Below are 144,179 nucleotides of genomic sequence, written 5' to 3'. Positions count from 1 at the left end.
TTGTGATTAAGTGAGACTTTAAAAAAAATGCTTCATGTGCAAACGACCCTCGCTGCAGGAGAAAAATAATTTATGGTTATTATAACGACTCACCAAGGGTAGTCGTCAACCTGGTTCGATCGATGATGTAGAGATCTTGAGTGGTAGTAATTATTTTCATGTAGAAATATCTTTAATAATTATATATAATATTCTCACCTTTTCTATCAGAATTATAAAGTTGATGAACGGTTTTAAATGGTTTATTCGTTGATACACTTTTAATGTACTTTTCCTTTACACTGTCGTGCACACATACATGACGATTAGGTATCCATAAACAATTACATAGCAACGAACTATATAATAATCTCTATATCTTACAGATATTAAAAACCTTCTTCTTTTGTTATTATTAAATTGACATTCTATAAGGTATAGTGCTTATGTATGAGCACTTTCTACCCAAGGTACAGGTAATTATTAACCTATCCAATATTTCGTTATATAAAATGTCGCCCGACGATGGGACTGAATATAAAAGTGATAAACGAGCTTGGCTTTTATCTTCAAGAATCACTGGTCCGTTTACAATAGTGATCTTACATTATATATGCCCTTTACATTTTGATCGCCCCTCGTATATCTTCATTACATTTCATATATATATATATATATATATATATTTATAACAAATTTTCCATTTCATTAATATTTATCTTTTATTACATTAATTATATTCATTTCATTATCATTTATTACATTATTATATTTTATTATTAAACGTCGTCGCTTATTATATAATTTTTGAAGGGTACGAAGTCAAAATCGTAAGAATCAATTACGTTTTAATACATGTGTCACCGTGATTCAGGGCGCATTATATATTAATTATTTTAGATGATATTTCAAAATAAACATTGGATCTATAAGACATCAGAATAATGAAGAATCTCATTCAAGACAGTCGTTGAATAATTAACTTAATAGAATGAATCTTATACTTAACATAATCTTTGGCAGTTAAGTTTTCAACACAAGTCAAACTAATATAAATAATCTTTGCTTTTAATCAATTATGAATCGAATTATGATTCTTCACATTAACAAGAAAAAAATAAAAATCATTTGAAAATTAACTTTCCAGTCTATCTAAAACTATATTTAAGCACTTCAAGTATTCATAAGAGTCGTTTTCATTATCAACATTAACTCATAAAATTAAAAATAAAAGTTCACAAGAATCTATAACTGATATGGGTTTAACCTAATTTCATTAACGGTAATCAGCTTACATTCATACTTGCATATGATTCTAATAAAGTACATTGTACTGCACAATCATGATTAGGTTCCACAATATGTTGTACATGTATTTCATCGTGATTCTGATTTTGATACGAAGTGCCATCTCTTGAACAGCGATTATGTCTATCCACATAATTTGTCGTATTCCTGGAATTTCGCCATATCTTTCGATTGTTTTTATGTCTACTTCGATTGGGTGATCTGACATAATTATTGTTGTGATTGGTTAGGTTAGGTTGATTTCCTACATAGCTTTGCCTATTTTGCTCGTTTGGATTACTAGAATTTACTCGGCTTCGGTTGTATTCCGTATCATTCATACTACGGATATCTAGATTCCTAACAGGTACAAAATGATCTGAATTATTCTTATTTTTACTGATTCCTGTTTGTTGATTCAAAGCATGGTATTGAGTTTCATAGCATTGGACGAGCATTAACAAATGATTGAAACTCATACATTGTGTAGAAAACAAGATCGGTTGTAACTTAAATGGGAGCAAATTTCGAATGGATGCTATTATTCTAGATTCCGACTGCAATGGATTAACAACTTTTAATTCGTTGTAGGTATTTACAACAAACTCGACAACAGATTTGTGTAAACGAGGATTGAAATGTTGATTTCTAATCGTGGCATCTCTATTTGCAAGCAAAAAATCATTTTCATAATTCGCGATCAGTGCTGCCTTGAATTCCTCATATGTATTGATGTGATCACGTATTGCCTTAAACCGTAAGGAACATGGTGGGAGTAATAAATGAGAGATTAGCTTCATATATTGTGATCTATCTATACACATTATATTACATTCGTCTTGAAATTTTTCCAGGAAAGAAGTAGCATTCTCATTACATTTACCACTGAATTTACTCATGGCCCGTATTTCACTCATCTTAACGCTTAACTTTACCTTCCTTTTATCATTTCGTGTACTTCTTGGGTGACAATTCCTATCCATAACGTGATGTGTTGTTGCACCGTCTCTTATCCGCCCATCAATACTCTTCGGATGAATTTCTTCCAAAATAATGTCTTCATCAGATGTGGGTGGAGGCGAGGTCATCTCTTGTGAATGGGGAAACTCTAAACGATCACTAACCGTATTATTGTGGTGTGCGTTGTCTTTGACCTGTAGCTTCCTCATTTCCTCCTGTAGAGTAGCTATCAGTTGCGTATTTGCACGTATGTTGTTTGAATTATTGGTGACCTGAACCTTTTGCTGACGAACAGAAGATTCCATTACTTCTAAATCCTTTTTTACACCACTGATTTCTTGGATAATGTGGTCGTGATTATCCTGACAATCCTCAGATATTCTTTTTAACTTTTCCTCGAACTGCGAGGTGATGTCATCCATCGCCTGGATAATTGATTGTTTCGTTTCATCTGACTTCTGTTCCATTCGTTTACTTTAACTCGGTAGACATCTGAATCAATTGTCGCTGTAAGGCTAGCAAGATTCGGTCTTCTGATGTCATTCCTGGTGCTACACTATGTTCACCGTTGTCACTATTATTGGATTCGTTCTCCATTGCTTCACCGTTCATTTTTCTTATAATTATCCTACCACTCCTAAGTCTTGTGAAATTTGTGTTCATTAACCTTATTACAAAAGTAAATTCACCCTTACTTTGCTTCGGGATATGAATTTACAAGAAGGTCCCGGGTGAGGTAAACCAAAATTTTTATAACGACTCACCAAGGGTAGTCGTCAACCTGGTTCGATCGATGATGTAGAGATCTTGAGTGGTAGTAATTATTTTCATGTAGAAATATCTTTAATAATTATATATAATATTATTCTCACCTTTTCTATCAGAATTATAAAGTTGATGAACGGTTTTAAATGGTTTATTCGTTGATACACTTTTAATGTACTTTTCCTTTACACTGTCGTGCACACATACATGACGATTAGGTATCCATAAACAATTACATAGCAACGAACTATATAATAATCTCTATATCTTACAGATATTAAAAACCTTCTTCTTTTGTTATTATTAAATTGACATTCTATAAGGTATAGTGCTTATGTATGAGCACTTTCTACCCAAGGTACAGGTAATTATTAACCTATCCAATATTTCGTTATATTATTCTATCGGCAAACGCATTTCTGTTCAGAAACAACATACTTTTACCTGAATCTGCGAACGAAGAGTTTACTTCTTCCTGTCCTTTTTGGAATTTGCAACTGAAAACATCCTTTTGCTGAGAGTCATTGGCTTTCGGTCAATATGCGAGAGATTGAAAAGACAACATCCCTCAACAGTTGGTCGCAACTGCTTCGCTCTAATAATCACACAGGTGTATGGGTTTGTTTGGTGTATATTTTACATGGGGAGAGAGGAGGGGGGAATTTTGACTACGTTTTATGTCACGTGATAACGGAGTAAGAAAAGTTTCCTTTTCTGAATTGTATTTACTCTTGTTGTGTTGTGAGTTGAACATGGCTGTAATTGAAAATTGATCGATGCTGGTTTCTGAAGATGCACCGAAGTTGACTTGAAGAATGAGAATTGTAGTGTAGCAGCAACTTAACTATTTGTTAAATAACTTGGAAAGGTAAGTAATATTTTTAATATATCTTTAAACTAAAGATAAGTTTGATTCAAATCTTTATCAAGGATTAAGTACTTACTACATATTATGTACTTATATTAAAATAATTTAATAATTGTTGCCAATCTTTGGTGCCAGAATCAAATGTTCATGCAAATCATCAGACGTAAGCCTAATCATCCAAAGTTACTATTTTGTAAAAGAATAGGGTCTACCTTGCAATCTGCTGGTATGTAAACAAAAAATGCAGCGGACTAAACGGAGGTAGTAGTTGCACTTATAGGAAAAACAGAATTTTTAATTAAAAATTGAACCTTATTGGATAAGGCTACCAGACGTCCCGATTTAGCCGGGACAGTCCTTTCTTTTCAACTCTTGTCCCGACTTTTTTGAGACTGCAGTCGGGACGCAAGAATGTCCCGATTTTTAAACATTCACTGAGACACGTTAAGTGCCCTTCGTATTGAAAAATTGTAAATAATTAGAAAATAATCCTTCAAAGGCTTTCTTTTTAAAAACTTCTTCTTTTATAGCTTACCAGAACAAAGAAATCGTACAACAATAACACAACCGCTTTTCAAAGTCAAACATATTGTTTGCATTTAAACAATCACGAAACTGTGCCGTTGTGAAGTCTCCTTTGTTGATAAGCTGCTGTGTTGTTGATTGTTGTCGGATCAAATGTCAAAATCAAACAATGGGAATGAGAAAAATATCAATAGAATAACTACGAACTACCATTGAAATTTATTGCTTAGTTTAGTTTTATTGGGAGCTTTGTGCTGTGAACGCGCTACTTATTGTTCCCTGTGTTTCTTCATCTCCAGCACTGTGATGGGCTTGTTGACAATATTATCTGTATCTTATAAGTGCCGAATTATTTGACGTGTCAGTGATGGCACTAAAACGTAAGTGTGTTTTTAACGATATACTTCAGAAAGAATATCCATTTCTGATTCTGACGTACGCTGTAACACATGTTCCTCTACATTTAATATTAGTCACGGAGGACGGTCAGACATTAAACATCATGTGAATAGTATGAAACCCAAAAGTGCTGTGAGTTCTAAAGCGTCCAGCTCCTCCATAACAGCGTTTTTTAGAAGTGAAAGTTTTGGTGAAAATGAGCTCAAATTAGCTGCCACAGAAGGGACGTTCGCGTATCACACTGTACAACATAACCATAGTTTCAAATCTATGGACTGCACTTCCAAAGTAATCCAGTGTATGTTTGAGCCAAAATTTAGTTGTGCTCGCACTAAAACCGAGGCAATTGTGTTGAACGTGTTAACACCATATGCTACATCCGAACTTGAATCAGACATACGAAAGTCAAACTTCATCTCGGTCATGACCGATGCATCAAACCACAAAAACATTAAAATCTTCCCGGTTCTACTAAGATATTTTGACAGTGAAAAAGGTATACAGGTAAAACTATTAGAAGTGAAATCATTACCTGGGGAAACAGCTGAAATTGTGATTACATATTTAATGGAGTGTTTGAAAAATGTCCACGCCGGTGAGAAAACTGTTGCTCTGTGTGCTGATAACACCAATTGTAATTTTGGAGGTGTCTATAGGAAAGGAGTTAACAACGTGTACAAGAAACTGCAAGAGAACTTGGGCCATAATATACTCGGGGTGGAGTATTCTTCCTGCTGTGGAGCGACTACTGAAAATGTTTGAGCCATTGAAGTCGTATTTTCAGTCTCAAGATAAATGTCCATTTATCTTGAAGTTATTTTTCGAAAACTCTTTGTCCGAGGCATGGATATTTTTTGTTCACAACCAGGCATCTACTTTTCAGGCTGCAATTGAAAGAGTGGAAGGGCAGTGTGTCACTGTTTTTGAAGTTATTGAAGCAATACAAAATTTGAAAGTAAACCTCCTTTATAAATCTGAAGATTGTTTTCTCTCCTCGTCAGTAAGAATACTTGATAAGTTAGAGAAGGAGGGACTTCATTCCGAAGTTCATAAATTTCGCCAATACGTCCATGTATTTTATCAAAATGCAGTAGATTATTTGAACAAGTGGACTGAACATTTACAAAATTTGGAAAATTTCAGGTGGGTAACCCTCAGATCTGTTCTTACGTGGGAAGAAATAGAAAAGACTGTGAACTTCCTTCAAACTCTTCTGCATTCACACAAGATTGATGAATGTGCACTGTATGATGAATTGTGTACATAAAAAAAAATTGTCACACTTGAGAAGTTAGACGAGTGGAAGTCAGGGAACACATCATCAGATGGGCGCTGGGTGGAAATTTTCTCTCACTTTAAAAGTAACGAAATACCCTATTCAAATTTCATGAAGCTCGTCGAGTTTCTCCTGTGTTTGCCAGGAAGCAACGCGCCGACAGAACGAGTGTTCTCCATCATGAATAACATTTGGACAAGTGAGAGGTCTAATCTCTCAGTCGAAACTTTAAGATCTGTCTTAATCACAAGAATAAACTTCGATTACACTTGTGTGGACTTTTATAATATGTTATGTACGAAGAAAGACCTGTTAAAGACAATCCATGGCGCGCAGAAATATCTGTAAACTGATTGTGTATTCTGGTTTTGTGTGTACCCATCTTGATGGTGCGAACTTCTCAGAAAGGATTATTGAATTGACTTCATCATTATGTAAGTAAATCCTCCATTATTAATTGCTATTTCAAATTACTTCCTAGTTTTATTTTAAATTAGTTACTTCAAACACAGAGAAAAAAAGCCGAACGTAATTTGCAGTTCTATTAAAAATTTCAATGATTCTCTCTTTGTTTCTTTTATTAAATTCTTTAGAAATTCGCCAAAAATTCCTCACTGTTTTTTTTTCTCTGTTTTCCGGAGACGATTATGCTTATTCACTCTCTTCAGTAGTGATCTTATAGTTGAAAATTAAAAATGTTTTTCATGTTGCTTTGAACCTTCTTTCCGAACGGACGTAGTGGCTCAAGCCTTGACGTAATAGTATTCGAGGGGTAGCAGGTTCGATCTCAGCTGCTGGCCATCCAGGATTTTCCAGGGTTTATCCAGTTTACTTGTTTACTAATGCATTGAGAGAAGGTAAATAAAAATATATATACAAAATTTCGGTGCTGGGCTCACCAATGTGATTTTTAAAAATGTCCCGATTTCGTGCTGTGAAAATATGGTAGCCTTATTATTGGATGATAATATGTATAATGCTTTATAAATTTGAAATTTGACCTTTGACCTTTGACTGGGTGCGTTGAGGAGTTTAGCGTTTCTCTTCAGCAGGGAGGCTATATGGACACGGGACCTATAGCTTAAAGTAACATCCAAATCACTATCGGTTTGAATCCGAGGACTCCCAGTACGGTTTGAACCCGAAACCAGACGCGCCGAAGGCGAGCGCTGTACCCATGAGGCTACGGGGTATCCCTCAAAAGTAACAATTTGTTAATGTAGTTTCATTTTGAAGAAGAGATATCTTCAATAGAAATAAGTAAATAGCTGTTTAAATCATTACTTCTTAACTTAGACTTTTTTTAGTACCTACGAAAGCAACTGATCTCGAATTCCTATTTGTACAATGTAAATAAGACTTTCATGCATACTTTGATATGAATTGTACTATACAAAGAAAATTTAATGAACTGCTACTTCTCTTATCAATTTCGTTTCGAGAAAGAAGGTAACTGCGCTAGAACAGGGAAATTTTTTGGAGTTATTTCTTATTTGAATGCTCGAGTACCAAAACATAACATAGATTATTTTTACTTAAACATCACTTTAGTAGCAATCGTCCTAAATGATTGTTGATAGTACACAATGATTGATGTTGTATGTTCCAAAGAGTCTAGAGCAGTGGTTCTCAAACGAGTCCGCGGGCCCCGGGGGTCCACGTGACCTGGCTACGGGGTCCGCGACGTCTAAAAATTGAAATGTGTTGTGATAAAATGGAACTAATAGCTGTTATGTAAAAACTATTTTTTCAGTTACTAAAAAGAAAGCAATTAGAAATTATACCTACGTTTGTAAATTTGAATATTTTCTTTACTAAATGTCTGCCCTGAAGCCGGTCAACCGTTATATAGAACTACTTCAGGTGAGAGGAATTCCTTCTTTGTTAGGGCATTTTTTCAAAAGGAGTTGTACATTAACTGCACGACGCCACGAAATTTCCTGGATTTCATCTTCCAGTGGCGGTAAGCTCCCACCACTACCACCAATTTCAGATTTCTTTTAAATTATCTTGGAAAAGAGATCGCAACAGAGAAACAAGAACGTTGCTTTGATTCAATCAATTTGTGAAAAATGAATATATATATATATATATATATATATATATATATATATATATATATATATATATATATATATATATATATATATATCAGGGGCGGATCCAGGACGGACTTCTGGGGGGGGCGGTCGGCGGTAATACTGCTACTTTTAAGAGCTCCAAACTTGTTATGGATGGGTTTATTTATATATAAAATAAGAAAGTTTCCTCTTGTGGGGGGGGCGATCGCCCCGATCGCCCCCCTCTGGATCCGCCCCTGATATATATATATATATATATATATATATATATATATATATATATATATATATATATATATATATATATATGTATGTATGTATGTATGTGTGTGTGTGTGTGTGTGTGTGTGTGTATAATCAAAATGACATGTACACACAACATTGGTTTATAACCGCTTCCTTTCCAGCAAAGATAAGCACCAGGGGCTGCTAAATATGCGATTGGAACTGGCATTGGTCGCTGGAAGTGTGACGTCACGCGGAAGAGAGGAAATCGCGTCTTCTGCTTTTAGCGTATACTTTTTGTATACTCCGAGCATATTCTACCTTCATTTGATTGTTGAAACTACATAGAGACAAAAATATTACTAATTTTAACACTACAAATACGCAGGGTAAATTGCTATATTATAATAAATTTATATTAATGTTATTATCCACTCATTGTTGTTATTTTATGAATATTGATAGGAAATGTTAGTGATAATTCTAATTACAGCCCTCAGAAGTCACAGAACCCGGAACGCATTGATTGTTTTTCCTTGCACTGTTTCTTCATTGTTTGGGCTTTATTTTTTTACGTTGAGATTGCTCAAATAAATGTTCTTGTTTTTACGTGTCTCTACTATATTTTGAGTTTAGTTCGCGGAAAATGTGCCCGAACAAAATTCGTAAGCACGAGTGCCAGGAGGCTAATAACTGCAAGTCTCATTAAAGGATCTGAGCCAGAACCTGACTAAGCACGAGTGCCAGGAGGCTAATAACTGCAAGTCTCATTAAAGGATCTGAGCCAGAACCTGACTAAGCACGAGTCTGAATGAAGGATGTGAGCCCAAGCAAAAATGGGTGCAAGCCCTACTAACGCCAGTCAGTTCGAATCCACTGAGTGTTGAAGTTTGAGCCCAAGTAAGCGCTTGCCCGAAAGAGATCAAGAGCACGAGCTCCAAGGAACCTAGTTAGTGCAAGCCTCATTGAAAGATGAGCCCGGGGCCAAATAAGCACGAGCTTCAACGAGAATAATGAGCACGAGCACACTAAAGGTAATGAACCCGAGTTCACATTAGTGAAAATCGCGCTGGTATCAGTGAGCTCGAGTTATATTGATGGCACTGAGATCGAGCCCAGCTGACGGAAGTGAGCCAACACAAGTTAGCACGAGTCCAATCCAGATTAATGTGGCAGAATCCAAGCAAGTGCGTGACCGAAGGAGATTAGAGAGCGCGAGTTACAAGGAGCCTAGTGAGTTCGAACATCATTAAAGAATATGAGTCCTAGACCAAGAAAACTCAAACCTCAACGAGAATAAATAGCGCGAATCCCACTGAAAATACAGAACCTGAGCCCACATTAATACACACTGGTGTCAGTGAGTTTGAGCCCCATTGATGAGTGAGCTCGAGCCAAGTTGACGGAAGATAGTACGCGCGAGTGAGCAAGAGTCTAATTAAGATTAGTGACCCCGAACCTAACTAATCGCCTGCTCGCTCGAAGTAGATCAGGGTTCGCGATCTCCAAGGAGCCTAGTGAGAGTGAGCCTTACTGAAAGATGCGAGACCGAGACCGAGTAAACGCGAGCCTCATTCAAGAACATGAGCCCGAGTTTGAGTAAGAGCGAGCCTTAACGAGAATAGTGAACGCTTTCCCCACTGAAAGTAATAAACTCATTGCAAGCCCCACTGACTTTATTGAGCACGAGGTCATTAATGGTAGTGACCCTTACTCTAGTTCAGATTAGTAAGCCCGAGCTTTATTGAGTGTAGTGAGCCCAAACTCAATAAACATGTACCCCAATGAAATGAAAACGAAAATGAAATGAATTGTAAGTTTTACGTCTCACGGTTATGCCGGTTAGGCTAAAGGAGACGGTGATTATGAGAAATGAATGAAATGTGGAATGAAGAAAGTGGGAATAACCGGAAGAACCCCGAGAAGCCCACGAGCACGGTGTTTGTCCATCACAAAGTCCACACGGCGCGAGCTGGGATCGAACCAGGGACCCCAAGCACCGCAGGAGAACGCTCTACCACTGAGCCACCGCGCCTTCACCCCCAATGAAATTAGTAAGCACGAGCTCCCAGCAGTCTAGTGAGTGTGATCAGGGCCGGATTTAGGGGGTGCACGTGCACCCCTTCGTTGTAAATATACACTATCTAAAATTGAAGCTAGCAGTGAAAATAGCAACACTTTCCGAAACTTTCTGCCAATTATTTTTCCGTTTGGGGCTTAAGAGAAAGCAGAGCTTTGCAAAAGCAATACATTAAGTCGAATTTCTAAAGGTTGAAGGAAAAGTATTCACCAAGTAAAACAAAATAACATTTGTCAAGTAGGACAGAAAACATGCGACCTTCTTTAAAATAACCGCTCCCCCCCCATTCTATGTGTCAGCGTTGTCAAAGGGTAAAGAATATTGTCACATGTCACGTTGAAGAGTTTCAGTGTGATTGGTTAGTTTGGTAATTATTGGTGCACCCCCGCTCAGAAAATCCTGGATCCCACCCTGAGTCTGATCCTTATTGGAGGATGAGTCCTAGCCCGAATGACCACGAGCTTCAACGGAAATAAAAACGCGAACCCCATTGAAGGTAACGAACACGAATCCATAAGCTGCACATGTAACCATTTTAAACGTTAAAGTGAGTAGTACCTGACAAAGTCTTACACAAGAAAGGATACCGCCTTAATGGATGTTACTAGTTGTACCGTTAGGTCATTAGGATGTTGTCAGAGGTGGCGTATATGTCATTAGGGGTTGATGACATGGATTTGGAAAGTTCCTATGTTTCTTTTTTTTAGTTGTGATGCCATGTATGTATTGTTGTAAAGGTCGTGTCCTCTTTTTCGAGGATGTATACTGGATTTTTTAAAAATAACAATGGAAATTTGAATTAAATCTGTTGATATGATTAAATTAATAATCCGTAGTAGTGATTAAATTAATAATAATAATAATATTGAATGTATTGACATTGATATATATATATATATATATATATATATATATATATATATATATATATATAATTTGGAAAAATGAAATAAATGAGTCCCACCATTATGCCTGTTAGGCTAAAGGAGATGTTGATTATTTTATTTGTCGAACAATATGTGAGAGAATAAAAGATATTCTCCTAATAAATTAGTCGTAACAACTTATTTGATCGCTTTGTAAGCAAGCTGAGAACACATGCAGTGTGAACCTACAAATAAATAAATTTCGAAAATATTTTAAAATAAAAAGCTGAGAACACTTACAGTGTGTAAAAGTTTGTGATACGTACTGGGATCGAACCCGGGACCCTTAGCACCAGATGTGAACGCTGTATTGTACTGAGAATAAACCCGGGACCCTTAGCACCAGAGGTGAACGCTGTATTGTACTGAGAATAAACCCGGGACCCTTAGCACCAGAGGTGAACGCTGTATTGTACTGAGAATAAACCCGGGACCCTTAGCACCAGAGGTGAACGCTGTATTGTACTGAGAATAAACCCGGGACCCTTAGCACCAGGGGTGAACGCTGTATGAGAGAATTATTGCAATCCTTACATGTAAATTGGCGAGAAAAAAAGACATATTGGGAGATAGGAAGTGTGTGTGTGTGTGTATGATTTGAATAGTTTATTTATTTATTTATTTTGTTAATATTCATCGTGTTATTGATTTGTTTATTGCTTATAGCTAACACCGTGTTTACAGCCATGTTTTAACTTTGAAATACGGAGCGACTGAATTGTTCTACCGTCTCTCACAGAAGACGAGCTTAGAATGAACAGTTTTATTTTTGTAAATGGCATCACTTCCGGGTATACGTGTTTTCCCTTTGCTTACGTTAGAACTTTGACTGGTAACATACATAGAGTGTCAATGCACTTTTTAATTTTAATTTCCGCTTGTCAATATGTACTGAAATATCCTTAGACGATTTCCCCTAGCCCGTGAGAAGTCTGACTGGCGACATACTGAAATATTTTTCCATTAACTATGATTGTCACTGCGATACTTATCTGCAGTGATGAAGAAGACAGATAGAAATTTAATGTTTCTTCCCCTTTACAAGATGTTTTGGACAAACACGTAAATGTATTTTTGTGGCAATATCTGCTTTTGGCAATGTGAAAGTTTTACATGTAAGATTTTGTTAATTAGTTGAGAACCGCACATCGCTACAGGGGACCAATGTTGATACCATGTCCTGAATGAGATTTCTCCAGCGGTTGATGAACTTGTAAATAAGATATTTTTAGATTTCTTGGTGGAACACTGAATAAACGATGTTAGCGGACATGATGACATATTTATAATTAATGAAAACGGTTTTGAAAACCTAATGAAAAGATGATGATTGGGGGAGGGACACATTGAAATACTTATAAATACTATTGAAATAAAGTTTATTATTATTGTTCTTTACATACTGCCATAGTGCGTATTGAAAAACTTTATTTTTTGTGTTTTATTGAAGTTTTGCGTTGCTGATTCTAACAAAACGAACTCTGATTTTTTAAGGTGTGAATTTTTTTAAATGCTAAATTGACTTGTATTATTCACTTAATTATAATGGAAGTTTTTGAATAATTATTGATAAACTACACGAGTTGCTTTTGAGAAATTGAACTTGGGACTAATTACATTGTGGGAAATAAACCTACGACCATTTTGTAAGCACGATAAGAGGGATAAGCTTTGCGATATACTGAAAACGCTTGAAATGTAATTGCGATTTTCTATTACTAAAGTTATTATTATTATTATTATTATTATTATTATTATGAATATACGGATATTTTCCCTTAAGAACCGCCATTATGATTTATCAAGGGCTAAAGACGGACCATTTACTTGTAGAGTTTTATTTGCTTAATTATACTGTGCTTAATTACAATATGTTTGATTCATTTGTTACGATTTTTTAACTGTTACACCGATTGTATACTAAAACATGATCACTTTAAAATCAGTTATACCTGATATACATGTAAGCTGTACAGATGTGACGAACTGCACTAGGATGTAATTTAGAATTCTGCCGATAGATGTCATAAGAGTACGCTTTGGTAACATAGCTGATAATCTTTTAGGAACGCAAATGTTTGAACTAAGACTAGTATTTGCAGAAAGAAAGAAAAAAAAGCTTCAGGTTGGGGATGGGGAAGGAGCGCTTTCCCGCACATTATAATTTAAAGTTTCGTGTTTTAATAGTAAATATTACTGAATGTTAGTTATTGCGGGGGTGGTAGCCACATAGCGCATACAATAGCTTTAATGTTAAGAAAGAAAGAGAAAGGATGAAAATTTTACGGACCCCCCTAAATACATTGGTTATTGAACAATGTCTTTTGAAAACTTGTGTATTCTCGAAGCAAAATGAAATGATGTACTCCTATTTGTAGCATGTCCCTCAATGAAGGGGCTTTTGCCTACCAGATAGACATCCATAGATTTTAGCAGTATTATAGCAAAAGGAAATTATGTACTCCTATTTGTAGCATGTCCCTCAATGAAGGGGCTTTTGCCTGCCAGATAGACATCCATAGATTTTAGCAGTATTATAGCAAAAGGAAATTACGTACAACTATTGTAGCACGTACCTATAACTGGCGGGGACCCTTAGTTACGGGCTCACATAGATTTTAACAGTATTATATATTAAAGCAAAAAGAGAATTATGTACGAGTATTTGTAGTATAATCCTATAACTGGCGGGGGCCCCTTAGTTACGGGCGACCCTAGATTTAAACAGTATTGTATTACAAGGAAGCGAATTGAAATTATGTATTCCTATTCGTATTATATTCCTATAACTGGCGGGGACCCTTAGTTACGGGCTCACATAGATTTTAACAGTATTATATATTATAGCAAAAAGAGAATTATGTATGACTATTTGTAGTATAATCCTATAACTGGCGAGGGCCCCTTAGTTACGGGCGACCTTAGATTTAAACAGTATTGTATTACAAGGAAGCGAATTGAAATTATGTATTCCTATTCTTATTATATCCCTATAACTGGCGGGGGCCCCTTAGTTACGGGCGACCCTAGATTTAAACAGTATTGTATTACAAGGAAGCAAAATGAAATTATGTACTCCTATTCGTACTATATCCCTCAATGAGGTGCTTTTGCCTGTCAGATAGATTGCCTAGATTTTAACAGTATTATAGCAAAAAGAGAATTATGTAACTCTATTGTAGCACGTACCTATAACTGGCGGGGGTCCTTCCCCCTTAGTTACGGGCTTACCTAGATTTTAGCAGTATTATATTATAGCAAAAAGGAAATTATGTACGGCTATTTCTACCATATACGTTGGCATGCGTTAAAGTTTCCAAGTGAGGGCATGTTTCCCATTAGTTAGTACCTACAATTGCGGGTTTTTTGAATAGATAATAACATGATGATAATTATGTTCAATTGAAGGGGCCTATGTGTTGGTGGATCCCCCTTAGGGATTTGCAATATAATGAACGTTTGGTGGTTTACTGATAGAAGAATCAACTATGCCCTCACAAACTATGCTTTATTAACAGAACACAATTGCGAGAAGGGTTCTTGGTACTTATTTAATGCTATCAGTAGTATTTAACGGATAAAAAAAGAAATATATATTATAATTTACCTTTAAAATATAAAAATATATTCGGGACTAATAACGAAATACGTCAACAGGACACACGGGGGTAAACTATACTAAGGTTAATTTAAAATTCTGTCGCTAGGTGTCACTGTTAGTGGTGGGGGGAGAACACTTGATAGAACATGATATAACATGTATTTGATGTGTACGCTTATCATTTTTTCTTACGTCGGCGTGCGTTAAAGATCACAGAGAAAGCTTTCCTGATTATTAAACCTATTTAATAGTATTAAATAAAGTATACTGGATTATCACTATATTTATTGAGGCCTGTTTTATTACAGACATTGAAGCTTGCTAATTGTTGTGGTGCTAGCAATTACATTAAAAGTACCGACCAACGCAGTCGAGATTTCTTCTTCTTTTTTTGTGAATTGTGAACGGAGAACTAAGCCTTGAAAGGTATGTATTTCTTATGGTTATTATGATTTTTTTTAAAAAAGAAAGAAATTATATACTTTTTAATTGTACTTGACTTGTATTTAACCAATATTAATGAACAAAGAGAGACTTTGTCTCTCTCTCTCTCCCTCTCTCTCTCTCTGTGTGTGTGTGTGGATATTTTTAATAGAATAGTTTACAATTCAATACAAGTGAATATATTTACTGATTTTTCATAAAGTAACTTGATTGATTTCTATTTACATATCAATAATTAACTAAAGATGATTAATTTTTTCTTTTATATGATATTATCATGTGAGCGTTGCTTAAAAGAAGTATTTACTTGATCTTTTTTTTTTATTAAAGTGGAGTTGATTACTCAAAATAGTTTTTCTTTGTTTTATTTTTAGATGGATTTCTTCTGCCCGGCTGAAGAATTAAATATAATTGATGGAATCTACCTGCAAGAGGTCTTGCGCGGTCTCAACGAGTACCCTAGGGTTTTTAGTACGTGAAAAGCCATTATGGAATTAAACAGACTTGGCCATAGGGGATCGGTGAGATGCGAAGCCATATTGCGGACCCTTCCTGTCTTTGAAGGTAATGATATACTACTTCTCCAGCACTGTGTAAGCAGTGCTGACGTACTGGATTTGTTTGTGTACGTTTTTTTCCGTACTAAAGAATCGTATGAATTGGCTCTAGATAAAGTTATGTATTTATTAGCTTGTGGGGAAGGTCAGGTAGATAGGATAAATGATGCAGAGTTATCTGAGTTTTTTAATTTTGGCTCGCGATTTGTTTTGGAACCATGCTTAATCCCATCTGAAAATAATAATGCCATAGTCATGACCCCTCAAGAAACTCATAACTTGACCCTAATAATTTATATTTGTTAACAAATGAAGATTTAGCTTTTCTAAATGATAAAGCAGATGGGATTGGCAATCTACATTCCGTTGAAATACCAATTGAAAAATAAATGAGGAGATTGGTTGAAAATGAGGACAATGCTGTGGTTATACCCACGCAACAGGTCCAGGGAGAAAATCCTGTATACAATCCAGCTCAATATTGTGTACAGGATAATCATGACTATGGGAACTTGATTTTTTCTCCTCAGCCTGGACCGTCATCAGCTAGTGTCCCACCAATGGTTGGACTTGGCAACATAAATAAGAATAGTACAAGTAGTACTACTGGTAGTCATAATAGTGGTAGTACAAGTGGTAGTAGTAGTGATAATAATAATGGCGGGGATAATCAAAGAAATAGTAATTTCGAAGTTGTAAGACAAAGCAGACAAAGGTTTCGTAAGTTTCATCTTACGGGCTATGAAATTGTCGTCAGACCTGTGGGTGATGAAAGGAATATTAATAACCCAGAGGCCTATATCGAAAGTTTAATCGATTTTGCGTTGGAACATGTGATCTCCAATGCACGCCCCATGGACTACATTGGTTTATACGTTGAAAGTAGTAATAGTACTAATAACAAACCAGTGTATGTGCCGTTTAGAAGAAAGGACAATTTCACTGCTAGAACAGTCCTCACTTGAATCGAACGAGTACTAAATTCGAATGAAGTGTTCCTTTTAGGGGAAGAAGTATTGTTTCGATTCCATATAGCTGAGAATTTGCACAGACAAGGAATACCTAATGCAATGAGTGCTGTCCAAAAATACTGCAAATACCAAGATTATTTGGAAAAGCGATTAATTCGCATTGAAAATAAGAATATGTACTGCCTCCCCATGGCCATAATATATGGGATAACAAAGCATACCGCAAGTAGTCAAGTTTTATGTAATTTAAAAACAAGAGACTATGATAGTTGGATTCTTAAAGCAGAAGTTCTCTGCGAAATGGCAGGAGTTAACGTTCAAAGTAAGCAAGGTTGTGACTTCTCTGATTTGGACCTCTTTCAAGCATATTTGAAAGGGGAGTATCAAATCGTAGTTTATGAGGAGATTGAAAAGAATAATCGGGAATATATAGTACGTTACCCGGGAGAACATGCAGAAAATAAGATTTTTATCCTATATCAAAGAGGTAACACTATTGGTCATTTCGAACCCATTCGTAATATTACAAGTTTTCTTAGCAAACGGAAGTATTGTTATTATTGTTTGGAAGGTTATGATGAAAGGTCACGTGCACACAAGTGTAAAACTCGTTGTACTTTTTGCGAACATACTTACGAACGGGACTATACTGCAAACAGAATTAAATGTAATGCATGCAATAGAGAGTTTGCTGAGGGTATATGTTTTAACAACCATCTGACACGTAATAAAGCGGCTAAATCCGTATGTGATAATGTAAAGCTCTGCATCGATTGTGGTATCATCTTTGATAAGAGGGGGCGAAAATCTGAACACATGTGTGGTGAACATTTTTGTTCAACGTGCCGCGCGTATGTTGATTCAAATCATACATGTTTTGTTCAGAAACAGCAACCTGTTCATACGAAAAGGTTTATGTACATCACCTATGATGTAGAGACGATGTTGAAGGCACCGAATGAGCGCGGTGAAAGGGAACATGAAGTTGTACTGGTGTGTTGTCATCATGTATGTCACACCTGTATAAGGAAAGGTATTGATGAGCCTTGTAAAACGTGCGGTGACAATATTGGAAATCGTTCGTTTTCTTTTAAGACAATGACGGATTTTATTAACCACGTGTTAGTAGAACGTCCTGTCTTTCAGAAGATCCTGGTGATCGCTCATAATGCATCCAGATACGATGGCCTCTTCTGTCTTAAAACTCTAATAGAAGACCAGCATATTGTACCTAGTGTTCTTATTCAGGGTCAAATGATTTTTAATATTAACATAGGTAACCGTATCTTTTTTCGCGACTTTTTCCTTTATATTGGTGTGAAATTATCTAAAGTATCGAAAACGTTAGGCCTTAGTGAAAATTTAAAGAAGGGAGATTTCCCATATTTGTTTAATACTGAAGAGAATCAAAATTATGTCGGTCCCTACCCTCCGCTTAAGTACTATGACCCTGAGGGTCTAAGCACAGAAGAAAAAAAACAACTGGAAGCCTGGCACCAAGAACGTGCGGAACGTGGCGAGGAGTTTAACCTGCAGAAGGATATGCTGGCTTATTGTAAAAATGATGTTAGAATTATAACAGAAGCGGTCATTAAGTTTAACGATATTATTGAAGAGAAAACGGAGGGTTTGCAATGTTTCATAACATCATCAACCATTGCAAGTCTTGCAATGCGAACATATTGTACCTTGCACTTACCGGAAAATACTATTCCTATCATTCTCGCGTTGAGATTTCATCATAAGACCAAGTATAGTACAAAAGCTATGCAATGGCTTATGTATATGGAAGACCAATTAGGGATAGAAATCCAGCATGCTAGGAGAGGTGGGGAAAAGTATATTGGTAGGTACAAGGTCGATGGATGGCACGAAGGACTCAACGCTGCCTTCGACTATTACGGGTGCTATTTCCACGCCTGTCGCCTTTGTTTTCCCTTTAACCGTGACGCGGTTTTGCACGATGCACAAGACTCGTACAATACGATGGAGAAACGATATGAGCAAACCATGCGTCGCCGTAGGTACCTGAAAAGTATAGGTGTAAACCTATATGAAATATGGGAATGTTCTTGGGATAATAAGGTAAAGACGGACAAGGAAGTGCAAGTTTGTTCAAGAACGTTGTACTAATCTGCCTGATTTTCTTATTCCTAAGAACTGTTACAACGGTGGTCGCACGGAGGTCTTTCGTTCTTACGTCAATTGTGCGAGTGATGAGCGTATTTCTTATGCCGATGTAACTAGCCTTTACCCATGGGTAATGGCGCGTAAACCTATGCCGGTTAAATCACCTAAGATTCACACGGGACCGGACTTTCCAGATGTGGAAAGTATTCACGGTGTAGTCAAATGCACAATTGTCCCTGCAAAGGACCTCTATTTTCCGATCTTACCATACGTTGCGGGAGATCGATTACTTTTCGGCCTTTGCCGCACATGTATGGAAGAAGAAAACACTAACGAATGTACCCATAGTGATGCTGAGTGTGCTCTCACAGGAACATTTTGCACACCAGAGTTACACCTTGCTCTTAAAAAAGGTTACAAAATAATCGATATACATGAGATATGGGAATTTGAACTCTTAGATCCTGAAGAGGGGAATTCAGGTGGGCTGTTTGGGACCTATGTGAATTCCTTCCTTCAGATGAAGCAGGAAGCCTCTGGTTTTCCTGCTTACTGTACCACTAAAGAAGACAAACACAAATATATCGATGAATATTATGCCCATGAAGGCATACGATTAAATTATGATAATATTAGGACGAACCCGGGATTGAGGCAATGTGCGAAACTATACCTCAATTCATTGTATGGAAAGTGGGGGCAACGCACAGACATGTCACAGAGTATAATCGTTAGTGATGAGGTCACATTTCTTAGGTATTTAACTACGGCAAGGTATGAGATTCAGTGTGGTACCAATTGATGATGACCATCTCATTCTCACATGCAGAGACATTGAAAACGAAAACGTTCCGTTAGCGTTTTCCAATGTGATACTAGCCGCATTTATTACTTCGTGGGCTAGACTTAGACTTTACGAACTACTGACGACTGTAGGACCTGACAGAGTAATCTACTGTGACACTGACAGTATCATGTACCTACAGAAAAAAGATGAGGAACCCTTGTTACCGCTCGGAAACTATTTGGGTGATCTTACAAATGAAATTCCTGAAGGTTGGGAGTTTACAACCTTTATTGGTCTTGGCTGTAAAAACTACGCCATGCGGCTAACAAACGCCCAAGGGGATGTTCGCGATATATTCAAAATTAGGGGGATAACACTAAATGATAGAACGTCTCAAAAAATTAACTTTGAGAGTTTCTATAAATTAGTGTCTGGACAATTAGAGTCCACAGTAATAGAAAACCCAAATAGCATCGTTCGTAGACCGGGGTTCCGTATCTTTAGCTGTAGAGAGACAAAGACACACCGTGAGGTCAACAAAAAACGAAAACGTATTGACGAACCTAACATAACTGACGATGAACCAATACAAAAACGTGCAAGTGTACCTTACGGTTATAGACCTACGAATGAATGAATGTGAATTATATGAATGTCTCTTTTTAAACCGGCTCGTATCTATAGCATACTCGTTCTTAAAATCGCTTGTAAAAATATTTATTTTTTAATTTATTTTAATTTATTCCTAATTTATTTTAATTTATTCATAATTTATTTTTTCATTTCAAGCTTTAATTTTATATCCCAGTGATTTTTTTAATGGTTCGTATGCCAGAGCAGCTACGCTGTGATCATTTTATTTGTTCGTTTGCTGTGCAAACAATATATAATCTAGTCATTTCAAGATTTAATTTTATATCCCAATGATTTTTTTTATTTATTTCGTTTGCTGTGCAAACAATATATATAAAGTAGTCATTTCAAGCTTTAATTTTATCTTTTATTCCCTCACATGTATAACATGTTCGAAAAATATGTGAATGTATGAGTGTGAGTGTGAGTGTGTATATAAAGCAGAGTCTCTATTGTATGCATTCATTTGATTACAAGATGTTAAAGTTTCAACATCCCTCTACTATTTTAATTGCTGGTCCTTCAAGGGCTGGTAAAACTTGTTTTGTAAATCGTTTACTTAATGAATGTGATCACATGTTTAGTATAAAATTTAATGATATTGTTTGGTGTTATGGTGCAGTAATACCAAAATTAGATGCAAATGCAAAAATACGTTTTGTAGAGGGAATACCTGACATGAATAATTTTGAAATTAAAGAAAATTCAATATTAATACTTGATGATTTAATGTCGGAAACTAATGGCGATGTTGCTAATTTATTTACAAAGTATGCACATCATAAAAAGTTAACTGTACTATTTATTATTCAAAATTTATTTCCAAAAGGAAAACATGCACGTGATATTAGTTTAAATGCACATTATATTATAGTATTTAAAAATCCACGTGATAAATTACAAATACAATATTTAGCAAGGCAAATTATGCCTCGGTATAGTAAAGAAGTCGTGAGTGTGTTCGAAGAAGTAACACGGGAGCCTCACACTTATTTATTATTTGACTTGACACAAAAAACAAACGATGCATTGCGAATACGTACAAATATTTTTTCGAATGAAATCATGCATGTGTACGCTAACGTAAAAGACATGCATACAGAAATTTTTGTTTAGTCTGCATCAAGATGTTGAAGGTGAAACAACACTACAGCACGCTCCGTGCTCTGTGCAAATGCAAAAATGCAAAACGAAAACAAATTTTACAAAACGCTTCAGGGGATTTAATAAGAACAATATCTCAAGTAGCTAAAAACACAATAAAAGGAAACATTCCTTTAAATTCTCGTCAGAAGCAACGTTTACGTAGACATAAAAAGATCTTACGTGCTCTATCTCAACAACGTACTGCATTGAATAAAAAGAAGTTGTTACTACAAAAAGGTGGTGCGCTTCTACCGTTAATCTTGGGACCACTTCTTGCAGCAGTAGGAAGTAGTATTTTCAGTCGTTAAATATGTCAGAATTACGTAAAATGATTTTAGTTCCTGAAAATGCTGTACATGAAATTCAATCAAATCTTAAATCCATAGATTCACATCAGTCACGTTTAGATGAAGAAATGAATAATATCTTAAAAGGCCGTGATCTTAGTGTACAACAAAAGTGGAAATTATATCAACAAGCTTCGCATCGTTATTTACAGCATACATCTTCTTCTTCACATAAACCTATTACTTTACCTATCATTCAAGAAAAAGAAGAAGAAAAATTATCATCAAGTTCCAAACAAGATAGCAATACTTCTATTTTACCATTTGTATCAGACATTTTACAATCAGTACCAAAAACACTTCGTAGGAAAACAGATCTATTATTAAAACAGTTGACAAATTCTGATAAAATTCAGTGGGATAAGTCTGGCATTGTACGTATTGAAGGAAAATCAATACCAGGTTCAAATATTATAGATTTAGTAAATGATGTTGTTCGTACAAGAAAATATTGAAGAAATCCTTTAGGTATTCATGAATTTAAAAATTTATTAGATCTTAATGTTCCTAAAGAATTTATTGGTACACCTATTAGCACACCAGCATCAAAAGTGAATAGTAGTAGTATTAGTAGACAACGTATTCGTAAAGTAAGAAAATCTACTAGTCCTGCAGTAGTTGCTAATTTATTTAAACACTGGAAAGAATATAGTATGTAAAATGACAAAATTATCAAAAATATATTATGATTATTCAAATCCTGATTCTTTATCAAGTATACAAACATTACAACGCAAAACAAAGTTATCTAAAAAGAAAATTAAAAATTGGTTAGCTTCTCAAGATGCTTATACATTACATGCACCAGCTCGTAAAGTTTTTGAACGTAAAAAGTATTATGTTAGTGCACCAAATGAAACATTACAAATGGATTTAACAGATATGCAAAATATTGCAAAGTATAATAATAATTATAAATATATATTATTTTGTATTGATATTTTTTCACGTTATGCATATTGTGTTCCGTTAAAAACAAAGAAAGGTCCTGAAATGGTAAAAGCAATAACAAAATTTTTTAAAAATTTCAAGTTACCCGTGTTTAACGTGCAAACAGATTTAGGCGGTGAATTTTATAATCGTCATGTAAAACAATTGTTTAAAGAATATGAAATTAATCATTATAGTTTTCATTCTGAAATTAAATGCGCGTTAGCAGAACGTTTTATACGTACATTAAAAGAAAGATTATATCGTTATTTTACTACAAAGAATACTTATCGTTATATTAATGTATTAGATCAAATTGTAAAAAAATTATAATCATTCATACCATTCAAGTATTAAAATGGCACCTGCACAAGTAAATGATTCCAATGTGAATCAAGTGTGGGAAACATTATACGGAAATAAAAATAATAAAAAGAATATAACATGTAAATTTAATCCGGGTGATTATGTACGTGTTAGTAAGTATAAACATGTATTAGAAAAAGGATATTTACCTAAATGGTCACAAGAAATATTTATTGTTGACAAATGTATTAAGTCAGATCCTGTCACTTACAAATTAAAAGATTGGAACGGTGAAGAAATTAAAGGAATATTTTATGCACAAGAATTACAAAAAGTAATTATAAATTCAAAGAAAACATATCTCATTGAAAAAGTATTAAAACGTAAAAAAGGGTGGATGTATGTAAAATGGTTAGGATATCCATCAACTATGAATTCGTGAATTAGATCAGATTCTATTCAGTTTGCAAAATGAATTCCAACTTTACACACGACTTTTACGTTACTCTTCCTTCAAATGCAAGTAGCAATCTTTTTGATAATAATACATCATCATCATTTCGAGTTAAATTGGCACAACCTATTGATTTAAGTGATGAGGAATGGCGTGTTGCATTAACACAAATTAATATTCCGTGGAGTTTTTACAATGTTGGTGAAAATGAAGAAATTATAATTACTAGTGTTATCGATGATAAAGTTGAACGCTACCATGTTCCAATAACACCTGGATATTATTCATCAATTGAATCGATTCTACAATTAATTCCTGAAAATGTTCGTATGTTACACTATTTACAAAATAAAAATCAAGTTGTTATTAAACATTCTTTAAAATTAGAAGATCAATGTATGATTGGTGTTACACCAGGATTACAACAGATTTTTGGATTTATTAATGAAAATACGCTTGATGTTAAAAATGTTATATACACAAAAGTTAAAAATGTTGATTTAATATTAGCACGTGGAAAATTTCCATGTGATTTAGATTATAATATTCCCAATTAATGTTTGTATTGATATTGTAAAACAACAACAAAATATAGGTCCATTAGTTCGAAAACTTAGTGTATATAATGTACAACACGGTCATATAAAATCTTTTGTGTTTCACACACCACATTATGTTAAAGTTGAAAAGAAATATTTTGATACAATAGAAGTAAACTTAAAAGATGAACACGGGTTAAAATTACCATTTCGTTTTGGAACTTCAAACCTAACACTTCACTTTAAACGAAAATGATTTCTGAAAGTATTGATGATAGTTTTTACATTACATTAGTTTCAAATGCTAGTGCAGATGTATATCCTACAAAAAGTCCAACACATTTTATTAATCAATTAAAAAATAATATTCGTTTATCAGAATCCGATTGGTATGTAGGATTAAGTGAAGTACATATTCCATTAACATGTTATAATGTTACCGCGGGTGAAAATGTTATATGGTACAAATTTAAAAATGCAGAACCTATGAAAAGTAAAATTCTTGTTGGATATTATCCATCCATTCATCATTTACTAGAAGAATTAAACGCAATATCGAGTTTTATAAGATTTAGTTTTTCAAATGTTGTACATGTTGAATGTGATGAACATGTAGAATCAGTTACATTGTCGCCTACATTAGCTTTACAATTAGTTTTTTTCTGAAAAATCAGATCTTGTAAAAGAATCTCACGGATTCAAACAACCATACATAGATATCGGATATCCACATCAAATTTTTATTTATACAGATATTATACAATATCAATTTTTAGGTGATACAAAAGCACCATTATTACGTATAGCAACAATCTCTGATATTAAATATGGAAAAGTTCAAACAATTACATTTGAAGATATTCATTATATGCCACTTGCAAAATTTTGTTTTAATACAATTGAAATACTATTAAAAGATCATGCAGGGCGAAATTTGCATTTCGTTCTGGGACACTGACCGTAACACTACATTTTAAACGCTCTCCGGCATCTTCTAAATAATAATAATAATAATAATAATAATAATAATAATAATAAATGAGAGCAAGACGTGTTACTTATCATCGTGGGCGCGAAATACCATATTTTTCAGGACCTGTATATCAAAGGGGACATGGTACAGGTAGTTTCTTTAAAGAATTATTTCGTTTTGCTTTACCATTTCTTAAACAAGGTGCAAAAACTGTAGGACGTCAAGCATTACAAACCGGCATGCAAGTTGCGGGTGATGTATTAGACCATTTAAAGAATCGGTTCGTGCACGTGTAAAAGAAGCTGGTAATAGTTTAAAGTTAAAAGCAATTAATAAAGTTGGGCAGTTGCTAACTGGTAACGGCAAGAGATGGTCACGCAAGAGGAAAGCTCCTGCAATTGTAAAGTTTGAACCACCAACAAAACGTAAACATATACAGGACATCTTTTCATAATGGCGTTCCTAAATTCAAATAGTTTTGAATGTTGTACCAATGAATTTGATTTCTTTTCTATGCCAATGACACAAACAGCTATTGAAGCAACTACAAATGCTGAATATCGTCCTATTTCCACATTAACCTCAGAAGGACCTATTGAATTTGTTATTCCGAGAGAAACAGGTGAATTTATTTATCCTGCATATCTATATCTTTATGTACGTTGTAAAATTACTAAAGCTGATGGTACAACTTTAGCTAATGATGATGTTGTCGCACCCGTAAATAATTTCTTACATTCTTTATTTAGTCAAATTGATATTTCGTTAAATGATAAATTAATTAGTTCTTCATCAGGATCTTATCCTTATCGTGCATACATTGAAACATTATTAAATTATTCTCATGATGCTTCTCAAACACATTTAGCATGTGTCATGTGGCATAAAGATACTGCAAAAAATTTAATAAATTAGATAATACAAATGCTGGTTTTCAAAAACGTGCTAATATGGTGAAAAATAGTAAATCTTTTGATATGTATGGACGTCTTCATACTGATATTGTAAGTTAAGATCCTATGCTTCCTAACAAAGTAAGTTTGCGTGTAAAACAACATCGTAGTAAAGATAATTTTTGCTTAATGTCTGCTGAAAATACAAGTTATAAAGTTGGACTTGAGGAAATTATTCTTCATGTACGACGTATTGATGTAGCTGCAGATTTAGCTATGCAATTAAATACACGAATGGGTTCGGAAACAGCCAAGTTACCTCTGACGAGATTGGAAACAAGATCTTATACTATACCTGCACAAGTAAAGTCTTACAGCATTGATAATCTTTTCCTGGGTAACGTTCCTAAAGGCCTGATTATTGGTTTCATCTCCAACACAGCCTTCAATGGGAAATCACATCTTAATCCCTTTGAATTTCGAAACTAACGTTAACAAACTGCAATTACAAGTCGGTTCAAAATCATTTCCTCCCAACCCTCTCACACCTGATTTTAATAATAATTTATACCTACTAAGTTACTATACTTTGATTTCAGGTACTGGTATATATTATCAAAATTATTCGCATACTGTTACTCTTGATGAGTATCCAAACGGATATGCTCTGTATGCATTTATTCTATCTCCAACAGGAACTTTAGATGATAACACGTGGGATGTAGTACGCGATTCCCCTGTAAATTTAAAAGTATCATTTGCAGAAATTTTAACTGAACCTGTTACATGCATTGTGTACGCACAATTCGATTCTTTAGCACAAGTAAACAAAGACAGAAATATTTATACTGATAACACCTTCTAATTTATTTAGTTGAGTACAATGCGGGTTGTTGTTCACTTCTCGGCGTATCATGATAACGAAGATGACTTTATTATAAAAGAGCTAGCCATTGTAAATCCTGACGTTCCCTTTTTTCAAAATTGGGTTTTTAAACCACCATTTCCTTTAAATAAGTTATCTGAGCCAATCGTAAGTACAAACAAATATCTAGGTGAGAATGTGTATGGCATTACCTGGCACGAAGGGGATGTAGAATATTCACATCTTAAGGAAATACTTCAAACATATTGTTCAAATACTACAACCATATACACATACGGAATAAATAGAAAGTGTTTTCTTCAAGAAATTCTTCAAAGAGAAGTTACAAATTTGGAAGAAATAAACTGTCCAAAGTATACTGCATTAAGTTTTCACGTTCATCGGTGTGCACATAATAAGCACCGTTTCGGACAATATAGATGTACTGTTCATGAAGCATTACTGTATAGTGAATATGTGAAAGTGTATGATTATGTCTTACATATGAATAACAGTGATAATTACATACCTACTACAATTAAAAATAATAATAATAATCTTCATGTATAGTGACGAATTATTAAAAGTGTTACTAAGTGATAAAGTGACTGGTGCAAGTGTTACTGGAATTTACCCTATTGACAAACTTCATGTAGCGGTAAAACCTCCTGCAGCACTTGTGATTAATCTTGATACATCTGATTCTGCTGGTCCCCACTGGGTTGCAGTGTACATCAATAAGAAAAAACATGGGTACTACTTTGATAGTCTTGCTATGGACATTCCCAAGGAAATAAAAAACTTTTTGTCGAAAAATACTAAAATGTACTTTACAAATATTCAACAATATCAACATGATAATTCTGTGTTGTGGCTATTTTGTCTTATATTTTCTGCATCATATTATTCGCACTCAATCATTTGAAGTGTTTAAAATTGTTTAACAAGAAAAAATTGAAAAAGAATGATGATATTGTTTATAAACATGTAAACAAATTTTTAAAAAGAAAACAAATAATTTTATTTTTTTTATTTATTTTTTTAAATTTACATTTTTAATTTACAATAATTTTTTTAAACTTACACCCATGCACTTTATTTACAATTCCTCATTACAATCTTGATAATGCATTAGTTAATGCTGTTGATCTTTCATATTTCCACCAATAATTCAACTGTTGTGCATTACGATATGCACAGCCTGATTTCTTTACAATACTTGTGTGAAAAGAACAATATTCATTAAATGTATTTCCACATAATTCATTTAATGAAGGACAATGTTTTGTTTCTAAATCAATGACATTATCTAATGCAAATATTCTTTTAATCCAAAGAGATTTCTCTAAACCTTTACAATAAAAGGTTGAATTCTTTGCGCATAATTGATATACAAGGTTTCGTATGCATGATACAGTATATCCGGTTTTGCTATTCCATTTCAATCCATGCAAATTTAATGTTAACTATTCAGTTTCTTTTTGACATCCTAGTGATAATAAATTATATTCTACTGGTGATTTTACCAAGCAATGGAAATTTACTGTATCATCGCATGCTGTTAAACAAAACTCACGAATAATAAATTCGTTATTAGACATTTTAAAACCTTGAATATCAATAATATACTGATTTACACATGGTGAAATTTCATTTTTATGAAAAATAAAAAACGGAATTATCTGTCCAACAAATTCTGTATTTTGTAAAAGATCACAAGTTTTATGCTTAAAGCATAGAAATGAGATTTCACTATGTTCTTCTTCAAACACTTCAAAGAGTTCACTAAGAGTTTTATCAAGAGATAAATACTTCACTGCAAATGATCCAGTATTATGAAAATGTCTACATTCATGAGGAAGATGTAACTTGCATTCCACGCATTCCATTGGATTATTGTTGTGTAAGTATACTTTAATAGTTTTTAATACACAGTTTACATTAATGTTTTCACCAGTACATAACACATGAAACACTAGCACTATTCAAATACATTTTTTTTCAATTCGAAATATTCGCTTTCCGTTTGTCTTTTCTTATGAAGATCTCTAGTAATTCCGGTAAATAGTCTGTATCACTTAATAATTCCACATAAGCATCATAAAATTTTTCTCTTGTTAATAGTCCGATAATATGCGTGTTTCCGTACAAATAAAACACATCATCTTCAACACTAGGACTTGCTATAATACTCCAAGCGCGGATTTCCAATAATTCTGGACGCGTAGTCATACAATCATGATCAAAATCATAATTAGATCCTGTCGTACATCCCTCACATATTAGTGTTTCATTAAAATTCCATTTTTCAATAGCCTTCTTTATACATTCGCGATCCACTTTTTCACTATTACAACAACAATCTAAAGCCCAAAATCGTGATGTACTTGATAATACAACTGGAGATGATGGTGGTGTTGTTGAAACTGTTAGCGCTGGTGAATCTATTGCATCAAAATCAAATTGTTCATCTGACGATGATTCGTATATTTCTGTTTCAGCATCAGATATTGCTTCAATATTGCTATTGCAAAGATCCTTCTTCTCATACGACTGCATGATGTATCTTTATATATTTTGTCTCATAACGTGTATTTAAAGTATTTTCATAACCGCAAGGTAATCACGTGTTCAGCATTCCCAACATTAAAGTTATTTCTATTAGTTTGCTCCAATTTGTGATGTTTATCTCCCACGTGTGCAATCTTTCTTTTGTTCACCTACCGCGGCACCAAAGTTATTTCTATTAGTCTGGCGGTATTCTGTGATGTTTACCAAACGTGTCAACGGTTTTCCTTTGTATTTGAATTCAAGTTTTAGCAACGCCCTGCAAGCACACATCATCACTCCTACCCAACCGGTTTTCCAAAAGCGCGCGAAAAGTCCAGTCATATCTTAAGTTCACCAGCAAAAGACGTACGGAAACCACGCTCTGTGTATGTACCAGCATAGTGTATCGTACCGTACACTAGCTTTTACCACGGTCACCGAGTATGCTCACACAGTGTTCGAGTAATAATTACGAGAAAATAAAAAAATACGATCCGTCAAATTAAGAAGTCCCGCATGAATAAATATTTCCCTCCCATCATACAGCGTTCACCTCTGGTGCTAAGGGTCCCGGGTTCGATCCCAGTACGTATCACATAAACTTTTACACACTGTAAGTGTTCTCAGTTTCTTATTTTAAAATATTTTCGAAATTTATTTATTTGTAGGTTCACACTGCAAGTGTTCTCAGCTTGCTTAGCAAGCGATCAAATAAGTTGTTACGACTAATTTATTAGGAGAATATCTTTTATTCTCTCACATATTGTTCGACAAATAAAATAATCAACATCTCCTTTAGCCTAACAGGCATAATGGTGGGACTCATTTATTTCATTTTTCCAAATTATATATATATATATCAATGTCAATACATTCAATATTATTATTATTATTAATTTAATCACTACTACAAATTATTAATTTAATCACTACTACGGATTATTAATTTAATCATATCAACAGATTTAATTCAAATTTCCATTATTATTTTTAAAAAATCCAGTATACATCCTCGAAAAAGAGGACACGACCTTTACAACAATACATACATGGCATCACAACTAAAAAAAGAAACATAGGATCTTTCCAAATCCATGTCATCAACCCCTAATGACATATACGCCACCTCTGACAACATCCTAATGACCTAACGGTACAACTAGTAACATCCATTAAGGCGGTATCCTTTCTTGTGTAAGACTTTGTCAGGTACTACTAAAGTGAATATTTAAATAAGAATAAACGCAATGAACACTACATGTTGGCATACGGAAAACCTAGTTTTGAGCGAGTATTACTGACGGAAAAGAGAGCAAGCAGCCAATCAGGTTTGTCTCGATTTTTTTTGGGGGGGGGGGGATTCACCGAGTTGTGGGGACAAAATGGGCAAATCCTCTTTTCTAACATTTTTGCTCGTCCTACAGGATCTGCATCCATGACTAGTTATTTAAATTTATTTCAAGGTCTTCAACTTCATATGTTTGAAAAATAAATTATTTTTCTCTTAACCTTTTACTTCTGTTCGTTCTTAACAATTCCATACCAATTCAATATATGCAGAGAAGAAATTGCATGAGGGTGGAACTTTTTTTTCTTACAGGTAGCTTATGAAGTTCATGTTACAAGTGTCTCAATCTTTCGGTAAGAAATGAATAGAATAAATATTAGCCTTGTTTATATCGATTATCTGCCCGTTTACACTGAGAAACTCACTGTCGTTGTACCAACAACATTTTAGGAAAGGGGTACTATGTTAAACATGGAGTCTTCCTTTCTCAATTCGGACATTGAGCAACAACAAAGTTATTTTTATTCATTTTTGTCTCAGTAATTACCCATTCTTTATAAATTTCACGCATCGACAACGCTTACTGTATTCCCTCCCTACAATGTGTTTGTTTCGTGCTCTCTTCCACGTGACGTCACGTCGCGCAAGAATTCTGGGTATTTTTTTCTCTCGATAGCAGAAAATGTGTTACCTGTAATACTCTATATACATTGGATAAGAACAACTCTCAAACAATAATATAAAACTGTGGTCTTATTGCTGAATTAAGTTTTTTTCCTCCTTTAATTTTCCATGAGTGATCAATTTTAAAAAAACTTGGGACTTGTTGTATTGTTAAGCAACAAAGAGAAACTACACTCGATGTTCTTTTTCTTCAATAGCAAGATCATAAAAGCAAGATTTAACTGCCCCTCACATTTTCAAGTTTTTATTTTCAAGGATTTAAGCAGTGTTGAATTCAGACATTTTCACCCGGGGGGAATGTCAACTCCTCGGGGGAGGGCTGTTTTTCTGTATTTTTGCAAGAAAGGAGCATATTTAACAATTCCATTTACATGCATATCTTACCTAATATTGAGACTAATTGCTGATAAATATTCAATGTGAGATTATAATTTTTTTTAAAAAAATCGTTTAATTTTATCTAAAACATTAAATAAAGACTTGCAAAAATATTTTAGACTAAACTTTAATTGCTATTTACAGTAGCTATTTTTGTTATTATTTCCTATATTCAGTAGTTACTGTTTGTTACTAATGTAGAAGTTTTTAAAAAGATTTAAATTAACTCAAATATTTTTTGTCCTAAACAAACATACATAGGAATATCTTAACAAAAAGTTATCATTCTTTCTCGCACTTCTGATTCTAAATCAAGCATATTAGCCTTGGTTTCTGCACTGCAATAGTTTAGTTTATGAAATCTTCAGTAGGATAGGTCGACAGACGCTAAAGGTGAGAAAATTTTAAAAAGTAAACCCTGCTTTTCCTTGATTTTGAGGACTCTTTATTACTTTTTTTCCTTTCATTTTATATATATGCACATGCCCACATGTGCACATGTGTTTCATTCCTCTTTTTATTCTTTCCTTCTTTTCTTTTCTTTTTCCCTCCCGATTTTGCGCCCCTTAGTTCGGCGCCCGTGCCGTCGCCCTGCTTGCCCCTCCCCATGGCACGGCACTGAGTAGGATCTTAATCACCTTCAATAGCAATCTTTCACTTATATACTAATATTATATTGATAAATTCTATATAAATCTCTAACCCAGGAGGGATAACTCTTCCTTCCTGATCCCTCTAAATGACGCCCTCTGAATCGCACCCTTTAACTGACTTACTTTTAATCAAAGAAAGATGTGTTTACTTTAACAATCGTAAAACACATTTACATCTGTTACTTCCGATGCGAGAAATTGAATTTAGGCGCTCTATTCCAAATAATGCAAGAACTACATTTTCAAGAACTGAAGTCTGCTGACATCAGAGATCATATGGAATGATCGAAAGATCTTCCCTATCTTTCCTTTCCCATCTCAATCTGTGCTAGTGCTACCTACTAATATATAATATAGGGCGAGAGTATAGCACCTACTAAAATACAAACCTTTTTTCAAGTTAACGATTTCATGTTCTGCCAAAGTCGGTCATAGCGTTAAGAAATACAAGTTTTATTGACTATTTGGTATTCTATCTTAAATGTTACATGTTTAATATTTATATAGAATGGGTCTGCGCACGGCTATGGTCTGCGTCATTTATATGTATATTAAGAGATCGGATTTCGTTTGCACGTGCACGGAAAGAAAAGCAAATAATTGAGTGAAGTAATTTCTACATTTTGTGACTGAAATTTTTTGAGTTTCTCCGGGGGAGAATGAATTTTTTTCGGGGAGAAATTCCCCCCGGGCTACCCCCTGAATTCATCCCTGGATTTAAGTATGTCACCACACACACCTCCACCTGTAATAAAATACTTATTGCATTATTTTCTTGATCTTTTTCTTGTCAGTGGTAATTCTAATCAGTATATTTTTTAATACCATGTGAAATTTTAGATAACATTGCCAGGTGGTCCGAAGATCACTTTCCGAATGAACAGGGGGTCCGCGTTATCGGAAAATTTGAGAACCACTGGTCTAGAAGACTAAGCTGGTTGCTGTTTGGCGGTATATTAACAGATGGAACAAAATTTGACAAAATAAAAGTAATATTTTTGTTGCCTTAGGTAACATGTTTCAGCTAACATGATTTGATTAAAAATTTCAACAATACGTGTATTTCGTAGGTTCCACAACGTCTTTTGTGAATACGATAACTCAGTAATTATTAAAGGTTTATATCCAAATTTGGTTTTAAAATGACGGCTCTTTGAATATATGTTTAAAAATCATATTTTCATGTATAAATATATCGAGCTTTCTCAGCATGCAAAAAAAAAAAAAAAAAAAAGAAAGAAAAAAAGAAAAAGAAAAAACAAAGAAAAGAAAGAAAGGAACTAACTTTAAAATTGGTCTGATAGTAGAATGTGACCGAAAATTCCTAAGAATCAAAGAAATCTACCTGTCTCCGAAAATACACTGTGTATTTTAAAACTATGCTTAGTAATGTTTTGTTTTGTTTCTTTCAGATTCATTCCAAGGAGCTGGTGACTATGACTTCTAAACAAGCTTCGATAAAAAAAAAAAAAATCTTTTCTGCAACCGGTATAAAGCGTGGTGTAATTTCAGCAAGTTCTTTAAATGAAAAATCTGTTCCAGACAACTCTTCTGAAAGTGGCGCATCTAGCAAAGAGAAAGACACCTTATCTATAGTAACAGATAGCAGCGAGAAATTAGATGATACCTCGAAAGCATCCTCGGTACCTTCAGACCTCGGTATCGACAAACCTGCACAGACTTACTTGACGTCTTATCCAGAAACTAGAACAGGAGGGCAGAAGCGAAGATTTCAATATTCCTGGTTCAAATCAAGGGAGTGGTTAGAATACTCCGTTATTGAGAATTCAGCCTTTTGTTTTCCGTTCAGGAAATTTCCAACATGTAATTCGGATCCAACATTTGTAACTTCAGGATACAGTGATTGGAAGCACGCAACAGAAAAAGGCAAAGGGTTTGTAGACCAATTGTACTACAGGAAGTATTTCTGACTAATGCAAAGAATAAGACACGCTTCAATCCACTTTTGTCAGGGCATCTCGAAAAAGCTGGCGTCAAAGTACTTCAAGCTTCAGATGACGCAAATACTATGGTAGTGCTAAATTCTGTGGAAGTGTTAGAAAAAGGATTGAATTCCGTCAGTGTAGAAGAAGACATGGACCTCCTTGTTTTTATGGTTTCTCTTTCTGGTGACTAAACCAACCGAATGTCGATACTTGGGAAGAAAAACGCAGACAACAGGATCTTCTACAATGGCAAACTAAAGGCTGACCTTGGGAATCTCCTTCCCGTACTTCTCTTCTTTCACACTGCAACAGATTGCGACATAACTTCCGTGCCTGTCAGGATAGGAAAAGTCAGATCTTTCCAAAAGCTTAAAGAGAACGAAATTTTTAGGGAAAAGGCGTTAATATTTGAAAACCAACGCCGCTCATGAAGAAATCGTTGCGGCAGGAGAGATTTTTCTGCTTGCTTTGTATGGATGTGACATTAATGAAACTTTGGAACAAGCAAACCATCAACTGTACATGCGCAAAGTGGCAAAGCTACAGTGAAATCAGCATTTGATTTGGCGATTCTTCGACCTACCTCCTCTGCAGTCTAACAGCATTTCAATCGAGTTTATCAGCATGTAAGACTAGTGATGAGCGCAAGAGTCTTGCATGCAAGACCAAGAGCAGGAATCCCGATGCAAGTGGTAGAGTGGTAGCTCAGTGGTAGAGTGTTCACCTCTGGTGCTTGGGGTCCCGCGTTCGATCCCAGCCCCCGCCAAGTGAACTTTGCGGTGGACAAACACTGTATGCTTGGGTTTCCTCGGGGTTCTCCCGTTTCCTCCCACTTTCTTCATTCCACCATTTCATTCATTACTCATCATCACCGTCTCCTTTAGCCTAACCGGCATAACTGTGGGACATAAAACTCAAAGATTTCATTTTTCATTTTCAGCTAGTCTCTTCGTCTTGACGTAGCAATTTTCTGTTTTAATACCTTCCTTCAACTAGTCTCCTTCGCTCTCCTTCCCTTTCGTTCCACAATACCCTTTAGCACATCCCTCATAATACAGTTCCTCCTCAGTCAATATCCCAACCAGTTCCTCTTCCTTCCCCTTACTGTTAATATTTCTAACACCTCATTTGTTTTCCGTTCAATACTGCTAATTCTCTCCCTTTTTTTCCCTCCATGCCCATGTTTCGAAAGCCTGCAATTTTTTCCATTGCTTTTGCGTAATGTCAATGTTTCTGCCCCATAGAGTACATATTGGAATCAGTAAAACAAAATCTCAATATTTAATTGGAAATTTGTTTAATACAAGGATTAGCTAATCGTGATTGAAAAGAAAAACCTGATGCCTTTAGAGTGTAAAAATAATTTTGCAATTCATGGTATTTCAATAATCTGTGCCGTCTTGATTTTCTTTCTTGCGTCTGATGGGTAGCCTCCCCAGTTTGGGAACCAGTGGAGTGTTGGATCTGTTAAAAATTATAAACAGATTACGAAACGTTGTGATTTATTTTATAAGCAGTGAAGCGTGTGCACATTAAAAAAATTAAGGTCATCACCTATGTTGTATACTATCATCATACTTACACGAAGGTAAAACGATATTACATTTAGAAACATATATTGAATTTCCGTTAGTATTGGCGCATTGTAGAGTTTATTATCCAGAGTTTATTATCCCTTATATCCAGAGTAAAATTTACCTATGAAAAGCATAAGATTTCTTAAATGCAAGACTTGTAATACTCTGCAAGTAAGACCAAGACTGGGTGTGCAAGAGCAAGACCAAGTCCAAGGGTTCCAGTGCAAGATCAAGACCAAGACTGGATGTGCAAGACCAAGACCATCCCGGTCTTGGTCTTGGTCTTGCATTCGCTCATCGCTAGGTAAGACTCAAATTCAAGTTAGTTTACTTTTCTTCTCTCTCTTTCTGAAAACAAACAAGACTTTTCACTCATTTTCTTCGTTTGGAACAGCGTGTTTCCAGTTCAAATCAACCAAAATTGTTTTATCCCATTTTTGTGCCTTGTATACAGAATTTGTGGTCGAGGCGAGGTGAGCCGTCGTGACTGCAAGGTCCGGTGGGTAGTTCTCACAGTAAGAATCACTCATATTCACACAATATTCTGCATTTAGTTCCTGTATAGTTTTTCGTTTTTGTATCATACGTAAATATTTATAGTTGCTTTTTTGTTTGTTTATTCATCTGCTAAGTTTAAGAGTGGAAGGGTGTGCATTTACCTCCAAGAGAATTGGGTTTTATGCTGAAGAACGGCTGTTTCAAACCCGTCTCAAGCGAGTTAGATGCAGCAACGGACAATGTCTTACATATTTTCTCATACAATTGTAAATCTGGATATGAAGGAGATTGCAAGTGCCTGAGAAGTAGTCTACGATGTGCTAGTAGGTGTGGATACTGCGCCGGAGCACATTCTGAGGACAATGAAACAGTAGACACTGAAGTGTAACCTGAAAAATATTTTCAACGATGGTATAGAAGAACAATAATTGTGATTACAACTTTTACTTTTGTCTTTTACCTCACTATCATAATACATAATTCAATTAAAGTGGTCAAGAAGCATTAAATTATAGTTTTTATTTGAAGTTAACTCTTCAGTTATGTAATCTGGCCTAAAAATATTAACTTGGCCCGACAAATAACTTAATCGGATTGCTTACTTTCAAAGCTACACCTCAAAATGTTAATATCCAAGATGGCGTCAGTTTTTCAAAATGGAGGCTTTTCACCAAAATGGATGCTATGAAACTTTAAGTATGTTAACTAGAAAATTCCCCAGGACATTTCCACCATTTTTTTAGCGTGTTATCCGAAATGTCCGGAACAAAGCTTAACTTATACTATAAACCCTTTGATGCGGTAGCCATATTAGAAATGGTCGCCATATTGGATGACGCAAAAGTTGGAGCGGCGAGGACTTTTGGAGGATGTTGGTTTGAGTCTTGTCCACAAAGTTACGAATATTCACTAATTTTGTACAGGTTTCCTAAACTTTCACCCTACAGATTAGTCTTTAATCCCTACAACGTCACAATAAATTTAATAAGATTACGACTTGCTGCACATAAAATTAAATATCTCCGTTAGTGTTAGAGATACAGCCTCGTAACTAGGCTTGTTGGAAAGCTCTTGAAATGACCCATAACGATTACTTGAGGATATTTTTTCGCATTTGTATCCCTGTCTAAGTTATTTTCAGTTAAATCTCAAAAAACAGATCAAGAATACAAATTTTCACTTTGAGGTCCTGTTTGAAAGCAGCGCTAATGTAAGGTAAGTAGCCGTTATAAATAACAATGTCCAATGTGTTTGCTTCAAAATGAAGCAAAAACGAAGTTCCTATCTTGGAATACAGAGTAGATATAACGTTTTAAAGTTAAGGAATGAAATCGGTCGGCGGCCATATTGATGAATTCATATCTCGGTTTCTCCAAGCCACATTTTTTGGGACTTTGAGTGAGTTGATTAGGATAACATTCTGAACATATCCACCAATTTTCAGTTTGTTTATCAAAATGTCCGGGTTAAAACCTAATTTTCCTGGACTAAATGTTATGTCTGTTATTAGTTTGTGATATACAACAGCGTGTTTTATATAGGAAGAGAACACTTAAATCTGTTGTTAACTAATTTCAAAGCTTGGTTCTGGGTTTGTTAAGCCATCAGTTAGTGTTTGCATACATGCAGAGTTAGGTAAAGAAATGCGTAAAATCTAAAGTAAGTAACAGGATTAAGCAAACAAAAAGTAATATAATAGAAACTGTAGTGATAAATGTAAGATAGAAGTGGGACTTGGATAATAAATGGAGGCCAAGTCACCGTCACGCGTTAATCTTTTAACTTTAAATTGGATTGGATTAAATTTTGATTTTTAGCGTCCCTTTCCGCAGCGAGGCTATATGAGACATGGACCTACTGATTAAAGTTGAATCCGAACCACATGAGCTCCCGCCATGAATCGAACACGGTCTCCCACGCTAAAGGCGCGTACACTAACCGCTTAACCACGAGGGAGCTATTTAACTTTAGAAGTTGCAATGTTGTGTAATATCAGGAAGCAGAAGGCAACAACTAAATATATACATATATGCGTAAGCTACTACCTTACTATTTATAGACTAAAGGTCAAAGTATACTGTACAATAAATTCAGTCTTACCGATGTAAACAACTTATTGATTATACCTAGGTAATTTATTCCATATTACGTCACATCGCTCTCAAACGTGTAACGATATATATGAAACGAGCTTATAGTGGCAGATTTATCTAACTTCAGTTTATATTTGGAACCCAGTTTTCAAATTTTATGAAGTTCCTGTGCAAACGACAGTAATATATTCTTAGTGTCTGCGAAAAGAGAAACCAACATAAGAACAAATAAGTAAAAAACTACGTTATGTGACATTAGTGTAACTTCTTCGGAGAGCCGAGAGCTATAAACATTGTGCTTATAGTGAAATTTCCTAAAGGCCATAAATAAATTCTATCAATAACGATAAGTTCGTAGATGATTCCTCTGCTCAATGGTAGAACTCAATTCTGGTGCTGTGAGTCGTCGGTTTGATCCCTGCTCATGTCATGTGGATTTTGTGGTGAACAAACTGTGTGGGTGGGTTTTCTCTAGGTTCTCCCGTTTCCTCCCACTCTCTTCATTCCACCAATTCATCATTTCATCTTTTCGGCCTAAGCCAAAGTTGCCAAAAGTATTTACATATCAAATTCAAATTTAATGATTCCTGTCAGGTGTAAATTGTTCAGCAATCTTAAAATTTTATGTGTGGTAGGTCGGCGCACAGTGGTCGGAAATTTGAAAAAAGCGGACAAAAATAGTTTATTCCAATACTATGGAAGTTAATGGACGTCTCTCTATCGTTCTATACGTAATTGTCCTTTCTAAATCGATTGCAACTACTGTGAAAGTGATTCGAAGAACCCCTGCTGCAATAGTGCAGTTATATATAAAGGGTGGTCCAAAAGTGTGGAAACCCCTCGCATAAATGTCAAATACTGCAAAATAGAACCAAAGGAACAATGTAGGGGAGTAATAAAAGTAAGGAGAAATTGGGGAGGACACAGAACAATGAAAACCGCCATCTTGAAATCCGCCATCGTGAATCATACATATAGTTTATAAATTGAGAACGTAATGTAGTGGGACCGCAAATTCGCCATTTCTTTTTGCGAATAAATATTCTTTTTTTTTTATTTTTAAAAACCTGCAACAGAATTCGTATTCATTTACTTCTTTAAAAATACAAATTCGTGTTGAGTGTTCTTTTTTTCCCTAGCTGGAAACCAGACATTCTGTCTGCCTTCACAAGTTCCCCCTGTCTGACCTGTAGGTCAACAGCAGTTAAGATAAACATTCTCCCCTTCTGGTTCGATACGGAAGCTTAGTTTTTTTTCTATATTTATGTAGTCTTTTAACAAGTTAGATTATTATTATTATTATTATTATTATTATTAGTGGTAGAATACTGTTAAGGAAATCCATATAGATTGTGTATCTTTTTAAATGTCATTTTTGCTTCTAAAAGGAAGATTCTTTTTCGTTCTTCGAGGCATTAAATATATATGTATGTCTTTGGTCTAAAACAAGTAAGATAAACTGTCGAAGGGTCTTGAGTTCATTATGTATAAAACCTTTCAAGTTTATTACTTGAAATCTTTTATGTTTTAATATATGTTTATAGTATAAGATACTATTTGTACAATTCTCTGTAATATCTCGATGTAACCTCATTCTTCCAGAGAAAGGGGCTCACACACATAAATTCAAGGACTACACATCACATGCACACGCATGCGCACACACACAATCTTATCTTTTGCCTGGCTCCGCCCAAGGCACCTTGTTCTAGCCAATCTAGATGTTAATGGCATGGCTCGTTCCAATAGCTAGCGTCTCCGCCCCTCAGAGTGGAACTCTTCCGAGCTCCTTGTGCACCCGTACCGTGTGCAAAGCCAATAATCTTTCTTTTCAGGATACGGGTCCCCTTCGGGCTCCGCCCTAGGTACTTTTTAGATCTCCACGCATGCTCAACCTCTGACCTTACGGTCCTAGTGCAACGTTTGCTCACGTTACTATTTTGCACACAGACCGTAAATTGGTGCCGCTTGCACCTCCGACCGAGGCCCTTAAAAACGCGTGTTTTGGCCTCTCTCGTCGGACAACGTCCCTCTCCTGAACCCCTCAGAGACGTGCAGGCTACGAGGAGTACGCAATTCGTTAGGCACGTTTCAGTTCAGGAACTTATCACGAAGAAGTCTCTAGTTGTCCATCCTTCTGCCTTCCAACCTCTCTGCCTCTACGGAGGCCTGCCTACTCAATCTCTTGGTTACCTACCTCACTACCTTGGTTTACCCAGTACTTGGCAATCTGTTTCCGAAAGCTCGATGGCTCAGCCAGGGTTCTCCCATAATTGCTGGTCGGCTTAGGAAACTGACGGTCAAAGTACTACCCTACCTAATCCTCACGGTAACTTGGCAATCTGTTTCTGAAAGCAAGACGGTTCAGCCAGGGTTCTCCCATAATTGCTGGTCTGCTTAGGAAACTGACGGCTAAAGTTACCTCCTTCCGAACTTGGCAATCTACTTCCACAAGCTTCGCTTCAGCCCGGACTCGCTCCAGAAACTGCTGGCAAGCTTAGGAAGTTGACGGCTAAAGTTCTGTCGCACCCCTATTTGATGTGTGTTTTGACAGACTCTAAGTTCATTGCTTAGCTGGCCTAAAACGCACCGGTAATCAAATAGTGACTCCCTGTTTGATGTCTGTTCGCAGACCGGTAGATCAAACGGTAAACCCTTACACCTTCCTTGTTTGATGTCTGTTCGCAGACCGGTAGATCAAACGGTAACCTCAATTCCTTTTGGTAACCAAATTTGTTCAAACGGTAAACCTTTACACCTACCCTATTTGATGTCTGTTCGCAGACCGGTAGATCAAATAGTATACCTCTTACCTACCTACCCACTAGGACTGATTCGTGCCCTCCCAGTCTAGTGCAGTTTTGTTTTATTTTTGTGAAAAGTGCTACAGTCAATTTTGTTTGTTTATCAGTGACATTTAGTGAGTTATATTTACTACCTATTGGAACGTCGCCACGTAAGTTAAAACTCTTTTATATAAATAGACACAGTACTTACACTATCGCCCCGGCTCTGGTTCTTGTAATTTGTTTAGAGCCAATAAACTGCAGGCTTACTGCAAGGAACATATTTCTCGAGTTTTGTTTCAAGAGATATCCCAAAGGATTGTTGGTTATCAAACCTTAATCAGGATAACGATTCCATTGTTTCCATTAGAAGATAAGTCTTGGCCACGGCCAACGCTACCGTGTAATACTAAGATTCTTCAGACTGTTTTGTTAGCTGAGTTCCTGTTTCCAGTATAACTTTACCGCTCGAGTTATAGTTGGTGTTTTGCAGAAACTTTGGTTGACTAAATAGAAGTATTTTGGTAAATTACAAAACTCTCTTGTGTGGGTGCCGGTCTACGCAAACGCATACAGCCGGCCCGCCACATAATTTGGTGTCAGCTTTGTGGGATATCTTGAACAACCTAGGATATCTTGAACATCTCTAGGATATCTTGAACAACTTAGGATATCTTGAACAACCTAGGATATCGTGAACTTTTTGCACAGCCTTAGGATATCAGGAATAATCGTGACATCGTAAACTTTGATACCAGTTTAAGTTATTTAAGTGAACTGTGTTTTGTGCATGTGCATTTTGCATGTGTGATATTTATTGTGTGCTGAAAGTTTTTCCATCTGTTTAACTTTCATTCCATCCTCCTTGGCGGAAGCGAAAAAGGGAAAAGGACGCTTTTGTTGTTTGACTGGCCATCAATCAGCAAAACATCCTGCTCACTGTATCGTGACGCCAAACGCACATTAGTGATTTCAGTTCATTAGTGTTTAAATAAGTGCAGTGCATTTTAGTGTTGAAATTAGGCATTTTAAAGCCCGAATAGGTGAATAAATCCCTCGTGATCAAACATACAGGTGATAAACCCATCGTAAATTTAGATTTAGTTAGGTTAAGTGAGAAATTCCTCTCAGAAACCATTATTGCTCAAACCTTCGAGTTTTCGCAAATCTAAGAGGTTCATTCATTTATTTAATTTGTTGTTTCTACGTTGAAACGTAATTTGAATTTTTAATCATGGCAGAAGCTGACGGAAGTAACGTACAGCCAGAATATGTTAAAGTTTCTCAGGCAATTCAGGTTATTGCAGAACCATTTACAGGAGATCGTTCTAAGTTGAGGCAATTTATTGATAGTTGTGAAATTGCTCAAGGGTTAGTTAACCCCCGTGATAAGCCTGTATTATTGAAGTTTATTAAGTCGAAAATTTTAGGAGAACCTAGAAATCGTATTTTAGTTAGATTGAACGTAGATACTTGGGAAGCAGTTAAGACAATTTTAGAAGAGAATTATGCTACACATAGATCTATTGATTATTATGCTTGTTTATTGTTTTCTGCCAGGCAAGGCAAAAATGAGGATATTAGCTCATGGGCTAGCAAGTTAGATACAATTCGAGCTGATCTGAAAGCTGCTGCTTCGAAAATATGTCGTGAAACTGAAAGAGCTGGTGCTCATTCACTTATTGATCATTTGACAAAAGCATCTTTTGTCCAGGGAATTAGCGATCCCCGCATTCAAACAGTAATTCGTGGTAAAAGTACAGAAGATGATAGTTTCGCTCAATTAGTAGATTTCGCTCTAGTTGAAGAGTCGCACATATTGTCTCAGAGACGACAGCCATTAGATTCTAAGAATGAAGATAGGGCAAATTCTTTAAATCATAACCATAAATCAGAGAAGAAAGGAAATAGGAAATTTCCCCAGAAAAAGCATTCTGAAAGTAAATCTAGAGATTCTCATAACTCTTCTCATTCCCGTAAGGATAGGAGAAATTTTAGGAAAAAGGTTCATTGTTTAGAAGATTGTGATCATTCAGTAGACTCGCATGAAGAACCGCATGATAAACATTGTAGTGAAAATAGTGACAAATTAGAGGATTCAAATTCTTGTTGTGTTTTACGTTGTACACACTCCTATCATTGTCGTGCAAAGCGTAACCATACTTGTGCGAAGAAGCGAGATCCTTCTCCGCGCCGTTCTCAGTGTCATCGCCCAGCGTGTGCTCATTCTCCGCGTCGCACTCAGCGTCGCCGATCGCATAGTCATTCTCCGCGTCGCACTCAGCAACGCCCAGCGCGTAGTCCTTCGCCGCGTCGCCCAGTGTATGTGTGTCCTCAGCGCCGTACACCGCGCAAACCTTCTCCGCGACCAAAACCGAATAATGTCTCACCGCGTCGTCATCCCGTAGTTGACACGCATGCTTGTGAATTGAAAGAGAAATGCCGTGCTGACCACAGCACCAAGCCAAAATCTTGTAGCAAGAATAAGTCTTTATGTTGTTTATCGAAACACAACTCCTCAAAAGTTAAATTAGAGAAACGTGTTGATAGTAATAGAAATCAGAATGATAATGTTAAGAAGATTTTCCTTTGTTCCACTGAACAAACGAGTGATAATTGTACGAAGGTGTCCCCACCTCAGAAACCTGATCGAAATTCTGTTAAGTCTGATACAATTGGACGTTACGCACAATTATGCGAATGTTCCACTAAGAGTATAATCGATGAAAAGGGTAAAATTAAAGTACGAATGATGGATTTAAATAAGAATTACGAAATGTTATTAGATTCAGGCTCAGATCTATCGCTTATTAAGTATAGCCATTTACGTGAGTCAATGTTGAGAAAGATACATAGATGTGACTCCACTCCAGTGCATGGATTCAATAATTTTCATGCCCATACTTTAGGTACATTAGATCTTAGATTAGAAATAGGCAAGAATAGAGTGACTCATACTTTTCATGTAATGCGTAGTGATTTATTACCTCCTAATGTAGCTGGTATAATAGGCAGAGATTTTCTTCTTGAACATCATTGTGTAATTTCGTATGACGGACAAGCTGAATTGAAAATTGATGTAGGAACTAAAGTAAAGATCCCAGCACGTACCGAAAAGCTAATTGAAGTTAAGACTGAAAATAATGGGATAGGATTTTTGTCCAAACGTACTTTGGCAGACGGTGTATTCCTGCCAGACGCTATAGTTAAAGCATCCGATAACAAATGTGTTACTAGCATTTTGAATTTGACTGAAAATGAGGTAGATGTACAAATTCCTCCAATTTCTTTAGATTTTGAACCACTTCTTGATATGACAAAATCTCATAGTGTTTATGCATTGAGTAAATCTGACAATGCAAGTCAAACTAAAGGGTTAAAATCGCGTTTAGAATTACTTAGGCAGAACTTGCGATTAGACCATTTGAATTCAGAAGAGAAAGCGTTAATACTGTCGCATTGTGAAGAATATCATGATTTATTTTATTTAGAGGGAGACAAACTCTCCTATACTGATGTGCTTGAACATAGCATCCCCATTCATCCCGACAAACGAGGTACAGTCGTGACTCAGAAACCGTACCGTATTCCCGAGGTACATAAGGCAGAAGTACAAAATCAAATCGATAAGATGTTAGATGAAGGTATAATTTCCCCAAGCAAGAGTCCTTGGAATTTTCCGATATTAATAGTGCCGAAAAAGATGGATGCATCAGGGAAACCTAAGATTCGTATATGTTTAGATTTTCGTAGGCTTAATCAGATTACTATTGGAGATAGCTTTCCTTTACCGAATATTACTGAAATACTAGATCAGTTAGGGCAATCGAAATACTTTACGACCTTGGATTTAGCCAGTTCGTACCAACAGATTAGAATTAAACCTGAAGACCGTAGTAAGACCGCCTTCAGTACACCATATGGTCATTACGAGTATAATCGCATGAGCTTTGGATTATGCGGTGCCCCCGCAACATTTCAGAGAATGATGAATATTGTTCTATCCGGATTGCAAGGATTAAAGTGTTTTTCGTATTTAGACGATTGTTGTATCTATAGTAGAGACTTAAAGGACCATATGTCAAGATTGAAACTCGTATTTGATAGGTTTCGAACCTACAACCTCAAACTTCAGCCTGATAAGTGTGAATTTCTTAGAAAAGAAGTAACCTATTTAGGACATCAAATAACAGATCAAGGTCTGAAGCCAGACCCTCGCTTAATTGAGAAAGTGTTACATTTTCCGCATCCGAAAAATGTCAAGCAATTGCGTGGATTTTTAGGATTAAGTTCTTATTACCGTAGATTTATTGAAGGCTATAGCAATATAGCCAAACCTCTCACTCTTTTGTTAAAGAAAGATGTTCCATTCAAGTGGGAAACTAAACAAGAACTAGCGTTCCAAACTTTGAAGGAAAAATTGACATCACCACCTCTCCTTCAATATCCTGACATGAGCCGTCCCTTTATTATTACCTGTGACGCCTCAGAAGTCGCAATTGGAGCTATTTTGTCTCAGGGCCAAATTGGTCAAGACAAACCAATCGCTTACGCTAGTCGTACACTAAATAATGCTGAAAGAAATTACTCCACAACCGAACGTGAATTACTTGCGATAGTTTGGGCTGCCAAACTATTCCGCCCATACATCTTTGGAAAGGAAACAACCTTTGTGACTGATCATAAACCTTTACTTTGGGTGTTTAGTGTAAAAGATCCTAGTAGTAGACTTTTAAGATGGAGAATTAAGCTAGAAGAATATAATTATAAGATTGTTTATAAAGCAGGTGTCCGTAATACCAATGCTGATGCATTGAGTCGTATTGCATATTTAGAACCCGATCCAGAAGGTCAACCTTCTACCCTTGACGAAGAAACAAAGAGTAGGATTCTGAAAGAGTTTCATAACCTTCCTGCCGGTGGACACCAAGGTATTCATCGAACCATAGCTAAAATCAAATCATATTTAGAATTGAACAATATCGATCCGAAATCTTGGAAAAGACTAAACACCGATGTCGAAGAATACATAAAGAAATGTGAGTCGTGTCAAAAGAACAAACTCACCCAACCAAATGTCAAACTTCCCATGGTTTTGACCACCACTCCTGAAGTAGTATTTGAGAAATGTGCTTTAGATCTTGTAGGGCCGTTTCCTGAGAGTTCTCTCGGAAACAAATACATCTTAACATGCCAAGATGAATTATCGAAATATTTAGTGACCATTCCCCTACAGCAACAAGATGCAGAAACCGTAGCTCAAGCCTTTGTGACGAAATTTGTTTGTGTTTTCGGTATACCTCAAACCATTTTAACCGATCAAGGAACTAATTTTATGAGCGATACCTTTAAGAAAATGTGTCGCATGTTCCAGATTAGGAAACTACATACTAGTGCATTCCACCCTCAGACTAACTTCGTTGAAAGAGTTCATAGATCTCTTGCTGAGTATCTGAGGCATTATGTGTCTGAAAATCAACTGGACTGGGACGTCTGGTTGCCATACGCTGCTTTTGCTTACAATACAACTCCGCATTCAGTAACTAACTATACTCCACACGAGTTGATGTTTGGCCGGATGGCTAACATCCCTGGTATATTACAGAAACAAACTACCGACATTAATTACGCGTATGATGATTACATCAAAACCCTAAAGCAGAAGCTTCAGAACAGTTACGAGTTAGCTAGATCAAAACTGAAACAAGCTAAGGTTAAAAACCAAGAACAATATGATAAGACCGCCTCTCATAAAGAACAATTGTTTAAAGTAGGCGATCAAGTGTTACTTAAAGATGAATCTGTTAGAAGAGGACGATCCAAGAAATTGGGTTCACAGTGGATCGGTCCATACAAAGTAGTTAAAGGTGTTAATTGTACTATTGCTAATCGAAGAAAAACATTTGTAGTTCATGCTAATAGGTTAAAGTTATATTATTAGTAGTTAATATTAGTAGACTTTATTAGTAGGTAGTGTAGTTTCCATTTTTGTTCGCAGCCATCATGAGACATCCTCTCTCCTTGTCTGCTTGCTTGATTATATATATATATAAAAAAAAACAAACAAACTTATCCGTTATCTGTTCTGAGTATTCTCATCTAGAACTTTAATTAAGTGTAAACACCCGAAAACTCCACAAGGTTGAGCAAATGTAAAAATACATACATGGTGAAAAACCAAAGAGGAATATTTAATTTACTTCATAAATTTAATTTGGTTGTTTGAAATCTAAAAGTTCTAATTTTGGTATTTCAGATGTTAGTTATCAATGACTCTTATTTAATTATTTACGATAATTAAATCTGATGTCATTTCATATGTTAAATATTATCAAATAGTCTTTTGAAAACTATCAATGACACTGTGTTGTCTATTAAACGTAGTCAATACTTGTAGTCAGACATATATGAGTTTGCATGTCATACATTAATAAATACATCTATATCAATTGTTTTCATCAATCAGAAAAATTCTTGGTTATGTTATTAGTTTACCTTTCACTGATGGTTTAAGATTAAATATGTATCAATTAATTCCATTTTAAAGACAATAAGTATTTCTTTATACGTCCGTATTTTATTATTGAAGTATTAAAGCAATCTTACCATAGTATTGTAAAATTGATGAACATATGTTTATTACTTGTAAGGAATTAACTTTATTTTCAAGGGTTTGTAAACAAACATTTCCGCTAAAACCTACACACAGTAATGAAGACTGTGAAGTAAAACTTATTGATTTTGTTAAATCAATTCCAGCAGATTGTAACAAACGTATAGTAGAATTAAGAAATATTTTATGGATTTCATTAGATAATAATGAATGGCTATTTGCTTCGCCATTCCCAGAAAAATTAACAATAGTTTGTGGAAATGATGTGTCGAAAACTGTTTTGATTCATAAAACTGGAAAATTAACTTTAGATAGAAACTGTAAAGCTTATGGTCCAAACTCCTTAATCAGTTCTCAGGAAATATATGTAAGTAACAGTACAAGTAAAGATTTGCTTCCACTACTAAATGATAGCATTGATTGTTGTATATTCTCAAACTCAAAGATTAATATTAAGAATATGGAATTTACTTTGCCGTTAAATCATATCATACACAAAGTTACAGATTTACAATATGCCAGCCATCGTGTTGAGGATGTTGAAAAAATTAATTAATGAACAAGAATGGCAGATAAGACAAAGTAATCATGTATTTTCTTATTCTATTTTAACTTATATAATCATGTTTACTATTTTGATATTTCTTTGTGTGTATTGTAGTTTTAAGTTTAATTGTTGTAGACATAGGAATAAATGGTGTAATTCAGACTGTATCAGAACCATATGTTTTAAGCCAACAATCATTGCAGGTGTACAATCAAATAATCCAGCTCTTAATGCTACTTATCGAGCTGCTTCTGGTGAAATAACTTTTAACGAGGAATCACAAGATGATGATTCACCTCATCTCAATCAGAGAGTTACTAGGTCTAGGAACTATCGTTAAAATTTAATTTTGGAAATTTTTTTTTTCTTCAAATTTTGATTGTAGTTAGTACGAAAAATTTTTGCCTTACAGTTAAAATTTAAATTTTGCCTTCCAGTTAAAATTTTTCTTTCCCTAGGAGGAAGGACTGTAGTGGGACCGCAAATTCGCCATTTCTTTTTGCGAATAAATATTCTTTTTTTTTTATTTTTAAAAACCTGCAACAGAATTCGTATTCATTTACTTCTTTAAAAATACAAATTCGTGTTGAGTGTTCTTTTTTTCCCTAGCTGGAAACCAGACATTCTGTCTGCCTTCACAAGTTCCCCCTGTCTGACCTGTAGGTCAACAGCAGTTAAGATAAACATTCTCCCCTTCTGGTTCGATACGGAAGCTTAGTTTTTTTTCTAAATTTATGTAGTCTTTTAACAAGTTAGATTATTATTATTATTATTATTATTATTATTAGTGGTAGAATACTGTTAAGGAAATCCATATAGATTGTGTATCTTTTTAAATGTCATTTTTGCTTCTAAAAGGAAGATTCTTTTTCGTTCTTCGAGGCATTAAATATATATGTATGTCTTTGGTCTAAAACAAGTAAGATAAACTGTCGAAGGGTCTTGAGTTCATTATGTATAAAACCTTTCAAGTTTATTACTTGAAATCTTTTATGTTTTAATATATGTTTATAGTATAAGATACTATTTGTACAATTCTCTGTAATATCTCGATGTAACCTCATTCTTCCAGAGAAAGGGGCTCACACACATAAATTCAAGGACTACACATCACATGCACACGCATGCGCACACACACAATCTTATCTTTTGCCTGGCTCCGCCCAAGGCACCTTGTTCTAGCCAATCTAGATGTTAATGGCATGGCTCGTTCCAATAGCTAGCGTCTCCGCCCCTCAGAGTGGAACTCTTCCGAGCTCCTTGTGCACCCGTACCGTGTGCAAAGCCAATAATCTTTCTTTTCAGGATACGGGTCCCCTTCGGGCTCCGCCCTAGGTACTTTTTAGATCTCCACGCATGCTCAACCTCTGACCTTACGGTCCTAGTGCAACGTTTGCTCACGTTACTATTTTGCACACAGACCGTAAATTGGTGCCGCTTGCACCTCCGACCGAGGCCCTTAAAAACGCGTGTTTTGGCCTCTCTCGTCGGACAACGTCCCTCTCCTGAACCCCTCAGAGACGTGCAGGCTACGAGGAGTACGCAATTCGTTAGGCACGTTTCAGTTCAGGAACTTATCACGAAGAAGTCTCTAGTTGTCCATCCTTCTGCCTTCCAACCTCTCTGCCTCTACGGAGGCCTGCCTACTCAATCTCTTGGTTACCTACCTCACTACCTTGGTTTACCCAGTACTTGGCAATCTGTTTCCGAAAGCTCGATGGCTCAGCCAGGGTTCTCCCATAATTGCTGGTCGGCTTAGGAAACTGACGGTCAAAGTACTACCCTACCTAATCCTCACGGTAACTTGGCAATCTGTTTCTGAAAGCAAGACGGTTCAGCCAGGGTTCTCCCATAATTGCTGGTCTGCTTAGGAAACTGACGGCTAAAGTTACCTCCTTCCGAACTTGGCAATCTACTTCCACAAGCTTCGCTTCAGCCCGGACTCGCTCCAGAAACTGCTGGCAAGCTTAGGAAGTTGACGGCTAAAGTTCTGTCGCACCCCTATTTGATGTGTGTTTTGACAGACTCTAAGTTCATTGCTTAGCTGGCCTAAAACGCACCGGTAATCAAATAGTGACTCCCTGTTTGATGTCTGTTCGCAGACCGGTAGATCAAACGGTAAACCCTTACACCTTCCTTGTTTGATGTCTGTTCGCAGACCGGTAGATCAAACGGTAACCTCAATTCCTTTTGGTAACCAAATTTGTTCAAACGGTAAACCTTTACACCTACCCTATTTGATGTCTGTTCGCAGACCGGTAGATCAAATAGTATACCTCTTACCTACCTACCCACTAGGACTGATTCGTGCCCTCCCAGTCTAGTGCAGTTTTGTTTTATTTTTGTGAAAAGTGCTACAGTCAATTTTGTTTGTTTATCAGTGACATTTAGTGAGTTATATTTACTACCTATTGGAACGTCGCCACGTAAGTTAAAACTCTTTTATATAAATAGACACAGTACTTACACTATCGCCCCGGCTCTGGTTCTTGTAATTTGTTTAGAGCCAATAAACTGCAGGCTTACTGCAAGGAACATATTTCTCGAGTTTTGTTTCAAGAGATATCCCAAAGGATTGTTGGTTATCAAACCTTAATCAGGATAACGATTCCATTGTTTCCATTAGAAGATAAGTCTTGGCCACGGCCAACGCTACCGTGTAATACTAAGATTCTTCAGACTGTTTTGTTAGCTGAGTTCCTGTTTCCAGTATAACTTTACCGCTCGAGTTATAGTTGGTGTTTTGCAGAAACTTTGGTTGACTAAATAGAAGTATTTTGGTAAATTACAAAACTCTCTTGTGTGGGTGCCGGTCTACGCAAACGCATACAGCCGGCCCGCCACAGTAAGATGTTGACGCCTTATGTGAATTGGACGTCGCTAGCAAGTACGAAGTTATGACAGGTGTTAATATGCATCCAAGAAGCGGTTACAGGTTCTATGTGCTCTGATTGTATGTGCAGCTAATAAATAGACTGTAAAATAAATGTGTAATTGGCCTTAGGATACAAAATTAAAGTTAGCGGTTTTGCACTCGCACCATCTTCGAAAAAAATACTAACACTTACTGGAATGTAATCTAGTTCAGGATTACGTAGTTTCGGTAATATTAAAAGATTCAGCATAGAATCTTGTATACTACTGCACTGACGTACCTGTATACAGCAACTTCACATGACCGATAGTTTATCACTGCAATATGTATGATTGCAATGGCTTTAATGGCATGGCTTTCACTATAACTTTGATTCAGGGATGAAGGGCAATCCAAATTACGTACCAGACAATATGCCTTTTCCCTTTGTAAGGCTCAGATAGCAGATCGCGATTGCGACCACAACAACATTGCTAATCACGCATTTCCAGTTACATAGAGCTAAGTCCTCCAGGTGCACTTGGGTGCAGATATTTCCAATGCTCAACCTTTGTACTACTCATGGACAACAATAAATCCTATTTTACAGATAAGCAAGGATAAGCTTAGACTACAGAGCTAGTAACATCAGCGTATATGTAACTTGTAGGTAACACTAACAAATCTATCATATTAATGATATGACAATAGGTAACAAATAAAACTCTTCACTAAACACAAGTATTTGAATCCAATGTACTATACAACCGCTTCATCTACCTCAGAAATGATATAAATGATTAAAACACATCATATTGTTTGGTTAATATTTTACTGATTTTTCGGCACTTTTATTTGTTCATGTTTACATGCGTTTTATAGACAGCGAAAATATACCTATGTTCTAAAACTCCGGATTTGGAAGCAGGAGATATTCTTATAATCAAATATCAATACCAATTTCATAGGAGGCAAAGTTGACAAAATCGATTTTTGACCGCTTTTTCTCAGTTTTCGACCACTGCGGCGGTATCCGTTCGCATAGACCGGCACCCACGTAAGAGAGTTTAGTAATTAACCAAAATACTCCTAATTGGTCAACAAAGTTTCTGCAAATTACCAGTTATAACTCGAGCGACAAAGTTATAAACTTGGATAGGAACTCAGCTAACAACCAATCTGAAGATCTTAGTATTACAAGGTAGCGTTGGCCTCGGCCAAGACTTAACTTCTAGTAAAAAGGATGGAGTTCGTTATCCTGATAAAAGTTTGATAGCTAAGAGCCCTTTGGGATATCACTGAGAACAAAAAACTCAGAAGTACAGTTCCTTTCAGTATGCCTTATTGGTCCTACTGATATTGCAAGTTCACGAGCTGGAGCTTTGAGTGTCAATAAGTATCTACCAGGTATAGAATATATATATATATATATATATATATATATATATATATATATATGACTTACGTGACGTTCCTCTCACAAAACTCACAAACAAAACTTCACTAGACTGGGTGGGCACGAGTCACTCCTAGTAGAAGGTTTGGTACATATGTGTGACTATTTGATCTACCGGTGTGTTTAAGCTAGCTAGGCAATAAACCTATACTCTATCTAAACACACATCAGATAGGGGAGTAACAGAACTTCGATCGTCAGCTTCCTAAGTTAGCCAGCAGTTTCTGGGCGCACAGGTCCGAGCTGTAGCTTAACTTGCAGAAGCAGATTGCTTAGTTCGAAAGGAGACAGACTTTGACCGTCAGTTTCCTAAGCCGACCAGCGATTTTGGGCAGACTCCTGGCTGTCGTCAAGCTTTCAGAAGCAAGATTGCCAAGTTAGCAAATAGGACAAGGTATGGATGGCAACCAAGAGAGTAAGGACAGCTTCCGGAGAAACCAGCAGAGTGACGGCAGGGATTACTAGGATTCATTCGGAATTTTGGACTAGGTCGTACCTAAGACATTGCGAACTCCGTCTAGATAGCACGACCTTGAGGGGCCAGAAATACGGGACCACGTCCGAAGATCGAGCCAAACTCCGGAGGTTTTAAAGGGCTCGGTAGGCCGCGCGGTCGGCACCAATTTACGGGTCGGGCGCATAGATGTAACTGTGCAGACATTGCACTAGGACCGTTAGATCAAAGGTTGGAAATGCCTGGTAGTTTGAAAGTTTCCTGGGAGGAACCAAGTAGCATTCAGCAGCTTGAAAAGGAAGCTGGTTTGCGCATAACACTACGGCAAAAATCAAACTAAGAAAAGTTCTCCGTGGGCGGGGAAAATAGCGATTGGAACACATCATGCTGATAACAGAATTTAACATCAAGATTGGTTTACAACAAGGTGCCTGGGCGGCGCTAAATGAGAAGAAGAGATTCTGTTTGTGGACATGCGTGTATGTATGTGTATTCTGTACTCCCTGTCTTTGTGTGTGTTGTCCCCAAACTCTGGCAAAGTGGTTTACATCGAAATTTACAATAATAATACATAGCATCATTTGAACATATTAAACATAAAAGATTGTATATATGTTTCTACCAAGGATCTTAACTCACTTTCAACACGTATATAACATCTGCAGTTTGAGGACAGAAAAAGATCCTTTTTTATCTGGCTTTTAGAAGCAAAAAAGAAAAATTAAACACACAGATTATATGCACTTCTCTTAAAGTCTTCTAATAATAATATAACTAATAACGTCTGTGATAACTGTCTCTCTCGCTGCTTGTTTTCTGCTCCTGATGGCATGTTCTTCGTCCTTTGTGCTTGGAGAGACGTAGCCGTCGAACACTCAGTGCTGGGACCTATTTCAAATGAATGCATTTCAAATATTATTTATTTATTTCATAAGGACAACACAACAAGCTTAATGCCAAGTTATAGTGTCGTATACAGAATTATTTAACATACACTATTATACATACATTATATATATACACAAATATACGTTATCTAATTATACATAAGTTATTGCATGATAATTCTTTTGAACTTGTTCTCTGACATACTAAACACATCTATTACATGAAATCTTATCATTTCATTATATGAAGCACACATTCTCCACAGAGGAGACTTATGTAATATTTTTGTTCTTGCTTTTCTACAATAGAATGTCCCAGCGTTTGCTGTTCTATCTTACCTGCTGGGACACGTAATAATATTTCTGAAACTAATTCTGGACAATCAATTTTACCATTTAATAATTTATGTAAGAACAACATATCAAAAACACATCTCCTTTTTTCTAATGTTTGAAAATTAAAATTCCTTACCAAGTCCTCATAGGAGACATACTTTGGGTAGAAACCGGTTTTCTTGTATGCAAGCATTTTTAAGAATTTAAATTGTATATTTTCTATTGCATTAGTGTATTTAGTGACATTTAGTGTCCAAACAGTACAACAGTATTCTAATTTTGACCTCACATATGAAAAATATAACCTTATAAATGTTGATTGTTTGTAGAAATCCTGTCCTATCCTATAAATTAAACCTAGGTTTCTATATGCACTACTCGTTATCGCGTTAATGTGTTGAGTAAAGGCTAATTTGCTATCAAATACAACTCCCAGGTTATTGACAGTACTTGGGGTAGACAAGGAAGTGCCACGTATTGTATACGTAAAGTTAATTTGATTTTCTTTCCTCGTGAAAGATACAGATTTACATTTGGAAACATTCAGGACTAATTTATTCTTATCACACCACATTTCAATACTCTCTAGATCTTGTTGAAGTTTCACGCAGTCATCAATTGAAATTACTTTGGAGTATAATTTGAGATCGTCGGCAAAAAGAAAGATCGTCGGAGAAGTTTTAATACATACAGGAATATCATTAATAACAAGAAGAAACGACAGAGGACCTAGATTAGATCCTTGAGGGACTCCTAATAGAGTATTAAATTTTTCAGTAACAAATCCTTTGTATGAAACATATTGTTTTCGGTTATGCAAGTATGATACAAGATACTCCATTGCTTGTTTCGAAAAATTCAGAGATGCTACTTTCAGTAGCAAGACATCATGATCAACGACGTCAAATGCCTTGCTAAAATCAGTATAAACGACATCTACTTGACCGCCTCTATCTAATTCTGTTACTATAAAATTTGTTAAAATTGATAAATTTGTCGAAGTAGACCTATTACGTAAGAAGCCGTGTTGATAAGTTGAAAGAACAGGTTCTACATGATTTAAAATTTGCGCATATAATATACTTTCAAGAATGTTTGCAAAGGGCGATAGAATAGCAATTGGCCTGAAATTTTCTATTTCTCTCTTGTTTCCAGATTTTGGTAATGGACAGACTAAACTTTCTTTCCATTTATCTGGGAAAGTGTTTGTTCGAATAGAAATATTAAATATAGTGCGAAGTGGATATTTAAATCTATCACTGCAACCTTTCACAACATAAGGAGGAATGTTATCAAGACCACAAGATGCTTTTGGTTCCAACGCTCGTATAGCATTTTCTATTTCTTCGAGTTTTATTTCATCTAATTGAAAGTTGTCTAATATATTACATTCAGTTCGATTAGCGAGAAAAGAGTCAACGTTGTATGTGGCGGGTACATATGGTTGTACACTGAATGGAAATAATGTGCAAATACCTGTGCTATTTCACTGACATATTGGAAATCATGACCATTATATGTAAGGAAGTTTGATGACAAATGCTGTGTTTTGCGTTTAATAAAGCTCCAGATCTGGCTTGGGTCCTTCTCGATAGAGCATTCTGAGTTTAAAATAAAAGTTTTGTAGGCTAATTTTATGTCAATTTTATTTCTTTACGCAGTCTCTCAAATCGATCGCGATGATAAAGTATATTTGTTGATCCCTTTTTCCACTTGTTATGGTGGCATGTCTTGGGTTTTATTTTCTTAATTATATTATAATTAAACCAACATGGATAACTTCTGCTGGTATGTTTTTTAAGTGGAACACATATAAAAATATGTTGTTAATCATTTGATAAAAGTTTGTTAATGCTATATTTACATCATCTGAGTGCGAAAGGCAATCCGAGTTTACTTAAGAGAGTTCTATGTACATCTTTTGGAAATCTGCTTTTCTAAAATTAAAACCGGGTTCCTTAATTTCTTTCTTAGATTTCTGCAGGTGTTGAAATGGGAAAGAGATAAGTAAAGCTGGGTGATGCCTGTCTTCATTACTAACAAGAGAACACTCTTTTATTACGGAAACGTCATTAAGATTTGAGAGAACTAAGTCTAAGGTTCGGCCATTACTATTTTGAATGTCATTATGGGAAATTAAGTCATACAGGGACATGAAGTTATTTAAGTCTTTACATTTATTTGTTGAAAGTAGGAGGTCAAAATTAGAACACGTTATTTGATTTATATTAAAGTCCCCTATACAAAGAACGGTGCTTCCTATTGGAACATTACTCTCAATAAATTCATAAAACAATTCATATGTCGTTACAGTTGAATCCGGAGGAATGTATACTGCACAAATAAACACCTTTAGTGAGTGACTGGAGAGTTTGACAATTACACATTCAAAATTTAGATCACAAGAGTTTATGTAGAAGACATTGTAATTTTGATGTACTGCTATTATTACACCCCCTCCCTTACAATTTTTTGATAGTGCAAGGTTCCTGTCTTGACGAAAAACTTAGTATCTTTTATCGAAGACTCCATCAGTATGACATTCTGTTAAAAAAAACTTTCGGTGATTGTGATTACATCATAATTATTTGATAAGACATTTGTATAGAATTTTAGGGCTTTGGACCGTAAGCGAAAAGTATTTTGATAAAACACTGAAAACAATTTACAAGTATGGTTTTGAAGCATATTTTCGGATACACACCTATTATCGAGTTCCGCGGTGATAGTGATAGAGTGAACATCGCAGAAAGTGAGCTGCCGAAGAGGAAGTGGATAAAGTGAAAGACATTCATTAGATTTCATTTACACTCATTACATCTAAACACGAAAACATCTATACACATACATTTTACACACAATCATTTCATCTATATTTCACTTTTTCCAATATTTTCACCCCGAACAACTGGGTAACTGGCCCTCTTCTTCCCGTTGGAACTCCTTCCCGATTATGACATTATATACCTAACTAAGACTATACAATTACTACCTGGATTTGACTTATTGCTTCTATATATATCATAACGTAACTGACGAACATTTTATACTTAAAAACATTTTAATACTATATATAACAGGAAAAACGACTTTGAAGTCGACCAGAAAAAATGCAAATGGCGGCATACGCCATTTGCAAAAATAGTTACAATTTCAAGAAAGACATTTCAATTTTCATACATTTTTAGCATACTAGGCAAATAATGCTGATGCTTATATTTAAAACACCGATAGTTGGTGATTGAAGACAAGACAAGACAGCTATTATCTACAGAGCATGACAATGAATGAGCCTCGGGGCTTGGCAATACAATAAAACTTGAAGGTGAAGTTCTGCTTTTAACACACTTGGTATTTACTAATTTTGGTGTACTTACTAATTGATGCAGTTCCTGAGCACATAAAATATTACGCAGTTTACGAACCTGCACACAGTATACTAGAAACTAACAGTTATAAACATTACGTGGCGGCACCATTTTAGATTGCCTGCTGTTGCAGAACTTGCATTCGAAATCCCGAAATTATGCGAAGTTTTCAAAAATATTGTTGTTGTCTCTCCCACAATACCTTGTCGTACAAGGTGGAATTCTTATTTTATTGAAACTTCAAAACGTAAAAAGTAAGTTAAATGATGCATGCCTTGCACTGGAAATTCCCACTTTTGAAGATAATGAGTGGGAATTTCTCGACGAATACCAGAGCCACAGCTACGGGGAGGCGAGTGGGGCGTTGCGCCGGGCCCTGATAGCAAGAGGGCGCCAAACGAGGAAGAAGAAAAAAGTATTGGAAATGAGTAAACATGCGTCGTTCCGAAAAAGTATTGGTACCCTATTGAATCAATACTGTTGTCGGTTTGCAAAGAAATAGATGTTAAAAATTTTCTTGCTCCGCATGCAACCCAAACATTTTCAATAAGATTGATAAGTTTTTATTCTTACTTAAAGGAAATTATTATATATGATTTTTAATGGCTATGTGATATACATTACAAGATGCCGAGTAATGACTTATAGTGTACACAAGAGCATTTTCAAAATCAGAAATGGCAAAACTTTGAAATACATGTTCGGCGTTTTGATGGTGATGAGTTTGGTTAGTTAATCACGCTTTTCAACCCAATCGAATTAATCACGGTGATGAGAAGAAGATATGGAAATGAGAAGAGCGAAGAGACAGACGCAAGTTGCTGTTTTCGCCCGAATATAAAAAATGAAGGTGAACAAGGGGAATAATAACATTATCGAAGAACAATCAGTTGTACAATAGAGGCTTAAGGAGTCAGAACTTAACCAAATGAATTTCGTCTTTTTCAAAGACTGATTACTTCAAGTTTTTTTTTATTCCATTTACATAAAATGCTTCCAATTTGAATATGAATTTATTGGGATCATTTCTCCATCAACTACTTCTATCGCGAGGATATTTTTGTGCGTACGTATCTAGTTGTGTGACACGCATTATATATCTCTATCTATCTATCTATCTATCTATCTATCTATCTATCTATCTATCTATCTATCTATCTATCTATCTATCTATCTATCTATCTATCTATCTATCTATCTATCTATCTATCTATATCTATCTATCTATCTATCTATATCTATATCTATATATATATATAATATGGGGGTGTTAGTGTATTTTTAATGTGTTAATTAAATTAATAATAAGTAACCTTAAATTCAGAACTTTAATTCATTAAAAATTAACTAATTTCTATAATTTCAAACATATGTAAGTAGCCAAACTATATTTTGGATTTTAAATACAGATATTAAACATATTCTTTACCTCTATCGGTCAATATTGAGAAATTCGCAAAGAAGGCTTCTGCTGAATTTCTTTACATTTCGCATTTCTTTTACCGTAAAAGAATCGAAATTAAAATGTTCATTGCATAGTCACATAAGAATAAAATTGCACAAGTTTACAATTATTACTGGAAATTAATGCTGTCACCCATTTCGAACATTTTAAAAGCGCATAGTTTCCAATGTATTGAAATTTCGTTTCTTATCGATAGTATAAAACATTGTAAGAGTTGTAAATTTCCTTTTCCCCAAATGGATTTGTATACAACCAAAAGTAGTTTTGTCAAGTTTAACAAAAAGCCCAAAATGAGCCACTTGAGAACAAGTCATTTGTAAAAGAATACATAATGATCGCTTTTGGCTATTGCAATGGTCTGTCCAAGCAGCTTGAGAAAAATTCAGCGTAGTGTAACAACAAAAGCTACTTCTCTTATATGTAATAAAACAAGGAAAATGTTGGAAAGATGAGTGTAGGGGTCGCCGATTCCACTTCGCCCCGGGGTCTAAAATCTCTAGCTACGACTCAGATGTATTATCTGTCAGGAAAGTAAATGTACACCTGTTTTTTGAATCTGGCATTCCTGTACTCCATCCATGGAGAGTATGAGAAGTAAATTAACCACAAATATATGGTAAAATCTTATAATTAGTTATAACAATATAATGTAATTATTTCACCGGATACTTAACAAGTGTGGAAATTTTGATCAACTTAGTGTAAACACCTATCTAGTGTTGTTGGCGAGACGGATTTTAACATCTGCGCCAGTATAAAACACCTCTTTGGAGGTGAACTTCAACTTCAATTAAATCAATCAAATGTTTGCTGAGGGACAAGAAGAAATGTCTATCTGAATAAGACATTGCAAAGGGGCACAAGCTATGAATACGAATAGCGCAGTGTAAATAAAGGGCGGCACCGAAAGAGAAAGCAAGAAACAGCTGCTAAACGAAGAAAAAAGAGTTAAAATTGTCGAAGTGGGAACATAAAATACAAACGCAACAAATATGCCAACAACTACACATTTACCAAGCAACGATCTTGGTGTAGTGGTTAAGGCGCTAGATTACAAATCCAAAGAACGGCGGTTCGAATCTGCTCGAAGTAGTATATTTTTTACTTTTTTTAAATAATGAATACAGCACATGAAAGGCGGTAAAAGAGAGCGTATTATCCGTTTAATATGTTAAGTGAAAACGAGTTAAAAATTTCGGTGAAATTTATTAGAGAAGTGAGACAATGAAAATGAGGAAGCAAGTATATTTAATCAGGGGTTGTATCAGAGGGTGGTGACCGGAAAAACTATTTTCCCGAATTTCGCCCATGTGAGTCTCTACGATAGGCAAATTTCTTCAGAGATGTGCGTATTGCAGAGAGAGAGAGAGAGAGAGAGATGCTCTCGGTCCTGAGAGTGTGGTGCTTCCATTCAAATCAACGAGATGACAAATAGACGCTTACATAATAAGAATGCCGAATACAAACAGCCATAAAACAGCAAAGTAATAATTGCAACCGTTATCACCTAAGGTTCTAAGATCCAAACAACATATCACTAATACACCGAATGCCAAAATATTGTGACTCACACAACTCCCCCTCTCCCCAAATGTGTCCTGTGAAAACAATCACAAGTTTGGGATGAGGGACCATATTGAGACTACAATATTAAACTATATAAGTAGACTTTTAGCAGATTCGTATTCAGTTATTTTTTTCCTCAACCAGTTTTATTGATATTCAAGACAGCAAAACCACTATATTTGTTAACGACAAACAGAAGTTATTGCAATACTGCGTTACACAGTGAATCATGCATATTACACCTATGAGTTTTGCTATGCAGAGGCTAGCCAACGAGGCACGCTGAATGACGCCTGAAGGAAGCAGCGAGGACAGATAGCGATACAGTGCACGGAACAAGCAATGCATTATAGACATTTCAAGAGAAAAAAGAAAGATTCCTCTTTCCAGACTTCATGCTGTAGCTCTAACTTCCATTTCCCCATCAAAGTTACATGCCTAGACTAATGAGATGAAAACAGAATTTTATAAAAGGAATGGTTATGATGCGCAAGACACAACATGGTTGCCTATTTCGTCTCGTCATGTGAAAATGTCTCGTTTTATAGAGGCGAGGAAAAGCCTGTGTTTCGTCTTGTGCAGTGGCGGATCTAGCTCGGGGTGGTGGCTTAGGGCTCCCCACTTTCAGATTGAGAAAAATAATTTAAGCTATTATTTATATAGTTTTGAAAATTTATAGTAAGGTCATGATATACATATCATAGTCTAAATTCAGGCAGCCCCCCAGTTTTTGCCTTCTGGATCCGCCACTGGTTTCGTAACTATCCCGGTGTCATCTCGTGTTTCCGAAACGAGACAAATTGTTATCTAGTCTCCTTTGGTCTAATTTTCTTTCGTAAACCTCATAATAATAGAAGTAAAACTGGAAGCCATGCGCCTTCGAAATGTAACGAAGTTTACAAGTTAGAATTGATAATCGGACAAGAGGGCTATGGAATGCTTTCAAGACATTTAAAACGCAACGAGTCCAGACAAGAACCTGTCACGTCTCGGCTAGGAAATCGAGACGAGACAGGCGCTTTGTCTCGTCTCGTCTCGGATTTAACAAAGCCTATATTGTCTCGCCCTTGCTGAATTGGAAGCCTCTTACCAGAGATGAAGTAGATCGTAGGTCGTGGGTCAACAAATGTGACCCACTGCAACCCACCATCCACCGAGACCCACCATAAATCAGCGACCCACCAGAGACCCTAAAAGGAAAATGTAGACAAATTCACCACTGTTCAGAGGATGATATATACAATGCACTAAGCAGAGTGTGTCGTAGTTGAGTATGTAGATTATGGTGGATCGCTGGTTTATGGTGGGTTACGGTGGGTGTGGATTGCAGTGGGTAACATCCTGTTGACCCAGGACCCACTAACCGATTTACACATCTTGACCCACATGTCTCACTTGACACAAGACCCAATTCAATCTGGTGAGAGGTTTCCAATTCAGCATGGGCGAGACAATATAGGCTTTGTTAAATCCGAGACGAGACGAGTCAAAGCGTCTGTCTCGTCTTGTTTTTCCGAGACGAGACGTGACATTTCCTTGTCTGGACTCGTGTTTTAAATATTTCGAAAGCATTCTATAGCCCTATCTTGTCCGATTATCAATAACAATTTGTCTCGTTTCGGAAACACGAGATGACACTGGGATAGCCACGAGACGAGACACAGGCTTCGTCTCGCATCGCTAAAATAAGACAATTTAACATTAGGAGAAGAAACAGGCAATCATGTTGTGTCTAGTGCATCATAATAATTTCTTTTCTAAAGTTTTGTTTTCATTTCATTATCAAATTATATCTCGACGTCCGACATCAGATCATATTTCATTGACCGTCACGGTTCCGGAACCTTAGGTGATAATGCTTGCAATTATCACTTTGATGTTTTATAGTTGTTTGTATTCCGCATTCTCATTATGTAAGCATCTATTTGTCAATTCGTTGATTTGAATGGAAGCATTTCACTCTGTTCCGGGAACATCTCTCTCTTTCTCTTTCTCTCTTTCCGTTTCAGAGGTGATGATAGACAAAAGGGTAAAATTGCATAGAAATTTTACGGCATTTCTGGCAAGATGGTTTCTGCAATAAGCACATTTCTGAAGAAATTTGGCTATCATAGAGACTCACATGTGCGAAATTCGGGAAAATTTGCAGTTTTTGAGATTACCACTCTCTGACACATATCCCTGATTAAATATACCTGCTTCCTCGTTTTCATTGTTTCACTTCTCTAATAAATTTCACCGAAATTTTTTAACTCTTTTTCACTTGACGTATTAAACGGATCATACGCTCTCTTTCACCACCTCTCATGTGCTCTATGTATTATTTTTAAAAAACTAAAAAAAATATATACTCCTTGGAGCAATTCGAACCACCGTCCTTTGGATTTGTAGTCTAGCGCCTTAACCACTACACGAAGATCGTTGCTTTGTAAACGTTTAGTTGTTGGAATATATGTTCGCATTTGTATTTTATGTTCCCACGTCGACAATTTCTACTTTCTGTTTCTCCGCTTTCATTGTATTGATTTAATTCTCATATTCTAGATAGTGTAGTGGCTAAGACGCTAGATTGAAAATACATAGGACATAAGTTCGAATCCACTGCAAGTAGAATGATTTTTTAATAATGCATACAGCACGTGAGAGGTGGTAAAAGATAGCGTATTACCCGCTTGAGAAGTTAAGTAAAAACTTGGTAAAAATTCCACTGACATTTATTAGAGAAGTGAAACAATGAAAACGAGGAAGCAGGTATACCTATTCAGGGGTATGTATCAGAGGGCGGTGATCAGAAAAACGAAATTTTCCCTAATTTCACACATGTGAGTCTACAATAGGCATACTTCTTCAGAAATGTGCCTATTACAGACACCATCATATTCCATCGATTGCGCCAGCCCTTCAATTATAAGAATATGGTAAGAGTGCACTTTGATCAGAACAAATGATTTTGTCACACGATGTGGCATACGAGAAGGTATAAAATCAATATGATTTGTACGTAACAGGTATGGTTCGGTTAAAGAAGATTAGATTAGGTTAGATTAGGTAAAGTTAGGTTTGGTTCGGTTCGTAATAGGTTCCTATGAATGTTCTGCTCAAAGTGCGCTTTGAGCATTTTGCTAGAATAATGTTTCTGATACTTAACAAAACTTACGAATATCATTTAAACTAAAGAATATATGAGAGTATACATTTATATTCTCGTTGGTAGCCCCTTCCACTTTGCTTTACGTACATAAACTCCTTTAGCTACAGGCCCTCAGAAACAAATGTCATAAAAGTAAAATTAATTAGTATTGTTACACACCCGTTTTTTAACTTGACTAGTGCCTAGTTTATTTTTCTCCATGCCACTTTGGTATCAATAATGAAGGAACAGCGTCAGATCTTAAAACACTACTTTTGCAGGAAACTTAGAAGCTCGTTTCTTCAAACTCTTTGATAATCCTCTGGTGAAAAGTGAGCAGAACATATTCGTGCGTTATCCACATTAAAAGTGTTATTTCGCTTAAAGCGGGAAATCAATTTTCTTCGAAGTTTATCATTTTTAGGGAATCGACGGAGTATTATTTCATTTGTATTGTTTCCTATGTTATTAGAATGAGCTACTGCACAAGTAAGATAACTTTTCCCCATCTTGAAACAGTAGTGTTATTGTTTATGCAGAATTTCACTTATTTTGAAAAATACTGCGATACCTCCACGTGACGTCACCGACCGCAAAGTATCCTGGAAAAAATGAGAGCAGAAAAGCTATCCCGAGAGTCCCCTGGGCAGCACATACACTGTTACGTTTAATTTTATTTTTACGAGTTATTACATAAGAATTAAAGAATATTTAAAAAAAAATATAGATAATTCAAAATAATCTATCTATTAAAATGCTACAATAGCAATTAAAAGCGCCCGAGCTCCAACGTATAACTATGTGTTTTAAATCTTTCATTTGCGGTTATGTGTGATTTCACGTTTAACAGAGACAAATATTTTAAGTACGAGTACTTTAAATAAATCAGTTAACTAGATCTTTTTCATAAAGTTTATGATATAAAATTGTTGTTCAAAGCCTTTGTATTTTAAAAAGCCTTCTCGAAAATCAATGCACATGAATTGTGCTTCCATCTTCCGAGTTCTTTTAAACTAAATGTATATGTTTGTGCCGAATCCTTTCGACAATGAGATCTCGGAAACTACAGGCTCTAGAAAGATGACGTTTTCACTGAACGATTGGAAATTTTGCGTAGATTGTCCAGTTCTAATTGAATATTTTAAAAACATGGCCGTTATTTCTTTATTAAATTTTTTAGGGTACGCATGGAAGCGTTGAAATTTAAAAAAAGTAAAGCATCATATCCTATGCGTTATACATTCCAACACCACGCTGTTGTATATAGGGGTTGCATATGCATCAGGCGTTTATTTCATGGCCAAATTATAATGACAAAGGAACGATAACCATTTCTCCAGTTTAACCAGCAAAATGAATCTTTATTTTTACACCAGTTTACACCATATATACCTGCGATTATAATTAATTGCGTATGTAATGTATTTGCTTATTACATACTGCATGGAAGAAGAATGAAAACACTGATCATGCATGAATTAGAAAGTCCAACCAGAAGTAGGCTCAAATCTTGCAAACGGTGCGAAATATTGAGGTCCCCTTTATGATACGCCTTGCCGATTTTTTTTATCAAGACTTTTTTCACTTGTGTCTGTAAAGGGACATGTACAGATGTGAGGAATGAGAAGGATATTTATGCTCATATGCAAATGATGCGCTGTGTAGAGAGCGCAGGTTCAGCTAGTGTTCAATTAAAATTGAAGAGGGTTGAAATAAGGGAGCACTCGCAGCTGAATTTTTATGCAGGGTGACGAATTACGCTGCACTCTTTGTTTATGGAAAACACGGCGAGTTAATGGATTGCGGAAGGTGTGCTAGAATTTTGTGGAAGTTTTGAGAACATTTACTGATCTGGTTATTTCTAGTATTGGTGCACTTTATTGGTATAGTGATATCTACAGGATTACAACTACCATAGTGTAGACTACACGCATTCTGATCAAGTTGGCAGCTGTACCGAGTTTAAGTAACATGACATCTATTCGTAGAAAGTGTAAGAACGATCCGGATATATTTTGCTATATTTGTGGTTCTTTCACAACCCAAAACAACGAACAAATATTTCGGAATTTATACGAAAATTGTATCATGTATATTTCGGAATTAAATTGGGCAACCAAGATAAACCATGGGGATGGGCACCACATAAAATATGCAGGACCTGTGTAGAAAATCTCAAACAATGGAGCAAGGGTCGAAGAACAAGCCTTAGTTTGGAATCTCAATTGTGTGGCGAGAGCAGCAAAATCATGTAAATGACTGCTATTTCTGTATGGTAAATGTATCTGGTATGAGCAGGAAATCTAAACATACTATTCAGTATCCTGATCTTTACTCTGCTAGAAGACCTGTTCCTCACAGTAATGAAACTCCTATCCCTACATGCAGCACGTTTGCAAGTTCCAGTGATGATGACGATTGCTCTGTCAACACAAATACAGAACGTAGTGACGAGGATTTTGTGGTGTCTGATGAATGCAATTCATGCAAACCCTTTACTCAATCAGAATTAAATGATTTAATTCGCGACCTTGCTCTACCAAAAGCATCAGCAGAATTGCTGGGTTCAAGACTGAACGAAAGGAATATGTTGCACCAGGAACAATTATCGTATATGGGGACAGAGAGAAGTATCTATTACAATATTTTCAAAAAGATGAAGAACTTGTGTATTGTACAAATGTAAAAAGACTAATTGAAGCTATGGGATGTGATTATGATGTGAAAGAATGGACTCTTTATTGACTCTTCGAAGAGGAGATTAAAGTATGTATTGCTGTATAATGGCAATAAGTTGGCATCCATTCCTGTTGGTCACTCCACACATTTGAAGGAAAGCTACCAAACATTGAAAATGCTCCTTGAGAAGATAAATTATGAGAATGGTAGATGGCTTGTGTGTGGGGACCTCAAGATAATTTCAATGTTACTGGGCCAACAAGCAGGTTTTACGAAATATCCTTGCTTTATTTGTTTATGGGACAGCCGTGCAAGGAATAAACACTGGGTACGAAGATTGTGGCCTGCCAGAGTATATTTTGAAGTGGGAGTGAAAAACATCCAGAACGAACCGCTTGTTGACCCTAAGAAAGTGTTACTCCCTCCACTACACATAAAACTGGGATTAATGAAACAGTATGTAAAAGCTTTGAATCAGGTTGGCGCTTGCTTCAAATATATTTGCTCGAAATTTCCTGCATTGACACAGGAGAAAGTGAAAGCTGGTATTTTTGACAGCTCCCAGATAAGGTTGCTATGAAAGATAAAGAGTTCTTACAAACCATGAACCCCACAAAAGGAGATGCATGGGATGGTTTTTGTGCCATTGTTACAAACTTTCTTGGAAATTTTAAAGCGGACGACTACGAGAAACTTGTTGACAATTTGTTGGCCACATTTCAGAAGTTAGGAATAAATATGAGCGTGAAGCTTCATTTGCTACACAGCCATCTAGACTATTTTCCTTCCAATCTTGGTGCCCTTAGTGAAGAACAGGGTGAACTATTTCACCAGGATATCAAAACCATGGAGAACCGGTACCAGGGAAGGTGGAACGAAAACATGATGGCGGACTATCGCTAGTGCTTGCAGCGTGACGTTCTTGAGGCCACTTACTCCAGAAAATCAAACGAAGATTTTTGCCTAAGTAGGTAAGCACGTTGTGTTATTTTGTTGTGTGCATTTATCAACTTCAGGTCATAAATGAAATTAAAAGATGTATTGGATTTGCTTAAATTTCTATCAAGTCTAAATTCATTATGACAAGTAGGTTCGTAAAACTACTCCATAGGTAATATTCTGGAACCATAAACATCATATTGCTCATCAAATCGTATACTATATATATATATATATATATATATATATATATATATATATATATATATATATATATATAGTATGTGTGGGTGGGTGTCAGTAACCTTATCGTAACTTGTTCCGTACACTGTAAAAAATTTCGCCTTAAATTTACTGACCGATTACCGTCAACTCTCGCTGCCATCCGATTACCCTAAATTTTACGGACCACCGTTTTTTCATAAAAACGGCAGACTGTATATTTAGAAGCAAAATAATATTGACCGTGTTTAGAAACAAATTTGGTACCGTATATTTTACGGTAATTTACCGTAAAATTTAGGGATCGCGTTTTTAAAAAAAGCACAGGTGTGTTATTACCGTACAAGATTTACGGTAATTATCACACCGATTCCCTATCTAGAGGTCCTTGGTGGTCCAGCGTGCCCTCTTGCTAGAGCCAGTAAGAATTCTTGCTGGGCAGTATATATTGACCCAAGTTTCATCGAATTGCTGGAAACTGTATCAGTACACACACTAGCTAGCAATAATTTTTCCTGGATGGATGCAACTAGAGTGCACGCTTGTCCACTGGTGTTAAAGACTACTTAAAAAAAGAAAACACAAAAGTGAACGAAAGAAGCGTTGCACCTACGACGTGCATATCCATAAGAATAAAAGTTGAAATTAATTCATAGTTTGTAATATCGAACCCTTGTTCTGATATCATCTTGAACATACATTGCTTTTTCTTTTCAAAATTACCAATTTTGTCATGTATTGAACAAAACACCAGAAGAGGATTCGATATTACATAAAAAAAAAAAAAAAAAAACTACTTCTTGAATTTCATAGCTGAGTTTTCACACGCTTTGAAAATGTAGTTGGAACAAATATCCATGTCCTTTTATTCTGTTGCAGTGTTAAGACTAGCTTTATCGCATGTATTTTCGCTATGAGTACCAGTAGACTAATAGTCCTCAAATATTGTAATCAGCGATTCATTCGATTAGTCGCATTATTACGGTTTGAGATAACCAAGCAGGTGCCCGACAACACAGCTTAGAATGACCAGAACTACGACTAAACAAGTGTAAAACCATATGACTTCTCACAACACTGCCTACAGCATCTAGTATCCGCTATCCCAAATTAATAAATACGTGTTTGCATAATTATGTAAAAGTGGAATCAATGCTCCAAAAAAAAAAAAAAAGTCACCAAACTTCCAGAGTATCGAACTTTTGCATATTTATTAAACGCTCAAATGTGTTAACAAGACACCAGAACAGATTATAGGTACTGAGAACAAAATTAAAGATAAAAACATTTACAGAAATATTTTTCAAATCTAACAATTCATTTATCCAGAAAAAATAATGACAGCATGGGCGCCCGATGAAAATTTTCTGGAGGACTCATCTCCCTGGTTACTATATATCCTATTACATTTGATATTTTTTATTTGTATTAAGAAATTTAATACGTTTTCATTAGCTATGGGAGCGACCCCCTGCCCCTCCTTCGGGCACACATGAGTGACAGTATACTTTTATTTCTGTAACATGAAAAATTCCAGTTGATGCAACACAATTTACAGTGGCGTATTTAGGGGGGTGGCTTCCGGGCTTAAGCCTCCCCCGAAATCTTACTTACTATAGTAAAGTATATGAAATATCTTGCAGAATTTTTACATTTTCAGGCAAAGCCCCCCCCGAAAATTAGCAAAGCCCCTCCCGAAACAAAATCGTAAATACGCCACTGACAATTTATGTAATGCTGTACTAAGTACGGTAACTACGAAGCACTTTATTATTATTATTATTATTATTATTATTATTATTATTATTATTATTATTATTATTATTATTATTATTTCAATATTGTGGTTCTAATTCTAGCTTCACCAGCACTCGTAGTTGGCTACATTATCATCAGAACTTTAGTTTATACATCCAGCAGCTTCTAGGTTTCGCATCGTTGCACTTTGGAACGAACTGCTTGCCCGATAGGTAACTAAAGTTTTGTTTGTCACCGAACAAAGTTCAAATATTAACATGATGCTTTCCCATACATTACCTTGCTTAATGTTGAATTTCCAGGATATCTTCAACACTAGTACTGTATATATCACACCAGAAAACCACACACTAAACACATAAATAAACAAACAAAAGAAAGAAACCAAACAAAACAAAGCACAACACATCCGAACCTACGCGCCATCAATCGACGCTTCGAACATGTGCTTTTTCTCTCCAATGCGCATGCCCGACACAAGCATGTGACAGGAAAACGGTCTCCTACCATTATTTTAGAAAAACGGTAAACCATATATTTTTCATGGTAGGAGGCACTTATTTTCACGGTTATTGGTTACAGTGTATTTATATTAATATTAAAGCAATAGTACAATATTTAATGTAAGTTTCTTACTAAGATATATGGAACAAATAAGAAACTCTTGCCAGTGTAAGCAGTGGTGCCCACCCCCCCTCATGTCCATGACGCACCCCCCTCAATTGCCTATCCGTAGGTGTTCTTCCATGAAAAAAAAATCTTTTCGATTAATTTTTACACCCTCTCAAACATATTTATATAGATTTTAACCCCCCCAAATATTTCAATGACGCAGTTTGCGTCATAGCCCCCCCTGTAGGCATCCCTGGTGTAAGTATGATCCGACTGTGTAAAATTCTGATGTGATAGGCAAAAACTAACTACACCACTGGAATCAGCTACCTCGATTTGTTAAAAAACAAGTCAAATATCTGAGTCAGCAGAAAAAAAAGTTTTCATATGTAGACCAGTGTTATTATTATTATTATTAGTGGCGTATTTACGATTTTGTTTCGGAAGGGGCTTTGCTAACTTTCGGGGAGAGGCTTTGCCTGAAAATGTGAAAATTCAGCAAGATATTTCATATACTTTACTATAGTAAGATTTCGGGGGGAGGGGACTTAAGCCCAGAAGCGCCTCCCTAAATACGCCACTGATTATCATGCTTTTGAACTTGCACGCGAAATTGCTGTATAATACGATAACATTTCTGTAATTTTACTCCATTGTATGTTATTTTGTTTATTAGCGGGCACTAAATTGTCTGCAAGTCATCGAATAAATTAACTTCGGCATGCAATTTTGGTGGAAATATCATTACAGGAAGAACATTACCGGTTCGTTCCAAACATCAGGGTTAGCAATATTTAGCTTATGATGTTGCATGAGAAGATAGTGTAGGGGTGAAGTGCTGCACTTCTGAGTAATACAGCTAACCAATATAGATTCAAATCCTTTTCAAGTTTTTTTTTTTTTCAAAGCAATCGTGAAGAATGAAAAAAAACACTACACCATTTGTTAAACAAACTTTGGCTAGCGTAATCGGTGGAGTATGATGGTTTCTGCAATAGGCATATTTCTGAAGATGTTTGCCTATTGTAGAGACTCACATGTGTGAAATTCGGGAAAATTTCGTTTTTCTGATCACCGCCCTCTGATACATACCCCTGAATAGGTATACCTGCTTCCTCGTTTTCATTGTTTCACTTCTCTAATAAATGTCAGTGGAATTTTTACCTCGTTTTTACTTAACTTCTCAAGCGGGTAGTACGCTATCTTTTACCACCTCTCACATGCTGTATGCATTATTAAAAAAATCATTCTACTTGGTGTGGATTCGAACTTACGTCCTCTGGATTAATAATCTAGCGTCTTAGCCACTACACCAGGATCTTTGCTTGGCAAGTGTTTAGCTGTTGGCATATTTGTTTGTATTTGTATTTTATGTTCCCACTTCGACAATTTTTACTCTTGTTTCTCCGTTTATCAGCTGTTTCTGAATTTCTCTTTTGGTGTCGTAATTTATTTGCACCATGCACTATTCGTGCTCACAGTGTGTGTCCCTCTGCAACGTCTTATTCAGATTGGACTTCTCTTTGTGCCCCTCACTAAACATTTGATTCATTAAATTCTCATACTCTCCATGGCTGGAGCACAGGAACGTCAGGCTCAAAAAACAGATGTACATTTACTTTTCTGACAGATAATACACTTAAATTGTATGGAGCCCATCGCACAAAGACTTGATCGACTCCAATGTTCTGACTCTTTTTTTTTTATGGCGAGCTCATCGGAGAACTTATTCGCATGAAGAAAGTTCTGGAAAACCTTGAACTACGTTCATTAAAGTACTGTGATCCGCTAGTGAAGACATTGTTAAAGGGTATGGACAAAAGATTCCATGAATATTTAACATTGGAGTCATCAGTAAATGATGTTATCCTTTCTTCTGTCACTCATTCGTTTTTCAAACTTTGATGGGTTTCCAAGGAAAACAGATCATCTCTGAAAGGTGCATTTATGAAAAAGATTCGCCATGAACACTTAACTGACAAGACTGTACAATCAAATGAGAAAGCAGATGATCTTAGTGATGGACAATATTATTTGTTCGAATCGGACACCAGCGATCACAAGGGATATATCTGTGGGTCCTCTAATGCTTCTCAGTTGCAATGTCTCCAGTACCTTGAGGATTCAGATACTTCACTGTGTGTACTGGAGTAGTACCCTTTTCTTCTTAAATTATTTAAAAAGTTCAATACTTGTGTGCCAAATTCAGTAGCTGTTGAGTGACTTTTCTTATTTGGGGGCCTCATTATGAGACCCCACAGAATGAGTGACAAAATGTTCGAGAAACAGTTATTGCTGAAAGCAAGTAAGCATTTCCTTAAATGAAAGAATAGTGTTTGATGTAGGCCTAATGGAAGTGTTTGATGTTGGTTAGTGCAAAGAAAATGATTGTGTTTGATGTCTAAACTATTATGTGAACCATAGTCAATACAAATATTTTGCAGACTATGTATAAAATTAGTGATACCTATTTTGTATTTTGCAAATGTATGTGAAATACGTATTTTGTATTTTAAATACCCTTCTGAAAACTATTTTGTATTTTGAATACATTTTGTGATACTATTTTGTATTTTGTATTTGAAATAGGTTTGCTTACCTATTTTGCCCAGCACTGCGAACATCACCGTCATGTTTCGACCGTAGTGATTAGCTATACATTTCACACACTGTAGGCATATTTGTTCAACGTGTGCTGGATGCACCCATACCACTCGATGCAGCAGGAACCCTCCATCCATTGTGGAAACAGAATTTGATGGAGGAGTGTCTTCACAAGGTCTTATCTCCTGCAGAACGCTTATGGGTACTGACATGTTTCCTTTCCGCATTACTAAATCATGCAGGTGGTTTAGCAGCCAGCTCGCACTTTAACTAACCTGCTAATTTCTCTTCACTGCGTACTACGTACAGAAGGCGACGGAAAAGCTGGTTTGGATTTACTTCAATGGATGTCCTTCAACGGTTGGAAGTGGCCGTACCTTATCTCTTCGCTTAAGATGAACGTCACTGAAGTTCCGACCCATAATTGACTTCATGGCGTGCATACCACACTCATGAGCATCATCACAGTTTACGGTTTCATCTGCAACCAATTCAGTACATAATAAAACAAGATCTGATTGTCCTTCGAATGGGCTATGAGTTACGAGGTAACCCACTAGCTTTACGATGTCCTTTTTGTCTCTGGCCCGTCGACACTCGCAAGGTTCTACATGTTGCTCGGACGTTTCGGAATAGATACCAGTAAAATCTTCGATTGCCTCAATAATTTTCGCCTCATTGTACACACGCAACGAACACAATCACTCCTTCAGACAGCCCCCGTCCGAGTGTCAGTTCTCCAACACTTTTCATAGTCCTCATAAGAACTTGCTCGATGACCATGTCTGTCCAAACCCCTGACCAAAATTTACCTGATCTTCTAATAGTGAAATAGCCTTGGGTGGTGAACCGTTCGAATTCTGAGGTTGTCATGAATTCTTCTAATTTCATCATCTGAGCAAACTTTGTGTAATTTAGGTTCCCAGCGGCGTGGAAATATGAAATCACAGATTAGAGGTGGAGTTTCCAGTCGCCAGAGCGTTCTGCTCTAATAAAAAGACGCATAATGTTGACCATTCGGAACTACACCCATAATTTGGCAGTACGACTAGAAGAGGAAACTTATTCCAGTTTGACGTATAACAGCCTGGGAGCTTCGATCAAGCATTCAAACATGCAAACCGCTTTCAGCGAAACTTTTCCTTCGAGTAGATCATTGGGTAATGCCTATTGTTGTGTGAAGTCGGAATTCTCCTTCAGATCTTCTGGGAGAAGGACTGCCAAGGAAACTTGCGTCAAAAAATGTGTCCGAAAGGCTTGAGCGTAAGCATGACCTGCCATCATGAACCACGGTATTCTTGGCGTAGATTCCCAAAGTTCTTCTAAAGAACTTCCAGCCATAATATTTCCCACAGACCCCATAAAAGACATGAACAAGTGGAAAACTCGACTCAAAACTACACATGATAACGGACTGTCTTCTTCAGCGGCTGAAACTATGTCTAATGCCTTCGCGTAAAGTGGTTGATCTAGCGTTACTACACACGGCTCTTGATTTTTTCGCTTGCACTGATCCATGGCATAACGAAAAGTGTACATCGCGTTAGGTTTCACAGTGCAAGGTTGACAAATGGAAGCAGCAGTACAGCTGATGCAGGGGCGGATCCAGGACCGACTTCTGGTGGAGGAGGGGGCGGTGGGTTGTCATACTGCTACTTTTAAGGGCACCAAACTTTGGAATGGGTTTTATTTATATATATAAAATAAGAAAGTTTTCCTCTTCTGGGGGGGGGGGGCGATGGCCCCGATCGCCCCTGAGCTGATGTCTCGTATCCCGGTGCGGTTGTACTTTCACACTCACTTTATATACCTACGAACTTAAAAGATACAAACTGAAAAGGAAAATCGGAATGAAAATAACCTTAAAAGAATTTTTGTAGAAGAGCTATACCTATCAGAAACGTCAAATCCAAAATGGTGAGGTTTCTCAATATGGCGGATTTTCCCCAAAATGGATTCTTTGGGACTTTCAGTATGTTAATTAGAATACTTCCCAGGACATTTACACCAATTTCCAGCGTGTTTTTCGAAATGTCCGCCATAGTGGATGACGCAAACGTTAGAGCACCGTGGACTTTTGGGTTTTGGAGGATGTTGCTGCCCACCAAGTTAAGAAAATTTACTAATTTTGTAGAGGTTACTCTTATCTTTTTACCTCTACAGCGTCACAATAAATTTAATAAGAGATTACGGCTTGCTGCACATGAGACTGAATATTTCCGTTAGTGTTAGAGATACAGCAATGTAACTGGGGTCGTTGGAAAGCTCTTGAAAGGACCAATAACAATTACTTCAAGATATTTTCTCGTATATGTAGGGTGAGTTCGCCACTAGTCGACCATTTTTGCTTACTATTGTCTATATAAAATATGGGTTTTATATGGGATGGTCTTTTCGAGCGAAAAATTATTCATGATAAAGCTTGCATCATATACTACCAATGACGTTCATTGTTTAACTCTCTCTTGTTTAGCTGGTCGTCTTCGACCAATATATTTCGACGTATCTGTAGAATTACTAAAGTGCGCACTTTACGACAGCGTGTAATGAGAATCTTGTGTTCCTGTTGTTTTTCATTTTTCTGAGGATATAGATAGTACGTGAGGTAAGAAATGTTTTAGTTACATAACTAAGTTAGTCTAGAAGCTGTACCAGCATAATTTGTCAATAACTGGAAAGTATTAAATGAAAAAAATACGCGTTAAAATGTGGTCCAAATTTGGCATTTTTCCTTTCCCATACAAACCAATTATCGACCAAGGGTGGTCGATTATTGGATTATTTGAGTGTGCTCCAAATTGCTTCAAATTATACCTTGTTTGGTATTAAGGCCTGTTTTTCAACATACATGTATAAAATTTTCGATTTCGTGACATATTCTAAAAATCGACCACCTGTTCCTCATGTTGGTCGACTATTGGAATATTTCTTGCCAGCTGTCGACCACACTGTTTTATACTGTGTTTTGCATTTTGCTGACTAGATTTTGTTCAGTAACATTAGTTGAAAGTTTCTTTTTCTGACAATCTATTTCAATGTGGAACTTTTTTCTTTTTTTTAACACAAGAACAAGAAGCCCTCCTAGCTGATCTAATGGCTAGCACGCGTGCCATGATTTTAAGACTTACCTCACCAGTACGAACAATCTTTTCATTCTAGAAGATCCACGTAGAATTTTTAACGCGTATGAATCTTCTTTTCAATTGTGCACATCATCGGGAAAATTTGGGGATCAAAGGGAGGGAAGAATATTTATGAGGTTCAAGATAAAGAAAAGTTAACGCTTACTTTTCTAGGGACGTTTAGTGCTTCGAGAGAAACAGTTGCTCCAACGATTGTTTATTCATACAAGTCGCGAGTACTCAGAGATATTGGGCCTTATGCAGAGTCGTTCTGATGCGTGATTAGTGCAATACTAAAGCGTTCGACTAACATGTGTTCCCTGCAGTAGTTAGGCCTTTAGTATGACTAATCATACGTCAAAACAACTCAGCATAAGGCACATTTTGTCCAATATTCCCTCTTCGATTGTGGTAGAACGATCCGAATCTGGTTGGATGATTAGCGAGACATTCTTTGAGTGGGTCACCAACGGTTTCAATAAATGGCTATTAGATTACGATGTACCTAAGCCTGTAATACTTTTCATCGACGGTCACAAAACTCACTTAACTTATGAAGTAAACAAATTTTGACAACAACGAGATCATATTGTATGCCCTGTACCCTCATGCAACGCATATCTTGCAACCATGCGATGTATCCGTCTTCAAGGCGTCAAAAACAAATTCGAAATTCGTTGTCCGCAGCTATCTAACGGAACATAATTTATCTTCTGTTACAAGAGTTCAGTTTGCACCACTTATTGCAGAAGTCCTAGCAACAGCAGCTACACCGTCAACAATAATGTATTTCGCAAATGTGGACTGTATCATTTCAATCCGGACGCCGTTGACAACACAAAATGCATCAAGAGTGTATGCAAAAACAAAGAGTACTTCCACTCAGCTAAACATCAGTGAAGAAGATCTTCTTGCTGCAAGAAAAGTTATTACTGTGTACAAGATGAACTTCAAAAGGTTGCGGTTGACCTCAACACAGGCCTTGAAGTTTCGAAACTTCCAGCAGAAGAGCCGATGGACGAAACACTACAAACTGATGATAAAAATGCCAGCTTACCAGTAGATGACGAAGTTGTAGTTGGTGAAATCCCTATATTTGATGATAACAATGAACACTTGCCTCAATCGACTCTTACTGTTAGTCAGGATTTACTAAATGACCTTCTCCAGTCATTGACTGCTGAAGCCAATCCAAGTGTAACAACTGAAAACAGTGAATATGGCACCTATTCTACCAACGAAACCTGAGGAATCAGACACCATTGCAGTACAGAAGAAAGAGGAAATCAGTATTGGGCCAAACGAAGAACCAGTTGTATGTCTGCTTCAACAACAGAATCAGACAGGCCTTTAATTATTCTTAGAAAGGAAGCTTCTATTCCCGAATTTGTGCCATCAAATGAGAAGGTAACACATCAACTCTACTGAATGAACTGAACCTATGAAGGATATTCAGCAATATACTTATTATCCCAAAGAACATTCTACTGAAGCTTTGGCTTATATACAAGAAGCATAGCAACAAACAAAGGACATTGAAAGCGAGTTGTTCCTGGACCAAGTGAACCAAATCAGAAGAATATCGCAACACCTAAAATTATCAAACCAATATATATATATATATATAGCGGCAACTCTTAAAAAGCATCTGTTCTGACCCAAGAGTCCAGTCAAAAAACTTAAGAGGAAAGTTGAGAAGATACCGTTTGCAATTAGCTTAGAATAATATCGCCGAGTACCGATTGCAAAACAAAACAAAACAAAACAAAAACAAAACAGAAGAAACTGGAGGAGGAAAAGAAACGCAACAGAGATTAAAGAAAGGCATCATCTGACGCAATCAATTACTTCTAAACAATAGACATGATAGAAATTGCGCGCGGTCGACTAATAGCATGAATAAGGTCGACTACTGAATGACGATGGTCGACAAGTGGAAATTTTGATAAGTTTTCGTAAAACGCATTTTTATGTCACTGCAAAATTTTAAAAGTAAGCAGTTAACACACGGTATAGTACAAAAGAACCCAAATGAAGCAAATAATTCACTTTTGTCAAATATTATGAAATCATCACGTTTTATAAGTGTTCAGAAGTAAGATTCTTTTTCAGCGGTCGACTATTGGCGAACTCACCCTACCTCTTTCCAAGTTACTTACAGTTAAATCTCACAAAAAAAAAAAACACATTATTTTCACTTTGAGGTTCTCTGTTTGAAAGCAGCGCTAATGTAAGGCAGGTAGCCGTTGTAAATAACGATGTCCAATGTATTTGCTGCAAAATGAAGCAAAAACGAAGTCCCTATCTTGAAATGCAGAGTAGATATAACATTTTAAAGTTTAAGGGATGAAATCGGTCGGCGGACATATTGACGACGTCATATCTTGGTTTCCCCAAGCTGGATCTTTTGGGACTTTGAGTGAGTTGATTAGGATAACATTATGAAGATCTCCACCAGTTTTCAGCTAGTTTATCAAAATGTCCGGGTTTGGTAATTTTTGTGTCTAATTTTCCTGGACTAATTAGGGAATCTCCTAATTTAAACAAAAACATTAACAATTAAACATCTCCTACTTTACATTATAAATGTCTTTTCTTTACCCATCACATACAGGTATATATATATATATATATATATATATATATATATATATATATATATATATATATATATATATATATATATAAAGAAAGAGGCAAACACGAGAAGGTATAAGAAAGGAAGAATGTGAAAGAAAGTAAAATCAATAGATTAATCTTAGAACAATGTCATCGATGTATTACGATAATATACATACCGGTTCTTATTAATCTTTCGATTATCCAATGATTTGGACTTCGTTAGTAAGATTTGGTTTCCAGTTGGTAACAGGAAAAATATTTATTTCTGTTAAGTTTACATTTACATTTGGTAACTCTAATAACATCAATCTCTAAAATTCTGAAAATATTACAGTAGTCGTATACAAGGAGTACTACGTATTCTGAAAAGAGTGCCCTACTTTGCCTCTGAACCATGTAATAATTTTTAAAAAATTATTTTCGGACCGATGCGCTCAATGCAATGGAAAGAAAATTATGAAAACCAAATTTGAATTTTTAAAATGTTTTCTTACTATATTTAGTCTCGCTATAATACTGGTACACAGTTCCAGAGGCTGCAATACTGTCCGTTGTGAGGACAATGAACAAAACTGCCGGTGGAATGTGCGATGACTCATTATGAGTGCTGCTGTATAAAGGAATATATTTCTACACATACCCTACAGGCAGAATGGAACCGGATGACTACGAAAACCGGGTAACAGTGACAGCACTACACAGAATTGGAAAACTATCTAGTGAAATTTTCAACTCGCTTGAAAAACTGAATATCTGCTACTTCTTTTGAGCATAAAACTGTACACCTAATTGTAGCAGTGTATATTTAACTGTTTGGACAAGCCTGCAGCACTCTGAATGGCATGCATTATAGGCTTCGATAGGTATGGTTAGAGGTATAATGTTTTAGTAGACCCTTGCCCCATCACATGGTCCTTTTCCATGTCCACTTGTACTAAAAATCTGTGAGGGAGCTACTAATTTTGAAAGTGCATAGAATTAAAAGCGTTTTTTAAAATGACTATTGTCCTGCCAAAATGTCTTGAGCCGTGGCAAAATGCGAACTAAAGCTCACACCCTTACACACCCACGCGTTGAGCCAATAAGGGTTTAGCTGTTGCTAGCGAGAGAAAGCGAGTGGAATTCCTTCAGCCGATAGCAGCGCTTGCAACGGAAGACTAGGGATCAAGTCAATGTGGCATATCTTTAGCAGCCCAGTCTGAAATTATGATAGTTCTGGTTGGTTTAAATCAAGGTTTTCTTTGGTCTTCTCAAGTGCTAACAAAGAGAGAATCGTGTCCTCTGTCACCACTAGTCTTCGGATTCTTAGGTTTGTTTCTATTTTATTCCTATAGTTAATGAAGAAATGTAATATTTTCTTTATATTTCAAGAACAAATAAAGTTATGCTATAAACAAAAATAAAAAATAAAAAAATATAGGACCTAAAATGTCCTAATTTGGGAGTTTGGACCTAAAATATTCTAAATTAGCTTTTGGAATCTATAATGTTCCAAATTGCTACTTATAGTTATTTTTAACCTTGAAAATGCTTTTGATATAAAAATGTCTTCTTTAACGCACGAAATATCAATCGTAGTCTTTTATGTCAACCAGTTTTCAACAATGAAATAACAAACCTGTGTGAAGTTGGCCACCCATGTTCAAATATCGATTCAAAATCCAAGTCAAAATAGTTTAGTTCCAAAAAAATAATGAGATATTTAGAATATTAGGTTGGGGTGTGACGAACTTCACACTGGTTTCTCAAATGTCAAATTTCGATTCAAAACTCAAATTAATCGTTTGTTTCCGTTTATTATTTGTTGTTATAAAGAAAAAAAGTTTGTTCCGAAAAAAATTATATTTACAAAATAAAGTTGGGGACCATTTCACATTGGGCCCTACTTTCAAATTTCGATTCAAAATCCAATCCAATCGCTTTTTCTAGTTTATTATTGATTTTTTTAAAGAAAACACTAAAAAAAGCACACACACACACACACACACAGATATATTTACAAAATAATGTTAGGGGCAGCTTTATACTGTCCCCACTTTCAAATTTTGATTAAAAACCAAAGCTAATTGTTTTCTTATCGTTTCTTATTAATTGTGTTAATTGTGACGGAAGAAAAGTTTCTTTCGAGAAATGTAAACAGATATTTTGCAAATTATGTTGGGGGATGCCCATCTTCACACTGGTTCTTCAAATTTAAAATACTGATTTAAAACCAAAATCAACCCTTAGTCTGTGTGTTATTAATTAATTTGGAGAGGAAAATAGTTTGTTTCCATAATCAAAAAGGGGTATTTATATAATCAAGTTGGAAGGTCAACTTCATACAATTAAAAGTTTGCTTCAAAACCCACTCCAATCGCTTGTATTTTATTTGTTATTGATTTCTTTGAAGAAAAATCGTTTGTTTCAAAAAAGATATTTAGAAAATTAAATTGGGGTAGGGATAATTTCATAAGTCCCTCATATTTTGGTTTGAAATCCTAGTCAATCATTAGTGTTTCTTTTATTATTGATTGTTTCGAAGAAAAATCATGTTAGTTTTCAGAAAGGTAAAGAAATATTTAAAAATTTAAGTTGGGGGTGACCAATTTCACACTGATCATCTTCAGAAACAATTAATAACAAACAAAAATGAACGACTGGAGTAAGTTTCGAATCCAAATTGGAAAGTGGATGGACCAGTATGATATTGGAAACACACCAACATAATTTTATAAATATATATTTACGTTTTACGATTTTGTCTTCAAATAATCAATAACAAACGACTGGCTTGGGTTTTGAATCAAAATTTTCAAGTGGGTTGCAGTGTGAAGTTGGCTACATGTCAACTTAAGTGTCTCAATATTTCTCTACGTTTTTCAAAATAAACTATTTCTTCCTTTAACCAATAACAAATGAAAAGCAAACGATTGGCTTATATATTGAATCGAAATTAGATAGGGGGGGGGCACAGAGTGAAGTGAGTTAGCTACAGTCCGAAATAAGTTTCTAAATATCTATTTACGTATTTCGAAAGGAATAATTCTTTCAAACAATCATATAACAAACGATTGGCTTCGGTTTTTAATCGAAATTTTAAAGCGGGGACTAGTGTGAAGTTTGGCTACGCAACTTTATTAATTGTAAGTACTTCTTTACATTTTTCGAAGCAAATTCTTTTTTCTTCAAAACAATCAATAACAAACGAAAAACACAGGAATGGCTTGGGTTTTGAGTTGAAATTTGAAAATGGAGGGATCAGTGTGCCTTCAACTTAAATTTATAAGTATTTCTTGAAGTCTTTCCAAACAAACGATTTTTCTTTTTCTTTCTTTCTTCAAAACAAGCAACAACAAATGTAAAGCAAAATATTTAGACCAAGGGCCAAGGGGGTGATAACTCCTCCTCTTAGGGAACTTTTGCCACTATATTAGAAATGTTCCTTAGGGTCCTTAGAAACAAAAAAAAATAGTTGTTGGTCAACATATAAGTGCAACACCTGGGTCCTGGGGCCCTTAACCCTTTAGCACCCGTGTATATTGACGAACATCGATGGGATCTATTTAAACGACTGTTGATCAGAGTGTTAGTGCAACACTGGAACAAGTTCTATCTCAACCGATTTGTAAGAGTGTAGGCTTTCAGTTTACGTAATGAACGAAACATTTCTGTGTACAAAGGAAAACTATTTGAGGGATATTTAAGAAAATTTATCTTTAAAAAAATGTCTCTTCTCGCAATTCATTTAGTTACTACGATGCATTGGAAACTAGATGAATAATAAAATGAATTGGTGTGTCCTATTTTATGTTCAACTTAAATTGAAAATTTCATCTTGATCCATCAAGCAGAGGAAATATGTATTTTATGGTTTTCACTGAGTTCATAATAATAGATTTTCATGGAAGTACGAGTATGACTTTGTGTCAATTTCCGACCGTCAGTGCAACACTGGAACAAGTTATACCTCGATCGATTTGTAAGAGTATAGGCTTTCAGTTTACGTAATGAACGAGATTTTGTGTACAAAGGAAAACTAATTGAGGGATATTTAAGAAAATTTCTCTAGAAGGTTCCTTCTCGCGACTCTCTTTGTTATTACGTTTCAACATTTCAAACTAGATGAATTATAAAATTTATTTATGAGCTCTGTTTTATGTTCAACTTAAACTGAAAATTTCATCTTGATCCATCACGCAGAGGAAATATGTATTTTATAATTTTCACTGAGTTCATAATAATAGATTTTCATACAAGTACGAGTATGACTTTCTATCAATGTTCCGTGTTATTTTTCTATCGAAAATAAGTGATACAAATTATTCTAGGTGATTTTCTCATTCGTTATAACAGATTACCAGTACTTAGAAATCCCCGAGGAAGGTTTTATGGTTTGTTAGTCCATGGTATAATAGAAAATATTTCAAAGCAATAATTTTACTGTTGTGCAGTTACATTATGTTATTTTAAAAATATTTGTCCTGCTATTCTACAATGAATACAACTTTGAAATATGTCTGCCGATATGTGAAGTTATCTTTCAACTCTCGAGGTTATTGCGTAGGGCATGTATTCTTCTTAAATGTGCACACAGATAATCGCAATTGATATAGTATGTAATATGTAGTTTTTTTAATTGCCATAATATTAAACAATTTGTTACATTCTTTGTGTTCTTGTCTGTCTGTAAGTTTATAATAGTGGCACATTCGCCCCGAATTCTGGCACATTCGCACACGTGTTCTGTTATTCTGCAGAAGAATGGCAAACAAAAAGAAGCCAGTCAGACAGACAATTGCAACAAGAAAAGGGATTGTTGTGAAAAATACGACAGTATGTGAAGACATTCTGTTTAACGGGGAGCAGTGCGTATTTTGCCAGAAATAGAGCTGAAATGGCGATCACGAAAAAAGGAAAAGATGTTTCATGGGAAACTAGTGATATGTGTCATTAGAACAGCTGAACGTACCATTAAAGGAACACCTATTCGATAAGAAGATGAATCACTACTGTTACTGATTCAAGAATGGATCTCATAGCAGCCGAAATGAGGTACCACAACTTGTACCAGATAGTCGAGCTGAAATTCTTCATGGAAGAAACATAGCTAAAGATAAATTCATTGAAAGCGTACTCTGTGTAAGTATGTCAGTAAGTGTTTTGGTTATTGAAACAGTTACTGTTACTGCGAGGTGTTCTTAATCACCACCAACAGGTGTGAATTCCTTCGTGGCTCCCCATGGCGAGAATGCTACATTCCAAGAGTTCAGATTTACCCCATCTCTCATGCAGTTTATATTTACGCTTTTAACTGGAAGTGATACTCAAATCCTCGGAAATTATCCCATCAAAAGGAGTAGAACACTGATGAATCTTTTAAGAGTGATGGCTAGAAGTCATCACCACTTTCGACAACACAACCATACCTTGCTGTTTCTAATTCAAACATTTGTGAATATTAAGATGAGTGGCCCGTACGGTTGAGCAGAGTGAATTCTGTTCTGCTTGTGAGATATCTGACTGTAATACCTAGGAGCACCTGTTTTGACAACCATGGTTTTGAATCAGCTGAACAAACATCTTGCGATAAAAATTTTGGTGACACGGGTTCTCCGAAGACTTGGGGTTATATTACTTGCAGCTAAAAGGATAGTTATAAACTAAAAAAGGAGATGAGGCAAGTCTTCTTGGAATGTAGCCGTGGGCAGCCACAAAAGGTCTGACGCTTGTCGATGGTGATTAATAAAAGCTCGCAGAAAAAATAAAGGTGCTTCACTATCCAAAACACTTACTGACATACCTGCACGGAGTGTGCCTTCAATGAATTTATCTTTAGGTATATTTTTTCAATGAACAATTTCAGCTCGACGATCTGGTACAAGTTGTGGTACCTCATTTCGGCTGCTATGAGATCCATTCTTGAATAAGTAACAGTAGTGATTCATCTTCCTATCGAATAGGTGTACCTTTAATGGTACATTCAGCTGTTCTAGTGACATATGTCACCAGAGTTTCCCATGAAACTTCCTTTTCCTTTCTCCGTGATCGCCATTTCAGCTCTATTGCTAGCAAAATACCCACTGCTCCTCGTTAAACAGAATGTCTGCATATACTGTCGTATAGCAGTACGCGCCAAATATGGTGAATTATCCACTAAGATTGTACAATTTTTCGCCACATATGATTTAGCAGACTAGCTCAGCAATCGTTGTAATTTTGTAAAACTTTGATAGCCCCAGCGATAGACTTTTTTTTTTTTTTTTGGTCGTATTCTGCAGGAATTTGGATGCAAATTGATGTTAAGTGGTGCAGTTTTGCAGTGTCACTCTCTTTCCACAGTTCTTTGACCTGAAAGATTTTATGGAAGCTTTTTCGATGAAATTTGTTATCCTCATGTCAGTTTCGTTTTATGCGTAGTGTATTACACAGAATTATCGATTTTCCACAACAGCAATCCCTTGTCCCCTGTCTGAGTGGCTTCTTTTTGTTTGCCATTCTTCTTCAGAATAACAGAGAACATGTGGATTTCAGGGCGAATGTGCTACTATTATCAACTTACAAACAGACAAGATCACAAAGAATATATCAAATTGTTTAAAATTACGGCAATTAAAATAACTAACTACATATTACATACTATATTAATTGCGATTATCTGTGTGCATATTTAATAAGAATACATTCCCTACGCAATAACCTCGAGAGTTGAAAGATAACTTCACATACCAGCAGACATGTTTGGAAGTTGTATTCAATGTAGAATAGGAGAACAACAAGTATTTTCAAAAGAACATAATGTAATCGCACAACAGAAAAATATTGCTTTGAAATATTTTCTATTATACAATGGACAAACAAACCACTAAACCTTCCTGGGAGATTTCTCGGTACTGGGAATCTGTCATATCATAACGAATGAGAAAGCCACATAAAATAATTTGTATCACTTGTTTTCTACAGAGAAATAAAACGGAATATTGACACAAAGTCATACTCGTAATTCCATGAAAATCAATTATTAAGAACACTGTAAACATTATAAATATAAAATACGTATTTCCTCTGCCTCGACTTGATGGATCAAGACGAAAGTTTCAGTTTAAGTTGAACATAAAGCAGAACACATAAATGCATTTTATTATTAATAATCTAGTTTGCAGTGTTGCCACGTAATAATTTAGAGAATCGCGAGAAGGGACGTTTCTAAGAGAAATTTTCTTAAATATCCCTCAATTAGTTTTCCTTTGTACCCAGAAATGTCCCGTTCATTACGTAAACTGAAAGCCTATACTCTTATAAATCGATTGATGTATAACTTGTCCCAGTGTTGCATTAACGGTCTGATCAACGGTCATTTAAAGAGATCCCATCGATGTCCGTAAATATACATGGGTGCTAAAGAGTTAAGGGTCCTAGGACCAGGTGTTGCACTTATATGTTGATCAACAATATTTTTTGATTCTAAGGACCCTAAGGAACAACGTATTTCCTCTGCCTCGACTTGATGGATCAAGACGAAAGTTTCAGTTTAAGTTGAACATAAAGCAGAACACATAAATGCATTTTATTATTAATAATCTAGTTTGCAGTGTTGCCACGTAATAATTTAGAGAATCGCGAGAAGGGACGTTTTTAAGAGAAATTTTCTTAAATATCCCTCAATTAGTTTTCCTTTGTACCCAGAAATGTCCCGTTCATTACGTAAACTGAAAGCCTATACTCTTATAAATCGATTGATGTATAACTTGTCCCAGTGTTGCATTAACGGTCTGATCAACGGTCATTTAAAGAGATCCCATCGATGTCCGTAAATATACATGGGTGCTAAAGAGTTAAGGGTCCTAGGACCAGGTGTTGCACTTATATGTTGATCAACAATATTTTTTGATTCTAAGGACCCTAAGGAACATTTCTAATATAGTAGCAAAAGTTTCCTAAGGGGAAAAGTTATCACCCCCTTGGCCTATTGATTTTGGCTTTGAATCGAAAACTGAAAGTGTAAGGACTTGTGTGAAATTGGCCACACCTCTATAAGTTTCTATATATTTCTTCGTTTTATGAAACAAACTATTTTATTCTCAAAACAATCAATAACAAACAAAAAACAAAGAACTTTGGAATCTGAGGAACAAGTGAGAAGTTACTCACACTCAAACTTAATTCTCAAATATTTGTTTAGTTTTTTCAAAACAAACTATTTTTTCTTCAAAACAATCAATAGCAAACAGAAAAACAAATGATTTTGGTTTTAAATTGAAATTTGAAGGACCAGTGAGAGGTTGGCCACACCGCAAATTAATTTTCTAAGTATTTCTTCACTTTTTCGGAACAACAAAACAATAAGTAACAAACGAAAATCATGACTGGGTTGGTTTTTGAATCAAAGTTTGAAAATAGGAGCCACTATGAATTTGTCCTCCCCCCCTCAACATTGTCTTATATCTATATTTCTCGAAACAAACGTAAACACAAACAATGAGGTTGACTTTTGAATCGAACTTTGAAAGTAGGGACCCAGTGTGAAGTCCCCGTACCGAAGTTTATTTTGTAAATATCTCTATATTTTTCGAATAAACTATTTTTCTTCAAAACAATAAATAACAAACGAAAAAACAAACGACTGTGTTGGTTTCTGAATCGAAATTTGAAAGTGGAGACCCTTTGTACAGTTGCCACCCAACTTTATTTTGTAAATATTTTTTTTAACAAACTATTTTTGACTTCTTTAAAACAATGAATAATAAACAAAAAACAAATGACTTGCTTGAGTTTTGAAAGCAGAGGGCAACTTCACATGTCAATAACAAGGCTCCCTCTACGTGGTATGTTCCTCTTACATCATGTGATGTAGATCGCGTTTTTCGCCATTTAAGAGAATGTTGACACAAGACAGAAAAAAGTTCACACCAGAGAATGTTCCATAATGCAACATATTTTGTAGTTCAGTGCCACTCCCACAAGTGAAATGATTCCTTTATGTTCTGCAGTAATGTCGTGAAAAGTATAGGACACAATAACTCTAGAAAAGTGAAGTGAGTTTGTGCTGTACAGAACTTTAAATACAGGAAAATTTATTATTATTAAATATTTATAAAGGTAAAGGATGTATTAATATTTTTACTCCGTACAAGACTGACTGACTTAAAGTTTAATAAAATAGTGTTAAAAGAGACGTTTTGAAGAGTACAATAACTAACATTGTTAAATTATAGTTAACGTTATTAAAATGTCCTATTCTGTAATGTAAAACACAAAATACTGAACTGAATTTTTGAAAATCCTAAAGTGTACTTTTGAAAATTTTTATTTGAACTTTTTGGAACCTAAAAATCCGAAGCCTAGTCATCACTTACAATAGCGTAACTTTTATCCCGTTATTTAATAGGTCATTGCTGTAAAAATTGATATTTCGTCATTTTGCTAATAGTAGTCCTATACTATTTCTGGTACAATGACAGACCAATTCTCTGCATAATCACAATGATTGGGCAAATATTTTTTGCTTCATGGCGTGTTCTCGTTTTTAGGAGTACTCAGATCTACAACTCGTAATATTTTCAGAATTTTTGAGATTGGTGTTTATGAGGGGGAAAAAAAAGGAAAGCTTGCTTTGTTATTGTTGTACAAAGGTTTGTTTTGAACACAGGACTAGATTTGCTTCTTTAATCTATGTAGCAGTAACTACACTTTTAAACAAAAAGAGATTGATCATCTACTTCTTTAAAGGTTTTCTCATTTTATATATATATATATATATATATATATATATATATATATATATATAGATGCAAGGGCTCGGAAAAAAAACGGCTTTTTTGGAAAAAAACTCGGTTTTTTCTGCTTTGCTTTTTTGCTTCGGAAATTTTGGGCTTTTTTCAAAATACTGCTTTAAATTGATAAAACAGACTTTGTATCGCTTCTCTATAACACAAAAAATCATTTAATTAGTGGTTGATGCTGATAATAATATAAAACATCGAAAATAAACTATGAATTTCGAAAAATATTTCAAACAATTTTTCTTCAACATATTTACATTATGAATTCCACAGGATTAACCAATGTATATAATAAGAATTTTTTAACCTCCTATATACAAAAGTAAGCAGAGTTGGCGAGAACCGTGGTTGTTTTTGAAAATGCCAAAAACCCGTTTTTGGGGGGATGTTTAAACCAGGCTTTTTTGGTTTAAACCAGGCTTTTTTGGTTTAAACCAGGCTTTTTTGACTTAGATTTTTTGCTTTATGTATTTATATTACATATTTACAGAAATACCCTAAGTTTGTTTCGCCTTGATGTTATTATGCAACAGCGGGGTTATGCCGGAAGAACTCCCATAAGCTTAAAGAAGTGCGGTCAGTAAATTTCTTAAGTTGGGAATCTCCCGCCCTAGCCATTGGGAAAATCCCGTCATTACTTGAAATGTAAGACAATAACGGGAAAATCCTGTTATTGCTTTGCATGTAAAATTTAAAGGTCAACGTACCATAATCAGTACGCTAAAACTGAGGTATTAAATTACAAATTTAGTACCGGTACGTAGATATCATTGAAAGTCCAATCCAAGCTAATGTTGGAGGCTACGTAGGCAATCGATAAATTTTGTCAATTTCTATCAATATATTTAAGCAATATTGGCTTCTTTATAAAACAACACGCATTTAGGCATGTGGAAATATACAATTTGGTTTGTTTCGTATATTTAGGCTTAACATCCTTACGAAATACCGAGATTATCAAGGAGAAGACTTTCGCTTAAACTGACATCCGAACCGCTACTTGGGTTATGTATGAAAGAAGGATTGTGGTTCGACCGAGAATTGAACATGGGACACCTTGATTAAAAGGTGAAAGGGAAATAAAACTATTGCAGGTAGTTTGATATCTGGAAACGTTACCATGAAGTTCACACGATTCGCATTTTTCATTCTTTTTATTTTTGTGGTTTAAACCAGTTATTAAAAAAAAAAAGTTGGTGTAAATCAGCCAACCCTAAAAGTAAACACTTCTTTTTAAAGAATACACAAATAATTAGCAAAATAGTATGTAGTATTTTTACTTCAAAATATTCCATACCCTCTTTTTGAAACAAAATAAAATTAAAATAAAACATAAGAGAAATACTTAGATTTATATGATACACTTAAAGGCTGCACATCTAAAGCTTTTGGTTCTGTATATTCTTGAAATTCTACAGTTAAGTTTTATAGAACCACCATCACAGTTTACCCAATCCTCAAGTTTTCTGAATTTTTAACAAGAGGGATTATGGAACTCCCCCCTCCCAAAAAAAAGACTACGGAATATATTTAAGTTAAGCTAAATACAACTGCACAACAAACATGACTGAGCGATTAGCTTTTGCGCTTCTATCAGGAAGTCCGGGATTCAACCAGCATTCGACCATTCTGACAAAGATTTTCTTCATTCCATCTGTGAATGTAGAAATAGTGCGTGTACTGTGAGTTGGGCGACTTCCTTTTTTATTGTTTTTAAATCGTTATTATTACTAATTACCAGCAGTGACGGTTTTGCGAAGGTTAGGGCAGTGTTGGGTAAGTTACTTGTAAAAATGTAACGCGTTACAAGTTACTTTACTTTCTCTTAAAACGTAACGCGTTAGTAACGCGTTACTTGCCCCAAAAAAGTAACTGTTACTTTACTTCGAAAGTAACGTGTTACTAACGCGTTACTTTTAGGTCCGAAACTTTAAGTATGTGAAAAAAATTATTACTTCAATTTTCCGTACTACTATTACCACCGCTATTATTATTATTATTATTATTATTATTATTATTATTGCACTTCTGAATAGCTTTATTAATACACAAGAACAAATTTTTACTTGTTATATGAACATTTTCATATAGTGTAACATTGATAAAATGCCATACTGCGTTACTCGTAGGAATGAGTACGAGCGAGTTTTCTTTGAAACTCGATTCGACTAGAAACATACATCTTTGAGCTTGACCCGAGAACTCGGCTCGAAAAATTTTCTCCAACTCGACTCGAATTGGAGTCGACTTTCGAGTACTCTCTTCAAGTATATATTACATAGACAATATAATTATTATCTATGACACTACTACTACTACAACTTCTTCTTCTTCTTCTTCTTCTTCTTCTTCTTCTTATTATTATTATTATTATTATTATTATTATTATTATTATTATTATTATTATTATTATTATAAGAACACCGCATATAAACATGAAAGATAGGCGGTTTGTATTTGAATACTAAAAACTAGTTGATTGCCAACCTTGCTAGTCGTGAAGTCTAAAAGTCAAGGACATTGTTCACGACATTCTGAATTTGGGTCTAGGTTGAGTATTCGAGCTTGAGCCAAACACTGTTAAAAATTATAAGGCACTGGCCAAATATCTTCAAATCTGCTCGGCCCGGGCTTAGAATTGTCAACGCCTCGAGCAGCTCGGCTCACAGCTCAATCACTATCGACCTGAACCGAGAAGTGAGCCGAGCCAACAGCTCACCCAACCAACTCGGCTAGAGCCCTCGGCTCAGTTGAGCCGAACCGAGCAGATTGCTCATCCCAACCAAGCCAGTTCGAGTCGATGGTTCACCCCAAGCAAGCCGGCTCGAGCTATCTTCTCAGTTGAGCCGAGCGGAGCTGAGCTTGTTATAAAAAATCTCTTGTGGTCTCGCTATCGAGGCGAGAGGAGATGCGAACAGTGTCCCCTCTCGTGAGCAACACTAAAAGCATTCCATATTACTGCTTAGCTTACATTTCTTATGGTTTTCGCTTTCCAGTGTAATCAGGCCATGATTTCAAGACGAGTTAAAACGAACGAGCCATTTAACAAACTCGACTGGACTCGAAACTCGACGCGATAAACTGAATCGGCTTGGAACTCGACTCGAGAATATTACCTTTGACTTGACTCGAAACTCGACTTGAATTCGAGTCGAATCGAGTTTTATCTTGACTTGTGCTCATCCTTATGCGTTAGAAAAAAATTGTTGCGTATTATTATACTGCTAAACTATTTATATAATAATAACAATGTTATGTAAAATTAAAAATACAGAATATAGAGAAACATAACACTACAATCAATAAAATGAGAACACATGAACTGGGGGTGAATCAAAACTTGCCAGTAATTCTAAAGTCGATACGTGCTTTTTAAAGCTGGTTTCAAACTCTATAATCAACGGGACTCTAGGATAAGCAAACTGGTCTGAAAGAACTCCAATATTACATACCATCAGCAAACTATTTTCTAGTAATAAAGTAGGCCTGCTCATCAGAACAGTTTATTCATATTAACCCCTTACTGTATATCGTTAATTATGGCACTCTACTTGTTGATATTTTCCACCAGGGGACTTCAGAAATTTTACTTTTAAATTCTGTCCACCATCATCCTCAGCTCTTAAGAAAAACGTATTCTTTCAAATGTTCGAACGGTAAAATATTTTCGTTCTCCATCTTCATAAAAACAACACCAATCAAAGTAAAATAGACTACCGGTATCATTGCACTCCTAGTTCACTCACTGAATGTATTGATTTGGAGCTGTCAAAATCTACGACAAAATCTTCCAGGTGCTTGCAATCAGTACACGTGATTTCCCTGAGGCTGTCCTCATCTTCCAAAAACAGCAAGTGGCACTACGAACTTATCTGTTTCTCTGTGTGTCAATGACTCTCGGTCACTGACATACGTAGTTCATGCTCGATTGTTTCATTCTGAGAAATTCACTTACAGGAAAGAAATATTTGTTTCCGAAAAAAAATACATATATTGCAGTTACTTATCCGAAATGTAACGCGAAAAAAGTAACGCAAACTAGGTACGTTACTTAGAAATTTGTAACGCGTTACCGTTACAGTTACTTTGGAAAAAAATGTAACGCGTTACTAGGAAACGTTACTAGGTAACGTAACTCTTTCGGACTGAAGCCCGTTCCCCAAAGTTACGGAATGTCTGCAACAAACGAAATATCTATTATTTATGCCTTTACTCATAAACTTTAAGCTCCCGTCAAATAAAAATTACGAATGTTTAAAAAAACTAAACATTAGTAAGAAACCCTTCCCAAAATACTTTTCTAAATCCGCCACTGATTCTCAGTATAAAATGATTTTTAAAGTTGTATCCGGAAGATTATTGCTAAACATATAAACGAAACGAAATATTAGTTATGCCTGTACTCATAAACTTCAAGCACTTCCCAAATAAAATTAGGACTTTTTAGGAAACGAAACAATCAGAAAAAACCCTCCTAAAGTACTTTTCTAAATCCGCTACTGATTATTTGTATAAATTGGTATTCAAGATTGTGTAAGGAAAATTATTGCTAAATCACTTCACAGCTACAGTATAACAGAAATGTGGAAGTACGGTTTGACGGATATATTGAAAAACGTACGTTTTGACGTATAAATAGAAAAACGGGCAAGTGTAACTTTTGCGCTAGAAGCTAGAGTACTAAAAGCTCTTAGAAATGAAACACGGATGACAAACTAGAGAAGAAAAAAGATGTCGATAACTCAAAAGTTAAAATAAAGTTAAATAGCCTCTAAAATTACCCTCAAATACTACATTCTTCATGTTAGCTTTAATTCGTAAAACATGTGCTCCATCCATCTTGATGGTGAATTTCAGAGCGAAATATCACATTCAGGTCATGGAATTTTTATCTAACTATAGAATATACTATAAGAAAGCTATTTAGATAGAAAAATCATGAAGTTGAAAAAAGCCAAAATTTCCAAAATTCTCGTTTTTTTCCCAAAAAAGCCGGCTTTTTATGTGAAAAAAACCATCGATTCAAAAAAGCCGGCTTTTTTGCATCTCTCTCTCTATATATATATATATTTAATATGACGTTCATTAGTGGATTCATCATGGTCAACTTTGACGTGCTCCGGTACACATTTTTTTTTTTTTTTTTTATGACCAGAAACAAAATATGTGTCTTATTCAAATTTTCTCATCGTTTCACATATTCAAATTTGATTTCCATCCCTTTGTCTATCTGGAGATGAATTGTGCCTGCAGAAGATTTGTTAACGATCAAAAACAAACTACAAAATCAGATTACCAGTGTGTAGTTTCAGATTATTACAGTTGAAACTTCGATGCCAATTTGTTCGGGTTAATTTGAACGCTACTGTAATACACAGAGCCAGCAATGAGGAACCATCATTGACCATATATTCTTTTTATTTTACTTATCGCAATAGCGTGAAAAATGTGCAAAAATCACTTAATTTATTATTACATTGCTAATATCATAATTGTAAATAGTTTTACTTTTCCAATTTTTCTCATTTTATTTAAAGCATGATTATCCTACGCTTGACATTTCTAAACATGTACCTCTATTGAATTTTAAAACGCTGTTCCAATTCACTGATATACATAATGCATGATACGGGTAAGAAAAACTATGATGAATATGATATGCCGAGATCAATTTCTTTGTACAAGTGTGATGCAACTTTTAGCTGGATTTGAAAAAGTTTTCAATCACTTACCATCATCAAAGTATGGAAGGTTTTCTTTTATTTGTTTATTTATTAAAAAGTAAATTAAAAGCTCACGGAGCTTCTACTTGCGGTGAAAACTCAGATTCATCAATTCGCTGAAGCAACAATTGTCTTTGATACTAGGCTGAAGTGTTTGCAGGATATGCAATTTGTGATGCACCACATTCTAAACTGTCGCGTTAGGAATTCCCAATTTCCTGGTTAGCTAACAGATGAACTTCCTGATTCCGTCCGTCAAAATTTGGCGTCTGTAAATTTTTGAAAATATTTTATGTGGAGAAAACGTTCTTTCCCTGCTGACAGTAGTACATGGCCGAAAGATATATTTAATTAGGCTGCATTCACACTTGAGAACTCGATCTCAGCATACCTAACACAGTATCCGTTTTCTTAAGCAATAGTCATTAACTTTACATTAGTAACGGCCTCAAGAATAATTTCACCATTAAAACTCTAATAGAAACTCATGGTACCTTCTATTTATAGAACATATGCACGTTTTGTGCAGTAAATTGTGGCACAGTTTGAAATGTATCTGTCTGAATCCGCACCCTCGTCTCTAGGTGACCCGACAATGAATCTTACTTATCTCTGAAGCGCGACAAGAAAACTTCATTTATCAAACTAATATTGACGTAGGCTAAAACTACAAAAGTCTGACATCCTCAACAAAATAAGTTACAATGCTACAATAGTGGGCTGTTAAAATACTTATAAAAATATAAATTAAAAAAATGGACATATGTTTATATGCAATACAGCGTCACTCCTTCCGAGGTAAGTAGAAGTTTTACTACAAAATCTGAGAGTATTTCATGATAAAATCAGAAATAACAACCATAATATAACAATCAAAAATAACAAAATCAGAAACAACAATAATGAAATTAGTTATTACATAATACTTTTATAAGATTTAAATATGTATAGTAATGTTTACGTAACTTGCAGATATACGAGGAAGGAATAAGATCTTTCAAATGTCCCAAAAGATCATGATTATTTGCACAGAAATACTTCTTTCTCCCTTAATGATAAGCTTCAAAATTACTTATAATCACATATAATGACCGCCACCAGGAGCATTTGGATCATAATAATGAATTGGTCCTTCAATAATAACATGCTGAACTCTATCTCTATTAGGATCTATGTTTCTGACATTCTCTTCTTCTTGTAAACCAAACACATGAATTGTCTCTACAGCTCCCATTTCTGGTATGATAACATGTTCACTAGCCCCTTCTATATATACATGTCTCTGAGTATTGCGTGGATCCACAGGATCTCTTGCCTCAAAAGCAGGATGCATATCTTTGCTCATTTCTTCCTTCCTATTTGAGGCTTCTTGTCCGTTTTGATTGGTTTCCTGACCGTCTTTATCAACCGGTGGAACATTCTTTTTGTTAACAATTATTGTACCGTTATGGCCTTCAGATTCCATGTGAAGTAATAACAAAGGTTTTCTCATGAATCCAGCACTACAGATGCCACACTCATACGGTTTTCTCTTGCTATGAGTAAATCGATGAGAATTCCGATTGTCACTGGTACTAAAGCATTTTCCACATATTTCACACTTATACGGTTTCTCGCCCGTATGGGTACGCATGTGTTTCTTTAAATGCCACGGGTACACAAATGTAGCATCGCACTGAGAACACTTCGCAGAACGTTCACCAGTATGTGCTGAACGTATGTGGAAAGTAAGAAGATCGCGCTTTTTATACGCTTTACCACATACATTGCAAACAAATGGTCTTTCTTTGCTGTGAGCGTCTGACTGCTTATGTAGCAATAAGCTGCTTCGTCTAGAGTAACTCATTCCACATAGTTCACACTGGAAGGGCTTCTCACCTGTGTGGTTTCGCTGATGATCAACATACCCTGCCCTTGTGGTTAAAGCCTTACCACATATGTCACAAATGTAAGTCTTGAAATCCCCCGTATGATGTACACTATGAGCTTTTAACCCAGCTTTTGTAGTAAACACTTTCTCACACTTTGCACATGGAAAATCTTTACGACCACGATGTAACTCGAGGTGACGCTGAAACCGTGCTTTACTTGTAAACTGCTTGCTACAGTATTCACATGTAAAGTGTTCTGACTCTAACTTATGAATCCTCATGTGAACTTTATATGAAATTTTTGATGTGAATTCCTTCGAACACTGATCACAATGGAAAGATAAAATTTCTTTATGAGTTCTTTTATGAACTTCCAGTAAGTGCTTGGTGTTACAGAACTTCCCACATTTCTCACACTGATATTTCATATGATGATTCGCTTTATGCACTTTCAAATCTTTTCGATTACAAAAATATCTATTACAGTATTCACACTGAAATTCTCCCTCTTCGTTCTCATCAACCTCATCTTGGGCTGCTTTGTGTTCATCTACATGCTCTCTAAATTTCTTTCTTACTGTGAACTTTTCATCGCACACATCACATATAAATACCGTTATGCTATGAGATTTTTTAAGATGATCCATCATTGTCTTAGGTTCTGAATCCGTAATACTACATAGCATGCATACATACGAATCATCCTGCTTGGACACAGCATTAACACCTGTAATTTCTTCTTTAACCGTAATTTCCTCTTTAATTTTCACCAATTGTTCTGCATTAGGTTTCTTTTTGGGTCTACCCCTCGAACGGACTTGAACTGACTCCACACGTTCTTTTTCGTTTCCTTGTACTTCTTCTTCACTTGGCACATAATCACTATCGCTATCATCACCTGCAAGAAGTTCTAAGGCTTCATAATCCTCCTAAAATAAATAGAAAACAATAAAAAATATTGAAGCATTATAACAAACATTATTCATTATATAGTTATATAGTTTTTTTTAAGTTCAAAAAATTATTGTTAGGTCTTTCTTATAGTTATACCAGATGTATAAACTTAAATCCACTGTTTGTCATAGATGGCATTCGTGCGCGTATGCAGCTTTCATAGGCACGCCATACCTGATGTTTGTATGAGTGGCAACACAATCAGTGCAACACAATCATCTGGCAACACAATCAGTGCACATCGTCAATAAATGCAGACACAACCACACAATGTTCCGTTGGTAAACATGTCTAGTTTTGTGCCAGACAAAGAGCATATGCGGGAAGCTATGCTTTTCTGCTTCCATTTGAAGAAATCGGCTGCCGAATCGCATCGAATGCTTGTGGAAACCTATGGTGACAGAGCTGTATCGGGACAACGCACAGTGGTTCCGATCACAAATCTAGCGGGACAAAATTAAGAACAGCAAGGCAGTGCAAGATATTGTCAGAAAACATCATTCATAAGCGACAACTAGCATTCCCGTGATACATAAACCCGGATATCAGAAACGTGCTCTGGAGTGAACCAAAAATGCAAACCCTTTTATCTGTGAAATATATTGACAAATAATTGTATAGCGACTACACAACTTACGTAGTGGGTATTGATGTTTCCAGTAAGTGAACAACATGGAAGAACCACCTGATAGTTGCATAGATTGTTGGAAGGTGTTACAAACAAGTGAAAGTCTGGAACTGACTCTACGTCGAAAATAACAGACACACAAACAATCTGAAAACCGTATGAAAGACACCAAATGGAAATAGACTAGTTATTCACTGTTCATTATCTTCATCAACAACAGCACCAGCACAAGTATTGGTATCTTCAATATCACACCCTGGATCTTGAAGTAATTGCAGTACCGCAGTAGGTATACTGGTACGTCTCTTCACACGCTTCATTCGAAGAGTGCTGACAATTGGGTCCAAAGAAATCAAGGGTGTGTTTATCACGTCCGTCAATGTATCAGATCTAGAAAATTTACGCGTATGATCCCTGAAATACTTATAGTACTTATTTCGGGTTTCTTGCACTTCCTCCGACATCATTCCAATAGGAAGTACGGCTTCTGTTATCAACTGTACGCCATAAATAAGTATCTTATGCACGCTTTGTGGCATATAATACCATGTATACTTCTGGACGTATAAGTCTGCTGTGTCGGAACACTATTTTTCAAACGCAACAATGTTATGCTATACCCACAGGCGATTGCTTTCAGAATGGTTGCAAAGCACCGAATCAGCTCTTCATCTACGCCAGTAATTGCAGACGCTAAAGCTGAATCCGCGAAGAACCTCCGCGCACTATTTCCATCATTGGTCGTACCAAACCAGGTTTTGGTACATTGACAAGAAGTCCCATTTCGTTGCGGAAGCGCTGTTGGATGCATCGTTTTCTGTCGTCAACTTTCCTTCCGTATTTGCCACGATTGAATATCTAAGTGATATCCAATATGGAGGATGCACTCGAAACACTTAATCCATGTGTGAAGGTGGATATGCCCAGAGTTAATGCTGTCACATCTGGCTGTTTGTCCGAACAAGGGGCAGATTGCTCATCTGAGAAGGGGTTGCTCCACACACATGACAATTTTGGGTTGCTTTATTGGAAAGCACGCTACAAGTCTTTCCGTCTATCATCGTGAGAACGATCTTTCGTCGTGAGAGACGGCAAATACGGAAGGAGTGGCTCACAAGAATTGCACGTCCGTCTACATGTACCACCGTGGGAGAGAGGGCAGTGATTTGTGTTTTGATGTTATCAATTTCTCTTTTTATTAACTCCAGACTTTCCTTCTACAGAGCCACTTCGATGGGCCGACAGAATTTTGCCGACGAAGGCAAAGGATTCTGCCATAATATTAGCTTCGTCTCTGGAGTGGAACTACTGCCAACAGCAGAAACTGCAGTCACCTACAGTGGTACCAGGGATACAACAAATACACTGGTGTCATCAATATCCTGATGCGTAGCCGCACTGAATTGCTTATACTGACTTTGCCCAGAAGCACCATCACAGCCCCATTTTACTACCAGAGTATCACTTGAAAGTGTATCTAAACCTATATGTACTTGCTGAAACACCCCCTGTTGCACTGACACTAAACGATGTACAGTATGATCAAGCAGCGATTGTAGGAGTACCTCTGCAGAGTAGTCGGTGATCGTAATATTCTCCGGATAGCAACCCCTTTTTGCCTCAAGAAGCATATAATAATTGGGGAAGATATCAGCATTATGAGTGATACTTCTTTGACGCATAGAGATGTACTGATCTTTTGTATATTTTTCATCTACATAAAATGCTAATGCGTCGTCACATGTCATTTTAATTGGTGCTTTGTTTGGTGAAGACCAATATGCCTTTTTCATTTTTCTGGCTCTCTCTGGGGAACAACTTGATATTTGCTTCACTATTTGTGCAGCATCACGCCTACCTGTTGACCGTAGACTCATTTCCACGGCAAGAACAATCTCACCAACTGTGTGTGTTTCCACCAAAGATTTCATTTTTCGTTTTCTACTCTCCTCGAATGTTTTGTTGTCCTTCCACACATTCTGGTTCCACAAACGCCATTTGAACATTCAGCCACTTACTGTTTTGTTTTAGAAATTCTTTCCGTACATAATGACATTTTACCCACTTTCCTTTCAGTTTCTTACAAAACGCAGCACTTTCCTTCTGCACTTGCACACGAATATGGTCCTCACACGTTTGCATACCATACTTAGTCAATATATACTCACACACACGGGCTAATCTCTTTGATGGGTCCTCTTCATTCTGCCACAGTTCGAACAACTCCCGTCTTGAAATCCGTCCGCCATCACTAACTTATTAATATAAACCGAAGTTGGTTACGAAACTCTTTTACTTTTGTACTCAAAGGGTTCATGTCCACACTGAATATCATTTCACGGTAGCCTTTTACGGCCTTTGCTTTTGCCAGTCTGCAACTTTACTGATCGTCACCAATTTTTACTTATTATGTCTCTTGCAATGAATGCACATATACACTAAACAACCAAATGCACACGTTCACAAACGTTCACCTACAACGACAATATCTGCAGTTTCATTTGGCAAAAACCCAATTCGATTCGTGAGTATCTTACGTGTTCTTGTTTGGCGAGCACCTCAGCAATTATCACACGCTCCGACTGACTTGATAAACACACAACTTCTCAATGCTCTCACGCGCACCCACATGTTTGTTTCAGTAAATGCATTGTGGATCGCAGCTACACAACTCTGTAGGATTATACCAAGACAGTATTTCTGTGGTTTGGTTAATCATGTATTTTCACTTTTTGTCCCACTAGATTTGTGATCGGAACCACTGTGCAACGTGCTGAGATTGGTTTCGTCGGCTCAAAGACAGTAATTTTGACCTGAGCGACAAGAAGCGTGAAAATCGGCCCAGGAAGTTTAGGATCATCATCTGCAGGCTCTCTTGAACAAGCACGATACCCAATCGAAAAAAAAAAAAAAAAAAAAAAAAAAAAAAAAAAAAAAAAAAAAAAAAACGAGCAATTGAGTGTTACTCAAGCAGCCATTTGCATGCACCTACGTTCCATGGTAAAGGTTCACAAGATCGGAAAATTGGTGCCGCATGAATTGACTGATCGGCAGCTGGAAAGACGCCAAAACATATGCTAAATCTTGCTCGCCAAACAAAAAAGAAAGTAATCCCTGCATCGGATTGTGATGGGCGATAAAAAGTGGATATATTTCGGAAACCCGAAATGCAAGCAATCGTGGATTGATCCCGACCAACCCTCAACATCTTCCTCGAGACCAAATCGCTTCGCACGGAAAACGATGATATGTATTTGGTGGGGTCAGCAGAGTATCATCTATTTTCTGGTGTTGAAACCTGGTAAAACTGTCAATGCCCACCGCTACCACCAACAACTGATCAAACTGCACCGTGCTTTGTGTGAAAAAAAAAAACGCTGAAGTATAAAGAAAGACATGACAAGTTTATTTTCTTCCACAACAACGCCTTATCGCACAGTCAACAGTGGTCCAAAACTATTTGGAGACACTCAACTGGGAGGTGCTACTCCATCCCGCTTAACAGCACTTCAATTCGTATGCACACGTCCGCAAATGGCTTGATAAATGGTTTGCCTCGAAAGTTTTTTTTTTTTTTTTTTTTTTTTTTTTTTTTTGCGTGGTGTACACAAATTGTCTCAGAGTAGGCAAAATATATTGCTAGCGAGGGCAGGTACTTTGATTTTCTTTTTGCTTTCTATGAACAGAACATGTGTTTTTTTCTGATTGCAAAACTGCGGATTTAAATTTATACACCTGGTAAGAGTAGAAGGTTGGACAAGAGTAAGAAGACTACATATTTGAAGATGAAAGGAATGCATTCTAAACTTCGTTACTTTTCTTAACAACACCAAAATACACATCACTGAATGATCGGCATTAATTCTTCCCTCTATTACATATATTGAAACTTGCTGCTGTATTGTAGTATTCTAGCACCCTTAAAATTATCCTGCATTTTAAATATCGTTCTACACGGATAACTTGTTTTAAATATGCTAATATTTTTTAATTTCATAATTCTTTGCTTGTGTTTGTTTCGGTCGTTACATTTACCCGTGTAGAACGCTTATGCTTTCGATTACTTAATATTTTAGATGCGAGACTTAATGATTATCTTGTTTTTAAGTATTTCATATAAGAGTACATTTCTTTCATTCTGACGAGAGTTGTTCATCGTCACGGTGTTTCCGTCCCTAATTAATAATTTTTGATCCCAATTAATTACTAATTACAAATAGAGGAAATACACTTGATTAAATAGTAGAGCTGGTGATAATGTAAGAACAATTACCCAGTGAATAGGAGGAGAGTAAACGGAGATGCTTATATCAACCTTTAGACTATATCATTCTGTCACAAGGGGAGGATATTATTTTACTTCCATTGAAGATATGAACGAAAAACACGAAAACTAATTTGAAATACTTCACTATATAAAAGAAGTCTTGAGTGACTGAACTGATCAACGCCCAGGCCAAACCACTTACTCTAAAAACTTGGGCAGCCATAGGATTTGTGACGTAAGATACTACTAAGGAAAAGGTTTTTGGACATAACAAGGATGAAAGGGAGAGGACAAAGTCTAGAGGTTAGAGACATGCAATTTAGTATTTCATCTTTTCATTTTTAAAAAAATAAGACACGGATTTCGGCGTCTTTTGATATTTGGCCTATAAAAGAAGGAAATAGGGTTGAAGATTCCAATTATTATAATATGTGCATAGTTCAGAATATCTTAGAGACATGTAATGTTATACTTGTCATTTAAAATAATTATATACACTGTTAAGCGTTTTTTGATACTTGATCTGGAAGGGATGAAAAGGGGTAGGGGATTGTGATCCTATCTATACTATTACACAAAAAAGTGTGAGTGAGTGATTAATCATAGCTCAGGTCACACTACTATTGACAGAAACGTGAAATTTGGACAGAATACTCCCTTTATCACGGGAAAGCAAGGGGTAAAGATGGATTTTTGAAAATGAGGTAAATGGAGTTCAATTTTTCGCCAAGAATAGTATCTCATAAATCACTGACGTTAAACAGATGAAACTTGGCATATAAAACCTTTGTTAAAAATAACGGAAATCGTGTTTCAGCGTTTTCGAAAATCCCGTTCGTAAGAGGAAATTTCAATAATACTGAAATTTTCCTACATTTATTTTCAATGTGCCGAATGTGGGGATTCCCGTAATTTCACAATGTGAAATTCAGTACACAAAATCTTAAATAAAAATAAACGCACACACATGTTTCAGCTTTTTCAAAAATTCTGCTCCTAATCGAAATTTCCCCCGTTTCATCGAGAAATTGCACAATGTGAGGATTAAGATAAGATACGAAATTCAGTATATAAACTCTTAACAGAAAATAACAGATGATGTGTTCCAGCATTTTCGAAAATTCTGCTCCTAAGGGGGAAAAGAGGAGTAATTTCTATAATGTCCAAATTTCCCTTACTTTATTGAGAAAGTGCTCAAAGTGAGGTGTTGTTTAATTTGGAGATATGATTTTTATATATAAACTTTTAATTAAAAATAATAGAATGTGTATTCCATGGTTTCCGAAAATTCCGCCTCTAAGGGAGGAAAATGGGTCAATTTCTATAATACTGAAATCTCCATTCATTTATTTATTTTTATATTCAAAAAGCGCCGAATACAAGGATTTGCCGAAGTTGGAGTTCTGAAATTCGTTATATAAACTCTCAATAAAAATAAGGGAACTCGTATTTCAGCGTTTTCGAAAATCCCACTCCTGAACGGGACAGGACGTTTGGGCACCACCATTTGGGCGCGGACGTTTCGGCGCTGCCGTTTGGGCGCCGGACATTTGGGCGCAAAGCCGTTTAGGCGCCAGACGTTTGGGCGCGAGGTACATAGTAAAAATCACAATTTACATATAAAGTAAGCTAGGCACTGAAAACTAAGCGCGAATCAAGATATATATACATTTCCTACACTCCTATCTTTATCTCACCTCATTTATCTGTATATTTTCCATCTCTATCTTATTTATTCATCTAAATTAAATAGTTTAATGCGTTTGTGGCATTTGTTGCCTAACCTCATCATGGATTGATTTTTCGCTTGTTCACGATTCTTGTACTTCTGATCTAATGATCTCATTCTTGTATTATATAAGAAAGCTAGGAAATGAAGGAATCAGACGAACTGTTAATAATTTTCTTAATGTTAATTAAAACATATTGATTTATTTTTGTATTTTTTTAAAGTTAATAATTACATACTTATGAATATTAAAATTTGTTTTCTTTCGTATTACGTTTGCCAAACTCTTCTCTTCCTTAAGACCAATAAAGAACTACCAATAAAAGATTTCCGCGCACTCGAGTTGAGGGAAGTGGCCCCGCGTAGCGTAGTCGCTAATGCTCTCGCCTTCGGTGCGAGTGATCCCGGGTTCGATTCCCAGTGGGGGCATTCTGTCGAAAAATTGTAACACGCTCTTTGTCACACGCCAGCCACCCTGAATGAGGTTTTCCTTGGTTTTCCTCATTCACACCAGGCAAATGCCGGGGTGGTACGTAATTTATAGGTCCAGGCCGCTTCCTTCCTCCCTTTTCCCCGGATAGTGTACTCCCTCAAACGTGACGGGCTAAATGGCCTTAGGTGCCGAAAGCCCAGAAATCTAAAAATCCTAAATCCTAATCGAGTTGAGGGAAAGATGTTAATACAGGGTGTCTAAGACATTGAGTTTAGGAACTGCAGTATGCCGTATTTCGGGTATCACTTTCTTTTTAACATTCCAATATAAAAATCAAAACTTAACACACTTTTTTTTTTCGTCCCATTGTAAGCATTTAATCTGCATTGAAGAAAGTAGCGAAAGAAAAAAAAAAAAAGAAGATTTCAAAGTAAAAAATAATTGTTAAGTGTACATATATTGGTCATTTAGCCACTAGAAATGTCTTTGACATTTACACTTATCGCATGACTACAGTAGAAGGCCTGCTTTAAGTTTTTTTAATGGAATAGGCTCACTATGTATGTAATGCAGGCAATCATATCTAGTCTGGTCTACTTATCTCAGCTTGAAAAGTTATCAAATAAAAAGCACACTTAACTTTGGCTGAAACTTAAATTTACAAAATTTAATTGTTAATTCAGTTTTTAGAATTTTAAAATTCCAGTATTTCTAGTATGTAAAACAAGATCCAGTATAATTCAAGGACTTCCACTACAGTAGACACCTTGTGATATCTTGATTCAAACTTAGTACTCAGCGCCTAACATAATGACTTTTTAATTTAACTCGCGCCCAAACGTCTGGCGCCCAAATGACTTCGCGCCCAAACGTCCAGTGCCCAAATGGCTTCGCGCCCAAACGTTCACGCCCAAATGGCGGCGCCCAAACGTCACGTACCGCTCCTGAAAGGGGGAAAGGACGGCAATTCGTATTATTAAGTGAAAGTGATTTAGTCTTAGACGTAGGGTCCATACTAATATATCTAGAAACGTGAAATTCGGACGAAAACTTTCCATTGTTTAAAAAACGACACCAATGAATAAAAAAGGAATTTTAAAAGATCATATCGTAAGAGAGTTAAAGTGGATTCAACCGTTTCGTCCAAATGAAGAGTACTATATGAATCTCTGAAGTTCGGGAAATGAAACTCGACGTATAAACTCCTCATTAAAAATAAGCGGATCCCAACGTTTATGAAAATGTAATTGTTTGTGATCGCAACATGTAAAATGACTGAAAACTCTGAAATGAATTTTGGAACACATTTGGTTCCTACCTCGAGCAAGGTTTCGATCATCACTTTGATAAATGGGCTTCAAAAATCGGGAAACATACGAATATCTCAAAACTCCTCAAATTACCAATATGAAACACTGTATATAAATTTCTCATTACAAATAAGTGAAACAGGGTTCCCACTCTCTTTCCTCCAAGAAGTTCTGTGGCGTTTCCAGGACTTTGACACAGGAAGGTATAACAGGATTGCAACTGTAGGTTCAAAACTCACAACAGTGAAATGAAAAGTACAGTAGCTTATGCAGTGAATACTAATGCAAGTACTGTATTAATATACAATAATTAAATAAACAAAACAGAGCGTATTGTGCTATTTTTTTTATAGCCTCCAAACTCCCCATACAGCCACCCGATCCAACCACATCCAGCATATGTATTTTCATTCTTTCTACATGAGATTTTAATTGTGCACCGAACAAACAACAAAAATCTATTTTTCGTACATGGCATCTTCATTGCGTGACAGTGTGATAGATATAATCAGGGAAAAAAGGAATTATAAGTTTCTCAACTGAGTATGGAGTTGTATGATTTCCTCATCTATAGAAATAATCTCTGTCTTCCTTAGCGAAGCTGCTCTACGGATAACATTTGACTTTGTCAATAAAGTAAAGCAAGGCTTCTACTCTGCTTCATATGCAAGCTGGTTTGCTTTAGTTTCCAAAGCTTCACTTGTTTCCATCAATTTCCTTTTCTTTCTTTGCAGCTGTTGTACATTTTCACTTATCTCATTACTCTTGTTTTATGACCTTGTCACAAATAGCATTCATATGAAATTTTACTGAAGAGTAAGCATTGTTGCGAAAGTAAACTGATTATGAAGGATTTATACTGGTACAAAGCACAGTTTCTGGAGGATAGTACTAGTGAAGACAGCATCCAAGAATGGGTTGACAGACTAGTGGAAGAAAGAAGAATAAAGAAGTTCTCCCAGCCAACCACCTGTTGAAAGAAGGAAAATCCACCACCCACATAAGCAGGATTATAACAAATTCCAGTACTATAACAGAAATAGCAAACAAAAATAGCAATCAATTAAAATCTTCATTATAATTATGAAAAATCTGATATTTAGTATTTCTGTAAATTTCAAGGATAGAAATGCATTTTCAAGGACATTTCCAGGATGTTTCCAGGATAAAATCAATTCAAGGATATTTCCAGGATTTCCAGGACGAGTGGGAACCCTGGTGAACACACAACCCAGCATTTACAAAAATTCCGGTTTTAAGAAGGGAAAGGGTCAATTTCTATACATCTAGAAACTACGCAATTTTCTTTATTTTCTGTTCCTGGCTTTCTATGCTTTTCGCCACGTTACAATCGACGTTGTCTGTTGCTTGTAACCACATCACGAAAAACAGGTTACCCATTTGAAATGAATTATGGAAGATACTACATGCCTCGAAAGTTTCTATTACGTTACGTCGATTAACCAATGAATTTGGAATGGGTGTGCAAGATATTCCCTACAGGGCAAAGTTCCCAGACATGTCCCCAACAGAATTCTCTGATATGCCTAGACGTATTCCATACATTAAGAGAACTGGACAGCTCAAGACTGGTTTTTGCGTGTGATATCGTGTGATATCCATGGGTCCAACTTTTTCACCTTACCGATTTCACGGAGCAGCCGAACACCATTGATATGATGAAAAAAAAAAGTATACCTAAGTCGTCTGCAATGACAGGAACACTTTTCCGACGGTCTCCTCCCAAGGTGTTTAAGACCAAGCTGCCTATGGGGCTCATTTTTCAATGCTCTCACGGGAACAAAATTTGAGAAACCAACGGTGAATAGTGCCTTCATTCCCCATTCCTGGCACCAATACATTGCTGAAGTTTTTGCAGCGTGCTGAGCACAATGTTTTAGCCTGAATCCGCAAAGAAAACCTCACATTATGCGTTCTTCATGATGCACTTTGATACAATTCAGTTCAACAACAGACTGCCTCTGATTAGATACCTCAGCTTATTTGCTGGACATGTGATGAGTTTGTAACGTTAGACGTTGTAAGATTAGTATTACATATTTCTAGTATAGTAATTTATTATACTGATCAATACATAGAATCTGACAAACAGCCTATCCCTATGTTATGTTGTTGAAATGAGTTTTCCACCAGATGTCAAAGTAGGCATTTCATTCGCACTAACATAATGTAAACAATAAAAATAACCGGTAAATAGCTGATCATATACAAGTTATTCACATTTCCCTTATTGTTATATATATATATATTACGTGAAAGGTACACCTTAACCTAATTAATACAGCTTGGACAGCTTTAGCCTCTACTATAGAATGTATTAACTGCTTAATTGATCCATATAACTCGAACTGTTTCTACATAGTGCAGCGCTCAGTCACTTCTGAGATGAAGACAGAAATCTGCGCCATACTAGCTGCTCTAAAACTAATCACATATGTTAAGACGGGAGATTAAACGGCCCAAAGGAGACGCTGAAGTTCATTTTGATGATCTTCAAACCACATCTGAACAGTTTGGCTGTAAGTATTGGTGCATTGCCACCTTGGAAAACAACGTCATTATTCCCTAACATCTGTAGGCTACCACAGGATGCATCTAGACATTTAAAAATGTCGACATAATTACTGCTTAAAATTTGTTCTTTGATAATAATAATAATAATAAACTAACATTGCGCCCACCAACGTACTTGACAGTAGAAAGGAAGCAGAAAGTCCAGAACTGTGCCTCTTTCGGAGTTCGCCAAACATAAACCCGACCTGCTGATGGACACAAGGAGAAATGTGATTCATACATAGACCATACTAATATCTTTCTATCATTTAGAGGTTCATGTTTAATGTTCTTGGCACCATCTTTCCTATTCTTGATAACAATAATAATAATAAAGGCACTGAGATCTTCAAATTTGACCAAACTTGTGTAGAGATATTGGATTTCCCTCATATTATTAATACTAAGTATATAAACAAATCAAGATTTAAAAAAGATTTTATTTTTTTATTTTTATTTATTTTTTTTTCTTTCTTTATTTTCTGTGGATGATGAGAGACAGACACAACTTGGAATAATAAGACAGTCAGCAAACATTTCAAAATTCTCTTCAGTAGACGATTCCTCATTCTTCATTCTTGGTAAATTTATGTATCTTATGTAATCTGATGTAACCAAAGCGTTCTGTAACTGTTGACAAATTATTAAATAAGTCGAGAATTCCATTTACCTTGCACTTTATTGAATCCTTACACGTGCGTACTTTGGATGTTTTTCCGTAATTTCGACGGCCATCTTCCTACTTTGGTTGATATAAAAACGTCCCAGGACCCGGAAGATGGGAGTAGCACTCGAGAAGCGGTAAAGTTCACGAGGAGCCAGTGTGAGCAACGACAGGAGAGACCTATACCAAGTTCCACGCCAATTCGACACAGAAGCCGAGACATGAAGACCACCAGTCGACGACCAGGAACGGAGGTACGGAATACACATCCAAGGTCCTAAAACGCCCAAACAACCTTCCTTTTCTTTCTTCCTAAACATACTCTCGACTCTCTCTTTTTGTTTTTTAAATATTTATTTCTACCCACATGCCCTACAAACCAAATACGCTCGTCGTCTTCTCAGATACCTCTCAATTCTACCAGTGAGCTATATTTCCCAAGTTAATGACTATAGTTTCTTTTCTTTCTTCAAAACGACGACGAAAGCATTCCTACCGAATGCACAAGCGTAAGCTACATGAATACTACTCCCTCAAATTTAAAACTACATAAACATGAAGGTACTATGGAGGGTTAGAATTTCTGGACGCAGTACAATGTTTAATTTTTCAATATATATAAAAGTACTATTAAATTAAACATATAAAATAACTTACCTCAGGCTCTTCCGGCACAGTTTCTACTTTACTAACACTTTTTCGGGCTCTTTTCACAGGTGATTCAACTTCAGTTTTAACAAAGTTCGTTTCCGGTGCTCCTGAGTTTGCCCATTCATCATCGCATAACAAACTCTGATCAGGATGCACCGTAACTACAATCGCTTCATCATCATTATCTTTATCTTTGTCGAGGCTCTCTTGATATTTTTTATAAATCTGACTCTTTAAGGATACAACTTGAGTCTCAAGATCGTTAATATCACATAGTAGTTTATGGCACTTCTTGCATATAACGTTGCTACGAAAATATTTCTGATTACATTCAATACCCAATATTTCACAAAGAGAATCACAAATACGATTGTTTACTTGTCCACTGTATGGTAAGTGATTAGGCTCAAATATGTTTACACAACCTCTTCCAGAAGTGGATACACAAGAACAAATGAAACATTTTATGCTTTTTGTTCCTATGTCCTTATCCTTTTGTGTTCCACCATGTTCTTCGCCCGCCATGACTGACACTCTGAAAATAATAATAATAATAATAATAATAATAATAATAATAATAATAATAATAATAATAATAATAATAATAATAATAATAAACTTCCGTCTGATACAACTGAAACTCTGAAATTGAAACAAACAAATACACAGAAATAGTAGAAACATTTTCGACTGTGAGGATGTCTAGAAATGTCTATCTAGAAATGTCCTACATTAGAAACCTTTCTAACTAACGCACATTTATAAATAAATTCAAAATTTTATATTAATATCACCTTTCATAATATGGTAACTAGTTTTTGACTCTGCTAACTTGCAATATAACCAACTCGTGTTCCCCCGATAATACGACTTTTCTTATAATTTATCACCAGTATTGTAAATCACGAAGGAAGGAAGAAAGAAAGAAAAAAAAAAAGAACTTCCCACAAGCTCCGTTTATCCGTACACAAGATTTCAACAAACTCATTACGTATTATATATATATATATATTTTTTTTTTTTTGGGGGGGGGGGAGAGAAGGACTTTGTTCGTCAGCATAGGCTTCAAAATTTACTGTCTGCGGGTGCGAGTATAGAGGATTAAAAAAAGTGCTTGATATTTTTTAAAAATTTTATTGATCTGCTACTTAGCCGAATTGTTATATCATGCGACTTCGTATTCGTAGTGCGTGGTGTCTGGTTCTACTCCCATCCGTTACAATGAAGGGACGCGGTGGCTCAGTGGTAGAGCACTCACTTCTGGCGTTTCTAAGTGGAACTTGTGATGGACAACTATCATTGCGCCTGTTTCCTCGGATTCTCCCATTTCCTTTCACTTTCTTCACTCCACCATTTCGTTCATTATTATCATCGTCGTCTTTAGCATACAAGGCATAATGGTGGGACGTACAGTTCGCGGCTTAGAAATCGTTACAAATATTCTACGTCAAAGTTAATAATAAACTCTTGCCTCGTTTTCTTATGTATTCAGAAATACACATCTCGATCGACTAGTTATTCCTAGTATTCAATCCAACTCACTTCCCTCCTCCAGCCCCTTATTGTTTAAAGCAGTGTGTGACGTTATATAATCTTTCCAATCAAACGGAAAAACAGGAACCAGCTCTAAAATCGTTTCTTTTATTCGTTTGTTCTGAAATGCCATTTTAGAGCCTGAATAAAACAAATTGTCACAAAATGTTCCCATAGCTTCATGAACGCCTTTATTTGTATTCTTTCCCTTCTTCAAAGACTACTTATCACATAAAGCTAGGAAGATGTTCCTTGTGAAATCTATGGAAATTGTCAATCACGGCAATAGGGTTTGTTCTTCCCAAAGTCTGTAATGCGGGCGTAGAGCTCTGAAAACTACTGACAGAAATGAGTGTTATTTAATGATTAATTTCATTTTTTGTCAGTAGTTGCAAGCAAATGTTCCAGGGGTGTCATTTGGGCAAGACAGGAGGGTATAATTCCGCCCCTTCCTTCAGCCTGATAAATGCATATTGTTTGATCAAATTTATAGTAATACATTAATAAAAAATAGTGAGGGGGGGGGATACTGAAACTATTCTCTGGAGGGAAAGACGTGACATGTAAAAGTAATAATAGATTGCGAAAGATATTGATGTCCAATTCATAGTTTTCAGGTTCGAAAAAATGAAAAGTTGCACTCCTCAGTTCCTTTTAGTCATGCATGAATGGTATATTGTTTTAAAATTATATTTTTTCCTTTCAAGTATGATTGTTTAAAAAAATTGTCTTTCTACTTTTTAGTTATAATACATATATTTTCTATTTATATTGTATATTTTCTATTATATTGTATTGTATGTTTTATATATTTATTATTTACATGTTATGTGTTATACATTTGAAGAGAAGCTTATGACAATTCAGAGCAGCAGGGGCATACATACGATGTAGGTCTTGACGATCCAGAACCCTCCCCAGATTTTTTTTTTTTTTTTTTTAATTTTACCTAAATTTTAGAGAAAATGGTAGACATTTTAGTACAGTATGTCCTCATATTAATTTTGAAGCCCTCCCTAAAAAGCTTTCGATCACTGCAATAAATTCTTACTTAAGCCTCTGCAAAAGAGACGGTTTTAGGAAGTGGTCAGGTAATAATACATTCCTAGAGCAACGACACTTCTTCAGAAGTCATATCTCTGACAGTTCCCGATGTGACATCAGTATTTGTGCATTACCACTTTTCGCCCTAAGCGTATTGAAACTCATCCCAAAGGAACTGTTCTGAAATCTTCACCGGTTCCCCCTCTGATCCCTACGATAATGGGGCCGCCCTTGGACATACACCATATCTGGAATATCACTATTTACGTCAGTGTCCCCGAAAACTAAGCATTTGAGACACGTATAGGATGTTTTCGATTCTTTTCGCTTGTCACCCTCCCACTGTGACCTCCATGCCAACCAAGGCTTAACTTGGACTTCAGCAGTACGGTAGTCGAAATTAGTTTTTTTTTTTTTTTTTTTTTAATATATATATATATATACTGGAATTGCTTTCGAATTTGTCTTTCTACTTGTTTCCGCATTAGTTCGTTACTCTTCTCACATCTTATTGTTTTATTTGCTTCCTTCTCATCTGTTCATCTCTCAAAATATTCTTTTGAGGTTCCAAATTTTCAGACGATTCTAAATCTTCATCCCCTTTCCCACCAATATCTATATGACGATCTTCTGCTACTAAACTATCACAAGATATTGTATTATCTTTCTCATACCAACACCTTGCTATATTTGGTAAGTTTCTTCCATCAAAGTTTTCTCTCTCATTATTATATCCTAGAAACTTTTCTACGCCTGAACATATCTCACACCGTATATTTCTAATTCAGTATGGATATGCTTCATGTCTTTCCGAAACCTCTTCCGTTCGGTCTACATACCGATTACAATTAAGATATTAATGAAGCTATGGTTCGTTATCAAATAAACGAAGAATGACATAACAGTTCTACTTCTAGTATTTATGGTTCAAAACATTACTTTCGTAAAGACCCTCGAATAAACACAAAATTACTGCCGCAATATAATGCATTCATAACTCTTCAGTAAATACATTAATCGTTAGCTCTACTATATTGCTATAACATGACACATTCATAACTGCTTAATAAGTACATTACTCGACGAATCTATTATAAAATACATAATAATAAGTGCACTCATACATCATTTCATTTAATATTATCGAAGCATTTAACTTTCAATAGCAAAATTTATTGAATTACATGCATTACAAAACAGTAATAAAGCCTCACGGTCGGTACTTTAATTTTCACTCTCTACACGAACACATTTACAGAGGTGTCTTTTGATTATCAAAAGCAATAGCAAATAGATCGTAAATAAGAGCATAACGTAATCCTAAATTTTAAGAATGGACTTACTTGAGTTACATCTGGGAATTTACATCAATTTCGGTATCTCAAGAACAACCACATGAATTCCCTAAATTGAATTCCCATGAGATTGACAATTAGCAAGACTTGGTACTTATTTCAGCTTGATTAAATTGTTATCTGCAATAGAAAATGTACATTTTAACACATTAAAACCCAATAATCAGATCTGTTTAAAACTATTAGACACTAGTAGTTTAATATGGATGTGTTCATTTTAGGTATTTCAATTTGTTCTACAATTTTTGAAAGATAAATTACAGAAACGTAAATATTTGACGAGTTGACAAAATCATTTAAACAAAGTTTTCTGTAAAATATGCATTCACTTGATGATTGCATAGTAAAGAAAAATGCAAACACATCAAAAACATAAATAAAAAATCAACCAAAACAATAACCGGGATTTGTCAATAGGAACTTCATGAAATAAATAAATTAAATTGTTGGTGCATATCTTGAATCTTATAATAAACGTAGCAAGTCAAATATGAACCAAACTGAATAAAACTGTAACATAATTACCCGATAAAATCTGGTCGTTACATGCCTTTAGAGGTTGTATTCTATTTGTACGTTCAAAATATGGATAAATTCCCATAGTATGTGTATTCCTTAAATGAATCAAAATTTGAAAAGAATTGCAGGAACAGTGGCCTGGTAATTACATTTATAAAAAAGAAAATCACAAACTTCAAAGCAGAATGGAAAGTAATTTAAAAAACAAGGAACTAATTCCTAATCTCACAACGCACAAGAACGTAACACAGTAATGACATAATCCTTCCTACTTTCATTTTCATCGATTTCCTACCAAAAATAAGATTAAAATACCACTTTTTCAGAACTCAAATTAACTAACTCTTTTCCACTTAAGTACGTTAAAAATAAAAACACATACATAATAGAAAAATTACTCAGAACTCTAAATGCAGAACTCCCTCCAACATGCACAAAAGGAGAAAACACATGCGCTTAATAAAACCGTAACAAATGACGTATACCCGAGAATCTCACAACGTCGTCGTAGATCAACATTACATCACAAACCAACTACAATGCTTAATACAATGAATCATTACAGAAGCGTGGTAAAACAATGAACTCAGTATCAATGAAAACAAAACATACTACATTGAAGTATATACTAACTGGGGATGAAACCATTCTTAGATCTCGTGCAATGCATTGTCGAGACATTCTATATGGCCCAAAAAGAATTTCTTCTGGGCCAGTAAACAACATAAGAACCACTACTAGACATAAACGAAAACAAGAATTTTAGGAATGATTCATATTTTTAAAAAAATGAATGAAAAGACTGCGATCTTTGCCAATAATTGTTTTTTTTGGATCTGGGAGCATAAAATTTTTGAACGGCCCCTAAATCGAGTTTTCTTATTTTTTACGGAATAAGCACATCATACTGAGATAAATGATGGTTTGCGTCTGGCTCCACTCTATGTAGTTCTCCAGATATAAGGCGTACAAGAAAATTTTTGAATGAATGAAATATATTAGATTTTTTGGATCAGGGGCCACAAAATTTTCGAACGGGCCCTATATCGAGCTTTCGTGATTTTTACGGAATAAGCACATCATACCGAGTTACGTGATAATTTGGGATCTGGCTACACTATATGTAGTTTTCCATATATAAGGCCTACAAGAAAATTTTTGCCTGAAATATATTGGATCTTTTCAAAAAGAAAAAGAAAAGAAACACTAGAAATCACCGTAATATCCGACTGTTTAATCGACAGGGTTTGCCCAAGTGGGCCCAGCCCGAAAAAACCCGATGGGTTTTTTCGGGTTGGACCCACCTGAAAAAACCCACTTTAAAACCCACCTGGGTTTTTGACTTATTTGTTAGTGTATTATTGGTACAACTAAGGTGATCACATTGTAAGTGATTTTTATCAGATTTTAGACTTTCCTTGGGCGAATTAGAGGCTTTCAAGTTAAGGTATACCGTACAACAACATTCAACATAAGACCTTTATAAAGCTCTGAATGTACTAAATGAATTAAAAAAAAAAAAGCTTGAGATAGTTATAGAACAATTTAATGTATGGATTATGCTTATAGCCTTTTGAAGTGAAATAAGCAATTTTGTACTTTAGAAAATATTTTTCGTGAATAGTGTGCTCATCGACTCGGCGACACCAAGGGACGTTATCACTCATACGTTTGACGGGTTTAAGGTCATAGGTACCGGTACTAATAGTACATATGTAAATACATTACTAAAACTATTGGTATTATTTCTTACCTTTGCTGTAAAACTCAAGTTTTTTCAACTAAAATCTGGTTGAACAATAACAGTTTAGTTCAATCATTTGTTGCTACTCTTCAAATAAGCATTCTGTAGAATAAACACCAGCAATAGCATAAATCTTCTTGTCAAATTTAAGAAGCTTAATGCTCGGGGTTCCGAAGACTATGTAACGCTTACTATTTCAAGTGAGTTCAAATTTCCATACTAGTGGAAGTTTTGATGTACACGCCGTGAAGGATGAACTCGGGAAATTCCCGAATTAAACGCAGAAGGATCGGAAATTAATACTTCAACAATAAAACTATTTATTCTAGGCTTAAGCCTGCCATACGTCCAGTAAAAAACGGAACAGTTCCGTTTTTGGGCCCCAAGTGTCCCCTGTCCCCGTAAATTTAGTCGGGACAGGGAAATGTCCGTATTTTAACTCCGTTACATTTCTGCTATCAATATCAGCTTATTCGAAAAGTGAAAAAAAATTCTGACATTGGCTGGGAATCCTGTAAGTAGCGAATGAACAGTACGCTGTTGCATGTAGCAGTTTCGAGGAAGTTATTACACCACCCTGTTCGACTTGATAGCGAGTGAAATTTGCAATGCTACTTTTTTCCATTGAACTTGATGGAAACTCAGATACTCTCCGGAACATTAAAAAAAAAAAAAAAAAAAGGCTTTGAGTGTTTCTACATTTACAAACACAGGGAAGATGGCTGACCTATTCTCCAGCAACACATTAGATAAGTTAACAAGAATTATAATCTTTTTCAGAGGCTAGGGGCACAGAAATGTGCTTTGGTCCAGGTCTTAGAAATTGTAAATCTGGTCCTGACAATTACAAACGACACAGTGAGAAAAATCAGCTTTTCATCAGATTAAACTGACGAACGTAATTTTGGCAAATACAGCCATGTAAATAAATATTGCTAAACGCGCGAAGAAAATTGAAGGTAGATTGTACCACTGATTTAAATAATTTGCATATTGTTTTCCTGTAAAGCATTTTTATAGCACATCTTAAGTTTTTAGGCATCTTTAGTGTATACAATTAATTGCAGTGTACGAAGAGAGAAAAGCAGCTGCTGCTTAGTGAACTTTCGCCAATTATATTCTTGAAAAAAAAAAAAATAATAATAATAAAATTAAATAAAATGAAATCTTTTACTTTTAGTCTCACGGTTATGCCAGCTATGCTCAAGGTGACGGTGATGATGAGAAATGAATGAAATGACGGAATGAAGAAAGTGGGAAGAAATGTGAGAATACCGAGAAAATCCACGCACAAGGTGTTTGTCCACCACAAAGTTCATTTGGCGTGAGCTGGGATCGAACTAGGAACCCCATGCACCAAAGTGAACGCTCTATCACTGAGCCACCGCGGCGTATTACACTTTTGTTCATAACCAGACTATAGTTCAATTCATTGTGTTGGAAAGTTGAGGGAGGGGGGGGATCTGAGGTGTCCCGTATTCTCATGGAGAAAATATGGCAGGTTTATTTACACTGGAAGATGTTAATTTCATGTAAGACATTTTGAAACATTTATTATTTCATATACAACATGAATTGTATCTTTGTTTTAAATTAATAGACCCCTTTTGGTATTCATATTTGGCGAACGTCAGTCAGGCTCCTAGATGACTTGATCTACATTTGTTCATTTGTCTGCCGAGGTCCTTCATGGCTAAGCGGTTAGTGTCAGCGTCGTCGGAGTGAGTGACCTGGGTTTGCTTCCCGGAGGGAGCTCATGTGGTTCGGATTCCACTTTAATCAGTAGGTCCCGTCTCATATAGCCTCGCTGCTGAAAGGGACGTTAAACACGAAATCAACTCAATTTGTTTGTCTGCCTCTACCACACACACTACAAGGTACAACTTTCGGCCTTTTAAGTTAAAAGTTTCAGAGTACAGGCACGAGACACTCTAAATTTCCTGTATAGATTTTGGCGGTATATCAACGTAAAATGTCAAAATGGCGGTCATTTTTTCAAAACAGCGAGTATTTACGCTACGAAGCGCAATTTTCAGTCTTTTAAGTTGAAATTTTGACGGTGGAAGCACAAGATACGCTAAATTTGCTGTATAGATTTTCTCGGCGATCGAATGTAAAATTTCAAAATGGCGGCCCTTTTTTCAAAACGGCAGTGAGTAGAAAATTGTTGCAAGTTGTGACAATGACAATCTTGAAATATAAGTCACATTTTAACACTTTTACCCCAAAGACATTGAAATATTTCGAAAAAACCCGATTAAACCCGAAAAAACCCATATGGGCCCAGGTGGGTTGGGCTTTTTCAAACCCTGTTAATCGATCAAGATTATAAACATTAAAACTAACCGTTGTATCAGAAGTTAACACGCGCGAGTTCACAAAATACAAACTTCTAAAATAGATGTAACAAGTAGAAATCACATATTTTAGTGATTCCTGATTATGCTAGTCGTCACAAAGTAGTTCAGAGACTGAGCTGAGAACGTTATATGCAACTCCACCCCTTAACCCCCAACATTTTCACTACATAGCAATAATATTCTATTAACCCTGTTTAACTAAATAAAATTGCGTGCCATCCCATTCACGAAGATAAACTTATATTCATGAAATATGAACTTTTCTTAGCACGAAATGCTTTGTCATTGAATTAGAAAGTGTTTCTTCAGGGAGAACTTGCATTAATGAATGTAGCTTGACTTAAAGAGGGCTGAGTATAAATGAAGTGTGTTAATAAATAACGTGAAAACTACGGTATACTGGATAAAACACGAACCAACTTCTGCTATGTGGCAATTAAAAAGCACAAATGCTACCTCACCCACTCAGGGCACCTACCGCGTGAACGGGGGGGGGGGAGGGGGAAGGTCCGTAGGAAGGAGACATGTCAGCGACTGTAGATACAGGCATAAACATGGATAATGGGAGAACACTTCATATGGCATAAAAATATATGTATTACGTGTGACACTTCTATGATCCCTTCCTACACTTCTGCCTTACATACCATTTTACTGCATTATGTCTATCTTATGGGTTACTACGTCGTAAGGAGCATACTTTCTCTTTCGTATATCTATCATATACATATAAGATCCAAATGTACTTTGATTACTTATACAATCTTACTAAAATCAAGGAACAAAATCCCTATAACTTTCGTAGATTTATGATCCCATGAACTCGGATAGCTCCTGCGTCGAGATCACCAAGCAGTTTGGCCATTGACAGAGGAATTGTCCCCAACGAAACTAATTACAATAATATTAAAAATGACGTCACACACTGAAGTCATTTACTACTTTCGAAACGTTCCACCAAACTGTGCCAACTACGATAGTAGGCCCTAATATACTTTTCACATCCATATTAGCAATAACCGCACATAAAAATAATGGTTATGCTAATATGGGTAACATCAACTACTAATACCGGTAAATTTAATTTTTTCTACGTAAGTTCACATGATGGAATATTATCAAAACTCACCAGTTTGTTTCCTACGTACGTCCATGTTCCGTTAAGGGGATCCAAAACTGACCTAACCTAACGTTATATGTAATCAAACGAAAACCAATGGAAAGTGGAGAAATTGCAAATTTTGTGGGGGTATGTTTAGTACAAGGGGTCCAAGAGCACGTAAAAAACACAAAATTTACAGGAGAAATGAGTGATGCAAGTACTTAGACGTAACATAACGTAACCAAATCTAACATAAACTAACGTAAGCTAACCTGAACTAACCTAAACTAACGTAATATTAGTAGAAATAAGCGAAATTCTATCATTTTTTTGGAAAATTATGCAGGATTCCTACACTAATATAACATAAACTAAACTAACCTAAACTAGCCCATCCTAACTTACACTAAACAGCTCTACCCTAAACTAACCGAATGTAAACAGAAATTACCAAAATAGTAACATTTTTTAGAGAAAAGAACTGGACCCCTTCTGCTAAACATAGGCCATTTTGTGTGGAAGAAATTACTGGACCCCCTTAACGGAACATTGACCCCTATGTACTATTAATTCTCTCGTAAGTAGTACATTTTCCAACATCTGTACCCAGATTCATAAACTGCACCATTTTTTTAATATGTGATACGATAACATTATTATGCATTACTGTATAAATGAAAGACCCTCTACGTATATCGAAGAGACACACCTCAACATATACCTTTGATTATAGCATAGATAACTGAAGGAAATGATCATAGTTACCTACCGTATAATTAAGAGTACACACTCATCAGTTTCCGTAACTAGATCACCAATACAACATTAGGCAAAATTTCATTACCTCCGTTTTGGATCATCTTAATTTGAAAAAACTACAACTCCCAATAACAGAAGCAAGGCGAACCTTTGCTAATCATAGTCCATTATACCTTATTCGGTACTAAATACTATTATAAAGCACTAAATACCCTACATTAATACAATAGCTATACGGCATTCGGTAGAAAACAAGCATAGGTATACAAAGCAGTGATGCTAGATCCTAGAGTTAAAATTTCCCTCAGGAATGCTAAAAATTTCCCTAATTTTCGTCTACAATACTATATATAGGCTATAATCATTGTTTAAAGATACTATTATTGCGTATGTACAGGGCCGGCGAGAGCGGTCGCGGGTCCCGGGGTGAGCAATCCCGGGCCCCTTACACGTTCCCTTATGACTTTTTACGTAATTACCACTTTGGATGAAGGTAAACTAAAATGAACATTAAGGCTTATTTTGAACTCTTTATTAGACCATTAATGCGTTTGATTTACATGGTAAACAGTATTGCTATATCACCAAATAAGTGAATAATAAGAACTCTGAACCTAGCCTATGTTCACTGTTCGCTGAAAACAAAACAAAACAACAACAACAACAAAAAACCTCATTAATTTACTATTTATGATTTTGTTTAGACCCTATAGTTGTTGGTTCTAAGATTTAAGAAGGCTTCAAAACTAAAATGAATAAAAAGTAATATATTTAATACAACGGTATCAAAATACAGAAAAAAGTAACTTATGTATTGTAATAGCAAAAGTTCTCCCCTAATGCTCAATCAAATGCTCAAAACAAACTAATTTGTGAAGGAAATAGAAAAAGCACGTATTAAAAAGTTAATAAAAGTTGAGAAAGTAAATGTTCTCAACCATCCAACCTACCCTGTACTATGAATATCTTTGCACACATTTTTGCTATAATTATATAGAAGTAAGCTATGCAGTTAGTCTTCCTTAATTAGATATATGAGGCATTAAGCCTAATTTAGTTATTTCAATGAAATATTACTCAAATTAACTATAGTGTGATTAATAATGTGATATTAATAGTAGTTGTCTGTAGGAGAAATTTATTATATGTATTATTACTAGACAACTGTTACAGTTACGATGAATCCTTTTCTACGTATAGTTACAATAAAATTCTCTTTCTGGCCTTTTTTAGGGCGAATTCATCAATGATAGCATCCAGATTGGTATACTTGACAAGTTCTGTCTCCATTGCCAACACGCCTAAGCTTGATAATCTGTCTTGACACATTGTAGAGCGTAAAACATTTTTTTACTCTTTTTAACACAGAGAAAGAGCGCTCTGCACTAGCAACGGTAGCAGGGATTGTGGGGAGAAGGGCCACTGTCAGATTTCGAAATAAAGTTTCTAGATTCAAAGTTTTCATTTATTTAGGAGATCTCATGGTGAAAGCGTTTTCTCAACAAAATTGTCCGAATATATGAATTTCAGGCTATGCAGTTCATCAGAAAGATCATCTAAATCTTTTGGGTATTGCTGGACTAGTGCAGCTGCTTGTTCTTGGATCTGGTCACCTGTCATTTCTTTGCAGCGATAGCTTGGATAGCCTTCCAATTGTTAGATCCGAGAATACATTTATATGAGAAAGGAGAGTAACCCAGATGAAGATATAATTGATGCAGTAGAGTTGGTCTAATATTCTGATAGGATTCACATTCGAATAGTATGTGGTTTAAGTTACCAATCCCCTTGTCGCACCAACAATGATATGTCAACTTTTTCCTAATTTGATATAATTTAGTAGGAATGAAAGCTGTGCTAAATATGAGTCGGTAATAAATTATAACTTCTCTTCTTGACCATAATTTTAGGTTTTTTAAGTTATCATAATTATTAATCCTACTAATTTCCCAGTATAATTTTCCAGCTTTTGACTCAGTATTAGATAGCCACTTATTAGATTCTTCTGTGATATATTTGGTTATCAGATATTTGAAAGTAGTTGGTGCTAATTTAATATTTGATAACTTTCCTTCTTTACAAGCTCGTTTAGCAGCTGAGTCAATAATATTAAGGTTGTTATCTATGTCTTCGTGAGCCTTGCTGAAGATGAATATTGTCTTGTATTTGTGTGTAACCATTCTTGAATATAAGTATGTGATGTTTAAAATTGACTACGATGTATATTTATTCCAATGGGTGGTTTGTAGAGATTGTAACACACTTAGAGAATCTGTGCATATGGCCGAGCTTTTATATTATTTCTTTTTATGTAAAGTAACGCTTGACGTATTGCGAATGGTTCTCCTTCGTATATGGATGTGAACGTTGGTAATTTAAATTTTTCCAGGAGTTTTTGTTCAGGAATGTAGAATGTCGCTCCAACATGTAAATTCGGATATTTTGATGCGTCCGTGTAGACTAATATGGTTTCCTTATCTATGGAATTCTAAGTATTTTTCCATATTTATGTATATAGATTTTCTTAAGTCTGGATGATGAATTTTTAAGGTGGATCACCACCCGGAAGTCAGTATATATTCCGTAGTCAGTCAGTACATATGCCAGATTCACTTGATTCCTAGTCTTCCGTTGCAAGCGCTGCTATCGGCTGAAGGTATTCCACTCACTTTCTCTCGCTTAGCAACAGCTGAACCCTTATTGGCTGAACGCGTGTGTGTGAGTGTTAGTTCACATTTTTGCCACGGCTCAAGACATTTTGGCAGCACAATAGCTCATTCCCTTAACTACTGCGCAATGAAAGGTTATATGTTAAAAATATTGTACTATAAGATAGAGTAATGTTTCAGCTACAGCACAAGACACTGATTCATTTAGTTGTGTCTCCTGATATCGAAAAATGTAACAAATAAAAGAAATATATTTGATTCGTTTTACAATGAGCACACAAGATGGCACTTGCTGTTAGATCTTACTAGAAGTGTACCGTTTTATAAAATGTTTATTTGTATGTGTAAAGTATTTTAAAGTAAAAATCTTATCACGAAATAGATATATTCTTTTACCGTTTTTCGTGTTATGTTTCACATTTTGCTTAAATATTAATTTACATTTAAGTAAATAGATTTTGACACTAAACTTGCGCAGAACGGCATAATGCTTTATTGCCAAATTTGAACGTTACCTGTAGTAGTCACAATATGAAAATTCCTGGGTTCTAGAGTTGCAGTTCGAGAAGCGAGATTGCGGTAAGGATCGAAAACTAATTTCTCCGTTAAGTATCCAAGCAGAATTCCATGATTACTCCTTTTATTATCCGGCATCAGTAAACACTCGACACTATCTGGCAACGCTGCACTATTCAAGTAGCATTTAGCATAGCACCGAGAACACCTAGTGATCCACCTTAAGAAGTTAGGAATTTTGGATGTTATTATAGTTAAGTTGGTCTGATAATTCCAACCATAACAACTGATTGATGGTACCTTTTGAATGTGACTGCCTATGGTTTTTAAATTACAGTATGCTTGAAAAAACCAGGGTGGATTCTTTTTGTAAGATGTATTCCTTTCACTCAGAAGAATATCTAAGTCGTGGAGTTTTGCAATTATTGATGAACACGATTTGCCCATTGCATTTAAAATAAAATTAAGTGCTTTTTCCATTATACGTAAATGCAATGGTGTACTACCAATTTCGTAAAGTAAGGCCTGTTTTCGCAAAATGAAGGTTGCGCAAATATCAACTTTGCCAAAGAGTAAATATTTTGTTCCAATTTGTTTAGCTGAGAATGATTAAGCGTCATGAAGATAATGCCGTAGAACACCTTTGCTAGGACCTTGTTTTAAAATCGTTACCAGAGAAGAAGGGTTTATTCCCCACTTTTTGGATGATAAACATCTTAACAATTCATATTTCATAGCTTCTTCTTGCAGATATGTAATATGGTTTTTCCAAGTTAGTCTTTTGTCCAATATTATGCCAAGGTATTTAAAAGAGTTTACTGAATTAATTCTCGTTTGGTGAATTTGTAAATTATATTGGTTGTAGCTTCTCTTTCTATTGAATACTAGCAGCGTTCACCCCGCTTCGCTGCGGTCACCCCGGAACGCAATAAACTTTGTTACTTAGATAATTTTTACTTTTTCGCTTTCAAGTGATATGATAAAAACCATAGAAGATTGCAGTAAATGTTAACATTATATCGCCTGTCATTTATGTTAACCCGCCCCGCTTCGCTGCGGTCACCCCGGAACGCAATAAACTTTGTTACTTAGATAATTTTTACTTTTTCGCTTTCAAGTGATATGATAAAACAGGGGTGCCCACAAGGGGGGGCTATGACGCAAAGTGCGTCATTGAAATATTTGGGGGGGTTAAAATCTGTATAAATATGTTTGAGGGAGTGTAAAAATTAATCGAAAAGAAGATTTTTTCATGGAAGAACACCTACGGGTAGACAATTGAGGGGGGGTGCGTCATGGACATAAGGGGGGGTGGGCACCACTGGATAAAAACCATAGTAGATTGCACTAAATGTTAACATTATATCGCCTGTCATTTATGTTAACCCGCCGAGTGACACGGTCATGCGGGTTGCATATAAATACGTTTATTTTTACCTATGATGAACTAACAAAGGATTTGTACGTTATGGACACTTGAATGGTCAATTATCTCAAGACACTGGTAATTAAAAATTAAAGTGATATGATAAAAACCATCTAGGGTCCAAATCCTAATAACCCCCCAAAAATAAAAGAAATTGGTTCAGCCGTATTAGCGTGATGAGGTAACAAAGGATTTGTGCGTTCTCTTTTATATATAAGATTACAAATTTAGTTTTATTCCAATTGAGATCAAAACCATTTTGGGTCATCCAAGTATTTATTAGTGATAAGTGTTGTTCCAACGTAGGTATGCTTTCGTTTATATTCTTGGATTACAAGATTACTAGTATGTCGTCTGCAAAACTTATTATTTGACAGGGTGACCAATCTTTAACCATTAAATCTAAAATGTAAATATTAAATAAAATGGGACTAAGCTTGCTACCTTGAAGTAGTCCCAGAGACGTTTCTCGAGGATGGGAGTAGGTGTTTTTGATTTTGATAAATAATTTCCTATTAATTAGTGAGTTATGAATAATCCTGATCATTTTTCCGGGAATCTTTATGTGGTGTAACTTCTGTATTAATATGTCTAAATTCACATTATCGTATGCACCTTGTATATCTAAAGAAACTGCTAAGAGATGTTGTCTTGAATAAAAAGATGTGTAGATATCTATGATGAAAAAAGACAGAGCATCAAACGTTGAATAATTCTTCCTGAATCCTGTTATGTTGGGCGGAAAGATTTGATTATGTTCTAAATACCATAAAAGTCGATTCAGGATTAGATTCTCAAAAAATTTCAAAGAGCACGTTAATAGTGCGATTGGTCGAAAGTTGTTAGATTGTTCCGTAGAGTTGGGTTTCGGAATAGGAATTACTAGAATTTTCTTCCAATGTGACGGTATGGCTCCAGAGTCCCAGATGTTGTTATAATAATTCAATAGGATCTGTAAGCCTGAAGTAGGTAGGTGTCTATAATGATTAAAACACATTCCATCAATTCCTGGAGTTGTGTTTTTTTTATATTGTTGAGTACTAACTGTAATTCCTGTAAGGAAAAGTCTTTGTCTAACATAGAATTAGTATTTCTAAATAAATAGTTCGTAAGTTGTATTCTATCATTATTAGCAGTACATGGAATAAGTTTCATATGAAAATTTTCATACCATAATCTGTCAAATACTGATAAAGAATTGTTGGCTTCAGTTTGATTATACTTAAATTGCCTCCAAAATTTCCAAATTTTATATGAATTAGTTCTGTCGCTCAGTGAATTACAAAATTCTTGCCAATGCTGGCGTTTGATGTTTTTTATTATTAATTTGGAATACGCCTTTTGTTCTTGATATTTTCTAAAATTATCTATAGATTTAGTATTGATGAAATTTTTGAAGTATGAAATGCATTTATTAATATTTTTTGACACTCTACGCTCCACCACAAAGGTTTCAAATAATGTTGACGATGATTATTCTTTCTATTATCTTATTATTATTTATTATTATTTATATGCTTTTCTACTAGAATTGCTGATGTTGCAGATTTTTTTATTAATTTGAATATGTCCGAATCCATCCTGAGGTTGAGACAATTATCCTGAATTATTTTATTATAGCCAGTCCAATTAATCGCTTCAGCCCGTATTGGGTGATAGTTTGCAGTACCCGTTCCATTTAGCGATATCATAAGTAGATCAGTAGTCATGTTTTCACTCATCGACAAACGATGAATACTTCAAAGCAGGTTATAGTGTGAAACAGCTTGTACAACTGACATGCTGTGAGGCGATATTCCAAGTAAGGCAGAAAGAAGTTTCTGTAGCATCCCAGAGGAGACTGGTAATAGTCTCCTCAGTCTCACAGAATATTTTATTCCTGCATCAGCACGAAAAACTAGTAATGGTACTTCTTCAATTCCTGGCCAGCCGTCGCATACATTTGAGGCAAAGGTTTGTACTTCTTCTTTTCCAAATATTGTTTCTACTAATGGACGAGCAGCATTTATCATCGACTGTGCTGAAGATGCGGACAATGTTGTCTTAATGGAACTGAGAATGCCGTCATCTTGTACGTTCAGTCGAACACCACGGAAGTCTAAGCAAGACTGCACTATTCCTTCAAATCACTAAGAAGCCATCGGCGTCGCCACTTTGAATCAGCAGCTTCTTATGGCTCTACATCTCGCCGTTTTCTATCTAAGGTTTCCAGGTCAGAAACACAACTGGCTATCGTCACAATGCAATGTGTTCTCCAAAATTGTGAAAGTTCTGTTCACAATACTTTATCAGAAATAATGAGTCTTAGTTGTAAAAAACCAAAACAGTGTTGTGAGCTAAAGGTAAGTAAAAATTCCATTTCATAAAAAATAAATATCCAAATAGCATGTTGTTTCCTTCTGTTATTTTCTCTCAAAGACTATTCAAAAGGTATATAAGCCTAACGTCATTTGAACCATTATGTGTGAGAGTTCGGCTTCAATCTTTCTACCTCTTTAGTCGGTCTATTAACTTTCTCGGTATTAGAGTAGAATGAAAGTGCTAGCATCTCGAGGTAGACAAATGAGTACGTGAAACTAAGGAATGAGGATTATCTGAAATTTCAAGAATGAAGGTCTTCAATTTTATACCAATCCATAAATACAAAATAATACACAATCACAAAATGATTTTTATAGTCACAAAACGAAAGTAGATTGAAGTAATTTTAATTTACAGTAATTCAAGGAATTTATTGTTCAAGTACTCTTCCAGTAATTTAAAGAGTTATGGAGTGCACTGGGTATCCAACTGCTGGGCCTGCGTATCCATTTGGATACAGGAAGTTGGCTTAAAAATGCCCTGTACTGTGCTCATATCTACATACAATACATTTGTGCTTTTGATCTTATGTTATTACTTCAATGGTATCTTGTTAATGATATCCTCAAGCCAGGCCGTGGGAGACCTGTAGAAAAAAAGCTTTGTCACTTTGTGTGAGAGATTCTGAAAAGAATGCTTCCGTCTTTCGTCATTCTGCCGCAGTGCTTATGCTACTTGTAGACGGTCCAAGAAAGCTTGAACAAGACCATTCAATATCTCAAATTTACATGTTCAAAGGAGTATTGTTCAAGACACTTGAACAAGAGTCTCGAATGGACTTGAAACAACTTTTACACGATAATAGAGGCATTGAATCTGTCTTATACTCTTGATAATAGATGGCAGCCCAAAACAAGAGACTGTAACTATGAAAACAAATGAAAGCGAAACAGCGTACTGATTTAGTTCAGACCTGCGCATGAGTAGCTATAATATTAGCATACTTTTCGTAACTTTCTGCATGCATTTGTAATTTAATAGATTATATTAAATAGTTTAGAAAACAAGTCAATTGTTTTTGCAGCAATCCCATTGAATTTTCACTAAGTAGTTTGTCCCTTTTACATTGAATGCGAATTAGGTTAGCTGACGTTAAAAAAGTAAAGTGCTGCTTAGGTATAAAATCGATCCCTATACTAAGCTTTTTTAAAAAAAAATCTGATTCTTCAAATGGCGTGCTGATGAAAGAACCACACTCAAAAAGAAAAATCGAACTGTTTCCTAAAATTGTGTGTATCACGAGGCAATGACTGCCTTTTGATGTTATTTATGCTTCGGCATCGACGACTGCTTAAAGAAAAGGCTGAAATCACAGAAAACCAAACGAAGCAATGATAATATTTTTCAGCTACAGGACTTACCGCCCATATCTGCATCAGACTTTCTTCACAAATCTATCCCTGTTTTGGTACTGGTTAAGAATAGCCCGTCAAACAAATAGTAATTTTACTGTTAAAATGTATGAGTGTGTATGAAGGAGAATTATCTGAGATAGCGTAATAACTCCCACTGTCGAAACATGCCTGTATAATGAACGAAACCAGTATTTTATGTTTAGAAATTTAATGTTACCAGTATCAAATCATTACAAGAGCTACAGTTCAGTTCAAATGAGTGAATACGATGTGAAGGGTTTGTTGAACTAGTCTAATTTCTACATGATTCTTATTCTTGTACTATAACCTCCGTCGATGACACGCCTGCTCCGCACGGAGTATTCTCCCGTAGACCCCCTTCAATGCTCTTGCTCCGACATTGTTAAATAGCATTCGATTTTATTTATTTATTATTATTTTTGCACAGTCTTGTATGTACAATATGTTAGGATGCACATTTGTAACTTACGGGAAAGCACTGCTAAATTAATCTGCACGCGTGAAAGCAACCTCTACCTTAAGAAATAACTTCTGAAATACTATGTGTGGATTTCGTGACAAAATCATTAGATTACAATAGGATAACATGTAATCATTTCCAGGATACTTCAGTTTACGAGCATATTATCAATCTGTACGCAATTATGTGGTATTATCAGAGATTAATAACAGTACAAAACGTCTTATTAAATCAAGAAAAGTCAAGTTATATTTTTTGTATAATGGACTCTTCTTTCTTAATCTACACCCGGTATTCTTGTATATTAAATTTCCAAGTTAATAGTTATACTTCTCATTGTCTCAAAATTTAACAAAAGTTATGGGCATGCAAGCATTATAACTATATAAATCGTGAATATTATCAACAAAAAAACTAACAATATCTTCCGGCGCAAATATTAGCTTTTGTTTATTATAATACACACTTGGAATATCAGATAATTATGGAAAAGAGTAACAAAAGATATTTATTCAACTGCAGCTCTGTCTCACGACGCCATCATACTTGTTTTGTATATCCTGCATTCAACTCGAGCGCTGATTCACTATTGAATGCACTTGAATTGGATTGTTTAGAACAGGAATGCTTCTTGTAGACGATCGAAGAAAGCTTGAACAAGACTACTCAATACCTCAAATTTACACGTTTAAAGGAGTATTGTTCGAGACACTTGAACAAGAGTCTCGAACGGACTTAAAACAAGTTTTACACGATCATAGAGGTATTGAATCTGTTTTATATTCTTGTTAATAGATGACAGTCTAAAACAAGAGACTGTAACTATGAAAACAAATGAAAGCGAAACTGCGTAGTGATTTAGTTCAGACCTGCGTATGAATAGCTATAATATTAGCATATTTTTCGTAACTTTCTGCAGGCATTTGTAATTTAATAGATTATATTAAATAGTTTAAAAAACAAGTCAATTGTTTTTGCAGCAATCCCATTGAATTTTCACTAAGTAGTTTGTCCCTTTTACATTGAATGCGAATTAGGTTAGCTGACGTTAAAAAAGTAAAGTGCTGCTTAGGTATAAAATCGATCCCTATACTAAGCTTTTTTTTAAAAAAAAAAAAAAATCTGATTCTTCAAATGGCGTGCTGATGAAAGAACCACACTCAAAAAGAAAAATCGAACTGTTTCCTAAAATTGTGTGTATCACGAGGCAATGACTGCCTTTTGATGTTATTTATGCTTCGGCATCGACGACTGCTTAAAGAAAAGGCTGAAATCACAGAAAACCAAACGAAGCAATGATAATATTTTTCAGCTACAGGACTTACCGCCCATATCTGCATCAAACTTTCTTCACAAATCTATCCCTGTTTTGGTACTGGTTAAGAATAACCCGTCAAACAAATAGTAATTTTACTGTTAAAATGTATGAGTGTGTATGAAGGAGAATTATCTGAGATAGCGTAATAACTCCCACTGTCGAAACATGCCTGTATAATGAACGAAACCAGTATTTTATGTTTAGAAATTTAATGTTACCAGTATCAAATCATTACAAGAGCTACAGTTCAGTTCAAATGAGTGAATACGATGTGAAGGGTTTGTTGAACTAGTCTAATTTCTACATGACTCTTATTCTTGTACTATAACCTCCGTCGATGACGCGCCTGCTCCGTACGGACTACTCTCCCGTAGACCCCCTCCTGCCCCGACACTTAAATAGCATCTCGTTTTTATTTATTTTTGCACAGTCTTGTATGTAGCATATGTTAGGATGCACATTTGTACCTTACGGGAAAACAGTAGTAAAATTAATCTCCACACCTGAAAGCAACCTCTACCTTAAAAAATAACTTCCCAAATACTACGTGTGGTTTTCGTGATAAAATAATTAGATTACAGTAGGATAACATGTAATCATTTCCAGGATACTTCGGTTTGAAAGCATATTATCAATTTGTACACAATTATTTGATATTATCAGAGATTAATAACGGTACAAAACGTCTTATTAAATCAAGAAAAGTCAGTTATATATTTTTTTATTTAATGGACTCTTCTTTCTTAATCTACACCCGGTATTCTTGTATATTAAATTCTCAAATTAATACTTCTCATTGCCTCAAAATTTAACAAAAGTTGTGGGTATGCAAGCATTATAAGTATATAAATCGTGAATATTATCAACAAAAAATACTAACAATATCTTCCGGCGCACATATTAGCTTTGTTTATTATAATATCAGATATCACTTGGAATATCAGATAATTATGGAAAAGAGTAACGAAAAGATATTTATTCAACTTGAGCTCTGTCTCACGACGCCACCATACTTGTTTTGTATTTTCCTGCACTCAAACTCGAACGCTGATTGGCTATTGAATGTTCTTGAATTGGATTGTTTAGAACAGGACCGAAACGAAATTTCTTGAACGAAACTATTGAATTCAAGAGAAAAATGACGTCAGTGCTGACGTCTTTTTCATCAAATAGTCTTGAATGGTCTTGAACAAGAGTCCTGTTCAAGCTTTCTTGGATCGTCTACAAGCAGAATAAGGGAAGGTTATCAAAACTGTATTCAGAGTCTTTGATTAGGACGTAGTATTGGACGAAGTTAATCTCATGTGACTAATTAATCTAGATCAGAGGTTAATCTTTTGTCTTGTCTTGTCTTATGACTATTATCAGTCAAATAGGTAGGTGCACCAGCTCATTAGTCATATGTGCTATAAATGCTAAATGGTCAAATGTGTACCTCAAACAGAGGATTTATGATTCAAAATCAAAATAGAATAAAATACAGGACACAATCGGGAAGAAATGACACAAGTCAGGAAAAGAGTCAAAGTCAGGGAAAAGTCAAAATCGGGAAAGAAGTTCAGACAGGGAAAGAGGGCGAAAAGCCAAGATGAACAGGGCAAAAAATTAAGGGTAAGTGGGTAGTATAAAATGAAAAAAGAAAACGTATAAAAAAGAAGGGGATATATGTGCATGTAAATGTAACAGAAAGTGTAAGTTTAGTGTAGGTGTATAGCAAGGCCACTTAACCTTCTTCCTCACGGAGCACCACCAGACATGAAGCACTCACTATAAAGCCACTGCCGAACTCAAGAAAGTGGGAGGAAACGGGAGAACCGCGAGCCAACGCACGCGGCGTTTGTCCACCATAAACTTCACTTTGTGCGGGCTAGGATCGAACCCAGGACCCCAAGCACCAAAGGTGAGCGCTCTACCACTGAGCCACCGAGGCCCTTAATCTTTTAACAATGGTTTAGCGTGCGACACAATATTTCATATTTCGTATTTCATTTTTCATTTTTACAGACTACGATGCGCTCATCTACCTTTCCGTAGTTGCCAAATTTATTTTTCTCACCCGATGCATTGGGATTACAGAAGTTAATCATACCCAAATATACTTTTTAGTGATGCTCAAAGTAGCTTGTGCACCTTCCTTAGTAAAGATCTAGTATGACACTAACTGGCCTAGGACTTACCCTCGATTAACGAATTCTCTCTGAATACCGCCCATTATATTTAGATATGTATTAGAAAGTTCAGTTGATTTTGATCTTGTATGCTTGGACCTTAGATATTGTTAATTAATAATAGTTTGTTAAGCACACAGAACTTAAATACTAAGGGCGGTATTGAGAGAGGATTCGTTAATCGAGAGTTAGTCACAGTCTAGTTAATTAGAATACTTACACTTTATTAAGGAAGGTGCACTTTTTGGTATTCAGAGTCAACTTTGAGTACAACTAAAATGATGATTTGGTATGATTAACTTATATAACCCTAATGCATCGGGTGAAAAAAATAAATGTGGCATCTACGGAAAAGTAGATCAGCGCATTAGTAGTCTGTAAAAATGAAAATATATGATATACGTAATGTTATGTCGCACGTCAAACCGTGGGTAAAAGATTAGCCTTTGCTCTATACTAATTAGTCACATGTGTTTAACTTCGTCAAATACAACGTCCTAATCAGAGATTCTGAATACAATGTTGATAACAATCCTATAGTCAAACCTGTAGTATACCGTTAATCAAACTGAAAAACGACTCTGTATAAGGGCCTAACAATTTTGTTAAAAGTTATGAAGAGAGTAATTTTTTGAGTACTGGTATCCGAATACTAAGGCTGCGCCTCTATTGCTTCCGAATGCGATTGCGATTCAATGCGAATGTAAACACCGAATTCATGTGCCTCTATTAGATCAGAAGTTTTGCGAATGCGAAACAAGTTGCAATGTCTCTTTCAAAGCTTCAATGTGAGATATTTTTGCTTGAAACTTCGTACTTAAAAGTCTTGAGATCACGAATAGGACGAATATAGATAAATGACATTTCTTAAATCAAGAAATGAGGAGAAAGAATTTAACTTATTTCCTCAGCTCCAACAACAAAATGAAAAGTTTTTTGAGTATTTTAGAATCACACCTGCAACATTCTATTACATATTTCACAAAATATCACTGCACTTGAAAAACAGTCCAATTTTCGAGAACGTCTCTCTGCGAAGAATCGTTTTTGACTTTAATGGAAGATGTAACATTTGTCTCGTATCTATTAATATATTATCAGTTTTGTTTGTTAAGTAAATATATAATTTAGAACTTCTGAATATTTCCATCTTTATTGCTACTTTTATCTATTTTTTTTAAATCTCCGCACCTCGCAACGTCGTCTGCTTTCACAAAAAACAAAGTTTCATCTCCAGACGACTCTCCATTGTACGAATTCGGTAGAACAATCCCAATAGGTTTGGATTCTTCGCATTCGCATCTTTTCGACGGTTATCGCAATTCGCAGGTTGGAACTAGTCAGGCATTCCAATGTATATACACCTTCTGGGAAATTCCCATTCTCAATCGCATTCGGATCCAATGAAGGTGCGGCCTAAATAAAACTTGGATTCCAGGGTAAATCTATGTATCTCGTAGTTAATGGTTACCTTATGGGTAAATGAATACTTAACACTGCTAGTAAAACTCCGGATAATGTCTGCGGAAAGTTGTGTTACATGGCCGAAACTGTAACTAACTAACATACACACATGATATATATATATATATATATATATATATATATATATATATATATATATATATATATATATATATATATATATATATAAGGGTAGTAGTACATAGTGGATCAATTTTTAAAACTTTCAGCACAAATCCGTTTAATGCAACTATTACTGGAATTTGTTTAGTGTAGAACATGGACACATGTCCCCACTACATTCGAAAGTAATTTATTAATATGAAGCGCTGCTCTTTATTTTACAGTTACAGTTACCGCTAATACTTGTAAAGTTATTCACTGTGTACCACCATCGTACACAGTGGATCCATGCCCGTACTTAGCCCAAAAATGTAGAGGGGACCTGGTAGAAGTTAGGGGGGGGGGACAAGCCAACCATATTATAGTTCATCAAATGGTAACATCAGCAAATCATCATATCTGCTTTTGAATATTTAAGTATTTTTCTTCTACTTAATTCTATCCCCCTTACACACACACACACATTAAGGGGATGTCTACCCACTTGCAAGTGTTTCAGGATCCCAATAAGATAACACGTAGATATTTCTATGTGAATATTTAACAAGATATTGCACTTACCGTCTCAAAATTTTCCATGATATTTTCCAACAGCAATACCTATATGTTCATGGTTTCTGTTTTTGATTTAATGCCCCAGATCAATTTAGATTAATTATAATGTATACTTCCGTTTACACTTGGCAACGTAGAGGATAGAATTTCTCCAGGAATTGAGAGCTCTCTGCTGAACCTCTAGCCCTAATAGTCTTCGCGTCACGTGGTAGTGATTTATGAGCGCTTCTGGCTAAAAACAAATGTTGTCTCTGTTTCTTCTTTTTCTTTTTTTTTTTTTTTTTTTGTCAAAAACTTGTTTTGGGCAGCTTTGTCCTCAGTTTTGTCCACTGCCTTTATCGAGATAGCAGTTATACAATGGAGATCGTTTCCAGATCTCATAGCAGATAATGTAACATTCTTTGAAGAAACTCGAAGACAGACATACGAACCGCGTGACAATTTGGGTAGGGAATCTGGAGCGTTGCAATTTTGTGTTCTGAAGTCCGCCTTATCACACAAGACGAAATGACCATAAACAAGAGACTTGTGAAGGAAGAAGGAAAATGTTCTTAGTAATTGTATCCAATTGTTTCCACATTTTTCACCTTTCCCCCCGAAAGATCCCTTCGAAAAGGGAAAGAGGGGAGGGTGATTTTGTGACCCTTGAGTTTTAGAATAGTCTTGAAACGAACTGCAAAGTGCACTTACTGGAAATTCTACTGTCGTTGTGCTATAATATCTGTGTTGCAAGAAGTGTGACAAAATGAAGGAATCAAAGAGAAAAAGAGTTTGGTACTCGTTCCTTCCAAAAAAGAAGTCTCGCCAAGCTAATTCATATGTGTGGTCGATCTCAGAGTATGGAGTTCAGAGACTGGATAGTTAATATTTACCATTCAGGATTACCTTACAACCAATTAAATTCCATTTTCACCTAGCTTGGGCTGGGTTTGGGCAACTCCCTCTTGTGCAGTCGCCTGGACCCAGATCAGGCTCGTATTTATGGACATGTGTCTATTTCCGGATCACTTCGGAATTGATCCTTCGTTAATAACCATTCAAGTTCATTACTCTATTTCCTGAATTATCCAGTAATCCTTTCTCCTTCAATCCTTTATCTATCTTCATTCTTTCTCTTTTTCCTTTCTTCTCTGCCTCCCTCTGCTACTCTTCTTTCTCACTCTTCTTTTTCCTAACACTAACAAAACTGAAAAACGGTGTCGTGACGGGGAGAAGTCGCTATCAGCACGGTCAATAAGTTGTTTCGATAGTTTTTTTTTCTTCGGGAGTCCGATATGGAATGATTAACTCGAAAATGAACATATACAGAAAGAATAATAATAATAAAATTTATTCATGATTTCAATTATCAGATAGGAGAGTATTGTATTTCTTCCTTACTTCGGGCGACTCCTCCTTCCACCCACGAATAAAATTACCCGTATACATGACAATAGGAAGGTATTTCGTTGAAATATATGCTTTTTGTAGGATCATTTTAATTTCAGGCATATAGTCATTCTACTCCTTTTCATAATGTAATTAATATAGATGTATGCACAGTATAAATGTAATGTGTTAGAGATGTAATAAACTATTTCGTTGATAATTGTTTTTGGTAGAATCATTTGAATTTCAAGCATAACGTCATACTAAGGGGTTCCATAGTCTTGTGGTTAGAACTTTTGACTCCTGTTCGCGTGATTCTAGGTTCGATTCCCTACTAGAATACTCAAATCATTGGCGTTTGCTCATCGTTGTGAGGCAAGCTGGGGAGCCACGTGATTAAAAGACGTGACAGTCTATAGAATTAATATAAATGTATACACATTACAAATGTTGTTTGACAGTAGTAAGGTATTTCGTTGATATGTATATACTATTTCTAGGATGTATACATTTCTTTGTATACGACTTTTATAATGTATAATGTATTCTTATAATCAAGAACGAAATTTTAAAATTCTTATTATTATTATTATTATTATTATTAAGTATTCTGCCTTTTGGCCGGTCCTGGGACTGATGAGATTTTTTTCGTTTCTTCTTAATTTTCAGTTTGGACCTTGAAATATTTCTTCCATGTTTCTCGATTTTCAGCTTCTTCTTAATAATAATTAATTATTAATGCTTAATAATAATTAGGCATAACAATGTTAGAAAACTGAAATATTTTAACAGAGCAGTTGATTTCCACGAATGTCTAATAACAAATTTTACCACCCAAGTGAGATTTATACCACTTGACTCGATGGTTCGGAACTCATGACTATCATATTTGTGTTACAAGGTTATTTTCTAAAGACAGCTGTTTATTAGTCTAAAATCTAAACTCAGCAATACAGCCCATAGGGGCCTGGACATGCCAGCTGGTAAACATTCACAACCTAGAAGATCGTGATCAGTGTAATGACATCAAACAATCCTTTCGTCTTTCTTGGCCAGAGATCGCTACCACTTCATTCGGATAGTTCTCCATTTCTTTCACGATGTTGACTCAACTTCGGAAGTTGTGAGCTTACACTGGCAATCGAATCCTATTCTACGTACAATGGAGACACAATATAACGAGATTCAGCTAAGGAAAAACTCCTAAATAGTCATTAGTAGGAAAAGAAGCTGAGTACTATTCAGGAATGAATTGTTGATCATCTCTTAGGGGGAGGATATTTTCGAGAAAATGTACGCATGGAAAATAATAATAATAATAATAATAATAATAATAATAATAATAATAATAATAATAATAATAATAATAATAATAATAATAATAATAATAATAATAACACAGCTACACAAAAAGAATAAAAGTTCTGTGCACCAGACCCCAGGGTATGGATTCAAAATATTTTGGTACCCAGAATCCAAATTTCGAAACCCCAGGACGATTGACCGTGATATTTTTTTAAATGGGCGATAAACATAAGCAAACGTAAAACAGCACTTACGTTCTTCGCCCATAAAACAAAGTTGACACGGTCAAATCGTCCTGGAGTTTCGAAATTTGGGTTCTGGGTACCAAAATACATCGAATCAATACCCTGGGGTCCAGTGCACAGAACTTTTATTTATTTTGTGTGGTTGTGTAATAATAATAATACTGTATAAGGAAAAGGAATGAAGACGTACTAAAGGAAGCTAATGAAGGACGACAGATCATGAAGATAATAGGAAAAAAAAGAAACACATGCTTGGACATCTTATTCGGCACTCCGATTGGATCACCATGTTGATAGGGGAAAAGGCAGAAGAAAAACCAGGAAGTGGAAGATCAAGGATAGAAAAATCTATGTTTTACGTCCCACAGTTATGCCTGGTAGGTTAAAGGAGCTCTAGTGATGTTGTGAAAAGAAGGAAATGCTGGAATGCAGAAAGTGGAAGGAAACGGGAGAACCCCGAGAAAACCCCCACACATGATGTTTGTCCTCCACAAAGTTCACTTGGTGCGAGCTGAGATCGAACTAAGGACGCCATGCATTAGAGGTGAACGCTCTACCACTGACCCACCGCGGCCCGATCAGGGATAGATGCAGTTACGAAGAAGAGACCTTATCAAATTATAAAACAGCTCTCCCAGGGGAGAGAAAAGTTTTAAAATTTCCTTCTTGCGCATCAACCTATGATTGAAGTGAGAAAGATTATTATTATTATTATTATTATTATTATTATTATTATTATTATTATTATTATTATTATTATTATTATTATTATTATTATTATTATTATTGTTATTATTATTATTATTATTATTATTATTATTATTATGTCGAGAATGTACTTCTGGGTTTCCTCCTTAAAAAATACACACACTATTTCCAATTATGGTTATCCTACTTTTTACAAATTTGTCTTTTTTTCCCTCTGTCTTTCATTCCCATCATGCGATGGGTGGGCCATAGAAGGTGACGCCTTTTCTGTGGCCAGAGTGATCAAATTTGTCTAATTCAATATTGGTTTAAATAGTATTAGTTTTCAAGCTACATATATGAGTTCTTTGACTAACTGAATAGTGCACGCCCCTTCTGGCTCAATCGCCACTATTTAACATTAAATTTCAGATGCCTCGATATACTTGCATAAGTTTATTATTTCTAAAATAAACATTACGTAAAAGGTTAATCAAATTGATATCAAGTTTTTCTGACATTTGTATATTACGCATATCTTTCTTAATTTGCATTACTCACATTACCCCAGAGAACGAACAAATTTTAGAGTTCTGGTTTGAACTTCTCTTACAATAATAAGCAAATATACGAGGAACAAATTTACCATTATTGACGATGCGGAGGGAGGAGATTTTCTGGACTAGGAAGGAATGTGTGCGGGTGCAGAGCAGAGGTCTGCACGGGCCGGAATTTTCAGCCCGGGCCCGGCCTGTGAATTTACAATGTGAGGCCCGACCCGAGTCCAAAATATGTCTTAGCATTTAGGCCCTAGCCCGGATTGCAGAATCTGGCTCTGTGATAATCAAATGAGCCCGAAATAAGCCCGGATTGCAGAAACTTAATTATTAATGCAAAATTGTATTTTTATTTACAGCAATTCGAGGTTTGATTTTGCAGTTGTGTTTTAAAAGTCCTCCAGAAAGAACGGTGCAATTTGTATCGTTTTACACTATATTTACAAAGTTAGGCCCGAAAAAGTCCGAGAAATATGTTGTATATTTAAAAATTCACAGCCCGAACCCAGGGGCGTCATTTAGGAGGACAGGGAGAGGCATTTGCCCCCCTCCCGAGTTTGAGATTTATATAATTTTATCAATAGCATAGTAGTAAATCAGTGAAAAACGCGAAATTTTACATATATCAAGGGGTCTTGACCCCCCAAGCCAAATCTGAAATGACGCTACTGCCCGAACCCCTCCCAGGCCCAAAGTGATACATTCTTTGTAGGCCTGAGCACGTGCAGACCTCTAGTGCAGAGGCGTTTCAAGTGGTGGGCGACTGCCCACGGCCTTGCATCTTGAGGGACCTCGCAAAGACCAATGAGCCTAAATCGATTTAGCACTCACTTTTGTCGATGCAACAATAGAAACAAATATGAATTCGGACTTAATTACAGAAAAACAATACGCTTCAAACTAACTTTTCATCTATTCGTATATATTAGATCGCTAGCATACGCGACAGGCGGCGAGTTTATTTTAAAATTGCAATAATGAATGTGTATAAGTCTTTATCGTTGAGATGAATTGTTTTCGATAAATTTTATTATAATTAGCAATTTTTAAAAAAGGGGGCAGGAAGGACTCGTAAACCTTATTCGCCTTCTGTGCAGATGGTATGGTAAAAATCAATACTGGATAATGAAAGTGTAAGTGTAAAGGCTAATATGGAACAGAGAAACAAAAGAGAACTTCTTCAGAAGGGAATTGGGAGGGGAGGGGATGAGAGTACAATGCTGTGACACTTAAAATGCGTCTTGATTTGTATACTTCAATAAACTTTTCTTATTAGATTACGCAATTTCTAGTTTCTTACTCCGATTATTCAAAGTATTCAAATGTTCTCGGAGGGAGTGACCGCCCCTCCCTTTAATCCGTCCGTGGTGTCATTCAGTTTGGCTTTTCGCTACTAATTCAAAGTGCTTTCCGAAACAAGTTGTCTTCTTGTGACAGCAGGGGGTGGAAGAAACAAACAAACCGTGAAAGGAAGAAAGAAGAGGTTTTGGGCTCTTCCAGTCCAGACCATTCTAACCACTGAGAAGTGAGAATCACAACGTGATTTTTCTGGTAAGAGCGTCCTTTTAAAAGCAGCTAACAAGCAAACAGATGGTCAGCCCTCTCCCCTCTGCAGCATACTTTTTATTCTCTGTTGCCAAACTTACTGAAGAATATATTGCAATTAATCTAACGCATGTAACGTAAATTGGAGACCGTGGTTGGATTTATATGGGTCTTGTGTATTTGTATTAAAAATTTCAAGTTATTACCTGCAATACTTTGTTAGAAATTACCATATTAAATGTTACATGTTATCAAATGGAGAGTTAGAAACCTAAGCGGAGATGGTAGGAGATCCCCTTAAGTTAACGTTCTGAAATCTACATGAAAAAACTTGAATTTTATTAAATGGATATTACTAACTACACGAATTAGAATTAAAATATAAATGTTTTAATAGTCCCACATATAATACTAACATTAAGATCAAGAACGACAGCTGACCTACTGCGAAATAAGGAAATCCAACTTTACTCAAGCTCTTGTTTAGGGTTAACTTGCGAAGTTGCCCTTCCGTTTTTATCAAAATTTTGAAAATTTACCTAGAAGAAATTGATAATTTGATTGCTTGATAATTTGTAAGTGAAGCGTAATTTAAGTGTAATGCCTTTTGATAAGCGGTTATAAGGACGGGACTAATTCGCAAAATTAGGGAACTACTTGTCTCTAGGTTCAGGACGGTTGGATTGTGGATAATTTTCGAGTAAACATGCCTGCAAGTGTACAGGGTCTTTGCGCTGGATGTGAATTGACAGTACTAACATTTGTAAAACATAGTGTTGATAATGATATTAATCTTTCGAATATCCATGGCTTAAATAGTGAAAGAACAAAGACCACCAACAATCGTTCATGAGTTTCGGCTTGAGATAGGAGAGCTCTACAAACCTAGTACGTACTAAGGTAAGTGCGAAGTAGACATAACCTAACCTAAGTAACCTAGTAGTGCTTTATCCCACCTTACTTCGGCTTCTCGCTTCGCTCGTTCTTCCCTCTCAACTCCGCACTCCCCATGAACTACCCACAACCGTGCTCCGCGCGGCCCGCCAGTCTCCCCTTTATGTTAATAAAGGATTTCCTTATGTAATTGTGGTTCCTCCCCCGTACTCACACTCTCGAGGTAACGTAACAGAACATAAAATGAGAAAAGTTTAAGTAGAAATTGATGATTGTAGATTTTATTATGGTTTTTGTTGAAAATTAGGTGAACGAGTAACTTTGAAGTGATTCCCTTGTTTACAATTACAGTTGTACTTTTTAAAAATATTTATAGTATGTTCTTGTTTAAAATCTTAAATTAAACTCGTTTTATATAAATGAACCACCTGCACACTATACCAAGAAGACACATATCAAAACATCTTAAAAATACTATAACGTTATTCAAAGCTACACTGAGAAAAAAATGTATGCGGCATACGTAATATCGTATGTTACATTTGTAAATCCTGTAGTTTTTGGACTTAACGTACAGCAAGCGAATAAATGAAAACGCATGTTTTATAATATTTTCTGTATAAGTGTTCCATCTATACATACTTTCCATATGAAACAATATAGGCTGTCAGGATCTCACATACAAATGGAAGTATATAACATATAGCTGACCAAGGTAACATATATATATGTATGTAATATAAGGAAGACTGTTAGACATCAGACATCCTGCAACGGCATGATGTAACATCTAAGGGCAGTGCCTATGTAACATACGGATAACGTGTGATCTGTTCTGATTTTGTAGTAAGCAAGAGGATTCCGTATATTTGTACAATATACCGCTGTCCGGAGAACGGATTTTTCTCGATGTAAGTAAAACGCTACACCCATCTAGTATCGAGTAAAAGCATCAGTGCTTCTTTCATGTTGAATTACAACATTATTACGCGTACGTTACAAAGAAATAGTTCCAATTTGCAACATTTTTATATGAAAACTAGCTACTTTCACCAGATCCCCCACACCAAGTACAATACAAAATATTTTGCTACTTAATTTCTCCTCTAAATCTTGCAAATTTTTACTAGTCCTGGCTCCACAACGCGGAATTTAATCCTTAAACTTACGCGTTAAATATGTTCACTTACTCAGTTACTCATCTAATTAAGGTAATTTAGCCTAACTTTATTCTTTTACGAGAACAAACATATTAAAGTCTTTGCAACCATTACTTTTTCGGTGAATATTCCACCACAGTTCTTGTTTTACATATCACACCACAATAATTTAGACCCTGCTAGAACCAATCGCCTTTAACGGAACTCGGAGCTCTTAATTCAATTCACAACTAATTGTTCCACAGTTAATCTAAGGTTTGCTGTTGAAGAGTATTTTGCAATGCATGTATGTACTACAACTACACAATAGAATAACAATAACCTACCGCCGTTACTGCAATCAACAAAAGATAAATGCTATGTTGCTGCTCCTGTTTTTATGATTTGGCTTGCAGCAAGCACTTCACACTTCGTCTCCTACCTCCCAGATCGCTATTACAGCTGTGACATGAAGTATTATGAACATATTCCTTCTTTTCGTAAAAACTTGCTTCAATATGTATTGTGTCATTTCATATCGAGATTCAAGAGGACTGATAAACTTTACTTTAACTCCTTTAAAATAGGTTTAGAAATGTTCATCAAATAGTTAAAATGGAAATTTTTTTGGAATAATCTAGTCTATATTGCATTTTATTCTTAGTGTTTACACATAGAATTAATCGAGATTTTTTTGCAAGCCTTCCATGATAAATTTAGGGGGCTAAGAAAAATTTAGGGAGGCCTGGCTCCCTCTTGCCCCCCGTGGATACAGGCCTGAGTGGATCATATATGCGTACACAGTGGATCAAAGGATTAATGTATTGAAAGTAATGAATAGAAACCGCATGATAAAGGGGCCCATCATCTGAAAATCTCCAAATCTACATAAAATTGTAAGCATTATTGTCAAAATTTGTACTATTACTCACAATACAAAATAAATTTTAAAATTCTAAATAAAAGTTAGAATCGAAGTATTACAAGCATCTTAATAACATACTATTAATTTCAGAAATTGATTACCAAAATAAACAATATAAACGACTGTTATAGAAGTAACTTTTTAGACAATTAAATTGATATCTTGTACGGAGAATCTTTGGTTTTGGATTAGTAAATTTAGTAGTTATGTAGAATAGGATAAGCAATCTATATATATAAAAGAGAACGTACAAAATCCTTTGTCCGCTCATCACGCTAATACGGCTGAACCAATTTCTTTCATTTTTGGGGGGTTATTAGGATTTGGACCCTAGATGGTTTTTATCATATCACTTTAATTTTTAATTACCAGTGTCTTGAGATAATTGACCATTCAAGTGTCCATAACGTACAAATCCTTTGTTATTAGTTCATCATAGGTAAAAATAAACGTATTTATATGCAACCCGCATGACCGTGTCACTCGGCGGGTTAACATAAATGACAGGCGATATACAGCGGAAAATAGCTTGAATCTTCTGTTTAAAATTTTTTAATTGATTTGCTTATTTTTACAGACACTTTTACAATATGCCAGCACCGGGATGACCGCAGCGAAGCGGGGCGGGTTAACATAAATGACAGGCGATATAATGTTAAGATTTACTGCAATCTTCTATGGTTTTTATCATATCACTTGAAAGCGAAAAAGTAAAAATTATCTAAGTAACAAAGTTTATTGCGTTCCGGGGTGACCGCAGCGAAGCGGGGTGAACGCTGCTAGTTTGTTATAAAATGGAGAATTTAAGCTTAAAATATACAAAACGGTAATCATGCCTGTTGTTTTGTATGGCTGCGAAACATAGTCACTTACTCGGAGGGAAGAACATAGACTGAAAGTATTTGAGAACAAGATCCTGAGACGGATATTCGGACCCAAGAGGAACGGGAATGGGGAATGGCGGAAACTTCATAACGAGGAACTTCATAATTTATATGGTTTACCCAACATTGTTAGGGTCGCTAAGTCTAGGAGGCTTAGGTGGGCGGGTCATGTAGCTAGAATGGAAGAAAGTACAAACGCTTTCAAAGTCTTGACAGGAAGACCAATCGGAAAACGATCATTAGGAAGACCTAGGCGCAGATGGGAGGACAATATTAAGATGGATCTCGCAGTGATTGGAATACAAAGTAGAAACTGGATGCAGTTAGCTAAGGATAGAAGTCAGTGGAGAGCTTTTGTGAACGCGGCATTGAACCTCTGAGTTCCATAGGCCATAGAGTTAGTTAGTTTTAGTACTGAATTCAATTAGTCTGATTATGCAAATTATTAGTTTCATTATGATGAGAAATATATATGTCCAGCTCGACATGATAATCCTTTGAAACTTCAAAAGGTTAGCGGAGATCAATTCCATGGAACTCTACCGGCAAGCTGATATTAACAAACAGTATTTTATTCTT

General features: G+C 35.7%; 1 protein-coding gene across 1 annotated transcript; it reads right to left on the bottom strand.

Annotated features, from left to right (window-relative positions):
* Positions 1-93,795: 93,795 nt before the first annotated feature.
* On the bottom strand, positions 93,796-119,894 carry LOC145660593 (uncharacterized). The gene is made up of 4 exons (XM_081725849.1): positions 119,626-119,894; positions 113,120-113,251; positions 109,206-109,734; positions 93,796-96,918 (listed from the first exon to the last, which is right to left on the bottom strand). The coding sequence occupies exons 3-4, from the start codon at positions 109,722-109,724 to the stop codon at positions 95,197-95,199; spliced, it is 2,241 nt and encodes a 746-aa protein (XP_081581975.1). The 5' UTR covers positions 109,725-109,734; positions 113,120-113,251; positions 119,626-119,894; the 3' UTR covers positions 93,796-95,196.
* Between the last annotated feature and the right edge of the window lie 24,285 nt (positions 119,895-144,179).

Source organism: Thermobia domestica, chromosome 9, assembly GCF_964235325.1.
Source record: "Thermobia domestica chromosome 9, izTheDome1.hap1.1, whole genome shotgun sequence".
Lineage (NCBI taxonomy): Eukaryota > Metazoa > Arthropoda > Insecta > Zygentoma > Lepismatidae > Thermobia > Thermobia domestica.
The sequence above is the reverse complement of the archived record's forward strand: the minus strand, read 5'-3'. Positions and strand labels throughout refer to the sequence as shown.

Excerpts from the sequence above, each read along its gene's own strand:
- LOC145660593 (XM_081725849.1), bottom strand. The coding sequence starts at position 109,724 with ATGGCGGGCGAAGAACATGGTGGAACACAAAAGGATAAGGACATAGGA. Across the intron at positions 96,919-109,205 it reads CTGTGCCGGAAGAGCCTGAG|GAGGATTATGAAGCCTTAGA; the intron begins GTAAGTTATTTT and ends TATTTATTTTAG.